Source organism: Zosterops lateralis (genome assembly GCF_965231275.1).
Source record: "Zosterops lateralis genome assembly, chromosome: 3".
NCBI lineage: Eukaryota > Metazoa > Chordata > Aves > Passeriformes > Zosteropidae > Zosterops > Zosterops lateralis.
This window is the reverse complement of record NC_139764.1, coordinates 52787000-52909446: the sequence shown is the minus strand read 5'-3', so window position 1 is coordinate 52909446 and position 122447 is coordinate 52787000. Positions and strand designations below refer to the sequence as shown.

At 37.2% G+C, this 122447-nt stretch overlaps 1 protein-coding gene across 4 annotated transcripts; it reads left to right on the top strand.

Moving 5' to 3' along the window:
- The first annotated feature begins 18779 nt into the window (after positions 1–18779).
- On the top strand, positions 18780–112956 carry ZDHHC14 (zDHHC palmitoyltransferase 14). 4 transcript variants are annotated; one of them, XM_083858444.1, is made up of 9 exons: positions 18780–20340; positions 71532–71692; positions 78530–78688; positions 89208–89345; positions 93019–93067; positions 96564–96666; positions 98373–98482; positions 100920–101022; positions 109181–112956. In XM_083858444.1, the coding sequence occupies exons 1-9, from the start codon at positions 20090–20092 to the stop codon at positions 109535–109537; spliced, it is 1431 nt and encodes a 476-aa protein (XP_083714570.1). In that variant the 5' UTR covers positions 18780–20089; the 3' UTR covers positions 109538–112956. The 4 variants fall into 4 exon arrangements, with proteins under 4 accessions (XP_083714570.1, XP_083714568.1, XP_083714569.1 ...); XM_083858442.1 differs by having other exon boundaries at positions 109136–112956; XM_083858443.1 differs by having other exon boundaries at positions 71532–71704.
- The last annotated feature ends 9491 nt before the right edge of the window (positions 112957–122447 follow it).

Below are 122447 nucleotides of genomic sequence, written 5' to 3'. Positions count from 1 at the left end.
ATTATGTTTATTTTGGTTACAATATTAATGTCTTCTTGTTGTATAATTGAATATAATATAATGCTTTCTTTCCTTTTCATTACAAAAAAACTTGGTGAGCCAAAAGCAGATAGTGAGAGGGAACTGAAGTTTTCCACTTCAAAGGATGTGTAAATCTCCACTTGTGATTCTGATGTTATGGTTAGGAATTTTATATCAACCCTTAGGTTTTAATGAAAAATTGGTAACATGGTGCCTCTCCTATGGGAGTTCATATTTTTGTACAGTATTGGCGAGGGAGGAGTGTGGAGAGTAAGCAACAGCACGAGGAAGAAAATAAATTTTAAAATAAAACCAAAGAAACAAATTAGCATAAATATACTCCCTAAGAGATTTTTATAACCCTTGCAAACACGTGGCATTGTTGCCAATAAGCAGCTCTATCAAGAAATAGAACCCCAGTGTGCAAACTTGCTAACATAATGCTGTGAGATATTTCAGTCCTGGCCTGAGTGTCTCCTGCTCTCCTTCCTCTCCAGTGCAGGACTGTGCAGTGATACCTGGCCATCTCCACTGAGAGTGAGCTCCACTTGAGGACCAAGCTTGCAATTTAGGTATTCAGAGGCAAAGAAGCTACTTGATAAGCTGGTTGGGACACAATAAAGTCAGTAATTTGTTATGTCCACTAAGTTGTTTGTCTGATTTATATAGCCGAAAGTCTTGAGTGCCACTGCAAAAAATGTTGGCACCTGAGACACAGAATCCTGTTTGAAGTTTGAAAATCCAATTCAAAACATAGAGGAGGTTGATTTGAATACTGGTTAAACTGACATGTTCAGTAACTGAACTGGATTATGTAAAAGAACTTGGGAAATAGCTGAACACTGGTTTTAGAAAGAGAAAAACGCAGCAGTTGACCTACCCTTTGGCTCTCAGGAGAGCTGAGTTTTATTCTCTGCCTGACTTGCTGGGGTCATTTCCTCTATTTATGGCAGCTTTGATATTCCTGAAAGCACCATGCAGCATCAGCACAGTATACAGGCAGGAGCATGAAGAAACCAGTTATATATTTCCAAATAATTTTCTAGTTGATTGGACAAGAAATTAAAATGTTTTGTAACTATGATTTGGTTTCTGCAGAAACCCCTGTTTTTATAATTAACTGGTTACTGTTGTGCATCTCCTAAGGATCTGGTGGCTGAAATTCCCATGTTGAGAGTCTGTCCTCAGATCTCTTGTCTCACTGCAGCAAAAATCTGGTCACTGAATAGTGATGTGTAGACTTTAATTACAGAAATACTGACAAAAGGAAATGCTCACTTGTCAAATGTACTCACAATTGTAAGAAGAGCCTTGTGCTGGAGAATCAAAAGACACATAAAAAATACTGGTTGAGATGGCTTCACCCACTTGTGGAGGGGTCCTTTTGTTTTGGAGCTGATGAGGAGATTAATTATTTTGTGCAGGGTTTTACTATGGTTCTCAAGCAAAGGCAGGAGCAGAGAGGCTGGATCTCCAGATTTCTGACCACCTACCCCAGCCCCAGAGATGGTCTTCTAAACTGCAGCTTGCTTCTACAGAATATGCAACCCTCTTCCTTAATTTCACTTCTACATTTGGTTATTCAGGAGCACATATGAGGCATAACTTTGGACAAGACTGGGTGTGCAGGCATGCTGCAGAGACACCACAGCAGCATTGTTTGTTATGGCCACAGCCTGGCCACGTTTCAGCAAATGGCAAAAGTCCCGTTGGCAATCTGGCCAGAGTTTCAGTTACTAATCCCAAATTAGCCTTTGTGCATGATGACATTATGGCTGGTCAGAGGCACACTACAGATTTCAGAGCTGTTGATAACATATCAAGGCTTTTGCATGCCTTGGACAGAATTCAGGTGGGGCTGCAGAGATGAGAACACTTAAAGGAGGATCTTCTTTCATATACCTCTGTCTACTTGTTTTCTGTTCTTATCCTTTACTAAATTATATGTTTTATTACCTGCTCAGTGTTTATAATACTCTCTTTTGGAAAGTAAAATATGCCTATATCTGCTTGGCTTTGCCCACATTTACTAGAGAGGAAAATCACAGATCCCTTCCCAATTCCTGTGGTATTCCTACTGTCTTTAGAGACCTAACAAATATGTTTACAAGTTATTTTTGAATTTCACTGGATACCACGTCTTTAGTGGTCTTAGTATGTGTTTCATTATAGAGCTTTTAATAGTTACTTTTCTGTACCATATTAGAAAAACCTCTACTATGGCCCAGGAAAGAAAAAGTATTTCTGACTGAATTTTAAAAACAAACAAACAAACAACCCAGCAAAAATTAATTATTATTTCCATGGTGTCAGTAGAGCAAGGCCTGGTACTTGTGTCTCAGCCACTCTTACTAGATGCTGCAACCTGAGGTAGCAGCAGGAATCCTGAACCACCAGACCATCTGGCCAGGTTCTGCTGGGTGACAGCCTGAGAACAGGATTTCTACTGAGAAAAATTTGCTCCTGGTCCACATGGCCAGAACTGGAAACTTCCAAAATTATGGTTGGCAAGATGAAGGAGACCTCTCCAGTGACAGTCCAATAGACAGAATTGTCCATCCTGTGTGTTACCTGCTGTAGCTCTGGGGCATGACTTTGTGGTAACACAAACAGGTTCCCACAAGGACAGTCAGATCAGACTGCCTGGAGAGATTGTACAGTTTCCTTTCAAGGAAGATTTAAAGAGAAAAAAGCCATGAGTGAGCTGCTCTGAGCACACAGCTTGACCCTGCTTTGGGAAGGAGGTTGCACCAAGACCTGGATGTCTGGTTTGCCTCCTCCATGAATATGTTCATGGGCAAGGGTAACTTTAAGCTTGGCTCTGATGTAAAACCCCACACCATGGTGGCTGCAGGGTGGGAGGGGTGTGCTGCTGGCACGCACCTCTGGGCAGCAGAGGGTACCTCAGAAGCTGCTGTGCAGCCCGTGCCTGTGGGAATGCTGCTGTGCCCACCCCATGCCACTGGCCATGCTCATGTGGCCAGTGACACCAGTGTGGGGACCCTCAACAGTGGCATGTGCTGCAGAGGAAGGAATTGGATTGGCATTTCATTTATTGTGGGGAGGTGGCCGCTATAAACTTGCCTTGTGTATGCTAGTAGTATGTCACCTGCTGAGAAAGCCAGCTGTAAAATTAATTGTCAAATATATGAGATGTATATTTTTCCTAATTGGCTTCAGTGCAATTATATCCAAAGGCCCTTTTTGCAGTCATTCACAGAGCCTAATTGCTATAGTTAAATATTACAATCTAAAAAGGCCTGGAAGGAGAGCTGATATTAGGCCAGGTTCCTGGTGAATTATAATTATCACTTTGTGTAGATGGGTGGAAAATATTTTTTATTAAATTAGTCTTGTTACATAAATTAATATTGTGTTCTGGATAAAGCACTTCTGATTTCACATCTAAAATATTTTTAAGAGCACCAGAATTTCACTTGGCAGATCAAATTGTCTTTTAAAATTACTTTTCAGTAGCATCTTATCATAGGTTTCTGCATTGAAGATGTTTTGCAATGACAGAATGATTCAAGGGTTGGACAGCAAATAAAGTAAAATGCAATAAAATTAAACTATGCAACTAGCATAATTTCCTAGCTCTATGAGCATGGGGGATTCACAGTCTGAATGACAGGAATTCATAGCTTGACTGTCACACATTTTCTTCCTGTATTAATTTCATCTCCGTCTGAGGGTGTTTGCGAGACATGAACCACCAATCTAATACTCTGAAAACAGGAAAGCTCATTAGCAGCTCTAGGGAAGGGAGTGAGATGGGTGAGGAAGGTGCAGGTCATTAAAGGTTTAAAAGTAAAGGAAGTGTGAAAGTTTTATGAAGGATTACTCCACACGCAATCTGTTTGTGCTTTGTAAAAACCCAAAGATTTTTGTATAGCTCACATTCCTTCCTCATTAATGAGACCTGCAGTGAATAAAGTAAACAGGCAAATGGAAAGGTGTCAGCTGAAGGTGTCAGGCTGCATTTCAAGGGGTGGAATATAGACAGTCACTCCCAGATGAGCGGCAGCTTCATGGCCTAGTGCATGCAGCCAACACGTCAGGTGTTGAATGCAGCCCTTTCCAACAGGCCTCATCAGACATTCCATTTAAGTTTCCAGAGCAACTGGAGTCTGTGACTCCAACAGGATATTTTTCAAGAGCATAAAGTGGGAGATGGATGGCCACTTTCTGGCAGAAGATCATGGGAATATTGTGTCAAGACACTCTGTGCGTATGGAAGACTGTTCTGAAATTTTCTGCATGCATGTCCTCCTGTATATGCAGTACATTACAGCTTACCATATATATATCAAAATTTGGCACTTCTGTATCTCCCTAAACATTGCATTAATCCATCTGTCTGTCACCATGGTAACAAGGCTCCCTATTGATGACTGAAGAAGAGCCAAACCATTAAAACTAAATGTACACTGTAAAAAAAAAAAAAAATCAGTAAGTTCACTTGGAATAGCACTACAGAGACACAAATAGTCAAAAATAGGCTTACTAATATTTTTTATGCATTATTTTTATAGATTATGTATATTATGGATCTGAAATAAAGCCTGTTATTAAAATGGTCTTTAAATCTGGTCTTTGCTTCTTCATATCTATTTTTATATAATCTGCTGAACTCAATATTAAAAATTGTGCATTTTTTCAGAAATTTGCATGTTCCATAGTCATTCGTCCCAGAGGATGGAAAGATGATATTAATATCTTAAAAACACCACATACAAAGCAGATTAGAAATACCATTGAATATTTTACTGCACTTTTTCTTCCTCTCTCTTTCTCTCTTGCTTCCATACTTGTAACTTTGCCAAAAAAAAATCAGTAAAGTACACACATCCATTAAAGGATCAATGTCTAACTGAGCACTGTGAGTTAGTTGGACATGAGATTTTTTTGAGAATCACTACGTGTGGAAACTCTGACATGAATTACTGGACTTCATAAATCATTCTTGGACAATGAATTTCCATCTTTTATTACACTGGCGCCATGCATGCTATTAATGGTAGACTTGAGTCTATAATTCTATTAGACTTTAAAGAGGACTTTGATTTTAGAGCCAAAATAGAACTTAAAGCTAACTTCTCATCTCTTTCTGTGTTCATTGGACAGTGCTTTTGGTTCTCTAGAAATGAGAGAACTAGAGAAAGAAATGGGAATACCGCATTTAAGAACACATTGTCACATTCACTGAACTGAAAGCATGAGTATTCTTGCTTATGTCAGGATTGATACCTGGTTTAAACTATGACTCTGATCTTATAGTAAACCCATGAGTCAGGAGGTAGCCCACAAAAGCGCTTTATCAGCCCCATAAAAAGTTGACAGGTTGGAAGGTCAGATGGGGTCATTGCTCTGTCAGTGCATGGGGATATGGAGTTTGTACACGTGCACATAGGTTGCCTGAATGTATATCACACAGATTTTATTAAATCTAATGTCCCAATGGGCAAACACGAATGGTTTGCCCTGTTACAGGGTATATGAGCCCCTGGAGGACATGAGTGATCAATTGAACCTGGAAGATCAGCTTGGTAGAACCAGGAGGCACAGATGTCACTAAGCAGCCTAGAGTTTCTGATTAACATCTGACATTTAAAATGCTTTCAGCTCAGAAGAAGCCACAGAAACTTAGAGGTGTGGAGGAAAGCTACCTTGCTCCCTCCTTTCTTTCCTCCCTCTTCTGGTGGGTGAAGAATTGTGATCCCTTGAACTGATAGAAAAGGGAATCCCTGTCCGATATGAAGCAGAAAAGAAAGTAGCAACTGACGAGAGTCTTCCTAGTTTCATCTATATATAAAAGTATAATTCTGAACTTTATAAACACCAGGCTTGTTACATGTATTGCTCCAGGTGGACAGACATGACAAAATGATCTGACAGCAAATGCTTTTGGATGGCATAAAAGTGGAACTTGGCCATGCAGATGATGGGCCCCTGTGATGTATGTTGTAATGTAATTTTTCTTCATTCCAAGCAGTACATCACTACCATTGGATCCAGAAGGCCTTCCAAAACAGTGGTGGCTACAAGCCCAATTTCTCAGTGTTCTTCCAGTGAGCCAACCTGTCTCAGATTTTTAGGAGATCTTTGTAGGTCAATACAATTTATTTTGCTTTCCCAAATGTTAGAATGACAATGTCGTATGTTCCACTGAAAGAATTAATTTTAAATAGTTTATTATGTAAAGAATAATACATAGCAATAGCATTCCTAAGGATGGAAGGAACTTTGCTTTTTTACTTACAAAATTATAAATTGTAGCAACCTTTTAATCAAAGCTCAAAAGAGTGTGTTAAGGTTCAAAATTCAAAAGCCTTACCATTAAAAATTACTATTCCCATTCTAATTATTACTGAAAAAAGAGTATGCTCTCTCAAAGAGAGCATTTTCAAAAAGAGTGTTCTTATTTTCATGGTTTTTAGAAACCACAACATGTCTCTTTGATTTGATTTTTATTACATTTTGCAAGATCTGGACAACATCTTTTGTCACTCCAGTGAACTCCTTCCTCTCTTGAAGGAAATGTGAAAATTTCCTTTTCTTCAAAAAAGGAAATTGTATGCCATTGTAATTAAAACTCGGTTTGAATCCTCACCTAGCATGAGAGAGTTATTTCCCCCAAAACTGTATTTCTGTCTTCAAGCTGTGCAGTAGTTATGTCCTCTCTACTCCCGGTGTAAGAAATTTGAGTGTCTATAGAGGACGTGCTTCTGCACTGCTGGTGGCTTTGGCTGCTAGTCATAAACGATGGAGCCTTTCTTCAAAACGTGCTTTGGCACCTTCCCCTTCTAACAGCAACTTTCACTCTGTTAAAACCTTATCCAGGGAGGAGCCACAGGGGTTCTGTCAGCCCATCAAGCAACAGAACAGCAGCTTCCAGCCTGAGCATTCCTTACCTATGGTGTTTCAAATCCAGTGTTCCTTTTCTGAAGTGGTCTCTGCATAGCAACACTAGATGGAGACTTAACACATAAGTACTTGGGTTTATTTAATTCAAGGAGGTTAATTACGATGAACTCTTCTACTTGTGAGACGTACTTAGATCTACATGTATTGTACAACATGTTTTTATTTAAAGTTTTATGCTTGCCCTCCATTTTGAGTGAGGTGTTTGGAGGCAGGTGTTTTCTTCATTCATCTCAGATCCATGGCTGGCCTCCTGGAAAGGGATAGCAGGGAATGTAGGCTGCCTCTGTCTGGCAGGGATATGGAGCAGGAACAAAGCAGTGAGATACAGCTGATCTGCCCAAAAGAGTTTGGGTTTTGTTTTTGTGTAAGCCCTTCAAGATACAGGTCTGATCACTGACCTTCAAAAAAGAGCATTTTAACTCCCCAGAGGCAGGGGAGGATCTAATCTTACAAAGTGTAAGAAGATGGAGAGCTGAATCCTTCAGGTAGGTTGGTGGAGAGAAGAGATAAGCTGATAGTTTTCATGAGTTTGTAAGGAGGTGGGAAAAGGAAGAAGTGGGAGGGTTGGTTTGGTGTTTTTTTTTGTTTTTGTTTTTTTTTTTTTTTTTTGGTCTTTTTTTTTTTTTTTTTTTTTTTTGGGTTTTTTTTTTTTTTTTTTTTTTTTTTTTTTTGTTTTTTTTTGTTTTTTTTTTTTGCAACTTGCGTTTGTCTTCTTGAGGAGGTGCAGAGGAAAGAAAGAAATTAGTACCTTTTTTTTCCAGATATGAATGAAAAGAACAATTATGCCCTGTAACACTGGTTGGAATGAACCTTCATTAAAGTAATGCCTTTCTTGCCCTACAGGCACAGGTGGTGCATGTGCGGCTATGTTGTTGCCAATACATATTTGCTGACCATCCCAGGGCTCAGAATTGCCTAGAGGCAGCAGCACTGCTGAGATAGATAGAGACAGACTGAAAGATGTAATTTTACCAGGCTATTCCATATTGAAGGGTTCACCAAACCCTGCATACAGAGAAGGTGTGGGATGTATCCAGTCATAGGGATTCTCACAGAACTTGGAAAATTGACATTCCATGAATCCTGGCAGTCAATGTGGTCAACAAGCTGAGTGCACAACCCCTCACAACACAGTACGTGTGCAGCTTGGCTGGGTACAAACACTTCATCCAAGGTAAAAACCCAGCAATGCCTGAAATAAACACAAGTTCTCCAGCTTTGCAGAAGCTGAGGTTCTGCAGTGGGGGAGAGAGTGCCAGATACCTACTATGGAAGAGTACAGAGTTGACAATGACTGATATTTTTTCTCTTCAGTGTAGTTGTAAGAACTGCATAAACACATCCTGTAGGAATGTGAATCCTGTCTTTTGTTCCCAGCAATGGAGGAGTCCACACTGGGCAAAGAGCTATCAATATTTTCAGTGTTGCTGAAGATTATGTAGGGATATAAGCTGTGGAGAATTGCTTTGAAGATCTTTACTGAAAGCAGACCCACCTTGGATTTGCTGAAGCTCATCTGTACTAGATGATGTACTATACTCCTGAATATGCATGGCTGCCCAGAATGCCAGTTTGTGCTGAATGGCAGGTGCTAACTCTGAGACAGGCATCTGGCATGCAGAGAGCTTTGGATTATCTGCTGCTAGTTCCAAATACAGGCCATAACATGGTGCCACAGGGAATGTTACTCTTCAAGATGCAAAACCTCATAAATTATGAAGTTATTGAAAAAAATGTATTATATGTAAGTCTAAAAGTTCTTGCAAGGTATTGAGATTTGATATCTAGAGTTGGCTTATCTGGCTCAGGCAGGCTTAGGAGAGGCCTGAGATGCTGTCATGATTTCTTGAGCTGTTTCACAAGGAACAGGTAGAGTGGCAGCCAGCAAGCAAAGCAAAATAACAGGAGGTGGGGTGTGTTTGTAGTGTAGGCTGCACAAAGGTGATGGATGTGTGCTAGGCTCATTCTGAGCAACGTGTTGTGGTAAGGGACTGTGGTTAGAGCAGACAATTGCTGAGCATTGTGCATAATGCATGACAGGCAAGGCTGTGGCATGCAGATATAAACAGCGTGGGATGGATTTTGCACTAAAATATGCTCTGTGAATGTGAAGAAAGGATGGAGCCAGTCCGCTAGGAAAGCCCTAGCTTTGACCTCTGTGCCAAAAGCTAGTCTGCGCCAGATGGCTTGGATGCAGAGAATCACAAAAAAAAAAAAAAAAAAAAAAAAAAAAAAAAAAAAAAAAAAAAAAAAAAAAAAAGGGAAGTTAAATTGGGTTCTCATAAATCCCCATGAGCTGTCCCTTCGTGCCGCCGGCAATTTGCTTTTTCTTAGAATTCCTCTGTGGAAGAAATCTTCCTAATTGCAGTTATCTTCAGAAGTGGAAAAAAAGTGCAAGTTTTCACAGATTATTTCCCTTCACAAGGTGTTCCTTCTGAGTACAGTGTCCTTAAAAATCCACCTGCAGTTCCTCTCTGTTGATGTCCTCTGTCCCTAGTCCTCAGCTCTGAGTAGCCACCTGAAGATTCAGCCATCAACTTTACCAAGTATTCACTATCTCTGAGGCATCAAGGTTGATGCTGTTTGCATGAAGGAATCACACACCTCATGGAAGACTTCCTTCTTCTATATGAAACCTCACTTAATAAATTTTTGCATATAAATATTTATGTTTGTATCTCAAAGTTATTTTTTTCCTGTTTTATTCCCTCTGGTATTCTGTATCTACACTCCCCTTAATCAAATAAAACATACCAATTCAGAATGCCTCCAAGACTAATCTTTGCATATTATTTATTGCATGAATAATTTTCTTTAGAATTCTGAATAGTTTTCCTCGATTTGCTGGTTACAGTTTTATTGGTTTAAAATGTGATTATACTTCAGACTGCCATTTGATCATCAGAATTAATTTATATGAATGCTAATAGATTAGCACTAGAGTTAGGTTAAACTAACTGAAAAACCAGATTTATAAACTCATTCTCCTATTATGGTGTAAAACGCATATATTCTAAAGTATTTACAATCATTCTCAGAACCTCAGCCAAAACATTCTCTTGACCATACAAATAATCCCATAGCTTTTCTTATAAGCAGTTCTTGAGTTTTTTAAGAATAATTATTGGTTAAAATAAGGTAACCAGTAATAAATCTTACAGGAACAAATAGAAATAGATATAGTGACACCCACATGGACATATTTGAAGAAGACAAACTTCTGAGAACACTTAAAAGTGAGCCATTATGTTGATTTCAATATGGAATATGCATTAATTAAGTGAAAATCAGATTTCCATCAGAAGATGTTGTACTAGTAGCAGAAGTAATTGCTAAAACTCTGCTTCCATAAACACATACCTAGTTGGGCACACACTTCTGAGCAAAGTCCATCCATTTAAGTGTTCACAGAAATATAAGAATGATCACTATAGTAAATACATGAACAAAAATAGCAGAAAAAAAGATTTTGTTTTATGCCTTTGACCACATTTGTGTATGATCAGTATCACATTTCTGTTGATTGTCAGACTTCCTTTCTCTATTGCAGTGTTGTCAGCCATATGATTCATGAGTCATATCTAGTCTTTTGTATACAGAGCTCATTGAATATTCAGATTCCACAGAGTATAAATTACCAAGTAACTGAAATAATTTATTTAATTTTTTTAATCCTGTTTGCTGGGGGGGAAGGGAAGGAACCCAGGCTTTCCAAATTTTAAATTAATTCAATCACTGCAGTGCTGCACCCCTGAGCAGCAGTCCTGGCTTATTGTCCTGAAAACAATAGCTCTGAGAGGAGTAAAATGACCTGTTCTCCTTAATTCTTTTTACTCACTGTTTTATGTTAGGAAGGTGGGAAAGAGGGGTTGGTATGAAACCCAAGGCCAACATTGCTGTTTGCTGAGATAAAGTATATGCAGTGAGGGAGGGCAGGTCTAGAATAGACACAAAACCAAGTGGAAGGCAGAGAAAGAAAAGAAAGGCTCAAGAGAAAAGCAATGATGTAATACTAAATCTTCCCCGTTAATGCTGAATGTGACAATGGAGAGATTTTCAAAAGCAGCTCCATTTTGAGATGGCCTAGTTAAGTGTTTAATGATGCAGGTAGCCCCACTCTGGGATTCATAGAAGTCTCTAATTGCCTGATTCCTCCTGGAAAACTTTTATGTATTTTGTGTTAATCCATATATGCACACATGATGGATGTGTTCCACTGACAGCAATGGATGGTTCTTCTGTAAGTGCTCAAAATGTGTAGTCCAAAACAGTGAAACAGCCCACAACTATATTATGAAGGCTTTTCTCAAAATGAGTGTCATGCTCCCACATAAGCTGGAAGGAGTCACTTTCTTGCACTCCACAGCAAAGCAGAAGTTCCTACTTTCCCACAGTACTGTGAGTGGGTGTTTACTGAGGCAGCAGAGAAAAGAAGGAAGAGGCATGAGAAAATATGCACAGAGGGGGGCAAAAAAGGTTGTATATGAGATAAACCCGAACATATTTGCAATTGCTGTTTTGTCAACCAGAAGTACAGTTCCTCCTATAGCCTCAAGCAGGATACAGGAGGGAAAAAGAAAACCCTCAAGCAGGAAAAAGGAGGGGGAAAGGGATATTTTTTTAAACAGGAAATACTAGTTGAAGAACATTATGAAAACATTTTTACTACGTTAATTGGTTAATTAAAATAATTGTAGCTGACAGCATCCCTTTAATTGCATGACCCTTTGTAAGTGTGTATTATATTGTTCTTTGTTTTGTTTCCTATGGAACAGACTTAGGCAATTGTTTAAAGTGTCAGTTGGACTTCACAGAGAATAAGCTGAAACTTGCTCAGCTGAATGGGAGAGTAGAGGCTTCAAGTTTAACTATATTTTTCAAAAGTTTCTAGAAAATCAATAACAGAAAGAAAAATTGATGCCAACACTTTTTAAAGTACTTGGGCGTGATGTACTACCTCCCTGGGCAAGTCACGATGAGCTGGCTTATCTAACAGCCCATCACTATGGCATTTGGGATTCCAAGGTCCTGCTCTCCCTTCCTTTTCTGTCTTTAAGCTGCTTCTTGTGTCCTCTCATATTTTGCCAGCTCTTGCACCCTATGGAATGCCTCCATGAGTCCATCTGGTTGAGCCTGAAGTTCAGTGGCAGCCTAGACCAATCTGACTGCTGTCTACAGTCCTACTCTCTGCCCCTTTACTTCATATATATTCAAGTTTATATAATAGATATTTTTTAAAGAAGAAAGCTCTTTCACTTCCCTTTCCCTGGGCATTCTGTTCCTGCCCCTCCCTTGTTGCAGTCCTTTGTCATGCTTTGTCATGTCCTTTGCCAAGTCATTTCAGCATGTTAAAGTAGCAGAAAATTAACTTGCAGAAAAAGATAAAATTGAATAGTTGGGTTTGTTGTTTTTTTTCTGCTGATATCCTTGTACCAAGACAGCTCTGCAAAACATCCAATAAGCTGTGGTAAGACTGCAAGGGAGAGGGTGGAAGGATCTGAGGAGAGGACAGAGCAACAGCCACCCTTCACTGCTGGTTCAGGTGCAAGGAAGTGTGGAGTGAGAGAGGCCTTCCTGCCTTGGTGCTGGTGAGCTGTGAGCTCTGCTCAGCGCTTGCCCATCTTTTGTCACTTCACTTTTGGTCCTGTGGTGGCAGCCAGCTGGCCCCTGGTCAGCCTGTGGGCGGCCTCCCAGTAGCCACAGAGTGTGGTGCTGGCATCACATTGGGAGCGTCATGCGGATCATGAGGCACAGAGAGGTGGCTGTGATGGGGAGAGGAAATCCAGCTTGCTTCATCCACTGCCCACACTGACACTTGTCTTTATATTAACTGTGCAGAACACAAAGAATAAGACCTGGCTCAGCAGTAGGGAGTTGAAAACAGGCAGGAAACACCCAGGAACTCAAAAGGTAAAGAGTACAGATAGGTATGACCCATCTTCATTTGTTTATTTCTCTGAAGTGCTACGTTTATTTTCTGTACATATTCCTAAAAAAATATATATATTTTAAAGAGGAAGCCCATTGAAGAAAAACAACTGGTTGGATGAAGTGGGATTAGGATATGAGAAATTTCTGTATAGCACCGACTTATTAAATGATGCTGTTCTGCACCTACAAGGCTCTTCATGGGGAAGCAAAAAACAAACTGTAATTCACTCCATTCTTTGTGCAGTGTACTCTACTAACACATGATGGATGACTAAGGAGAATTATTTCCTGGCTCCAATGAGGGAACTTTTGATGTGACTGGTAACACTGGAAAATGTGGGGGTTTTCCTCACGTAACTGTACTTTCTTGGCCCTTTCTTTTGGCTGGCTGATGTTCTGTGTCAGCTTCGCAGAGAAAGATTTTTTTTCCCTTCAGTCAATTTAGAGCAAGACAAAATGTTCAATATGCTTAATGCTGATACCTTCATACAATGCTCCTCTTTTTCAGTTGAAACTGTAAGATTTGGAGGCAGTCTACCTGCATCTTTGGAAACAGTCACTGATCAGGGAAGCATGGCCAATTCCAAAAACTTCTGGATTTAAATTGCATTTTAAGGAGAATTCTCATTTTATTCTGCTGGAATAAATTAAAATATCCATTGATTCTGATTTCTATGCAAAGCAATGAAGTTGTATAGTAGAAGGCCAAAGTCAGAAGCTGAAAAACCACCAAAATATTCCAGACTTTATATGATTAGGCAATTTCAGATTTTTAACTTAGAAACAACTGTGTTTCTAATGCTTCAAAACAGGAGGAAAAAAAAAAGCCACCTGATCAAGAGATATGGTTTCAACATGAAGTGGATAAATGTAAATACAAATTTGATTCTGGTCTCCAGAACTTGCCATGAAAAGGTTCATCTTGCCTTCTAAACTGCAAAGAGGAGTAATATACCTTACACTTTGGTAGAAGGCTGTACAATAAATGACATCTTGGTCTTTCAAAAGGAAGACTTAAGAGATACTTAACAACTTTTTGCCCATTTTTAAGTTGAAGTTAAAAAACCTATTTTTTTTTATTCTTTAGAAAGATTTTGATGTGCATTCTTACTCTCTGTTCCTGCCAACTCCTATGAAATGTAATATTTCTAGTTTGCACAAAACCTTTTTCAAGGAAATTAAGTATTTTCACAACATCAATAGTTGGTAAGATTCTCAAATGATGGCAGGGAGAGATAATTTCTGAAAAATAGCACAGAAAAAGAAGAGAAATATTTGGTCAGATAAACAGGTATATTGTAGAAAACTCTTAGGATTATTTGCTCTTAACATTGTAAACTGGCATGTATGATGTACTGCAGCATTCAGCAAGCATGGAATGTGCAAGACATTGTCAGTGTCTTGCATGGCAATGGTATTACCACTACTTTGTTTGAATTTTTTTCATTTATTTTTCAAAATTAATTGTGAAAGGTGTCTAAAATGTGCCTAGAAAACATGTCCACAGCAGTGCCTAACTTATTTCCATCTGTAAGAATAGCAGGACTTCCATTTCAATATTTGATACTTCAAGTATTTTAGATATTTGTTTATATAATCCCCCTTTTTTTGATTAGCAAAAAGCAATTGGCAATGTCAGATATATAGTGTACAGAGACCTTATGTCCAAAATGCTGCAGTTTCCTAGTTTGTGTTTATTTAACCGCTTAAATACTTTTCCTGATACTGCTTCCAACACATTCAAGCAGATTCTGCCATGAAGCATGGTAACAGATATTCTATACATGTAAGGTATGATGTGTCATCAGAGCAAATTAGCTTACCTGTTGTTTCAAGACTTGCCCTTGTGACACGTCCACACTGCAGATAGGGTAAGAGATGGGAATTTTCAGCAGCAACAGCTTCTTCATTCATTGCTAACAGAAAGATAGTTCGTTTTGGTTTCTTTCAAGCTAGGTAACATCGATGCATCATATTCATCTTTAGCATGAGATCAACCTGAGTCACAACTAAGAAATCAGAAGAGTACATACTGCAACACAGGAACCTACAAAGTTTTATGAAAGGAGAATATTTGTCCTACCTACTGTAAGATTTTGACTACTTAGTGCCTCAAACTAATTTTCATTAATGTGAATAAACAATAAATACTTTGAGGAATAATGTTGAATCGTGAAATATTACTATATTTAGTGCTTTTTGTATGGGAGTTTTCAAATTGTTTTGAAAAAAACTTCAGAGGTATTGATATAAAAGATATGATTAATACTTTAAATTCCAGTGCAATACTAGTACAGATTAGGGACTAAAATAGGCTATTGTGAAAAGTAAAATGTGTAGGATTGGATGATCCTGGTAGAATCAAAATAGATTCACTATTGAAAATACAAATGTGTTTGTTCTCTGAGTTTGACTTTTAGAATCATTTGTCCCAGCACTTCTCAAATTCCTTTATGTATTTCTCTCAGTTCATACACCTGAGGTTCGCTTCTCAACTACAGTGTCTTAAAACCCGAGGAAAGACAGTGGCATGAGACAGCAGCTTGAATGAGGTATTGGTATTGTTTACAAGTGTTTAGCTTTTGAAGAGTGCTTCTGAAATTAGTCTGAGTGCTACCTGTGAAGATAAGCCAACAATGACTGTTTTGCAGAAACCATTTGCTCTATTTGTGAATGTCTAAAATATTCCGTAATCTCAGGAGAGAACAGTGCCATTTGACATGATACAGTCATTAATATTGTCAAAGCACTGACGACAGAGCTCCAGCAATATGCTAATAGAAACCTGAGGAAGACTAAAAATGCTTGTCAGTGAACCAAAAAAATCTGTCAGCAGCCTTCTGAATACATAGGTGCTGAATTCATTAACAAAGAAAGAAAAGTTATTAGCTGTTTATAAAGACCATTTCAAAGAATAAAAAAATGCTGTGATATCTAAGTTATGAGATTGCAGACAAACTGTTGACAACAGGCACTACAAGAGGAGGAGGAGATGGGAAGGAATAATGTGGCAGCATCTATTACACGTGTGGAAAAAGGATGCCAATGCATTTTCATGAGAGATGATATCAGAAACTATTTTTACATCCTGCTGCAAAAGGATGCAGCACTTCTTTACACCTTGCAGAGGGGGACACCCCCCCATATTTTTCCCATGTGTCATGCTAAAATTATTTCTGTGTATCAATAAAATGGATTGTAGAATCACCAGGAGAGTGTCTACCAGGCTACTCTGTGTAATTCGGTTACCAAAGTGATTCATTTCCTCCAAGGAAGGGGAAGTTATCCAGTGCTGCTCAGACTGTTCCACCATCCCTTTGTTATCAGGCACTGTTTATGGATAAAGAATTAGCTTATTGTATTAAAGGGATAAATATTCCATTTCAAAATTCAAAATGAAATTATGAAAACAGAAAACACATTGCCTGAGAACTCAGCTGCATCCTTACATGTTTTGCTGTCTCTCCTAGGACAACATTCAGCCATGAGAGATGCAGGCAATTGTAATCAAATTTTTTTTCCCAACTTTTTACGAAAGTTTGCTCAGTTTGCTTTCAGCTTTTCTGAACTGTATTGATTCCTACTGCGTGTCCCAAACTAGTCCATTCTCTATAGCTTACACAGCTGTACTAGTAAATTGCAAAACTGCAAAAGAAGAATCAAAATGATTCTTTGTTAGCATTGATTTATGCCTGCTTACCCATTGCAGATCATAAAATTATAGAATCATTTAGTTTGGAAAAGACCTTTAAGATCATTGAGTTTAACTGTAAACCTGACACTGCCAAATCAACCATGTCCCAGAGCACCATAACTACAGTCTTAAATACCTCCAGGGGTGGTTATTCTATCACTTCCCTGGGCAGCCTGTTCCAATGCTTGACTATAATTCTAGTGTAGAAATTTTTCCTAATATCCAATCTAAACCTTCCCTGGCACAACCTGAGGCCATTTACTTTTGTCCTGTTGTTTGTTATTTAGGAAAAGAGGCAGACCCCACCTGGCTACAACCTCCTTTCAGGTAGAGAGCAGTGAACCCCTTTTCTCCAGGCTAAACAATTCCTGCTCCTTCAATCGCTTGTCATAAGGTGCTCCAGACCCATCACCAGCTTCATAGCTCTTCTTTGGATGCATATGGAGAAGGTATTAGGCAGAAACAACAGCAAGCAGCTTTGAGAATGGTTCTGCCTTAACTGTGGGAAGCCTCCCTGGGCTTTCTGCAAGCACCCCTGCCACCAGAGAAGGGCTTGGTGCAGGATGGCATTTATAGGAAAGCTTTCCCTTCATGGCTCATACCTTTCTGGGATGTGCAGTCAGGACACAGTGAAGATCTGTACAAATACATCGGCATTGGTAGACAAACCCTGTACTTCCAGCAATATGCCCACGGGAAAAGAAGGTCAATGGCCATCCTGGCCTATATCAGGAACAGTGTGTCCAGCAGGAGCGGGGAGGTCGTTCTTCCCCTGTACTTGGCACTGGTGAGGCCACACCTTGAGTATTGTGTCCAGTTCTGGGCCCCTCAGTTTAGGAAGGATGCTTTGATTCAGGAGCGTGTCTGGAGAAGGGCAATGAGGCTGAACACAAGTCCTAAGAGTAGTGGCTGAGGGAGCTAGAGTTATTTAGCCTGGAAACAGGAGGGGTGACCTTATCACTCTCTACAACAACCTGAAAAGAGGTTCTAGCCAGGTGGAGGTTGGTCCCTCAGGCAACCAACAACAGGACACGAGGACAGTCTTAAGCTGCCCCAAGGAAGTTTAGGTTGGACATTTAAAGGAAGTTCTTTACAGAAAGGGTGATTGAACATTGGAATGGACTGCCCACGGAGATGGTGGAGTCACCATCCCTAGAAGTGTTTTCAAGGCAAGACCTAGCTGACTCTGATTCCAGCAGCACCATGGAGCATGTGGATGCCGCCGGTGGGGCAGTGAAGCACTGGCACGCAGGAGAAGCAGGCCCAGCCCCGCACTGGCCCAGCCCCGCTGCGGTGGAGCACTTGGGGCAGGTGGGACAGAACCACCCCAAGTTACACCGGGTGACCCGGAACGGCGCGTGGCTCCCACGGGACGATCAGGGCTCCAGCGCCGTCCTTCCGGCCTGACTGACAGACAAACCCGGAGGCAGTCCGCCGCCGCGGAGGAGGGCACGTAGGGCTGCCCCGGGAAAGCGGCGCCGTGCCTAGCGGGACGGACACGGGGCACGGCCGGGCCGGGCCGGGCCGGGCAAAGTCTCCGCCCCCCGAAAGCCGCTGGGGCAGCCCGGCCCGGCCCGGCCCCGCCCCGCCAGCACGGCTCGCAAGGCATGCTGGGGCTTGTAGTCCCGCGCGACGCCGTTCCGCCTCCGGCTGCAAAACTACAACTGAGCGAAACTACAACTCCCGGCGGGCGGAGGGGCGTGTCCCGAGCGCCGTGTCCGAGACCGCACGGGGCGGGGACGAGTCCTGCTCGGTCGGGCCGCGCGGGTGGGGCTTCTCCGTGCCCGTCTGGGCTGGCGGGACTCGCTCGGCCCGGCAGCGGGAGCAGGAGCGGGGCAGGACGCGGCCGCCGCCCGGGGCTGGCGGCACACACCGCTCGCCGTGCAGCGGAGCGCGGGTCGGGGGAGGCAGCGGGAGCGGGGCTCCAGCGCGGACAGCCGCTGCTCGGCTCGCTGCCCTGCGCTTCCAGCCCGGCCGGCGGGCGGCTGCCTGCGGGGAGATGGCGATGGAGAGGAGTTAGTGCAGTCACCGCGCTCCAGTGGCCGGGGACAGGGCCGGGCCGGGCTGGCCGGTACAGGGAACCCGCTGCCCTGTGTCCCAGAGGCGGCTGAGTGAGCGGCCGGCCGGCCGGGGGCGGCGGAGGGGGCGCGCCTGTGTGGTCCCGGCCCCTCCCGCGGGCGGGCGGCCGGCGCTGCGGTGTTACCGCCTCCCCTGAACATGAAGAGCTGGTGGCAGCTGCTGCTTCGGGGTCTGCCTGCCGGGGGGAAGGCTGGATAGAGGCTCGTAGAGAAGGGCGAAGAGAAAGTCGCCGCTCTCCGGTTGGCGAAGGGGGAAGCCGGGCGTCTTTTCTCACCTCGCTGCGGGGCCCGAGCACAGCGCAGCCAGGGAAGGCGGCGGGGAGTCGCTCCCGGGGAGGGGGCGGGATGCGGGGGGAGAGCCGGCCCCGCGGCGGGCCGGGGGCGAGAGGCTGCGGCGGGGCGGGCTGCGGGCGGCGCTGAGCCGGCGGCCAGGGCCAGCATGGTGCGGGGAGGGAGCGGTCCTGGCACAGATCTAGCGGCGCCGGAGCCTCCCCGTGCCCTGCCTGCCTCCCACCCTCCTTCCCGCGGGGCCCAGGCGCCGGGGAGCATGAGGCGGCGGCGGGGACCTGTTGTGTAGGAGAGGCGCGGGCGGGGAGCATGAGGGGGACGCGCTCCCCAGGCGCTGGTGTCTGTCCGGCCGTGCCCAGGGCTGCCCCGGGCTGGGCACAGCCCCTTCCTCCGGAGTGCTGACAGCGAGCCCGGGGCGGCTTCCCGCCGGACTGCGGCTTCGGGAAGAGGAGAGCCTCAAGTGTTCTTCGGAAGCTGGAGTTGCAGCCTGGTTCCTTACTTGCCTTTTTTTTCTCTTTTTTTTTTTTTTTTTTTTTCCTCCCCTCCCCCTTAATGGTTTGTTTCGCGTGTCTCTCTCTCTCGAGGGAACGTCTTAGGAATGGTCATTTTTAGCAGTGGAATCTGCTGCGTAAAGGAGGATTATAACAAATCTCTATGAATGATAGACTCGATTGCTAAACCTTGCCTCGACCAACCTTCTGACCCTCGGAGAAAACTCTCAGGGTGTGCGTGGGAAGGAAAAAAGCTTCCCATTTGAAAATAAACTTGATAAAAAAAGACTTGATTTTTATTTTTTTTGAGAGAGAGCCTAGCTGATTTGTAATGACTTTTTTTTTTTTTTTTCCTTTTTGTCCTGTTTTGTGATAAGTTGTTTTTAAAAGGATTGTCCTACGTGGTTGTTTTGTAACTGGTGGAGAAAGGAAGGATCCCTCTCAAGCCTTTCTGATATGACAGCTTTGGTTTCTGAAGAGTTAAGTGGTGTTTGCATGATACACCTATTGCTAGTCTGGTAGCAGAGTTTTCATCGTTTTATTTGCTTTTTTAAATAACTGGGGCTGGTGGAGAGGGCTCTCCTGGCCAGAAGAATATTTGCACATATATATTTGTATATATTTTTGGTGGGGTTCTCCCCACATTTTACTCTTTCTTGATGACTCCTGGCGGTGGTAGTGGGCCCATGAAAGACTGTGAATACAGTCAGATCAGCACACACAGCTCTTCGTCTCCCATGGAGTCTCCCCATAAGAAAAAGAAATCAGTTCCCAAAAGAAAATGGGAGGTTTTTCCTGGAAGAAACAAATTCTTCTGCAATGGGAGGATCATGATGGCACGGCAGACTGGAGTCTTCTACCTGACCCTTGTTCTCATCTTGGTCACCAGTGGACTCTTCTTTGCATTTGAGTAAGTGACTTTAAAGTCTTCATATATTTCTTCTCCTCCTCTAGTTATTTATTTTCTGGCTGAAAGCAAAATTAACATTTTTATTTAGGAGAGAATGCTGACTGAATTCCACTAATGTTGGTTTACATAATTGAAAATACAATCTGATAAGATGCTGAAGGGATGCACAGTACAGTTGGGGTTATATTTTGTGGAAAGCTAATGAGAATTAAGGTTAAAGTTGTTTTTATGCCACAGGTTTCCAGGAGGAAAGAGGAATGTAAAACAGCAGGTTTGGGATGACCAGGAAATGATGAAGCTCCTTGTCTGTCAATTACTCTGAGAATCAAAACTGGCCCATGCAAAAATACTCATCCTTTGTCACAGAACTGAATGCAAGAAAAGCAATATTTTTCAATAGTTTATGAATCAGGCTTTTTTTTTTTTTTTTTTCTCGACATCATTTTAATAGCTTGTAGATGAGAATTTGAAGTGAAGAGAAAAAAAATTAAGAACTGTACAATTTTGCATGTACCTAGCTTTCCACCACTAGGTAACAGCATTACTTTCTTTTTGTGATAACTTGTATATGAGTTTAGTCTTAGTTTAAGCTACATTTGCCTTAGAAGTTTGGACTGTATTTTTTTTTTTAAGTAAGTTTCTGGCATCCTTCTAGGACCTTTTTCTCTGTAGCCCCAAAGTCCTTTTCATCTGTATAAAGTGAACACACAGTGACAGCAAATCAAATATACTGATTTTTGCTCTTATATTGTTGTAGTCAACTTAGAAGTAGGCAATAAAGAAGTAGGTACTTGGTGTAAGCAATATAGTGTAACTTTTATTTACTTACTTTTATTTAGGAACCAAGTACAAAGAAGTTTATACTGCTAAAACACTTCCTATAAGAATAATTGAGTTACCTTAAAGGGTTAGTGCTTCTTTACCTGCTTTAAATTATTGTAGTTTGACTTGTGGCAGGAAAATATTTTCAAATTACTTTTTTTTTCTGCATTAAGAACTATTATTTGTAACTAAGCTTCAATGCTGCCTCCAGAAATCGTTTTGCTAAGCAGTACAGTTGAAAAGCAAAGGTCATTCATTATTTGGTGTCTTCAAGCAAGAAGATAGGGACATTAACAAAGCCTAAATTGTACCTGTTAAATGCAGATCATCTTAACAATAGTGGTAGCAGTAAAGAAAGTAAGAATGCTCAGCAGGTGCTTAACCAGTGACTGAATGTGAGCTCAGTAGATGAATTGTCATTAGTGGGCTCCAGGTTACTTTACAGGGGTTTATTAAATGTAAATCTTCTGCAGGCATTATGAAGCTGCTTGAGTATCATTTGAGTAGTTGAAATAACACAGACATGGTATCCACACTGCAAGTGTGTTTACTTTCTTGGTTTTAAACTGGTATTAAAGGTGTAACCTGATAGTATTGCATTAGGACTGGGTGCTACTCTATTCTGTTTGCCATGATTAAGCTTTTGGAACGCTTTTCTATGTGGGCTGACACTTTTATCTGTGTGCAGTCTCATCACCTTCAGCACAGCCTCTGAAGCCTGCTGGACTTCTTGCAGATACCAGAATGTAAATGTAGGGTTGAAAATATAATGTTTTATAATCAGGATTGTAAAACTGATTTATTAAGCCACTATTTTCAATTTATTTATGTGTTTCAGCACTTTGATCTTTCAGAGATAAATTTTCTTTGCAGCTGCATGATTCAGAACTGCTAAAGCAGGATGAGCTGCTCGCTGCTCATCGTCTTCTGATTTCATCACTACTGTGAGCTACATGCTCTACCAGAGTTGAATTCTGCAACTTCATTACATCTTTGAGAATATTTGCAGTGTAACCGTATGTGATTGACAAGATTTTTAGTCAAGGATTTTCATATGTAGTTGGTGCTTATTCTTACTGGCAGTCTTGAAGCAGGGAGGAATCTTGGGCTTTATATAATAGAACTGTATAAATTCTTTGTGTGTGTACTGGTCTTGAGTCATTCTTGTATCACTTGCACTCTCCTAAGGAAAGTAGAGTGTGGCAATGGTACTTCATTTTTATAATGATAAGGTAGATTTTGTTCTTCAGAAAGCACTTGCATTGAAAAATTATTACTCATCCTCTGAAGGCTAATTAAAACCCAAATCTAAAGACTGTGAGAATGGTGTTCAGTATGTCTCTGATGGTTAAACTGTGAAGGATTGTTAATGTTAGAAAAAGAGGGGAGTCTCTTATTGTAGGGTGCTACTTTCAATCAGTTTCTACTTGTGTCTGTTCCTAGTAGTGGGAAGTTACTATTTATTCATCAGGGACAACATCCTGAGTGTTAAGTGTTACTGTCATTATTGACTGATTTGATTACGGTGTTCCTCATTTAACAGCTATTTATTGAATATGACAGAAATTTCTTCCAATCCTTTATGTACCTGTGGAGCAAAGGGGTTTTTAAATGAACATGTGCCTTATGTGTCTGAAACATAAGGTCAAACTGCCATTGGAGAGGAAGGTACCCTGTGTGTTTTTGGAAATATTTGTTCTTTTTTGCTACAGTGGAAATAAATGATTTCATTCCCTTTGGTTTTGGAAATTTGAAAATGGGTTCTCAAGGTTCAAGTCATTCCCTGGTTACTGACTGGGAAGGGGGGAAGTAGGAAAGATTATTTGACAGCTAATTCCTTGGAAAGCATCATGCTAATATAAACAGTTGTTCTTTATACTTTGGCTTTGTTTGTTCTTCAGTGCGATTTCCCTCCCTTCTGTTTTACTCTTGCCATCCATACATCCAGGGCTGTATCTCATGTGCTTTGGAACACTCTCCAGGAAAGAAATACATTTCTCAGAATCAACAAATCCTATGTCTCCAAAAGCAAGCGTATGTCACACAGCTTGACCTGTATAGCTTTTGACATTGAATCATGCCTTTGTAATCTTTGTTTCTTTATATTTATGCTTTTGTGCTTTTTTCCTGCCTACTTTCTCCAGCTCATGCTTTCAGCTGGTTTTATTCTTTCCCTATGTTGACTTTTATCTCTCATGTACTTGAAGTGTTTCACCACTTCTTCCTTTTATCATTTCACTGTTCTTTTTCATTTTCAAAGAGATAAGCCAGAAATTTCTTAAAAGAAAAACAACAAACCATTAGTTTTCAAGCAGGTAAGATATTTATAAGTCCTCCTTCCCTCCCTTTCCAAAGGAAGAAAATGCAAATAGCAAGTAGTTTTATTTCTGTAACTTGTTTATTAAATGTAATATGAATCATTGCAAGCACTTTTGAGTCCTAAGAGGAATGCTGTACTGAGTTATTCTTAAAAACTATACCTTTTTTAAATTGCTCACGATGAGACACCACAAATTACTAAATTTGTCCTTGAAATTTGGGTATGTTACTTTACCTTGAAACTTTTTCTGACCCAAACACTGAGTTATTTATCCGTTTTTAATTTTTTTTCCTTGTAAATTTGGCCTTGTGTTGCATTTTGGTTTTTTCCTTTGCTTTGCACTGGTACACAGACGTATATTTTCCCAAACTATTTAGCACTCATTTATCAAGGTAGCTGCATTTAAAGCTTTAGAAAACAGATTCCTCTCCACAGAGCAAAGATGGCATCTGTAACTGAAGGGCAGATCTGTTGCTGTGTGTAGCCAGTTGAACCATTGTATTTACATGTGTATAAAATCCTTTATTTGTGCAGTAGAGGCAGAACTAACATACTTCATACTTACTGCACTTAGCTAGGTATACATATTCAAAAGAAATAAGAGCCCTTTATGCTCGTGGTCATTTGGGGTTCTGTTTCTATAGGTTACAGGAAGGCAAAATGGAGACTGAATGACATATTTAACACAGTGTGATTTGTGAAACAAACATATTGTTGTTAAATGGCAAGTCTCATGTGGATGCACAAGATCACGAGTTCCAGAGCAGTGGCTGACAACCTCAGTTATGTTGTTGTCGCTGCCTCTGAGTGCTCCCTTTGCTCTTGGGCCTCGCTGGGCAGGTCGCAGGAAGGAACATGTCTGCACCTGAGCTGCTTCAACTCAGGCAGGCAAATCAAACTTCCCGTGAAACGTGGGTTTATGTGAAGATGCCGACTGAACTGAATTGACTCAGGCACAGTCATGTTTTCTTCTGTCAACTTATTTGCAGGGTGAGTGGCTCTGGAAGAAGGTTGAAGCAGATGGGCTGAATCAGTGCAGCTTTTTTCTCTGTAAATGTGAATCAGTGCCCTATCACTTCTGATACCATTTGATGCTTGCACTCATTCAGCAAACTGGAGGGGTTTTTAGTTGGTTTGTTTTGAGCTAACACTTGATTATTTTTTTTTATTATTTGTTTTGTTTTTTGGTGAGCATTTGTGCAATTGCAAAAGATGTATGCTGGAAAATTATTTAAACTGAGGCTGTTTATGTGCATACGTGTGTACAAACCATTGATTTCTGTGCTCTCGCAGTTGCTGGCAACCTGCTCCATGCCTGCTACTCTGAAAACCAGTGTGACTGGAGGACATTCATGAGTCACACTTTCTAATGGGGTGTGTGGATTGTTCAGTATTGAACCTCAGTGGTGAAGTGGTGTAACTTGCTGCTCACTGCAGCAAACCACTGTGTTTAAACACTGATGTCAGTAAGCTGAGCATTTTCACTGTGGTATCAACAACCCTTCTCATCTTATGGCAAATGTTTTCTGCTCTTGCAAGTGGTGGTCACTTAGCATGAGATGGTATGCTAAGTAGGTGGAATGTTCGTCTAATAACCTCCTTTATCTTTGTTCCTCTGTTCTTAAGACAAGTAAGTTACTTGTGTCTCTTGATGACCATGTCCTTAAACTATGAGTTCCTTAGAAGAAAGTGCTACCAATCTGACTGTTAAAGGCTGCTCTAAACTTATAGAGCATTTTCATTTGAAAATGTCAAAATGGATTTTAGAGCAAAAATCATATATAAACTAAAATTATTATTCAACTGGAGAACTGCATCCTTTTCTGCATAGAAGGCAGTCACTGCTAATTGTGCATGGTGACATAGGTGAGTGCAGTGTTGAGTAGGTGTCGTTTTCTCCATTTCTCTTTGTCAATTTTTTTTAAACTTGTCATTAAAATTAAACCAGAGGAATATTTCTGTTCCTTACTTTGTCATATGACGCATCTCTGATAAGTTAGTGAAAAAGACATGGGATACAGTAAGTCTAATCTTTAGGGTTTAAACTTTGTATGGAGCACGAGACTGTCAATTTCTAAGGGACCATATGCATTCCAAGCAGAATGTTTATTCTTTGCACTTAATTGCCTTGAAGATGTTAAATGTCAGAATCAAATATCTCTCATGTACTAAGTATATCTAATACTTTTTTCTTGACAAGGGACTTCTCTTCATTACAAAAGAGTTTGCTTAATCTCTTTAAGTTTCTCAGTGATCTAAGCAAATATGTCTGCTGATGTTTCCCCCTGGCCAAAAGAGAGTAGTTCTGTACTACCATATCTCAGAAGTAGCATGTCACTGGGGAGGTATGTCAGTATAAACTTGTGAACCTCTTTTGAATGAATTATATAAATTGCAATCTTTCTGCCCAGAAATTAACTAATGGCATTTGATATTAGGTCATGCACCTCTGTTTTTCAAGGCTAGGTCATGGAAATGGACAGTTAAATGCTTCATTTTTCAGAGTAAAAATTCTGTGAGGATAACAGAAGGAAGGATAACCTCTCATATTTTTAAAAGTCATGTCTTCTTACTTCCCCTGAAACTACAGAAACTTTTGATGGTTTTGTTACACTAACCTGCTTTCGAACTTTCCAAAACAGCTGTTAAACAGTTTTTTCTCTTTATGTGGGTGTTTGGTTTGTTGGTTTTTGGTGGTTTGGTTTTGGTTTTGTTTTGGCTGGGGATTTTTTTTATTTTGTATTCAGCTTAGTTGATGGCTTAGTTTATCTGCTGCATCACAGAGAAATTTTCAACTCTTTGTTTTTTATTTTTCTACTTCTGTTTCTGTCTTTTCTTTGTGGAGGTACAGGGAAACGAAAATAGGGACTATAGTGGTATCATGGAATGAAAGCCTCTGAGATGTTGGCTTCTCAGATACTATATCATTTGGGGACCTTGAGGAAATAATTTTGTAGCTTTAAATCATCAATACACATGTATCTTCAGAGTGAAATGTGAACATGAGTGGTCAGCTTTACCTGATGCCACTCAAACCCTTGGGAAATTCCATCACTGCTGGCTGGTGGGTAATTTCTAGGCTCACCATAAGTGTTGTAGATAGCTGTAAATCCTTACCTGGAATATTTTATATTAATTACAGAGAAGGGGGAAAAAAAGGTAATTTTAATAGTTGTTTATGTATATATGTATGTATGTATCTTCAAATGTTTGCAAATGCTGATGGCTAATACTTCTCTACATCTTGAATCTCCGGAATATGAATTTTGACTTGTAATCTTGTGATGATTGTTTGATAAAATCTATCTTAATTTATCACTCAAAAGTTTGAGGTTTCTATTGTTGATATCTGCATATTATGCCTGTTTTATTTTGTCCTTCCCTGAGTAGGTGCTGTTGCCCTTTGTGTGAATGAATGTGTGTTAAAGGTATAAAATGTATCTTTTGTAGACTAGTGTAGTCATGTTAAATATCTTTACATTATTGAAATCTCTATCTGTTCTTCTTGGAAGACTGGTATTGTCATGTGGCTATCTGAAAGTCATCTTGTATCAACTCTGCAGAAATTTTCATTTGTGTTTTAAAGGAAAGATAGTCTTTTCCAGCTATTTTTTCAAGTTAGTTTGTCAGAAATCATTTTATATGTTTAGATTCATGTAAAGTACTCTTTTCATTCATGTTGAAAATTGGACTAATTATGCAAAAAATACCTTTCTTGGTACATGATTTAATTTCTGTCATAGCTGTCATGTTGCATTATTGTTTTGTAAATGGCATTTCACACAAAACAAAGTATCTCAGTGGGTCTGGATGACCAAGAAATTATCTTCTGGGTGTAGGCAGAGGGAGGGCTGGCAAAATACTGTATTAAAAAAATCTGTATTTTTTATAGATTTTAACACCTAAATTTTCTTTTTAAGTGCTTAAAACCCCCAGCAAAATAAAGTTTTTAATGGAAGAGGTCTCTCTGTTTTAGTGCAGCATTGCACTGTTGACTGCAGCACTCAAACACTAACTAATTAATGAGAAAGTGAAAATTGCTGCAGAAGAGGAGAAAACTGGGAATATTTTTAATTTTCTAAGCTGCATGCATGTTTCAAAATGGCTCAGTCAAAAAACCCTACAACACTAGCTTAAAATGCTTTAACATTTTGAAAAATTGCTTAAAAAACTGAACAGTTTTATCTAGGAAATTTTTCTTACCCTGTTAGGTGATTCTTGCAAGTGAGGTTTTAGCAGCTGATGATTTGTCCAGGTCCAGGCTGCCAGTAAATGTTTGCACATAACAGGGCAGTTCATCTTTCATGTTACAAAGGTGATGGAGAAAGGGAGAAAATCCCCTGAAGTCAGCTGGAACTACCAGAAGTTTATTGAACTTCATATAATTGCAGCCCACTTGTTTTTCAGGACTTAATACAAAACTGTAAAGGGGATAAATTTTTTTACAAATCAAAGAAAGAGACAAATCGAGAAATCAAGGTGAAGCCTATATGTAATAGCCCCCAATAAAATTCTGTTTATATTTCTCATATTGTAGAAGTACTAAATGATACTAACATAAAACATACTTAGGGAAGGATGCTGAAATTGAAGTTTCAGTTTTGGGCAGCACACGCCCTGTCCCTTACTCTGTCATTTCTGTTTGTATTTGAGCTCTTGCTCACACTGCAGTGAATAGGCAAAGGGGGCTTTGTGTTTGCAGAGCCTGACCATGGGCTTTCTGCCATGTGCATCAGTGGAGCTCTTACCCAAGTGGATCCTAGAATTTCAACTACTAAGTTGACAGTGTGCTGCAGTGCTGTATGATTATATATGATCTGTATATGATCACTTCCATTTCATCAGTGTCCATAGGGTTTATTCTCATTATTGTGAGATGGTGCTTAATGAGGTCTTACATAATGAGCTTGGCTAATGAGATCACAGCTGGTTTTGTTTTATGTTTTTCCACCCCTGCTGTCCCCTGAAGTTGCTTTCTGCAATAAATACTGGCAGTGTGCATTTGTTGTGGTAAATACACAGTCAGTTCAGCTGCTTCTATAAATTTTACTCTTATTTAAAAAAATAAATTATGAAATGAATCAAATAGAATACTGGAAATCAAATTGAAAGCAGAGAACTCAGAAGCTGATGTACATAAAATCTGAAGTTTTAAATTTCATGTTATAGTTTATATGCAAGATAACATTTTTACACTGTCTGCATTGAATGGATCTATGAAATTAGTTTGAAGGCTTTAGTATATGCTTCTTGTACATGTGATCAATATATATCAGAGCAAGGAACAGATGTATTAGAATTTGTTTGCATTTTAACATAAACTCGTGGCATAATACTACATATTATGAATGTAGATTAAAAACATGGTCAGGAGTTGGAAGCTTCCTCTTCCGCCCACCTTGCAAAAGGAGTACCAATACAAAATTTCTGTGATTTTGATAAATTTTGTATCCTCTCTCTTTTGAGGTGTTTATCACTGTCTGTATATCAGGAACTTGCAGTCCTTGTCTTGCATGTCCATTACTCTTATGAGATACTCCACTGGTTATGAAGACCATGATTCTGGGCAGAGAAGCAAATGTCAGACCAGCCTGTACCTAAATTTTGCTGGCATGCTTGTTTGTGCACATGGTGTGGGTTTTCATGGCATCTATGTATCTTCCTTAGTAAGCATTTTTATTAGCAAAAAGGATTTTCTAGTGTTCAGTTAGTATATGGAGGAGTTATAATTGTTCCTTATTTGGAACTGTGTAGAGCAGTTAAAAGTACTACAAAGAAAAGTAAAAGCTGGAATAGCTGTGACTTGTCTCTCATCAGCATTGCAACTCTATTAATAAACTTGCTTCTTGTGAGTGTGGTTTTATTAGAGCTGAAGCTCGTAATGCTTCTATACGAGGAAAAAATAAAAGATACTTTAAGATACTTTTATTTAACATGATTTGAACTCTTTCCAGGGGTGAGAGGCACTGGGTATGGGAACAGCAAGTAAACTCTATCATTAGTCAGAGTAGATGGGTTCATGAAGTGTACTGCATGGTGTCATACCAGGGATTGGAGTGCCCCATTAAAAGAGCATATTCACTTCTGATTTGCTTTGGTGCATTAGTTTGGAGAAGAGAAAGCTCACAGGGGAATTCTGTTTAATAAGTACCTGACTGGGGAGAGGGAATAAGGAAAAAAGAGCCTTGGACCCTTCTCAGTTGTGTTTAATGACAAGACAAAAAATAAATTACCATTAAAACAGGAGAAAGAAGGTCGAGGTGTGGTTTTGGTTGGGTTATGGTGTTTTTTTGTCTGCTTGCCTGTTTGTTTTGATATTTGGGGTTTTTTTTGCTGTGAGGCTGATTTGACGTGGGCATAGGTTGCCCAGTGAGACTGTGGACATACTGAAGATCAACCAGCTATAGACCTGAGCAGTCTCCTCTGGCTGACCCTGCTTTGATCTGGAGTAGTTAGACTGAATTTTCAGAGGTCCTACCTCAGCTGCTCTGTGTTATCTGTCAAAATCAGAGAGCTTATCATAACACAGCAACGCAAGATGTTTTTAATCTAGCAAGATAATGTTAATCTTGTTTTGATGACTCATTTATCACCTGCATACTTTATGAGAACTTCAGTTTTGTCTAGTTGTAAAATATGAACCTAAAGTCTCATTCTAACAAAACTTAAAATTTCCAAGTGAAAGTCATAGCTGTTCTTTCTGACCCTTTTCTCTAAGCTTTCTGAACTAAGCTTTCTTAGTTCAAAGTACATTTTCCAACAGTTTTTGGAAGTTCTTTTCCTGTTTTTTTTCTGCTGTTCCTCACCAGGCTTTGCCCTCTACTATTTATCTGGCTTTTGCTGAATTATATTTAGTATTTTCTTTTCTTATAAATAACAGCATTAAGTTTTAATATATTTCATACAGAAGAATGTCTCTGTGTACAGTTGTTCTAGCAGTGTTACATGTTCATGAGGTTGTCTTTGTCTTGCTTTCATAAACTTTTCTCTCCTTCCATCAATATTCATAGATACTTGTTCACTTTTAATAAGCTAAGATCACTGTTACTGCAGAAGGGATGTGGAGGCAATAAAGCAAAGTTGAAAGACTTAATTTTTCCCTTTCCATAGTCATAAAAAATGAGTGTGTCTTTTTTTTGTCCTGTAATCTGCATTGTTTGCCTGTATCATTATGCAGATATGTGAGATCATGGGGTCTGTCTCTTAGCGCTTGAGCCACGTCAAAAAGTCCTTTGGACCCTGCAGGTTCGGCTTCCTCCTTGAGCCTGCTACTTGACAAAACCAGCTTCAGATCAGCATCTGTACCTTAAATGATAGTGTGTTCTGGCTTCTGAACTCCTGGATCTGAATGAAATGGCTTGTCTGAAAAGCTGCTGAAGCTGGATTAATTATCTTTGGGGAACAGTAAACACCCTAAATATGTCAGATTAGTCCAAGCTCTCTTTAAAAGGTGACTTGCTTAAAAAAATTAAATGTGTAAATAATTCCAGCAAGGCAGATGTCCAGTTCTGGATTAAAAACTGGAAATAAAATAATAAGAGAAGAAAGCTTAAATGATACAGAGTGTATTTTATTGAAGGGAAAAAAAATAAATCTATGTCCCATAACAGCTATCAGAGTTAAGTTTCTCCAAGGCTGGTGAAAGCCAAGGGAGGCATCTGCCCATACCACATATCCAAAGCATTATTATTTTGGAGTGAACTTCATGTCTGTAGACCTGTTTGAGAGGCCATAAGTTGACATTCTGCTCAAGAATTTCAAACAAAACTTGAGAGATTTTATAGGAGCATCCCAGTTTCCTCTCTGTTTACAAGTCTTCATTGCAGGAAGATGAATCTGATGGTTGTGAAGTGCTGAAAAGGATGGACCCACCTCTTCCTTTCTCCAGGCCTCAGATGTCACTTCTTTTGTCTTGCTCTGCTGTTTTCCCCACCCAGTGGTGAGCCACTTCAGGGAGTTCCCTTCCTGCACAAAGCCTATCCTTCTCTTCTGCCCACACAAAGAAAAACTCTCTGCTGCTTTAGATCACTGAGCTGAATCCCTAAAAATTCAGAAAGAATGTTATTACTAGTGGGAGGCAGGAGGTTGTCAGATCATCTTTGCAGTGATTTGGAACTGTATCCTAACTTTTGGAAACTTGTTAAGTAGTCTTGGCTCTTTGGCATCTGTAAGGGTAAAAACTGAGCATCTTAGTTGCTTAACAAAAATCAACAGAGTTCTGACTTTTTAACCATACTTTATTTCTGAAGTAACTGGGTTGTAGTTTGTAGAACTTGAACTGCAGCATCTTTCAAATAGCACCCCTCTGTTGGTCATGTCTTAGGGATTTTCTGATTTTTCTTTTTAAAGACATCCCATTTGTAACACAGCACAGGGGCAGTAACTGAAGCAGTGTTTCTTGCTGCATAATTTCTTGGGTAGTCTGTGTTCCCCATTTCCAGACTGCAGAGCCAATGTATTGTATTGTATTTGATAGCAGAGACTATGGAAAGCTCCATGAATGCTTCTTAACTTTAGTTTTATAAAAACAGCTGAGCTACTCAAAATATGCTAAACAGAACCAGGAAGGGAGTATTGTCAATCTTTGCCATTTCTCCCAGCTTCAGCTCAGATAGCAAATAACACAGGGAAAGAGTGTATTTCTTCACAGTCTCATTAAGTTGCCTGCTTGGATGGGGTTTTTGTTGAGTTGGTTTGTTTGCTATTCTAATGTTGAAACTTTTGGCTTAGAAGGTTGAAGTAAGCATGATAAAGCAGTTAAGGGAAATCTGAACAGCCTGCATGCAAGAAAGACACTGCTGGAGTGTATGTCTCTATTCACAGTGCGAGTAAAAAATGGCCTTTAGAATGATTTTGTTAAATAAGACACCTAAAGCTAATTAGAGCAGAAGGAATTGTCTGTAGAGCAGAAGACAGGGAAGAAGTTGTGGACTGAAATCTGACAGAGATTAATCTCAATTCAATATAAGACCTTGAAAGGGTAATCATTCTTTTACAGGACACAAAGCTCAGAAGGCTCTCTTCACCTTGAGGTGTAGAGGCTTTGAGACCTCTCCTCATTGTGAGATCAGTGTTCATCTTTAGAGTAGAATATAGGTTTTTTTCCTCCACAGACTCTTTTAGGATCAAGCTGCACTGTGCTTTTTTTTTTTTTTTTTTTTTTTTTTTTTTTTTTTTTTTTTTTTTTTTTTTTTTAAATACGAGCCTCTGAAAGCTGGAATCTCATTTCCAGTACTTGAATATATCAAAAGTAGTGTGCTGGAGGGCAGAGGAACATTGCAGAGGAAAGCCTATAAGGACTGGGTGGAGTAAAATAATTTTGCTTTTTCACTCAGCTCATATTTGAGAAGAGTTTCAGAAACAGGCAATTGACTATGAATGTGAAAATCGAAACAGTCTGATATGTGAAAAACAACTGACATACTTGAGTCCCAGTAAGTGAAACTGTTATGGGCTGATATCCAGCTCAATTGAAAGGTAAACATGCCCTTCCCAATGCACATACCTTTCTATTATTGCATCCTAGAAAACTTTAACCAACAGTTCAAGTTGCTTAATGATAGTCTGAAGGCACAATTACCCAGTGGTTGACTGTTCTTGGTGAAAGTAAGGTTTTTTTTCTGCTCTGAAACTTTTATGAACAGTTGTTGGCACTAGTTCTTGCTGTTGCAACAAAGAAATGCCATTTACAAAAGGAGATCGGAAGTTTGTTTTTTCTAAGTTCAATACAAAAGAAGTGACATTTTATTGAAATAATACTGTCACTAATAATATTTTAATTTCACCTTTATTGCAATTATTATTTCTGACTGCACAGTAAAGGTCAAAGATTTAGGGAGTGTATAATTTGTTTCTGAAGTTGATGCCTGCAGATGGGTGTTGCACAGTTCTGTTATTCATTCAGAATGAGTGCAGCCCTAGGCCAGCTATACTTGTCTTCATATTCTGATGAAAAGATGGACAGTTTTCAAAGGTTGTTCAATACATGCAGAAGAGTTGGGGGTTGAGCGGGAACAAGGAATGAAGAAGAACTGAACTGCTGTAGTATTTGCTTCTGGAAATAAATTTCAAGGGAAATTCAACTCAAGGGGATTTTGGGTACACATGCTGGATTTTTCAGTTGTTACTGCATCCAGTACTGTAGACATATTTGGACTGTACTCCTAAGTTGCTTTTGCATGTTGTGTTCTATCAAAATCCCTCTCACTTCAGAGCCTGAAAGTAAGAAATACGCATATGAAAAATAGGTGTGAATAGATATAAAATGTTGACAACACTTGTGATGCAACACTGACAGTTCTGCTTCATCAGTGCAGAGTTAAGAATGCTGGGAATGCCAGCATGGGGCATAGAACTTTGTTATTTGACTCCTTTGGAGTTTGTTTATTTATGTATTTGTTTAAAGAGGGGGTCAGGAAAGAGAGCTGTAATGGACAGTTATACTGGTAGTACTTTAAGGTTTCAAATTTTTTTTTTTTTTCAGTTCAGAAATACCCCTCTCTTTTCTTACTATTCTTGATTTCTCTTTTTCTAATCTTTCATGACAGGGAAGCTCTGTAGCTCTGACCAGCATTGTTCTTTTTTTGACTTCCAGTACGATAATGGTGAGAGAAGGACCTGGGAGACTGCCTTGCAGGTTACGTATAGAGGAGATAGTGGATTATTCTGACTCCTGGTTATATATGGGCAGGAGTCTGCAAGTGTGGCAGATGTGTGTTGTGTTGTCTTGTCTTCATAAAAGTACTGACATTTGCCAAGAACTTGATTTTTAACAAGTAAAATCGGATACCTGTACCTATGCTGGACCTGCCTCTCTGAGGGCAAGGCAGAACTCCTTCACTGAAATTAGAGTTTTGAGCAATACCAACCTAACCATGAGTTTGGTAGCACAGCTGGTGTTGGGAATTAAGCTCTGCTCTGTGGGGCTGCTTTCACATGTGGCGGTAGGCCGCATAAATGAAGAAACTCTTCAAATTGCTTCCTTCACCACTTGTCTTCCAGTTTCTGCAATCTTGAGTTATACGTAGTGTTATTATGCAGAAATCATCTTTGCATATAAACTCCACTTCATCTCCAGAACTGTCCCATCTAAAGCTATAAGGGAAGCAGGATTCTCTGGGGAATTTGAGGTGGAGGCCTTAAAACTAAAAGGCAGATGACAGGGGAGCCTGGCAGAAGAGTATCAAATTTAACTTCTACAGGCATGCTGTCATTTTATTTCATTTTGGCAGTCTTGAATGTAGCAATTTTACAGTTTGTTTTACAGTAGCTTTTCTGTGTGTAATTATTAACCAGTAAGGTCCTAAACAGGCACTATTTCTGTTCTTTTCCCTCTTCCTTTTCCCCACACCTTGCATGTACTTGCTCTTTACTGTTATGTTTTATGGATTGATGCTTCTTTCTCTGGGTCTTTTCAGAGAGCCATAAAAGGGGCAGCACTGCCTTTTCTGCTCAAGACTGCTTTTGAACCTGTTTCAGTGATAGGAAAGGTGAAGACAAGGGCTTCATTAATTTTGTAGTGATGTTGTAGTCTTGCATATTTTTACCTCATTTTTGCAAGTCCTCCAAGTGAGTCAAAGTTCCTTTTATTTTTCAGTGCTCCTCTAAGTGAGGAGGGAAACACTATAGATAGTGAGAGTACTATAAAAGAAGAGTTGCTGTGCTTTGTAGTTTGGAGGCATTTGGCTGTTCAGATGGCACTTTTTGCCGCTGTTATCTTTCACAGTTCTCACAGTGTAGTTATTGGAAGAAACTGGAAGAGGTTCAGAGATGGCTCTTTGCAGGCAACAGAGTACATTTGTGAATGAATAGAATTGGGTGTTCTGCACAGGAGGCTACTGCTCTGCTGTGTGGAACAAGATGGCTTGTTTCTGACATGCTACCTAATGCATTGTACAGAATACTTGACGAAGTGTGGCTAAATGCTGCTTGTATAGGTATGAAAATATAAACACCACTCTGTAACCCTAAATACTGATACTGCTTTTCAGCCAAAGTTCTAAGCAAGTTGCATAAGTGCAGCTGTTTGATTTCAAAGTACACATCAGTAGTGAAACCCATGGTGTGCCAGAATGACCAGTGAAACTGCCTAGGTCTTGATGACATGGAATCCATAACAAATGCAGGTTAGCAAAGTCCATGATGTAATGTTCTTTGGTGTATATACTTTTCATTTCATGACCATTTTATGTGCTTAAGACACAATTCTTCACAATATAATATAATGCAGATAGTTTGGTAATTAGTTACACCAGCCCTATATTGACTGGTTTTGATTTTCATCTTCAGGTGCTTCAGAACCTTCTTGATTGAAATAATTTTTTGTCATTGCTTCCAACATAATTCTTGTGTTCTGATTCTGACAATCACCTTTTATTTGTGTTTTTTATATATCAGCATTAAATATTAATCTGTTTTTGTTTGTTTGTTTTGAAGGTGCAGAAAACTTGCTGCTTTAGCTTTGGTCATATATCATAGTTCTAAATTTATTTTCAGTTTGTAAGATGACTCTAGCTTTTGATAGCTTCTGTTGACTGAAGTGGACTAAAGTTCATTTACTAGTGGAGGAAACTGAGGAGATCAGCTTGGTTCTCCAGTGACAGCATTGGTCTAGCATGGATGAAAAAAGAAAAAGTACATCAAAATAGTGTTTAACTATAAGTAGTAGTTGTAAGAGGATGAGGTGTTGATCAGACTACAGGCAACTCAGAGGTGTGTGCATGTGTGTGACAGACATGACAGATGAAAATTTTTGCACCAGTAGAGATTTTTCTCAGCTGTTGATAGCAGGCACAAAACCTAGTTAATACTAAACAGCTGTCAGGATGGAGAAGCAAAACTACTTTTGCGTTGCTGTTTGTTGTTATTTATTATTCCACTATGACTTGGGGTAGGTTTTTTTGCAGTAAGATTGGCACTGGCTGCTTCCTTAGCTAGTTATCAAGGCTTCCTGCCATTTTGAGTTTATTTTTCTTGCACAAAGCCTGGGAAAAAAGATGAACCTTGTTCCGAAGGTCACTATGTCCAGCTGTCTTTCTGAGCAATGGGAGTGAATGCGTTTCGGAACTACTGACCCTTCATATATAATATCGTGCCACTGACTGCCCTCATTTAAAGCGAGGGCCCACAGGACACTGGAGGTATTTCAGCAGTGGTGGAAATGAGTGATCCACAAATGAACCTTTTTCTTTATTTGATGACAGCAGAGTTTTAAAGGAGGTGTCTTTTTCTTCTGATAAGACATCAACTAAATTTTACTAATGTTAGTGACTGTGATACATGAGGCTGTCTGCTAGGAGAGTGGAGGTTTTTTGTGTGTGTGTTTTGGGGTTTTTTTTTGTTTGTTTGTTTTGGTTTGGGTTTTTTTTGACTGGGGACAAACTACTTAGTCATTTACTAAGAAGTATCTGACATGTAATTGTTTTCTAGAAATGTGGTGTTTAGCACAATTCATGCTACAAATTGAAGGGCAGCTCTAAGGTCTCATTTATTACAACCAGAAATATCTTTTGGAAGGCACTGTATTTTAAGATGGTATCTTCCCAGTTGTTGTTTTTTTTTTTCTACAGCCTTCTCTTTTTCTCACATGCTTATACTTAAAATTGTTCTTCACAATCTCTGTTTTTCAGTTTGTGTTCTGCCAGTAGGACTAAAATAGTCAAATCAAACCCTTCAGAATAGTTCATATCTCCTTGCAGCATTGCTTGGTTAGATGCAGGATAGCATTTCAACAAATTGTGTGCTTTGTGTTGTGCAAAACAGCAGTGGAAAAATTTATAAAAAGAAACCTGTTGATAATAAGAAGCACTGAACTATGGCAAATAGGACTTTAAGAATCCATTCAGAAACCAGATTAGATCAGATTATTCTTCTCAGATTTGAATGATGATTTCTGTGAAGTGAAATCTTCACAAATTTGGAAGACAATCACAGGCAATACTTAATGATGTGTACAAAAATTGTTAAACACTGTTAGTGTCAGTGTAAACTGTTACTGTAGATCAGAAGTGGAATGTATTTAATTACTTGAGCATTTTGCTTTTTCTGGAGAAATCACTCTCCTTCCTGATAGTCCTCATGGTACATTGCATGATATGGGCAATATAATGAAAGATGCTGTATTCCCTTGGGTATTGCTTTCCTAACAATGGATAGGTTAGGTGTTAAATTGAGAAATGTTTTGAATATTTTTGTTTCAATTTCACGAAGGCATTCCATTTTATTTCTCTCAAAAATAGAGAACTCATCACTAAAACTGGCAGTTTTCTTAATCACAGGAATTTCTTCCTTCTCTTCCCCTTCCATCTCATGATCCTGGATACCTTAAAAAAGATTGGGATTTATTTTAGTCAGAGAGGATGATGCTGAAAGTTATGGTTATGTAGAAGTATGATAAAAAATGGTTCTCCACATTGTTTAGAATGTGACAGGACATTATGACTTTTAAGTTACAGGAGGAAGAATTCAGGTTAGAGTTTAGTAGACATTAGGAGAAAAGAACCCTTTCCAAGAACAAGTAGGGATGAGAACAGAAATAAATCTCCTAGAGGAAGATTGTGGAATTGACATCACTAAAAGTTGTTTGCAAGGTGTGGTAAATCTGAAGTGATTTATGATATTTTCTTGAAGAAGAATAACTTCCAAAGACAGTTCCACTGCCATTATTCATGAATATATCTATGAAATTCTAGAAGGATTTTATCTGAAACTGTTGTTTTTCATGTCTTTATTAATAATGCAGCGCAGTGAGGCTTGAGAGAAGTGTGCTGTATATTGAGTAGAATATAATTATTTCAGTTACTTAATGCATTGCAACTCTTACTACATAGAGGTGATATTAGAAAGTGAATTTTCAAAATTGTGACTCACATAAGAGTTTTAAAACTCTTAAAAGGAACCTACAATCTAGAGTTTAGAGTAATCATAGTAGACTATTTTTGTCTGAAGAAATCACTATAAGTATTCACTGATGTCTTATGTAATTAATAAAGTATGGCATGAAAAATTTCATAGGTTACCAAATTGATTAGATGGTATTTTCCAGTCTTACTACATTTAAAAAAATCATTTTATTGTAAAGCATTATCTTTTTGTCTGTTCATATTAATCAGCTAGTTGTTTTCTTATTAGTAGAAAAAATCACACCCCACCTAGTGTACATACAACTTACTTATTTTCTATTAAAGTGATTCATTAGTCTATCTCATGCAAAGCCCATGGGGTTTTTGAAACAGATGATACTGTAGTCCTGGGTGTATTTTTTTTTTCAGGTGTCAGCTATGATATGTATTTCATTGTAATAGGGAAGAGTTGGGCCCCCTTATTCCCTCTGGAAGAATAATGGCAGGTGAGAAGAGCTTGGTGATGCCCACAGCTTCTTTGATGGCTAGAGGTAGGCTGGACCAAGTAATTAGGAGTGGCGTTTAGCTCTTGCCTGCCTGATGCCTTGAACACTTATCAGCTGTCTTAGTATGCGGCATGGAAAGGGGAAGTTCCTGCAGCTATATTCTGCCACTGGGGAAGCTTATACAGTTACCCCATTAGAGACTGTGTGGTCCAGTATCCTAAATTTATTGAACTAAGATCAAAGGTAGGATGAAACTTAGAAGGGCTTCCATGTGATTTATTGAGCTGTAAATATGTGAATTTCTAAATCGTAATGTGTGTTACGACCTTCCAGTGAGTTTCAGTATCGTTGACAAGAGATACATTGAAAAAAAAGTGTGTGAAAATATGTTTGGTTTGGACTACATAAAATAAATGCTTACGGAATCTGTTAATGTTTGCATTACTAAACATCTACATTTTAATGAGCTAGTACTTAAGATTATCTTAGCATCTTTACCTGTCCAGTGTTAACTTTGGAATCAGAATGAGTAATGAAAGCCTCATTTTAACCAGGTAACTTAAAGCTAGACAGAGACAGGTGATGGAAGCATAGGCAAACAAATTGCAGGATTGATCTCGACTTGACTGGCGGGACAACAGACTGGCCCACAATGGCAAGTGGAGGGTAGTTTGCTTCTCTTGCACTGTTGAAATACATCTGGGACAAGTAGTCAGGCTTTTTATGGCAATAATCTCTTAAATATGTGTGAGACCAATTTGACAGTGAGAAAACACCCAAATCTTGCAGCATGGCTGTAATTACTATGCTTAATTTGAACGTTTAGATAAGTAATTTGAATAGGTAACAACCATCTCTGAACCTGTTGTTTTGCAGATCTTTGCCATCTGGTTTGTGTGCTGTAGCTAGGTGTTCTCACTGCTGCTGATAGGCTCTGCAGCACTCAATAGTCAAACAGCTAACCTGGTCTGTTTATTAGAGGTAACTTGTTTCCTAAGGTGTGGAATCCTGTCCTGCTGCTATTCTGTCCGTGACCACGGCTGTGATGTGCATTAAAAAGGAGAGAGAAAAGGTCTCTGTTGTGAGTGGATGCCAAACTATTTCACTTTATGTTTGCGTCTGTTATTTTGTGGTTGTAATGTTTTATGTTATAAAAAAGATACTTAAAGCATCTATATGGGAACAGTAAAGCTTTCACAGTTGAATGTTAAAAATATCTGGGATAGGAATGGTTCATAACTGCCTGGTATCATATTAATTGTGCATTTGTCTGAGGAGGGAAAAAGGCTATCTGTAGATTGTAAGTTCAAATACATTACTCCCCCTCCCCACCACATACCTGTTAAAAATATTGCTTTTGAGGCATCCTCTTCACTATATGAAAACTCTAAATTAGTTTCTTTGTAGGCCTGCCTTGTTTCCTGACAGTGGGACTTTGCAATTAATTTCATCTTTGTCCTGTTTCTTCCCCTTTTTTTTTTTTTTTTTTCCAAAAGTCTGGTGTACTGTAGCAAAGACAGTTTTAAGGTAAATAGCATTGCCTATTTTCTGTTTTCAGATGTGGTAGTTTGATTGTAGACTTTACCGAGGTAATGTGTAGAAATAGGAACATATTGCAGTGGGTGATGCTAGACAAATCAGGAAGGGCTTGGTGTTGCCCTAACCCATTTCATTTGGTCCTTCAAAGAAGTTCATAATGTTTTGTGAGAAATGGAATTGAAATTGGTACTGCAGTTACCACTTGGATATGTTTGAGAATTACCAATGGAAAGGATAGGGCCATAGTTCTGCCATCTTTCTTCTGCTTCCATTGACTGATAAATATACATTTTTTAAACCTTTAATATTAACTGACAAAGAATTATTTATATCTCAAAGATTAGAAAATAATGTAAAATGTGGAATAAAGATACAATACTTGCAATGGTTTGGTTCTGACTGGTTCTAAATTCATAGTTATGCTTGCATAGTTTGTGCTTATCAAAACAATAATGTTCTATTTTTTTCTATTAACTACTTGAATATATTTTATCATGTTAAAATTTTGACAGAAAGCACTTCAGTTTTCTGTGATTCCAGGAATATTTAATCATACATTGAAAAAATTCATCTACTTGTAACTATTAGGAATACTTGAAAAAAATTACCCATTAAGTAGATTGAACCCTCTCTCATTTACAATACTTCATTGAGATTGACCCCAAATCCTGTAGTAGTCTTTATTCTCAGTGAGTATTTTCAGATGTATAACTTTTAGATGAAAACTTTGTGTTAAAGAGACCTAGGTGTCTCAATGCCTTTAAACCAAAATCAAAAATGTAGTCACCAGAGTACTTATCCTTCTGGCTTGGCAGCCCTTAACGTACTTGGATTTTGTATGTGAGGTTTACCAACATCACAGAGTTTGATTCTGGAAAGTGAGTAGACTGGATTGTTTTTTGTTTCCAAAAACATTGATTTAAAAAAAATTCTTATAGTTCTTGGGAAAGAGAAAGTAGGACATCACTTGAATAATAACCAGTTTCATTACCATTGAAAGATACTAATATTTCTGTGAGTACCATCAATTGCAGAATTTCGCAAAGAGGCAGTGGCAGACTCCTTCGATGTAAGACAAAAGGTCATGAAATCAGTGGTATGTGGAAGTTGTTTTTTTTTTTTCATTTACTATTGCTACTTTAAGGTTTTCATTAGATTTACACTGAGTAATTGCTGGCACAGTCAAGACAGATACATAAACTTTTTCATGAGCAATTTCATTATTCATCCCATGCTGCCTGTTCTTGCCTTTTTTTGAAATCCTATGTGGGTATTTTCTAACTTTAAATATTTTGCTTTATTCTACACTTCTGTATAAAAGCTTTTTTTAAATACTTTTTTTTCTTATTTTAGTCTGTAGTACAATCCTCTCTCAATATCTGAAAAGTGGAAATTGAAATTACCTTCTGATATTTTTTCCTAACTTAATAAAATGCTGCTGCAGAGTCCATGAATTTTCTTTCTGATTTACCTAAGTTAAGTAATGCAAGTACAAAGTAAAGCTTTCTTCCGGGTTTTTCTTTGGAGTTTGTTTGCTAATTTGTTGCTGATTTAATGCAGCAAGATGCCAGAGAGTTCAATTAATTTCTTTTGTATGACTCTCTTTTCTTTTATACACTTAGGAGTGATCTAAAAGACTTGGAAATTATTCAGTATGGATATCTGTGCAGTATTCTGGAAATCTAAATCAAAGTTTGCCTTTGGTATCTCTTGGAATATGGATTATTATTGTGTCTTGTATGTGCTGTAGTTGGGGTTTGAGCAGATCCTGTACTTTGGCTAGCTGAGCCAAGATTATGTTGTATGGATTTTGTGTAAATAGATCTGTGTCTTCCTTTCTAGCAGATAATGAAGATTATATTAAATCAGCTGTAAAATCTCCTTTGCAAATGAGCCAGTCTGACTTCCTTCTCAGTGGAAAAATAGGTTGACTTCTCACAATGATTTATTTTTGATGCAAACTATTTACAATATAAGCAGTATGGATGGAAATATTGTTTCATTTCTGCCATGCCTCTCTTAAAAAAGTTTCTGGAAAGAGGCCAGGCTGTTTTCAGTTTTTGTTTATGGATGAGATCACCCAAAGATAAGGGCAGGGAGAGACAGGACTGCAAGGACAGTTCATTTCTCAACCTCAACAGAACTATCAATGTGCCTTGATGAGTTGGTGATGACTAGAAACAAATATAATCATGGAAGACACAGAACAGCATAAAGCCCATTGCCATCTTTGTGTTGGCAGCTCGGATACATCTGACTGTGCAAATTTTGATCTCTCAGCCTCTTAATGCAAGAATCTGGCAACTCAGGTTTAGCAAGACTAAAAGAAAACAACCTCCTCTTTCCACATCTTTGATCAGTAGCAGCAGTAAATGTACTTCCTATAGATTTTATGGCTTTTTATCATTGAGTGGTGGCCACTGGACATTCGATGACCCAAATGGATTTCCTTAACTTGCCATCAGAAAGGGCAAGTTAGGGAAATCCATTTGGGTCATCGAATGTCCAGTGGCCACCACTCAGTGATGATAAGTTACTGCCTCGTGATGGCAGTACCAGCAGGAGGTTTTGGTCTTTTGTGTAGGTGGTGGGAAATATTCTATTACTCAAGTACTTTATACGTGAAGCCCGCAGCTCTCCTGTTACTTGCACAGCAGTTTGCTTTTGGTGTCCTGCCAGATGTTTGCTGGGATTTAGACATTTACAGAGGAAGAAAGATTTGTAAAATGTCAGCTGTAAACTCACAGAAAGGTATACAGGAAATACTGTTATAGATGACATGCTTTGTATTTGTAGAAATGTTTATAGCGGATGCTGTGGTTTTCAGGGTTTGGCTGAAAGGGTGTAAAGCCCACCTTTGAACATGAAGGAAAACTAATTTGAGGCTATTTTATTTCATGGCTGTCTGTAGACCTAACATCTGGTTGTGGAGTCCTGTCCTAAATTAATCACTAATACACAGTCATGAGACTGAAGGATGTTAAAGTAAGTCTGCTTAAAGATGAAGAAGTGGTTAGAGCAATTTTGTGGACCAGTTGTAGTTTTTATAAACTGAACATGTTTTAATGCTGCTTTTCAGAGAGCAGGAGTCCAAATCCAGTGATTCTTCTGAAACTGTATTTACTAGAAATCTGCTCTTACAGGGGAAAGCAAATGTTTTTCTTTGTTACAGTCAGCAGAAATGTGAGCAGCTCCCCTCAAAGTAAGAATTACTCCAAATTATTATTTTGGGTGTGTCAGTCATTCTACAGAGTGAGTAAAGAGTGGCCTGTTTTCGCAAAGTTTCTTACTTCATAAATTTAGCCTTGTTATCAAAATTGGTTTCCTCCTTCCTTGCAGGCAAGGAATTACGTTGCATCATACTTAACAGAAATGCAGCAGAAAATACAATCTTATTTACCCTGTTTCACAATAACCACAATTATTTTTCCCTTATATATTTAATAAACTCTCCTTTTTTAACTTGACAACCTGTGTTTTTATTATTCCTAACATGTACACTTGGAAAAAGGCATTTTTGTTTAAAAGTATATCTTTATAAGAGAAAAATGGTGAAGCTGCTTTTTTTAATCTTCTGTGAAATCGTTGTAAAGTAACTGTGTCTCCTCTCCATGAAAATGCTATGGAAAATCCTCAGATATAATACCTGTTCCCAGCACCCTCTTACCCTCTTCTCACTGTTATCTGCACTATAAAAGATATGTAGTGGAGTAATAATTTTTTTGTAACTTCTACATTTTGATTTTAATTAGAACAAGCATGTTGTTAGATATTCTTTAGTTCTTTGTACTTTCTCAAAATTGTATGGAAGGTTGTCCCAGTCTTTTGGAAGTTAGAGAAAAAAAACTGGAAAAGAGAGAGTAGATGGACAACATGGTTGTGTGTACTCTGGTCCTTAAAATGTCTAAGATGACAATAAAATGATTGAACTTCATTTCAGTTCTTCTTCACCTTCCTTGTGTGGCGGAATGGCCAGCAGAGAATTTTGAGTGCTTTTTGTATACATGTACAACTGTACACCCTGTTTTTAAATGACGTGAACATACTCAAATGATACTTAATATAAAATGTAATTAATGTGCTTTTGTATGTTTTCCTTACTTTGTCTCTTGAATTCTTTGAATCAGAAGTAGATAAACAGTTGAAACTTTTAAGTTTTTTTGAAAACTTGGAGCTGAGATGGCATGCTCCCTCAATTTAGGCCTGTGATCACAGCTTGAGTGGAAGGAGAATGGACAAAATCCTGGAAGTGCAGCTCACACAGAGCAAAATGTAATACAGGTGAAAGAGTGATACTGTCTTGGATATACTCTAGTTTTCTCTTATATAAACAACATGCCAAATGCAACAGTTTGGGGTTTTCATAATGTCTTTTCCCAGAAATTTTATTTTCACTGAGATACTTTAAGACTATTGGTCAAAATCTCACCAATAAGCCATATAATAGTTTATGTCTACCTATTTCTTGAAAATCTCTGTTTACTTTTAGATGTTCTTTTGTGTATACTCTAAATTATTAGAAGATGTGTGAGAGAGTTCTGTAATTGTTTGCCCTGTTTGGCCAAGGCATTCTGTGGCAGTTGCAAAGGGTGGATCTAAAACCGGAGAGGGTAACTATTGCAGATGATTGGCACAGAATGTTTCTTTGGAATTTATACTGCTACCTGTCTTTTCCTTGTGTAGGACTTAAGAGACAGGCAGTGCTTTGGCTGCATGGTGTGTTTTCATGTGTGTCCGACTGAGACAGACACGTCTCAGCTGCCATATTTTTAGTTTGCTAACCCTCTGAACTTGCATGCATAACATGTAGTTAAAATTTCTTTTAAAGGTTAGCTAAGCCATGCAGATTTTTCTGCTTGTTTTTCACTGCTGCTTAGGTTTAATGGTATTGAGCTCTGTAGAGGACAGAGGAATTAGCAAGTTTGTTTTAAGCAAATGCATGTCATACACTTGGCCTAAACAGGATGCTTGTATATATTTTTAGCATAGTTGACTGTCTTTCTGGTAACTTCAGATATGTAAACGCCTGGTTGTGATGTATTAATGAGGTATTTTTATTTGAAATAAATGCTTAATAAATTTAAATCATGCTACTATTTATTTTGCTTTTATATAACAGCAAAAATATACTGTTATATGTTTCTCATAATAAAGTTGATTTATGTGGGATTGTTGTACAGTGGACTCAAGTGCACAGAGATGTTCAGATACCTGGCTTCCTTAATGGAATCAGTAGAAATTCAGAAAGACACCATAAATACATTTTTGGAACCTGACCACAGGTAGTTTTAATGCTTTTTAGCCTGATGATAGCTATTTAAAGTGATCACTAGGTGAGCTCTTCTTTAAAGTGATTACTTTATTGTTTAGAACTGTAAGTTTCTCTTGCAAGAGATATTGATATGATAACTATTATCACAGAATGAATAACCATATTTCAAAAATATTCTATAGATCTGTATATACAGGTGAAGGTTTTTTTTTCATTGCTGCCGAAATGTTGTACAGTTCTGTCCTATAAGGGTAACTTGACTTTGCTTTAGGAGCTGTGAGAGACAGTTACTGTTTTGATAAATAGCCATGGTTTGAATATTATATTAAGCTGCCTGCTGGCAGAAATTATTTTAATTGAGAATGTAATTAAAAAGAAAAAAACTAAACAAGACAACAACAACAACTCAGAGCTGCTCTCCTAATTTATTTAACCTTCTTTAAAAAAGAACATCACTGTGTGTGTGAGGGAGATGAAGATGGAGAATATGATCAAGTATATAACAAATTGAATTTGAGTATAAGGAAGGAGGATGTGTACTGGATTCATTTTGCTATTCTACCTTGTGGATAACGCCTCTGAAGGAGATCCTTACCTCTGGCAAAGAGGATAGTGATGGACTTTTAGGTTAGTGAGTGTGGGCTTGATTAAATTGGTTGTAATAATGTTTTTATTGCATGGTTTTCTTTGGGAGAGTTCTTCATTGGGTTTGTGGCTAGAAGGGACCATTAAATTGCCAAGTCTGGCATCCTTTACATACAACAAGTCTTTATCTTTCATGCAGGTCACCTGATAATGAACCTTTTGACTTAACTGACCAAAATGCAGTTTCAGTTTGTGCTTGGCTAAAATACATTTGCCAGAAGGATATCCATCCTTCATTTAAAGATGTCAAGGAATTGAGAAGACACTACTTTTATGCTAGTTTTGCTCTTGTGATTGTTTCACTTCCTTGTTTGTAGGGCAAAAATTGTACTTCTGCATTATGGCAGTGATTTAAAATTGATCTTGACTTTCCAGGTTGATAACATGTTTAACAGCTCTATCTGTATGATAGGAATGCATATATGCACACAGTATATATATGTATAGGTCCATACACTCTATCTTAATTCCATTTAATAGATTTTTTGGTTTGGAAAATCTGCTGTGCGCTTTGTCTTTTACATATGATATATGACTATAGTACAAAAATAACAAATTGATTTGAACACAAGTGTTTTTATTGTAGTTTTATCAAGTACAAATATTTTAATACAATTCTGTAAATTAATTAATAGTAACACAATTATTTCAACTTTTTATTAATTATCTTTGCTCTGAATTTGTGCTTTCATTAAACAGCATCATCAGAACGGGATTGTGCAAACATCTGCCATAGACTTTAATAACTTCTCATATTTATTTTTGAGCATGTGCTAGTTGGATCCATAGATGTTCTAGCTTTTTTTTTTTTCCACAATATTCTACAAAAGTTGTATTTTTATATTTGCTTTTTTTTTTGTCTTGGGTGTTCATGTTCCTAGTATTCATCCATTCCCACACTGTATAGGGACTGAAAAAGCATTTTGGCAGTGGACAAATCTCTAATGGCTTTGTAGACTCCTGTGAGAGGGTTCTTTTCAGCCAGGTTTTGGGTTATTAGAATCTGACCCACATAGTATTAATAGACCATCAAGTGTGGTGTTATTTTCCATTCCTTTCATTATGTTGCTATCTGTCATGCTCCTTCATTAAAGTGCAAAACTGCTTTCAGTATGTATGTTTTGGTAGACATTAGTGTAGTTTTCTGTCTTGTGTAGTTTGCTTTTGGTTGTGCTTTATGTCCTCCCCCTACCCCGTAACAAAGTTTTGGCCTTTCATAGGTAATCCTCTTATTTTTAGTATGGTGACCTACATTTTTCAGCCAAGTATATATATTTGAGAAGCTTGGGACTAGTAGCCATATTGTTGACTTTATTTTGGAACTTAGTTACTGAGTAGAAGTCAGTGTTGTGTTGAGATCTGGACAATATTCCTACCTTTCTCAAATTTCTTTTGCGGGTTCTCATAAAATCAGAATTTCTGTAGTCACCACTTGTGGGATTTTTTTGGTTTGACTTAAGAATCTAGAATTTAACTAAGAAAAGTGTTCTAAGCTCTCAAGTGCAATTGAATTAATGGTAATTTTGTATTAAGTAAATACAAAATTCTACCTTTATATATAATAAAAATATTGTGGAAGTACACATAGTCTGGAAGGTAAGCTGCTGGGTGTTTGTTTGACACCCACACCTTGAGTGTTTTTTGACTTTCTGTGCCTGAATTCTTCCATCTCAAATTCTGAGGTAATGCTTTTTAGTTTTAAGGATGTATTTTCAGGACAGTGTTTTGTAAGATGCTTAGTTGATTCAATTATGAGCCTTATTGAATACCACACCAGGAAACTAAGGAGTCCACCTTTTTACAAAAACTTGAGTAGTGCTCAATAGAGAAGGTCTCAAACGGTGTTTCAAATGCTGAGAAGAAAACAAAGTACTGAATAGTTCCTCAGTAAATGGGTGTTGATTCTTCTTTTCAACTGAATCAGGGAGCAGCCTTGTGGGTGGTGGTAGGATGTAATTCTATAAATAAAAACTCTCCATAATGCATGCACACAGGGCAAGGGCAGATCAAGTCTCCCAGGCATCTTGCCCATTGCTTCTGGCAATGACTTTGACATTTGCTGACTTTGGAGTGCTTGATTTTGCAGCTTGATTTGTCTGTAGGCCTGGTGTCTGTCCTAGCTGTATAACTAGGAATAGCCTGCAGAACCTATGACACGAGTGAGATATGGGACAGAACAGCTTTTAAAAGTTGATTTTGACAAGGGCCATTGTAAAGTTGAAAAGAAAAATGGCATGCCAGAGGAAAGGTCAGGCGTTTTGGGGTTAAGAACAAATGACTGATATGCCAGTGTATTTGTAAACTGTTTAATCATTGCTGTGGACAATCCATAATTTATCTGCTACTCAGGAAAAGGAACATGAAATTTTCTTCTCAGAATGAGCAATCTAGTGTGGGAGCTATTCATCAAAGTTTGAATGTCAGAAAGGTCATGGGAAGAGATTTGTAAAATTTTCATAATTCCAGAAATAACCCTTTCGGCATCCAAAAAGAAACTTGAGTATTTAGGAAAGAACCTAATGTATCTGATACCATCCTGCAGCAGGGTGGGTCAGCTCTGTGTGATGGATGTTCTGTACAGTAGGGCTGTATGTTTTCTCATACCTCTCCCTTCCACTCTGTGGGAAGGAAGGGGGAGATAACACATACATTTTGTGAGACAAACAGAATTCATTCCCTTTGCTGCTTATGTCTGTCTTGTTTTGATTTAGCTATTCTGTATGAAAACCAACAGTACACTTTAGAGACCCTATATTAAACTTGCTGTTAATTAAGTTCTTCAGATAAAAATCTCCCAGCAGGATATTTTTGAGTTGGGAGGATTTAAACTGGAGCTCTTCATACAGGGCCTCCTGCTGTAACATGCTGTGCTCTCTGTGAAGGCTCTACATTACAAAATGTCAGAATATGCAATGTCTTCATCAGCCTGTTTGTTAATATTTTTTCTGTTAAAATGTTTTATACCTCTCCTGAGTTCTGTTATGTCTCTTTCCTGTCCTTATTTTTAAGCGCATTCTACATTAGAATGATTTTCCTAGTATTTTGTTTTTCAGGTTCCAACTCTTAAACTTGTTAACATCTTGTGATTGCACATAGGAAAAGGAAATGTATTTCAGAGATATTTTTCCTGGATATTAGGTATGTCAAGATGCAAACTATTTGGTTGCATATTTTAAATGTCTGTGAAGTACTCTTGGAAAATTCTAATTTTTAAGAGATTATTATGAAGAATCAATATTATTCCCTTTTTGCTCAGTTTTTCCTCCACTCCTCCAAGAGTTTAATAATCTCTGATCAGTATTGATACAGGTAGTAGCAGAGAATATATTCTTTCTAAAGGAAAAGTAACAGGAATAACTTTATTTTGTTAAAAGCAAAGTATGTGGCTTTTAATACACAAAAAGTTCACAAAATCATTGAATTGTTTGTACTGGAAAAGAGCTTAAATATCATCTATTGCCAGCCCTGTTCCACTAGAGCAGGTTGTTCAAAGTTCCATGCAGCCTGGCCAGGAACACTTCAGGGGTGAAGCATCAACCATGGAGTGAGAAGTGTGCGTTGTCACATAAAGGAACACTTGCTACATAATTGGTAGGCTAATAGAAATCTTGCAACAGGCACTATTGCCATAAATTAAAAAAAAAAAAAAATATATAAAAGACATTTCCTCTAAAAAAATCCAGGCAGGGAGCAGAGGCCATTCAGGAACATTTTAGCTTCTTCCCTTACTGTACTTTACTGTTTGAGTAGAACCAGCATGTAACAAGGTTTTTGAAATGTTCTCTCATCCTTGATGTAAGGCTGTTGATACAGTTCATGGAAAAATGTGAAGCTTTCAGAAAAGAGAGTGGATTTAACAGTAACAAATTCAGTTTCAAGTATTTTGAGGGTAAAGATGACAATGAAGAAAAATTTCATTTTTCTATAGAGATTAAAGTGTGGCTTCTATTTGGCTTTTCAATAATGCCTAATGCTGCATTAATGTTTTAAATTTTGCCTGTTTTGTCAACCATTTCATCTGTCTGCATCCAGTTTCATCTTCTGTGTGATTTTCTGTGCCATTTTTTCCTTTCTGCTTTTCATAATCTAGAGTGCAGCCTGGCAATTTTGTTCTTCCTGTATAGTGCTGATACTTGTAGTAAAAGATTGGCACAAATTTAGCAAAGGCTTTTCTTGAAAATTGCTTTACAGAGGAGTTAGGAATTTACACTCATATTCTAATGCTGTATAAGTGTATACAGAGGACAGGTTTAATTGTAATGATATTTGAAGTGCCTTGACCCTACTGAAAGTTTCATCCAGAAAGGATGAAAACAGCTGTTCTTTGTCTGAAAGGAATTAGCAGAGCTCAGGAAGCGCTGTGTAATGGTTTTCTTGATGATTCACAGCACATTTTTTAGCCAAGAAAAAAAAAAATTACTTCACAACCTGGTGTTTTGAAAAACGGTCAAAGAAATTGAGAGGTTTGTTCTGGAATGCATCACTCCTGTTGCAGAGTTAAAATGGGTTTAAGTGCATTAATCCAAATTTATTTTTATATATTTGGGGTTTTTTAGTAACTCAATTCTAAAATTAATTTTATTCTTTTTTTTGAAGATGGACTTACTTTATGGTAGAATATTTTCTTTTTGATGGATTTTTTAAGGCCAAAGCATAATATGGCTGTTATGACTTGTGGAGTTGTACCTTGTCAGTTTTACCTCCTCTTACATGTTTTGATGCTTCTCTGCAGCAGGCTTGCTGGTGTTAAACCAATTGCTGAATTGGAATAGTTGGTTCTGATGAGAGAAAATAATGTCAGAAATATTTCTTCTGAGGTTGCTTTATCTGATGTCCTGGGAGAGAAGAGAATTTCCAGCTTTGCTCAGGCCAAATATATTTTTTATTCCTTAGAGTACCATATAAGTTATGATTAGTAGTACCATAGTGTGAAGATGTGGCTGTAAAACTCTCTTGTTAGAATGGACTCCCACTGATGTTCAAACTTACAGCTAGCAAATGTTAGAAATGGCAAGGTTTTTTATATTGACTTTTAATATATTATTTTTTCAGTGTATTGTCAAATTCCCCCTTTGTAGAGGTTTAGGTCAGCTTTTTACAGTTGGTTTAAAAAAAGCATGACTCTGGCATTGCTAGTGCTAAGCCTTTGCTTTGAACCTTTTTTTCATTTTCCTTCCTCAGATTTCTCAAATTCCCCTGCAGTAGCTAATGCCTGTGTCACCTGTCTTTGTTCTTCAGAGATAAAACTGCAAATTAGATTCTGGATTGCTCCATAGCTAGATACAGTTACTGGAAGCACTTCAAAGTTCCTTGGGATCATGAGGGTCATAATATACATGTATGTATGTGCTTGTGCACTTATATGTATAAGGATGTTTGCATATGTATCTGTACAGACTTGTATATGATGCTACATTCTTACTTTTGTTCAGGTCATGCGAAGATGAAGAAGTCTAGCAAATTCCTAGGGGCTTGTGAGATTTACACATGCAGCTATTTTGGAAGAGTTTAGAGATTGTATAAATTCTGTGTCTCTGCATGAGGGGATGGATTTTAGTGCAAAACATCTTTAAATCTCTGTTTTGCCAAGGAAGCTGCCTATTATGGTGAGCAATCAAGATACTTATAATTTCATATACATACTTCAGTTGGAAGTCCTGCAACCTTGGCTATCACCTTTGGAAGCTTTAATAGAAGACTAATCTTAGAGTTTTTGTAGCTAAAAAACTCTTCAAGTTTGGATGATATTTAACATGATATGTTGTGAATATTTGATGTATACTGTTACTCTATCTAGTCAGTGACTGCCGGCTTTTCTGGTTGCTTTGGTAGCAGCCTGATGTAATGTTGTGCTGAGAGTGAAATTAGTGTTATTTATAATGAACATCTTTTCTAAGCTTTTAGTAGTTGTATTTAGCAATACCATGAGTAAAAATAACATTTTGAAGTGCTTTTGAGAAAGCAAAACGAAATATTGAGGCAAAATGATGACTTGATGGCTTACTGCTTTACAATAGTGGCTGCTATTACAGTAGGATTTTTTCAAGTAGGACTGGGAGAGCAAATGTAGTACTAGAAAAAAAGACTTTAAATGCTGTTTGTGTTGGCTGTCTACTGGGGATGAATTTCACGCTCAGCCAGAGAATATCAAAATGAGTGGCTGTAAAAACCCGTGCAAAGCCTTGGCAAAGATTGAATATGAAAATAGATATCGAAAGAATAATAAACTTCATAAGTTTTGGGGAAATACAAGTCTTTATTTCAAGAGTGAGGCAGCAGTTTGTTCAGCTGAGCCAGTCCGCTGTTGGGTGACTGTCCCCAGGAGGGAGCGATGGTCTTTCCAGCCGCTCCCCAGCTGTGGGTGTGGCGCTCCTCTGTCCGGATGCTGCACGGCCGGGGCGGTGATTCCCGATTCCCTGCAGTGCTGGAAGCGCCTTTCCCAGCCCTTGGCGGGAGAGGGAGCGGGGCTGGCACGGGACAGGGCAAGGACTGATGGGCTCCTTTTGTCACGCCCAACCTTAGGCTGTAATCTCTCCGCTTTTTCATGCCACACAGCAGTCATTTTTCAAATACACCCTACATTAAAGTTCTAATTTTGCACATTTCAAACTATATTGCTGGTCTGTCCTACCAAAGTCGCTCTGCAGGAGATCAAATTTCCTTGATCTCTGCCTCGTAGGGGGTTTTTTTTTAGGACTTGGCAGATTTTAGACCTCACCTTTTAAACATATGTTTTCCTACTTGAACATTTCAGTGACTTAAAATTCTTTTCACTGAAGTTGGATTTTTTACCCTTCGTATTTTGCATAATATCTTATCAATATGCCTATTGTAACTTATAAATACGCTGAATTAGTTTCTTACAAGCTGCACAAATCCTTTCTTGTGAAGCTTTCAGTGCAAAATGTTAACATAATTTTCTGCCTCAGCTCCTGGTTGATCTTTTTCTTTAATCATATGCCTCTCTTAATCTAGGGATTAGTATTCGTTTCCTATAAATTAAACAATTTAGATGAGGATAATTCTTTTGGCTAAAAGTCTTTGAATGTGCAGCTTTAACGTTCTTATTAAAAGTTTCTTACAGAATTTTACTATTTTTATGCAAGTTAATCATTATTAAGAAGATGATTATTTAATGTAAGTGAACTTTTTCCAGTTTTTCAGGAGTTCATCAAGAATATATTTCTCTTTTAGCAAAAAACCTGTAAATTTGAATAACTGTAGTCAAGTCTAGACTCGCTCTAAGTCACTTTATTTGCTTTATATCAAAGATACAGACTTCTATAGTTGTTCACTCAGGGGTAATTGGCAGGATCCATCACCTTCTGTAATCTGTTGATCAGTTTACTATTATGTGTGCCTTGGTTTATTTTCTGTATGACTTAATTTATATTTTTCTTCTGTATAAATTTAGATTTAAACAGCTATTTTCAGTGAAGATAATTTGTATGTTTGCTTAAAACAAAGTTTCTTCATAACAGCCCTGTTAATAAATTAGAGTTGCTTAGTGTAGTAGTAATCTAGGATCTGTAATCTGCTTCTTAAAAATGTACTAATTTGAGAAAAAAAATCATTGAAGGAGGCTGTCAAATAGAGGGTCAAGCACTTCATGTTGGCTTTTTGACTTACATGTGGAAATTTCCAAAGCAACTACCGTAAAGATGTGATCGTATTGGCAAATGCAGTGGATTGTGTTCTTCAGAAATTCCTCTCTATCCTTCGTCTTTTATATTAATAGGTCATTCTGCTTTTGTGAGCTCCTGTTATGATTTAGGTGTGGTAGGGGTTTTTGGCAATCTTGAGTAGAATAAGGATTTGGAGCACTGTGCAGGTGTTTTTGTGAAGAGTGTGGGACCTCATATTAGTCAATGTGAGTCTGGATAGGACAAGAGGCAGGAATTTCTTCTTAAGTATCATTAGTTCACTTCAGTTGATGAGTAAATATGGAAAGAATAATAGTGGGAGATGAGATTTTCATTGTATTTTGTCATTGTTTGCTTCATATTTCTTCAATTCGGCCTTTCAAGGTGCACTCTAAAGCACTTTTTATGGTCCTTAAGGCAAATTCAGAGTTTTTTATTTGTCAGGATTGGTTTCACAAATGCAACTATTTGTTACTTGCTATTTATATGGTAACATATAACTATTTTCTTAGACTTGTTACAAAAACTTCCTACCTAATTTCTGGTTTAATATGATGCTTTTTTCAGTTTTCTGGATTATCATTACCATTAATTCTAACTTTTCACATTGTATCTTCAAGCTTTGTATATTCAAATGCGAATGTTTGTTACTGCTCTTCTCTCCTGAAAATCAGTTAAGGTTCAGGTCTTTCATAAATTTTGCTGTAGTGACTACAGTTCCCATCTATATTGGTTCTTCTGCTGTCCTTAGAGCTGGAGAATTCTTTAACCCTATGCTGTGTCCGTGTATCCAGCTTTCACATGGGTGTGGAAACCAAAACTCCATTGTTACTCTTTGGGACTTCAAGATCTGAAATCTGGGTACTGACTTCATGCAAAACCAAGTTTAAGTTAAAGCTTGTACACACAGGGAATTTTTGTATTTCCTTCCTCGTGCCTCCGTTAGATATTTTTGCTTTGGTGAGTAGAGTTACATACAAATTAACCTGAAGTGGAATGGGTGATTTACCTATAAAGTATAAAGCTGCTTCAACTTGCTTACAGGCCTGCCTTTAATTAAGGTGATGCAGCTCTGATTGCTAATGAGACATGTTTAAATCCAAAGTGCCGTTGATAGTGTCTTTCCATTCTGCTTTGTTAGACCAAGTGAAAATAAAGTGCCAGCAGAAGTGTTGCTGGTTGAAATAATACTCAAATCTATTCTCAAGTGTCACCTGTATAACGTATAAAAGTCTCACTAAGAGGATTTTTATGAAGTGTATTTTTGTACTTTGTCAACAAGATGGCACCTACTGGTCATTGCCGTGGTGTTGACCCAATTTGCTCAATATCACATCCCTCAACAGAAGTAGTGGTAGTATGCAGGTAGTTGGTATGAATACTTCGAAGAAAAAACCTTGTTAACTAAGGATTGTCTGTCTCTTGGATGTTTGCATTTCTTCAGGGATCTTTCTTTTCTTTTCTAAAGCTTCGGGCCATACAAGGACATATATTTTTGTATGGCATTCATCATTCACTGCACTGTTGGGTTTTGGTGGATTTCTTTTTTCCCATTTCAGACTTTGCCATTGATTGCACAGTCACAGAGTGAGCTGCAGGGCAGAGAGGGAAATGTACTTTCCTGTCACTCAAAATTTGCTTTTGTTGGAAAGGAAGCAGTGCTGAAAGGAACAAAAATGAAGCTATTCAGTCAGTGCTACATTGAAAATGCCTTTCCCCCCAAAATGATTCTTTTCTGTTTTATTATAGGTTTATAACACTGGAATATAGCTCTTTCCTGCCAGTTTGAGATAATTAAAACCACTGAGTTACAACATCTTTCTGTATAAAGAGGCTCTCAGGTGTAGTCACTGTAGTTGTTTTGCTGCTGAGCAGAGGGAATTGTCCTCTGTCTGGAGTCTGCAGTGTTGGGGAATTGTCAGCTGCTGAGATAGTCTTGTTACCTAAGTAGGAATAAAAAAATTGGTTGCATTTTTATTTATAGGACTGTTTATCAGGATGCTTCCCTGGACAGCTGTCTTCAAAAAGTTTAATTTCATTGTGAACACAAGGTGCTGTTTTATGGCTGCTATCCATGTCTCATGGCTAATGTGCATGGTGGGTGGAAGAACAGCCAGCACTCAGGACTCTTCAGTACTGACCATGGGGAGTCATCTGTTCACAGCAAAGGGCTCTGAACTAAGGAAAGCTATTAGTTTTGAAGGAAGGTGTTTGGTGCTTCCCAGCTCAAATGGTCAATAAGCTTCACTACTTAGTCCATTTGTAGTCCCGAGCCAGTGTTAATCCTTTCCCAATTTAGAGGTGTATCATTTTAGAGATGGCACTGAGCATTTGGCTTTTGGATTAGGTTCATGTGATTCATTCTGTGTTTGCTGGAGTTAATTCAATCAACTCATAAAGGCATGGGGAACAATTACAGATTTGCCCAGTTTCTTAAGCAGAGATTTCTGACAGTAAATGCCAGAGAGACAGATGGGGAGATGTGCTTTTCTTGAAGGTAGAACGTGCTAAATGCCCAATTGTCTGTATTCACGATTTAAAGAAAGAAAGTGAAAAATAAGGGAAGTTTGACAATGTAGGAGGATTTTTACCTATGGTACCATAGGTTTTTTATGGTACCTATGGAGTCATAGCATTATTTTATAATTTACTTAAGCCTAGAAATCATAGAGTTTCATTGAAATATTATCAGTAATGATACATTGTAGTATGGAGAATATATATCAATGGTAGGAATTTAACTGTTGTTCTATCCAAAGGAGATTCCCATTTTGCTAAGTAAAATCATGCAGCAAATATTTTTGCTTGACACAAGAGGAAGTTGCAAATTAAACAAATCTTATATCAAGTAGCAGTAACTCACATAATGCCAACGCTTTTTTCATTAGCTAGGATTCATAGGACTGCTCTGATATAACAAAATCAACAACAAAAGAAAGGAGCAAAGTCAAACTTCCCTTATTGTTATGATGGTAATGGTAGAATTTGCTTTGTAAATGTAGTTCATATCTGTGCAGATAATGACCTATTTTAACTTAGACAAGTATTGAAGAGGCTGAGTGAAATTGGGATTTCTGTTTCAAAAAAGTTTTGCCTGTAAAATTCTGTGGAATTTAAGAGCAAAATGTTGAAGGGCTAGGGATTTTTATATGCTTTGGCTTTTTTCTTTAATCAGTCATCTCAATTATAATGGGCTGTAAGTATTGCTTAATAGCACTTATTAGTATTATCTGTGAATGTCTTTTGCTTCCCTTTAAAGTTCAGTGTTACTACATAGTACTTACTGTGCTGGAGTCAGTCCTATGCTATGCCTCAAATGAAATGGAGGTGTCTGATTTTTTTCCTAAAAATATTTCAGAGCTTTTCTCTCTTGTAACTGTGTTTACAATTTAACTGAATATTATTTCAGGTCTTTGAAAATTGGTGATCTATTTATTAACCATCAACAATAAGTCACAGACAAATCTAAACAATGAAAATCAATTTTCATTTTAAAGTAAGTTTCAAAACAAACAAACAACCATCTCACTTCTAAATCTAGCACTTACTCCCTGGTTCATTTGTGTCAGCACAAGGCAGGAGTGGAAATGACTAAGCTGGCTGAGAGGAAGAGGAGCTTCATGTGGGCTCTCAACAAACAGTTACTCTCAGCATGTTGGTGATGGAGGAAATTACTTTGGTCTCTGTGGACTACTGTTATTCCTCACAGTGGCAAATAGATAATATCTGATTACTTCAAGGCTCAGATTCTGAAACTCAGAAAGTCTAGGGCTTTTTTGGGATGAAATTACTTTCTTGGAACATGCGTGTTTCTCCATATCATCCACTTCAAAGAAAAAAAGGAGAATTCAGGTATCTCTAGAAACTTTTTACCCCCCAGAACTTTGGAGTAATTTCCTTAGACTTACTGTCTAAAATACTGACAAAGATGTGCTGACTGTACTTGGAAAGAAGCTTTCTAATGTGTCTGTCAGCATCAGGTGCCTTAAATATATTTGAAAACCAGTAAAATTCTTGTTTGAACCTGAATTGTATAATTTTATAAAGCAGTATTAAAACATATAAAGGACAAACACCTTGTCTCTTTAGGAGAAGCTGAAACACTTTTGGATTGATAAATTTTCTTTATTTTTTGTAACCATAGTATTTTTTAATGGGACAACTAATAATCAGCTTAGTAACATACGGAGTTACTATTTAAAGTCCTCCTCCTTTTTTTTCCCCTGTTGTATTGTATAAGCCAAGCAGTGTTTCCTGTTAGTAATTATTTGTATTTCAGCATTACCTAGAGATTCCAGCTGATTTACTTGGTGCTTAGACAGTGTTTATGTACAGTAGTGTCCAAGACCATCATCAGCATTCACTGGCAGCAAAAAAATCCCCCAATAAAAATAAATAACCAGAGGAAATTTTGTAGTCATACAGGATTTGGCATGTAATTTTGTCTTGAATGTGTCCTGGATAGGTGGATACTCCAAAATAGAAGAGGGATCATAGTGTGGTGAATTGCCTTTGCACAAGGTCACACAACAGAATGTTGGCTGATCCAGGAAGCCAGCTTTACTGATTCCTGGTCTCCTGCCCCATCCACTGAACTGTATCTGACCTCTATTGTAATGGGCCTCTCTTAGGTTGATCTGTCTCTTTTTTGAAAGAAAATAAAATACTATTTCATCAACCAAAAATGAAGTCCAATGCACATGTTCAGTGTCCTTCAAAAGAAACAAAAGAAGCCAAGATGGATTTTCCATTTAGCAACAGTTGGAGGATACAGTATTGTTTGTGCAATACTCTCTAGGTCTCCAGGGATTGTTTCCTAAGGATAGAAAGGCTGAGGAAGTGAAGGCATTGGCATGGTGTTGAAGCAGCTGCAGAGGGTTGGCTAAGCTACAAGCATCTGACTGCAGAGTAGTTCAAAAAATGAGGAATGTTTCTTTGTTGTTTTGAAATGCATATATAGTTCTAGCTAATTTTAATATGAATATTATAGCGTCATATACAAATTAGAGATGATTGCACTGTAGTGTTATAATGTAGCATATTAACAACTGGGGGGTTTACACCATATATTTCAAAAATATTTTCAGTACTTATTTTGTCATCTAGACACTTCTTTATACCAGTTTGACTCTAGTAGACTGCTGCTGGCCAGTAATGCTACCAAGGCCTTTGTTTGCCTTTTGCTTACTTCTGCTGATTTCCTTGGCATAGATTTAATACTTAATTTAGTTCTTCAGTACCATATGAGAAGTACCTTGAGAGGTTTTTGTCAAGAGCTGTGTGCCTACAGATGTTTTAATTATTTTTGTGAGTTGTATGTATATTTCCATAAACAAGAGAGGAAGGGTTAATAAAGTATGAATAAATGAAACTCTCTGAAAGACTGGATTCATATTGGCACTAGGTTCTATTACAATCAGTGTTAATCATGCTTCTAAATGCTGTCTTTTTCCTGAGACCTCACCCTAGGGTAGGACAGACTTTTAGAACAAGTGTTTACTTTTTTTAGGTTACAGAACAAAATAGAGCTGAAGATGCTATGGATAATTATCACTGCTGTTGAAAAGCAGTAGAATGTGTTCATGTTCAAAGAGGGAGATTTGTCCTGTCCTGAGGATGCTCACAGTGAGATGATCATACTCTCTGCAAAGTACATGAGCCTGAAACACGAGGCTGGCAGTTGTTCCGGGTTGGCAGATGTGGACTGTTACATTTTAATGTTTCTTTACTGTTCTAACAGATTGAAAAATTGCAGAGAGCTCTTATCTTGGTATTTCTCAGTGTTGATGAGGATTCAGAAACCAGTAATAGGGCTCATATGTATTCGTGGCTATGAATTTTAATTCAAGAGTAGTTGCATTAAAAATCTTTTGGGAGAATTAATACAGCTGCACTGGTGACTTGGTATTTGCCATGCTGCTTGCTATTTTAAGGTTTGTAGCTTTTCTGAATAGAGTAATTGCACTCGTAGCTCTTGCATGTTTATTTCCCTCCAGCCCTAGTGTTTTCTGCATGTTTTAAGCGAGGTTGTTAGTATGTATTTGGGACATAGAGGATATTAATGTTATATTGCAGTTCAGTACAGAAATGTAATGTTTAGCATTTTAATTAACATAAATTTGAAATAGAAGTTTCTCTCTAGATTAAAGTGTGGTTTAGGATAATGTCTCATTTTTATAACATGTGTAGTCTTCAGTCCTTTTTTATCCATTCAGCAAAATCTCATGAGAATCTTCTGTATCCTTGTAAGCTTTGACTTCATGGACAGAATAGAAATGTGTCTGACAAACTGTCCAGTATGAGAAAAGAATGGAAGTAGTCTAGGAAAAAGAGGTTTTGTATACCTGTGAAGAAAGAGAAGCTTGTGCTCCTGGTCTGTCCTTCATTTGTAAATAGAAATTGCTTTCTTTGCTGCAATGTTGGATGTGCCCTTTGCTTTGTCATTTATCCACTGTGAGCTTTAGTGTAATTTTTAGAACTAGGAGCAAGATGCACCAAGGTTGCTCCTTTCTGAGCACTTGCAGACAGAAAATGCTATAAATCCCCATTATATTGCACCTTTCCATAGAAAACAGTTCAGAACTTGGGCACAAACTTGAAAACTCCTGAACTTTGTTGTCATGTAAGGGACACAAAAAGGAAGGAGGAGCAACACATTGGGCATTTATCCTTTTATTTAGTGTAGCTATTTGAAGTGACATAATCAGCATGCTTCTTAGTTCCATGTAGCTTATCTCATCGGCTATAGTGTGTTCTGCCAACCTGAAAGGCAAGCTTTGCCATGGAGAGGAGACGTAATCAGAAGACAAGTTAGAAGAAATCTGTAGAAGGTTACCAAACTCTGGATCTGTCTCCTGATTATGGTCTGTTTGTGTTGCTGTAGGTGAAGCCACTGATTAACCCAGGGTAGCAGCTTCTCTTTAAATTCTACTACTTTAAAAAAACGTAGTGAATATTCTCAGATAAACTGGGACAATGGTGGGATGTTGTAAAATCTGCAGTTCCTCTCTGGTGCTGTAGCATGAGGAATATGTGCATTTAGATTTGGCAAAAGGGCCCAGGCAGCCCCTCAGCCAGGAGAGAGCCTGAGGGATCAGCCAGAGAAGCAAAACTGGTTAAAGACAGAAAACACCAGGACAAAAGGTGGAGCCCATGATCTCAATGCTTGAAGGACTCAGTGAAATAGGTTGTACATCACTCATGTACATTTAGAGATGGTGCACTACAGAGATATAAGCTCTAATGTGATGTCACTTTGTACAGTCAGTTGCAATCTTTGTTTCATTTTAGCTTCTGTGCAGTTGTTTTAGGTATTCAGAAGATTCCCATTTCTATTTAGCTTCGTGCCCTGCTGATTTCCTGTTTATTGTAAAAGTGCCAAAATGAAGACCAAGAGTTGGTGTGGTATTTGCATGGTTGTGAGTGTCTGTGGGAATTGTTTTTATGTCAGCATATGAAATTGGAAGGTGGACAATATAACATGTTTGACAGTGTAAAGATAGAGAATAAATCTTACGTTGCAATTCCAGAGAGTATATTCTGGCAACAGTGAAGTAACTGAGCTTTTTCTATGATTTTCAAGGCTGATTTGCCTTAAGGAGAGAGTTCACATCATTCTACTTGCAAAGCTGTCTACTGGTGTCTGTATAAATACTGGCAAAAAATGTATTTTTCAGTGGGGATCATGTAATATACAGGTGATAACAAGTTGCATAATTGAAATGTTAGAAGAAGAAAAGAATTTGAAATTTATAGTCACAGTGGATATAACAAAGACCTTTTCTTTGCTTCACCTCCTTGTGACAATTTTTAGCAGTTTTGGCAGTCTGACAAAAATAGACAAATGTTAAATTGAAGAAATAAATTACACTTTCAAAGAAGGATAGCAGTAACACCCTGTGTTGGTTACTCTCCCCTACCTGAAATCCTGTTTTGGTTTACGTTAAAATTAGGGGTTATGATAATTACTGGACAAAATTGTGTATAGGTTGGGAAAAAGCTTGAAAATCTCAATGAAACAGTAGAAAAGGAAATTTGCATATCACAAAAAATTAAAACTGAGTGGGAATATCGAATAAAATATTTTTAAGAAACTGTAAAAACTGGGCATTTCTTCATTCATTTTACATTCAGATCAGGTTTAATGCATTAGCAGTCAAAATATTTGGTTACTGTACAGCATATAACTGTAAAGTAACTGTAATTCTTAAGTGACTGACATTTGTGTGAAGAACATAATTATTTTAAATGAGGACTTTTTTTGTTGTTGTGCTTGCTACAGAATCTTCTGTGATACCCTCAACTTTAAAGCATTAACAGGGATGATTTTCATCCTTAGTTTTTAATTTTTGAAGTAACATTTTTGTGATATAACTTTCATTCTGTTTTTCTATGATATGTATTTCTTGATGTAGCTAGCTTAAGAGAAAATATGCTTGAATGTGTTTTTTCTTATTTAAAGAGGTGATTTAAATCGCAGACTTGATGTATGGTATTCACCAAAAAAATTTTGGTGAATTATAGTATTCAAGAAGAGAATATGAAACTAATAATTTCAGTTGGTGGCCTTTCCCAAGAGGAAAGTGCCCCTCAGTGATGTGTTTGTGGAAGTACAGAGAAAAACATAATATGATAAAGTCACTGATTTTTAATTTGAACATACTTATGTAAGTTTGATAAGCATTTAACATAGAAGTCTATAAAGAGCATTTAAATGTCTTCCAAAAAAAGGAAATGCTCAGACAAAAGTGTTGCATTACTCAAACAGTACAATCTTTCTGCACGCATCCCTGAAGGTAATTTAATGCTATGACATTGCTTAACTCTGGTGATTCAGAAGCAATCTTTTGTTGTAGGGTATTTCTTAAACTTTTCATGCCTGGACTTCTGTGACTTGCACCTAAATCTCAGTTCTAAGGGAAAACAGTGAAAGGCTATTCCAAGCTGTTTCAGTTATATTGCTAATCCAAATATTTCTAGTGGTGATGAATCTCTGTGTAGATGAAGCCCTGTGTGCTTTATTTTTTCTATGAAATAAATGATTTGCCTCAAGCTGGTATTTGCAAGTTGATATATTTAAACTGACCCATTTTTAGATATGGAGATCTGGCACTGCTTTGGAACCATGAGTGCAAATTAGTTGTTGGAGTGTTTTTTAATCTGAGGTAGCCTGCAGTTTGCCAGTCTGCCTCTCCAATGAGCACTTAGTGTGGGGTAAGAGAATTCACATGAGACTGTGAGGAGGCAGCAGGAGAAAGCAAAGGATGCCATTTCAGGTAAAACTCCTCCAGCACTTGTGGAGACCTATGGCTGTGAAGTTACTACAAACAAGCCTCTTGAGTCTTTTTATTATCAAGCTGCTGAATTGCTCAGCTCTGCTTCTTTTGGGGGAGAAGAGGTTAGGCTCTCTTGGTTTTATCCTCCTCCTTGCTTTATGTTTCCAGTTGCTTTATTTATAACAATGTGTTAGATACTTTTGATATGTAGGATGGGTAGGATTAGCAGTTCTCCATTTTTATAAGTAAAGGAGCCCTAGGAAGTGCTGTATCTGCTTCTCAATGAATATTCAAAGGCTTTTATTATAGTGGCTTTCACTGAGAAGTTAAGATATAAGTATTTTTTCCTGTATTTTATATACAAGTTCATTTGTTTGTTCATATGTATTCATTTTTCATCACAAAAGATTTGTGATATGGAGAACTGCAGAAGAAAGAGGAGTGAAAAAAAAAAATCCAGGGTAAGTGAGCAGCTGTGTGGTGTTTAGATACCTGCCAGGTTATATAATGACAATAAGATACTGGATCCACTATTCCTAAGATTATGAGTATGGCTGGGATTTCTGCATGGCAGCTGAGTGGATCTAGAAATCACAGTTAAACTTCGTCCTGCCTTCTGTGTGTTCCTACCTGTTCTCTGGCACTCTGGCATTCATTAATTGCACATTGAATTAAACTGTTTAGGAAATTGATCAAACAGAAAATGAATGTTGGGGGGCAGGGGATATTTGAGTTTGGTGGTTTTGGTTTGGTTTTTTGGGGGGTGTTTTTGGAAAAGGGAACAGATGAAGAACAATTCTTCTGTTTTATTCAGTGTTAGCTAGCTCATTTGTGCTATACAAGGGTGACAGTGGAATGTGGCCAGAGGTGGAGATTGCATTGATGAAGCCTTTGCCCTTCAGCAAGAGCTAGGCTTTACATCTAGCCTTTAGACCTCATAGATTGGGGAAGGTGAAAACAAACAATGCCTCATTGAAAGCTCAGAGTCCAATAACTAGCAGCAGCTTATTTGTGTATGCTTCAGTTTCCAGAGGATCCTGTGCAAAATCACCTTGAAGCTCACACTCCTTTAGGGACTTAGTCATGGTGTAATGCGTTTCCGCTTGTTTTGTCCCAGTTTTCATTTCAGTTCATTAGTACTTGGGATTAACCTGATGGTTTAGTTATAAAATCACATAACAGGAAATTTTTAAGAAATAATAAGGAAGCAATATGAAGCACAACAGGAAAGAAAGTGTTCTATATAGGCTGTTTAAAAGAAATTACAGGTTTATGTATTTAGTGGAATTCACTCATTGGTAGTTTTACACTATGAAAACCAAACCTTGCACTGTATGCAAAACTGGAAAATTTAAGTACAAATATTTTTAGTTTTTCAAGTAAGGAATTAGTTAGGGAATGGAAATAGCAATAAAGCAAGACTTTGATTTACTGCATGTTTGGAAGCTATGCCTTTTCTTAGTTTGTCTTTTGAGGATATGTTATACTTGCATTGACTATTCGTAAGAGTCAAGTACTTAATATACCTACCAGTTTGGTAGATATTCCCCATTTTCTTACTACCTTGCTTGGAAATTCCTGGCCAACAGTTGATGGAATCAAAAATTTTAAAAAAGTTTTTGTAAAAGAAAGATATTCCTTATCTCTAGAACAAAGTAAAATATAATTGCCCTTGCAGGAGCTTCAGTAAACACACCTGTTTCACAGAGAGGTTAATTTTGAATTATGCATTTTATTTATTCCAGCTTTGAAGTTTGATGGCAGATCATTGAAGTTCATGTAGCAATAAAACCTGGGAAGTCACACACAGCTGTTACTTTGGTTGTTGTATATCTGCTACCCTTAAGATCTTTACTGGTAGGAGAGATTTTGTGGTTATCTTCTACAATGTCATAATCAACAAGCTTGTTTTGCTTCATCTAAACTCCTACACCCAAATCCAACCAGTGTAAGTCTTATTTCAATGGTAATGCATTACAGTTTAATGGAGTCAGTACTGCAAGGAGTTCCATTGAATGCTTGTGGGTTTGAGCCAGAGGAGAGAGGTGCCTGCAGTCTCTCATTCTTAGTAATTGCTCATGGGTTTGAACAGCTTTAAAGACCCAGTTGCACCCAGTTTCTACATGAAACTTTGAAGACTATTTGTTGAGCTTTCACTGTTTAGAGTAATGTTAAGCTAATTTTATTTTGTAAGAGGTTTGGAGAGAACCTATAAAGCAGTTGCCTTATTAAGTTTAAGGATCATGCTGCTTCAGTAATCTGTGTGATTTCATCATATTAATCTTCTTTGTTTTAAGTAATCGTTTCTACGCGCTGGTAGAGGCTAGAATACTTAGTTACACTCTAGAATTACTATTAGTTTATATGTGTTTCCACTTAAAAATTATTTTAAATTAGAATTAATTTTAAATGGAGTTAGCCCCAAGAACTATAACAAGTATAGAAAAAATAAGATGTATCTAATACTGTAAAATAGAGAATAAACCGGTAAAACATTTTAGCAAGGTTAAACAGTATATTTAAGTGCTTCTCATCTGAATTCATTCACTAAAGATGCCTTTCTAATTAGGTCATAATATTTTAGATTATTAAGATGATGAGGAGGTAGTATTCTGGCTTTGCTTCTGTTCCTGTTGTGATTCTGCCTTTTGTCTGACAACTGTTCTGATTTCCATAGTCTTCACATGCTTGCAAACAGTCCAGATTTCCTGAATTTGAAATGAAGCAAATTTTCAGAAGGATGACTTTTGTCTTGTATTTTATCAAGTGAGTTTTTGAAACTGCTTTACCATTGTGAAATGAGAGAGTGTATGATTTAGAAGGAATGTTCAAAACAAAAAATGATAATGAAATAAATAAAAATTTTAAGTGATATTTAAATCCTTTTGAAATTAGTTTGTGTGTTCCTTAATATCCTTTAAAAAAATTCAATAGGGATTTAAAAGGCTGTACAAAAGAATGAGGCAAATGTAGGAAACTAATGGAAAGCTTCCTTAGCTGATCTTGTTAGGAATTTCATGTAAACATTACTTGGACTAATCTATACTCAAATTATATCACATTTCTTGTGTGCCAGCAGCATGCCTCTGAAAAAAAAACAAGTAAAAGAAGGAACCCTCCAAACTCCACAACAGTGAAATTATTTTACTCTGATCATTGTCTTTGTCCTGTTTATCTTTTATAAATTATTTATTAGGCAGCAGCCTCCCAGGTTTTTACTGTGCCCTCACATTTTTCCCATCTTTGTCTTCCGCTGCCTCACTCTTCATGCGTATCCTGCTTGCTTTGCACTGGCAACTTATCATTAGAAAAATAAGTTATAAGCTATTTTTGTTCTTCTAGCCCAGAGTCTTGCTTTGCCTTTAATCTGTCTATATATGGGTATTCTGTTGCCATCTCTAAATTGGAAGAGGTCAAGGTTAGAACATGGTTTCACGAGAGGCTGTGGTCTGAATGAAAACCTTACTGACAGCTGCTAAAACTGAGGTTTCCCACTGTTTCCGTCTCCCTGTAGTTTTGTGTGTGCTTCTGTCTCCCTTGCTTTGTGCCAATATCCTTTTCAAGTTCATGTTTCGTTTGTTAGAGAGACAGAAAGAGAAGTCAACAAAATGGTGTAATTTTCATACATTTTAGTGAAGTAAATTCGATCACAAAAGAACCTGATGAAGATTTGTGTTGGCATAAGGGCAGAAGTTTGGGACAGTGGCTTGGAGCAATGATGCGGTAGAGTTGAAAGGAAGGGTAAGCTGAGTGGAGCCATAAATGAGAGTAGAAGGAGAAACAACAAACCCCTTGGGCTGGTTTAAAGAAAGCAGCCCAGTCTCATTCAAATGTTAACTTATAACACGTGCAGCTGAACTCAGGGTGCACAGTGCCAGCCTTCTCTCTTCTGTTGGACATCACCTGCATGCCAATAGCCACTGCTATAATAAACAGGCAGTACGTGCAGAAAGATGAAGTTCATGATGTAGAAACAAATGAAGTTGATGGTGTAGAAAAAGGAACAATAATTTTATTTCCTGATATTATTTCGCTCAACTTTATTTATATTTTTCATAGAGTATATATATTTTATATGTGCTACAAAGAGTTTTTTATTGATGAACAGTTGATGAACAGAGTATGCCCTTAACAGTCTTGCAAGCCAAGTTTGTAGGGTTGAGGTTTTTTTTAAATTAATGTAATTAAGTGTGATGGCTATTTCATCTTTGTATGAAATTTGTACTTTTATTGTTTTCTGCCTGCCAACTGAGCAAATCTTAATTTAAATCTTAAATGTATAAAACCACTTTTTTTTTTTTTTTTTAATACCGTCTCAGATTCTCAGCTTCTCTCCAGATACCCGAACTGGATATATTTGTCATTTACTGAGTCTCTTTATCAGTGAACAACTGTCAGTGAACCTTTCAGGAAAGCCTTCATCTTTCCAGGAAAGGCCTTCAGGAGACTTCTTTTCTTTCCTCCCCTTTTCTAATGACAATGCTTGAAAGTTGTAAGACTCTGACTGTGTGTGCTCCTCAGCACAGTTTCCATACGTATTTTCCTGCAGATCTCGGTAGCCGCAGGGAGGATGGTTACACAGTTACGAGGGCTGCTGGGTATAAGAATTGCTTTTGTACTTCTGCATCCTTTGTTCACAAGGGTGATGCTTGATAATTACCTCTTCTGTGCCAGGGTGTTTTTATTTTTATCGAGCTGTGACAGACTAGTCTTCCACCAGATTTTATTTCCCTCCTACACTCATGCAAACTTTCACATGATGCTTCAAAAAAGCAGCTGAGAAGCCAAGCAAAAAGCAGGACTAAAAGTATCAAAGTTCTCAATTAATTCAAAACTTCAAGTTATGTTACAGTTTGCATTATGCAGATCCAAACATTTTTATCTGAAAAAGCTATATAAGTTACTAATGGGGTCTGTGGTCTACTAATAATTTCTAAAAATGTGTTTTCTGGGGTAGACCTAGTCAGTACTTGCTGTCCTTACAGATTAAAAACAACTGTTTTACCCTGTATAAGATGTAAACTGAGGACGTCAGTTCACATCTAGTAGTTACTAAGTGCCAATTGGAAAAGGTTTGTCAGTGCTTGCTCTTCAGTAGGACAGAGATTTTGTCCTGGAGCTCTCTGTTGTTTATCAAAGTGTTAATGGCAGTGGGCAGGTCCCTCTGCACAGGGAGTCCCTCTGCAGGGAAAAATTCTGAAATTTGTTGTCAGGAAATACCCACTAATGTTTGTTTTAAAAACTCAGTGAAAATACCCTCCAAAAAAGATACTTGTAATATCTGAGCTGTTGCCTGAAGGGATACATCCTCAATTAAATTAATTAGGGAATCTGAGCAAACATGAGGGATAATCTTTTTCCTGTGTTCAGTATTTGACAATTCTAAAAGTAGTTACACTAGAAGTATTTAAAATAATATTAACTTAATGTAGCAGTACAAATACATTTGTTATATAAGCATGCAAACATAAAACATATAAATATGCAAGTGTATTTCTAAAGATTCATTCACAATTTTGATCTAAGAGCCATGTTTTTAATTTAAAGTCACATTTAATGGATTTTTTGGTAAGTCAGGAGTAGTAAGATTTTTCCCTCTTTTTTTTTGAACAAATGTGAAGAAAAAAGGTCTAACAGTGTCTGCTGGGTTTTGCTTGGTTTGATTTTTGTTGGGTTTATTTGGATGTTTTTAAATGAGAGATGTCATTGAGCTCTGTGCGAGCCCATGTAATATTACATGGTAATATTACATAAATCAGACTGTGTTAAATGGTTCTGCCCAGACTTACTGTCTGAATCTCTGTTAGGAGCTGCATGGACTGGTTTCTCCTCAGCTTGAAATAAGTTTTTAATTGGTGGAATATTACTTGGTTATTATTCCCAAAGATGCCATCTTCAGTCTTTTCTGCATTATTGCTGAATTAATTCCAAGTCAGAGTTGGTAAAATACATGCTGTTAAACCTTGAAAACGACTTTAGGCAGCGAAGCAGATTACCTCACATTGCTTGTTGTGAAAATTGTACAGGGCTCTAGGAGTGGGCATTTTTTCACTGCAGGTGAACTTGGTTCAGCCAGAGACAGTTTTTTTCATGCTTTTTTACTGTATTGAAAACATCACTTTTAAGCAATGTTTGACTTTCTTAGTATTTCAGCACATCAATTTGTTCTTTCTACCAATTTAGTATGAAATTACTGTTAAAAATAAGCATGTTAGAGTCATGATGGACCTTAGTTTCCATCCTGTGAGTATCGATGAAAATTTATGTATGTAATGACATTGCTGGTTTTCTATTTGCAAGTGTTGAAATTGTACTGTGCCTACTGTGCTACGCTGAGATTATCTCATGTTACCTTTCACACACATACAGTTCTTGTTCGTTCAACAGACTTCAGCACAGTTGCAATTTCTTGGGTACATGTAATGAATAATGCACTAGAAGAGTGAGAGAATTGTGTTATATTTAGCGTTCATTAATGTATGTGTTCCCTCTAATCCTTTTAAATATACCTTCTTGCAGCCTATTTGTACTCTTGTCTGAGCATATTACAGGAGTTTTGATTTCAGTAATCCTTTGTGGCAAGAAATAAATTGAGCAGTAGGACATTCATGCAGTATGAAAGCTTCTCTTTGGCTGTTTGTTCTGACAGGCTTCTCCTGACATGAGGGGAGCAAGGCTTATAGCTACCAAGGCTGAAATCTTGCTGCTGCCTCCTTTAGCTACTAGCACTGCTTTCATAAATCTGGGTCTTTGAAAATTTTCCTGAAAGTATACATTTGAAGGATGTTTCCTGGTATTTCAACAGTTTATTTGTTATGTGAAACCACAGTTTCTCTTGGTCCTCGTGTTTTCTTAATACCGAGTTGTCTTTTTAATCTTTTGTAACTTGTTACACCTGTAGTATTGCATTCATGTAGGGAGAGATGATTTCCACTCCTTATGCTATGCACCGTGTAATGTGTATGGACTCACTGCATCCATGAAACCCTCTGGGTTTGGTTAAACAGCCAAGTATTTTTAACAGGATTGTGCAGGGAGATAAATGCTTTGTACATGGCAGCTGGTATGAAAAGTGTTTCCATTCTCTCCCCATCCTGTTGGCAGAAGTGATGGACAGTGGAGCTGACATTGTCATCGCTTGCTCAGCGTTAACATTCCACTGAGGTTAACTGACTTGTAGTGCAAAACCTTGCACATCTGAATCATCATTTAAAGCTGTCAGCAGAAATAGGGAAGGCAATGTTAATTAAACTTGATTGATACCTAGAAACTTCAGATGAAGCCCTAAGGCCTAGAACTTGTTGATTTTTGACTTCTGTTGATGGGCTTATTTTATGAGTTCTTAGGCAGACATCAGAAGTAAATGAAGCCATCTTGGTATTCTACCCCCACCTACTTAATACAAGAGCTATGAAGAGAGTCTTCAGCCTGTGTGTTTTCTAAGACAGTGCTGCAGTGCTTCTGTAATGTCTAAGTGTTCATATCCCTTCTTTTTGTAGAGCTGTAAAGAGATACTTATATTTGTGTATTAGTTGGATTCCAGTGTTTCTGTCCATTTTGATTTAATCATATGTGAAGCACGAGGAATATTTGGTAAAACTGTAATCCAGTCTTAAACCCGGCATATATATTGTAAATCTGGTAAACATAGAGCCATTTTTGCCCTGGTAAAGGGCTGTTGGTGTTGCCATAGACATGTCCCTGGATCTTTTGGTTCTAGGTGTGTTGAAATGTCATTTGCATTCTTCTTACCTTGTAAATGAGTAAACAAGTTTCTAAGTTACAAGAAATGGGTTAAGAAAGAAAATCAGTAGAGGTGTTACAATATACTGTGACGTATACTGAGACTGTTAAAGGAATGTGTTGCATGTTCTTGAGCACCACCTTTCTGGTGGATGATAAATCTGTTTTATAGGCTTAATTATGAATTTCAGTGTGACTTATTTTTTTCATGTTATGGACTTCTTCAGATTATTTCCCATTTCCTTTCCTTGCCCAATTTACTTTAATGTAATTGGGCGGCAGGTGAAGAAATATACAAGCTTATTATCTGGTGATAAAAATATTTTATCTTCTTATGTAAATGAGCATTGCCTATTAGTGAGGTCATTATTATGCTACTTGTGCCTTTATTATATTGAACATACTATGAAAAATTCCAGAAGTGTCATGAACACATAAACAGAAATTTCAGCTTCAATAAATATTCTAAGGCAAGTAATGTATCAAGAGAAATTGAATTCTTCATATGCATTTGTAGAGATAAGCAGGTTTTTGAGAGCAAGTTGCATTATGTGTTGTTGATCGTTGCATCTTTTTCTTTTTCCAGTTGCCCGTATTTGTCAGAGAAGATTACGCCTGCTATACCTGCAATTGGTGGGATTCTTTTCTTTTTCGTGATGGGGACCCTGCTGCGCACTAGTTTCAGTGATCCTGGTGTCCTCCCCCGCGCAACACCAGATGAGGCAGCAGATCTAGAGAGACAAATAGGTAACACCGAAGGTCTGTTGTCTCTTCGCTTTCCTCCCGAGGGTGCATGTACTGTGTGGAGGCAGTGTGCTGCTCTGCTCATGGGAGGAGTTACTCCTGCCTTGCCACAGGGATTGTTCTGCAGCTGTAATGTCTGATGATCTTGCAGTGATTCCTGTGGAAAGATGGTTGATCAGTTCTTCACCAAGAAAGTAAACAAAATACTGGCCTTTTAGAGTGATAGTTACTACTGTAAATACTTCTTAGCAAGTCTGGTAGAAATCTCTCTGTGGTACATAAGAGAATACTTCTTGAAGTGTTTTTGGCAAAAAAGCTGATATTGCAAAAGATCTACGACTGCGCATTTTTAAAACAGTGTTTCCCTCAGAGTTTAACTGAATTTAATTATGTTATTTATATTGCAAAAGAGTCACATAAGTGTTAATATACAGTAAAAATGTTACTTTTTTTGAGTAAAGCTGGCATAATTAGAGAGCTATATTTTAACCATTCTCACTTAGCAAGAACACTGTTAACTAAATTCTGTAAGTGGGACTTCTACAGGTACAAATATGCTGAATAGCTAAAATATTCCACCTGGATAAGAAAACACAGGATGAGTTTGCAGAGCTGCTTCATAAATAGAGGGTATGTGTGCTTAGTAAGCCACTCAACCTTAATAAATGCAACTGTATCTACTATGATATGAAAGACAGTGGAAATCCCATTTTTCTGAAGCAGTTTCAGAGAAATGCTTGCTCTTGTAATTGAAAAGGTGGGTAACAGGTCTGTGCAAGCACAAGAGAAACACTTGCAGCATCCTTGATGTTTAATACTATAGTGCAGTCTTAAGCTTTTTATCTTACAAGTGTTAAAACGTTTGCTATTCATCTGAATTTCAGTAGTGCATAAAACCATGGAAAATATAATGAAGCATTCATTTAGAACCTTTTCCTAACCAGTGTTATAGTTTACTTTTATTGATCTCCTTCAAGGAATTGTTTGCCTGGAATAAGGTACCACCTTTAGTCCAAAACACAGGCATTGGAATTGCTTACTTGCCCTGTGTTCACAGAAACATTGATCTGTGTCAGGAAATAAATTATTTCAAATAAGCAGCTCACAACAATAATTTTATGTTGTCACCTGTCAGAGTTTTGGCAAAATACAAAACTAAAAACTAGAAGCTGAGTACTAGAGAGGGCAGTCAAAATGTTCCTGTGTGCAACAATTTCAGAACTTGTGTTTACAATTCTTTTGAAATGGTATTGCATACTTGTTCACAGGTTGAGGCTGCTGAGCTGATTAAAACCATTGTCTTTTCTTCAGCAGTAGCAAAGGCAGTGTTCATCCTAGCAGGGTCAGTGGAGTATTGAAGTGAGGAATTACAGTGCCAGCAAATGTGAAATTCCCAAGCATGAGGACTTATGGCAAATCTAATAGAGAAACAAGCTAGGTAGCTGTAAGAAATCATTCTGCCCTAAAATTATGATTCTGGATTCAACAATAGAAATGGAAAGAAAAATTTTTCTGCTGTTACTATATATATGTATTTAATGTACCCATAAAAGGTGTGTCCTAGTGGAGTGAAACTTGAGCAGCAGGAAAAGCTGAATGGCTCCTGCAGTTGAAAAGAGGACTAGGTTTTTCAAAACTATCATTCAAGCTGGATTGACTTGTAACTTGCTGTACCTTTCAACTTGAGGTGCCTTCTAAAGATGGGGTGCAAGGTTACCAGTAATTTATTTTAGACAAGGAAGTTCTTCAGCTAACTCACCTAAAAATATCTTTTCCAAAGAGTTTCTTTTTTAAAATATATTTATGTAATATGTGGCTTTCACTTTATTCAAATCATTCTTAGGTATTTGAGTCTTACCCTGCCCTGCTGGTCTCTTTGGGAAGCAGCCTACCAGAAATTATTAAAGATGCACTGAGAAACAGCTGTCTCAAGACAAGGAATTGTGATTTAAGAATGCTATTTTGAAGTTCTCTTGAAACGTATCAAACTTTATTTTTTTGCATTAGAAAGCATAGAATAGGATGAGCTGATTAGGAGGAATGGTTCTCAAAATAAGACCTTCTAAAGAAGCTGACAGTACTTTGTCCTTTCAGGTGACTTTCTGGAAATAGGGTGATCATTTTGAAAGAGAAAAATGTTTCCACCTAGGCTATCAGCCTTCTTCAGGTGAAGATGGGGGACTAACAGAGCTGTGATGCTGCTACTTTTACCCCCTGTGTGCAGGAATGAAGGCAATTATTTCTTGAGACTTTGCTGTGTTCATAGAAAAAAAAAAAAAAAAAGTGAAAAGAACTGAAAAAGACAGGAAATTGTCCAAAAACCAAAAAGAACTTCTGTTATTCAAAAAATATTATATTTAATGCAGATCACCAAGCTATCTTCATACAGAAGGAGATTGAGAAGTGTAATAAGAGACCATTCTGACTATATTTGATTGTAGTCAAAAAGATATTAGTGTCAGAATTGGTCAGTATAAAAAGATGGCACAAGCACATTGGGAAAGGCAGAAGGAGAATAAAATCAATTACAATCAGCAAGGAACAGTAGAAGACAACAGGACAGATTCTGTTAGAGGTCAGAGGAAGAAAGAAAAACTGAAGGCATGCTGTGTAATTGGGAAATGAGAAATAGCAGAGGACAATCTGAAGGATTCAATATTGCTTTGATCTCAGAAGATAGCTTGTATGCTTCTTGATAGCTGATAGAAGGAGCAGGTCAAAAGAAAGAAAGCAGTTGTAGTTTAAAGTCTGTTAATCTACTACGCTGTATCTTTATTGGTTTATCTAGTGTTCTGCTTTAATAGAAGTCTGTCAATTCTATCACTAAAAACTTTCTCTGGAAAGACATGGAGCAAACTGCTATATGAATAAATTAAAAGAACTGGGACTGTCAAAGGGTTGGGGCTTGTGGCTATTTAAGTATCAAATCGAGCAACAAAGAATCTCAAGATAAAATATGAATATGCTTAACTCTGAAGCTGGTGATGAGATGGAGAAATTTACAATCACCGGGTTTGATATTTTTTTAATGTATTTTAAATAGTTTGAGCGCCTTTAGGGAAAAAGCACAAAATGCATGAATATAAGTGGAAAACAAATACTAACAGAAAGAGTGCAGGAAGAGGAGACTTGAGTATTATTTCCAAACAGATTGAGGTAGCACTCAATATGTTTGTGATATGACAAAAAGGGGAAATCCTCTTTGGGACATGGTAGGAGAGGAGGATTTACATGTACGAAGGAGTGGCATTCTGGAATATTCAGTGGTGATGAGGGCTCAGTTCACTGTCTGGTTTTCCACAACATATGTAGAAACTCAAGAGGAAGGCAGCTAAACAGAGAAGTCTAGAAAACAGAACCTGTAAGAATATTTAATATGTGCATTTGGCCTAAGAGAGGGGAGAAGCAAAAGTCTTAAAATACTCTAGTTTGCCGTGGTTTTCATATAACGTAATAGAACAAAAGCAACTCAGTGTATGAGGCTTATATATCCTGCTGCATTTCAGTGAAATTATAGAACTTTAAAATCAAACTTCATTTGCTATTAAAGTGCTATAATTTCACTGAAGTGCAGCAGGATATTTTCTTTCTTTAAATGTGACATTAAACTTACTGATGTTGTATTTTTACTTCAATTATAACTTCCATTAACGTTGAAAAATAATTATTTCCAGGGGTGCCCTAGCTGTAATTACATTATTGTCATGGTGCATATAAGCATGGCTTCTGCAGTCACACAAGGGGCTTTTTTTTCTATGGAAACACAAATACTATGAGCAGCCTTATTTTGTAGCCTCTTTGCAGTTATGATGTGTGTCTCTTGTAATTAGGTCAGTGTTAAGTCACTTCAAGTGAAAAAATTGTAAACTTCCGAATATGAAGGCTTAGAAGGATAACCCAATCCAGGAGAATGGGTTTTGTGGGCGGGAAAGCATTTTTCCAGTTGATGTATACAAGTTTAACAATTCTTCCGCAACATCAATCTTGTTTGCATGATAGGTGACGTGGATAAATGAAAAGATGGTCATGGTAATTTATCCTTCCAGCCTTAAAATGCTTTGGATTTTATTTCAGGCTAATTGTCTTAAGTTATGTATATCTTTCTCTTTTAATCCATACAACTAGCTGAGGCCAGTTCACAGGACAGCTTCTGCTCACTTGCTTTTGTGTTTTCCAAGCCCTGAACTCAGTGTGTTATCTACACCAGGACACCATCTCTACAAATTGTTTATGTCTTGGCTGTCTAATTTGTGCTGATGCTCAAGACAACATTTGAGACTCCTTCACAGTTCCTTGCCTGTCTTTCATTTGTTTTGAAATGCGCAATTTGATTTCATTATAGCCGTATAAAATTAAATCCATGCCATAGCACAAGCATTTCAGAGAAGTGGCAGTGGCCTGAACAAATAAATGCCATTTGTGGTTATTACGTTTTGCTTTCTTTACAAAGGTGGGATAACAGCCTCCTAGGTTTATAGCTGTACCTGATACTGCACTCTTTAAGCATTCTTAAATATAGTGAAATTACTTCGTGTGTCAATTAAGCCTCAGAAAGCTCTTGCTGTCTATGCTTCTTTCCATCAGCAAATCACTATAGATTACATTTCTTTCTAGGAATGAGCATAAGTTTCACATGAAGTTTTAGGCATCTTCAAGAAAATCGTGCAACTCTTATTTTTAAAAAAATAATACCTTGTTTCAGGAAATCTAAGGCAGCAAGTCCTTAAGGTCTGAGCAAGATGTCGTCAATATTTTTTGATGGCTACCAGATGAAGAACTATGTGAAGAAGGCAGTTAGCAGCTGCTGGTTTCAGTCTAAACCAGGTTCCCAGCATTGTTTGTCTCTGAGATTACTATCTGGAAACAAGAGCATTTTATTAAACTTCTCTTCCCTCCAAGAAATAAATTACTCTTTTGCCTTGTAGCCCACTGTTGTTAAACAGGTGGCTTAAATTTAAGTGGTTAAACATAGAGGAAGACATTTCATATATATCAAGACATACATTTCAAGACATATCCATTATTGACAGGCTTTGTTTTGTTTTGGTTGGGATTTCTTCCTATTGTTTTTCAGATGTTATGGGCTATAGATAAAGATTATTTTCATTACCTTTTCATTTAGTCTTCAGGAAACATTAGAATTGTTTCAGTTTACTGACTTCTCAAATAATATTGTTTGAAAATTGAAATTGTGTCCTTGCCAAGTTATCAACAAACGTTGCAGTGACATGGTTATGAAGCTTGTATAGAGACAATGTAGGGTTGCCTTCTAGAGGCTGTTTGTCTCAGGTTCTTAGGAACATTGACCAAAAAATCCAGCTCTTGATTGAGGAGGAGAATCCTAGTGATACAAACTTGCAGCTTCTGTCTTTCATCAGCACCACTTATTTGTTTGTAGCATAATAAATTGAGAAATCTAAGTGGAGCTTGTTGTCCTATTAGAGGGTTGCTAGGCTGTGCTGTGTCTCCATTGAATACTTGGAATATTTTTCTTGGAAGACTTCAGGTCTCTTGGTCCTGCAAGGACATGGATTGCATGTATGGGTGACACACATATGGATACCATATGTAATTATGGTAATAAAAATGCTGGAGCCCTATCTAGTGCATGAACAGTTCATCCTGCTAGAGAAGTTACAAAATGTGTCAGAACAGAGGATGGATGGCTATCCCATCAGTGGGTAAATTTTAGCCTTTTTGTGAAAGAACTTGAGTTATTACATCAGCAATACGTTGGATGAGTAAAGTGTAGTAGTGGTCAAACCATTTATTTGGGGAAGTTGGTTCTGTAAAGGTTAATCTTTCTGTTCCTCAAAGAGGCCTCATATATTGAAGATGTATTAACTGTGTTAGACCCCAAATATGAGCAGTTGAATTGAAGGCAAATTACAGTCAGAAAATTCACAGTGACACCAGGACACATTTAGCGCATTTAGGTTAGATAAATCGTATTAAATCCAAGCACATTTGACCTTGCTCTACAGCTTTTTTCCAGAAAAAAGATGGTAGTAAACAGAAAGACTGGAACATTCAAGTTTGATTATGCAGCTTAGGATTTTGAGAAAAATTCTCAGTCCTTGGAAAGTCAGCAAGACTGTTTACATTGATTTCAGTTGCATCAGCTTTCACCCTTGGATTTTAAGATTAATTCGCCTCAGCTGGGATTTGCTGTCTCTGTGAACTTCCCTGCAAATGTTTGGGAGGAAATCCTCTTAGAAAAACGGTGTTGTAAATAAAATGGGCTGGACTTCACCAGTCTCACTTCACCAGAGAAGACAGAAGTTGCCTTTGAGATTCTGCCAGAGCCTATTTAAAATAATTGTGGTGCATTTTATGAACTTCTTGAAAGGAAGGAGAAATACTGAGTTTAGTCAATATGCCTTTTATAAAATAAATGTTTATCTAGGAAAAAGAGCATTTTTCCTCTAAACAATTCCCCTTGACTGGTTTGAGTAATTTTCTTTCAATGATTATGTACATACTCAGGAATAATAAGATTTTGTAAAAGAAAAAAATCTGAACTATTACTGTTATGTTAGGAAATTCTATGCATCAGTATTTCTAGCATAAAAGCTACACCTAGATGAAATTCAAGCATTTGTCAGCATTTGAGAAATCAGTTTGGATTGTTTCTTTGATTCAGATTGATTGGCTTTGGGTGTTATTTGCAGTGAAATATCTCTTTGCTATTTATCACTTGAGAATTAGGAGGGGGAAAATGGTTTATTTTAAATGTGTTCATACAAATTTGAAATTTGCTGTAGATTGCCATCAAGGACACTTTTGTGCATACATCATAGCTCATGTGCAACATTTCATGTCTTGTCTTTTCATGTTTAGATATAGCAAATGGCTCCAGTTCAGGAGGATATCGCCCCCCTCCCAGAACAAAAGAAGTGATCATCAATGGACAGACAGTGAAACTAAAATATTGTTTTACTTGCAAGATTTTCCGCCCACCTCGTGCCTCACATTGCAGCCTTTGTGATAACTGCGTAGGTGAGTAAAAAAAAGATACAGCATATGTTCAATTTAGTAGCGTATATATTGTTACGAATACTTTTCATAGGAGACAGAAAGAAACAGTTACTGACAAGATTTGTCATGAGGTGACTTGCTCTGTTCATCTTCCTCTCCTACAAGATCTGTTAAGTGTTAAGAGTTTTAGAGGAGGCAGAAAAGGAGACTTGGCCTAGCAGATGTTGCTGGTCTAAGAAGAGAACTCATTTTCTGAGGAATACATCTTTCCTAACCTGCCCTAACGACAGAGAACACACCCAACTCGAATAAGGCCACATATGATGTGTAATGACCTTTCCAGGCTTTTTGGGAGTCTGAGAATTGTTTTCTTCACAGAACAAAATTGAGGGCAAGGAGCTGCTTCTCTAGTTCATTAGTAACTAACTGTAAGGCACAGTTCAAATGGTTAGGGCTGTGTGACCAAAATACACACTGTAGGTGATTCTTACCTTTGAGCAGTTTTATGACTAGAAGTACTTATGTCAGAATCCATAAGAAATTACTGGGCAAACATGCTATTTTGAGAGTAAGTACATGTTGTCAGGACCTAAGCATATTTTATAATTATAGGGTTGTTTTTTTTCTCTCTGAATATCTTGTTCTTTTTCATTACTCTTTTCTGTGGAGGTCAGACATGATTAAGATATGCTTGGATTTAAAAGCAAACCAAAAAAATCCTACCAATCAAATCTGAGTGGTTTCCAGTTAATTAGCTCACATTTGCAGTTTAGCGCAGTTGATTAACACACTGTTGAGCCTGGATCTTATGCATTCAAGAAAATAATGTAGAGTGATGTCTCCAGCTGAGAAATGTAATTGCAGCATTCAGCAGTGATATTTTTAGATATAAAGCAGTCATTGGAAGAATTGGAGTTTTATGTTTAGATGATACTCATTTAGGGAGTACATTTACATTGGACTGAAAAGCTTATTAGCCTTTTGGCCCTATACAATTGATTGTTATCTGTAGATGGTTCCTTCAGTAAATAAATTTTTCTGATGTGTTAGAATTTTGTAAGTGTTGCAAAACCTATTGAGCTTGCTTTTATTGAGCAAGTAGGGATGTTTATGAATTGCAGTTGGCCCATTCAGAAAAGTATTTTAGCAAATGTGTAATGTGAACATTACAGTGTTGTGATATTGCTCAGCAAACTGGATAATACATAAATACAGTTGTTGACCAGTGCCCTAAATAAAAGTTGAAAAGCTGTTGTCTTGACCGAGAGAGCAAAAATAAGAGCAACTTCCCTTGTACAACCTGAGGCTTATTTTGAAATAGAATTTCTGGTTTTTTAATACATTGGTATAAAGGATTTTCCAATAGGTTATTCTGTAATCTGTGTCCTTTTCATACCACAGCTGGAAAACCTATTCTGTAAAACATAAAATTAGTGATGGCAGGGAAACAACTTATACAGTCTTTTGATCATGGCTGTGATGAAAAAACAGATGTGAATTATTATGAATATTTATCAGAAAAGAGTGGGCAAATGACTTGTATAATGGAGATGTCTTTTCTGCTCATAAGATAGGTATGATCAGTGAAATTTCCTGTTGCACATTTTTTAATTTGGAGTTATTTGTTTTAAAGCCATTAAATGAATTTGCTGTGGTTTTTCTCCTCAGTGTTTATATTGGGAATTACAATAAATTAACTTTTTCGGGGTACACTGTATAGTAGCTTTGTTTCCTAATTAGATACAGGTGTTTGTCATATTCAGGTGTTCTGAATGCAAAAAGTGAACTCTTCCAGTACCTGCAGCTAATTTTCTATTAAAAACAGGTGTCAAGAAAATTGGATGGCTCGTGTACCTGTGGAAATCTAACAATCTGAGAGTGTACACTTAATCAGAGTGTACACTAATCAGAGTTTGCCACCACTCTTAAGTTAGTATTGTCTATATGATGATGCTTTTATGTAGTTTCTGAATAAATCTTTTAATAGCAATGAGTGTTTTTGTGTCATTGTTTGTTAGTTCCTCACTGGTTTAACTAAACCTATGCACTAGTAGTCCTACTTTACAGGCATATGGACATTTAAATAACTTATGCTATTTAAGCATAGCATATGATATTTAAGCAGCTCACTACCAGTATGACCATGCATTCCTTTTTACCACAGTTTCCAAAGATTTTGCTGCAGTTATAAACCAGCTACAGAAACTCTGTGGTACAGGAATGGAGTCTGTCCTCAAACCAGCCCTCACTGCTCAGAACAAACAGTGTGCTACTTTTACCTAAAGGTGTTTTATCATACTTGGCAAATGAATGCAGCGTGAAAGAGAGGTTCTTTCATTCTGTGTTTGCTATTAATGTTGTTTATTCTGTAAGGAATCTATTGCAGCATTTTAAATATGTAAGTACATACAAAAACTTTTTTTTTCTAGTTGTTTAGTAGGCATATCTGTTACTTGACCTTGTTTGATTTTTGTTTCATCACTATTTCTTTATAAATGTCTGTGTGCTATGTGTAGATAGAAATAACAAGAAATAGCTTAAAAAAAAAAGTTAATTTGAGTTCTAGCCATGGTAATACTTAAGACTACTTTATCTCTACAGTATTTTAGTAGTGTCGAGAAAAATCTCTATTTTCATATAAATGTACTTTGTTCCATTTATGTAATACCTTAAAAAATTTGGTTGAATTAAGTGTTCCCTGAAGCATATACCTTGGGTGTATTCCTGATTTGCTTTCTTTACTGCCTCTGTCAATGTCATTTGGAAGTTAGCCCCTCAAGGGTTTTGTGTACCATTATATTGCTTCAGAATTACAAATGAGTTAAACATAACATGCATCTAAAAACAAGAGTTAAAGACTTTAGAATAAAAGTAACCAGGCAAATTCTGAGCTCAAGCTAGTTATTGCTGTGTTTTGACGGCACTGTGTAATACTAGAAAGAAGGCAGTGGTTGGGCTTGCTTCTGAAATGACCCAGTGGTGCCTTTTTAATTTATTTTTGGTTGTTGCAACATTGACTGCATAATATCCTTTTGTTTGGTTTGGTTTTAATAGTAATTTTTATTTTGTTTAATTCAATTTCTATAATGAAAGCTGAACAAGAAGCGGGTGGCTATGTATGAACAATGTGGGGAATTAATTTCCAAAGCACACATAACACAGACAATGTAAGAGTGAGAATTACCAGTGTGTTCTGGGGACAAGCTTTTCCCTGTAGTTACTCCAGATACCACCATCTTCCAGCCTGAAGAACACCAATTACTTCAAAAGCAGGCTGAGAGATGGCATTGTAACTGTTTGGCTTCTCTAATGCAGGCAATGTTTCTGAGAATAATTTTCTCAGGACTTTGTAGTCCTTTATAATTAATGTGTGTGTTGGGACTTTGGTTTCTTGGTTTTAATTCTATTTTGTAGCACTCCTTCTTCATTACTTTACTATATCCTTTCCTGCCTTCCTTTTCATGACCTTTGCTTATTTCTTTTCTTACATGTCCTGCAGTGAATAGAGTACAATTTTCCCATCATTTTGAACCTCTTAAACCTTAGCTCCGGTTATCTTGAAATGACTCTTGTGCTGAACAGTTAAAAGCACAAATTTGCCTGCTATGACCATTCTTTTCTTTATTCTTTCTTTTCTTATGTATTTTCCCCAGATTTTACAGGTGAGAAATGGCTTGGACTCTTTTTGTTTGGGTGCCCCAAAAAGGTAGAACAAGAAGCTGACAAATGGCGTACACACCAGCACTCACAGAAGTGATATATTATTTATGATTGTGCCATTTGTGTAATTAGATGTACTTTGGAAATTCAGGGAGCATTGCATGTGTGTCAGGGTTTCTAAATCCTAAGCCATTGGATTGTGAAATATGTCAGTCTCTTTAAAAAAGAAAATCGTATTATAAGTTACTTAAGAGAGGTTGTGGCTTATGCATTGGTCTGCATATGAAAAAAGGCAAAGATGCAGAGAACATCTGGCTGAGTAAATGATGAATCCTGAAACTTTGTGAATGCTGTTATTTGGTAAGGATACTATGCTTCCCCTAGGGACAAATTTGGGGTTTTAAAATCTCTTTCTCCACAGTTGGGTGTGTGTCAGGCACTCGTGTGGGTATGCCAGGGTGTTTGTACTCGAATGGCTGTGTAAAGGGAGACTGTTAAGCAGTGAGGTCCTTCACTGTATCTCAAAGAGCAGCCATTCTTAACTGCTGCTGCTGCCTTTGAAAATGTCACCATTAATGTGCATGCAGTCAAAGGAGTTTGTTAATTAGTCAGCATTTATTATTGGAGAGTGCAGTGAAGTGATCTATGTGACAATACAGTTTAATTACTATGAGCTATCCTAGAGCAATGACTGGATGTTTTCCTAATAAATCAATTGCTATTTTTATTTTGAAAATTAAGCATGTTTATTTTCTTTTTGTGAAAGCAATAGTCTGCAAGTACTGAAGTTGATTAGCATGCAAAAAGTTGTCATTGCAACTTATTTTCTTAAAACCCCACCCAAATAGCTTAGCTGTCCGGAACAGTTTAAACAGTCATGAAAGTGAAATACATGTTAAGTTGCCCTTGTGGTTGTTTTTCTGATTGACTTTTTATTGTAGATACCCATGTACGTTATTAACTCATTTCATTAATGGAGGCCCATCTTTCCTAGTGTTACATTACTGTTTCAGTTTGCATCACCTTGTAGAGATTAGAGTCCAGAATGTAATTTGGAGTAAATTTTTCGTGAGTATTTCCCAGGTGTTAGCATGAGGCCAGAAGATGCTCACTTTGTTTGGTTTTCATGGGGTGTCTTGATTTGGAATCAGTGTATGAAAGTGCTGAAACTTGGTGATTTAAAGGATCCATTATGCATTGTCCATAACAGATGTTCTAAAATAACATCAGCGTGCATATAAATGTAACTTCCAATTGATGTTTTGTTATTCACTCCTTTTTTCATTTCAATTTCTATTCAGGTTTCATTCCACAAAAGTAACAGCAAAGGTATTGACAGGGGAACAACTGTCAGGCAGGTGAATGGTGTGTAAGTTAAATTGGTCCAAGTATTTGATTGCTGTTGCCAGTTGATGGCAAATCCCATCAATGGGGGTGGTTTTTTAAAATATTATTAAATAAATAATTGTTTTAGGAGTGATTATTTCACTAATTGGAGCTAAGGATAGTTTTTATGAATATGCTGTGATTATTGGATGTAATTTTTGTTATGTTGTCAGATATCAGATCAAGTTATATTTTGATACTTTCTGATATTTTGAACTGACTGTAAAGGACTTAATGTAAGGGTTATATTTCTTTTTGGGCATGTGTGCATCACTTTCAGCAATTGGGGTTGGACTGCTGTTTCTTAGAAGACAATAAATACTCTTTGTAATAAAGCATTTATTGTGTGGACTTCTAAAAATCACATTTGTTTTCAAGTACAATCACATTCTGAAAGTACTGTTTGTTGTACAAAATGTCAAGCCTGAATAGATGCGATCATATCGTGACATCACAGTCCTTCAAAAAGCTTTAATTGTCATCATTATAAATATGTGCCGATGTGTCAGTCTCTCTACATAATTACTCAGTGTGAATCCTTGACAATGGACATTGTAGTCCTGTGTTGTACTACTGCTACTATCAAAAGTAATTTTGAGTAATCCTGGCCCAGCTGGTTGAGCTGTAATGTGACTGTTCTTCTGAGTCAGAATTTGCATAGTGAGCTCTTGACTCTTTCCAGTCGTGGGATACATGTTTGCAAGAAAGATGGTAACATTTAGAGAGTGCCTTATGTTTGTGCCTTTGCCCTACAATGCTTGTGCAGGGTGGAAAAATTACCAAGTGAATTTTAACTTCTGCTCACTGGAATCTCCTAGTAACATGACCTAGATATTTTTGCACCTGTCAACTTCTTGTCTTTGAGTCCTACCTTCACACTGAGCTTTAGAAAATGTATGCTGCTATGCAGTGATCCGGTTGAGCAAAGAAAAAAGGAAACAGTTAATAAGTATTGCAAACTGAAGGGACAAGCCAGCCTACAAATGTTCCATTTAAAAATGCTTTTGCATTCCTTGTAAATTATTAGGCTTTCAATAAATGTTTTGAAAAAGAAAGGAAAGCATTTGGGTCATTTTGTGCATGGTTTCCTGGAGTGTAGTGATTGAAAAATGGAAGCAGAACATTTAAGTATTTAGGAGTGTACATGCTGTGCTGTGGAAAAGTAGAGATTTGACTCTTTGGTTCTAAGCAGCAAGGAACATGCTTTGGTGTGGCTTCTGAAGGAAACGCTGCATGTGTAAGACCATTGCTTAGTAAAATGGGGAATGTTCTCAGTTTTGTTTTTATCTGAGATATCCAGCAGTTAATGTTTCTTATGTGAGTTTTAAATATAAATGTTTCAGGGATGGCAAAAAATGAGGAATGTCTAAAGTATAGTGTTTGTCATCCAGTTAGCATAGGTTATTAGGTGAGTGTTAATGAGACCACTGAGTCATGCTGACAGTCATTTGCTGCTTCAAAAGGGATTTGAATGTCATCCTCTTCCTTATTTCTTTTTCCTCTGTGCCCGTTCATGGAGCATTTGGTAACACACACCAATTGGTAAGTCAGTTTTTCCCACTCATCAGTGAGCAAAATAATTCCTTCTTTTTGTTTCCTGTCAGTCCAGGGAACTGACCTGATTCATCATCATCTTACACAGTAAAGGAAGGAAGTGGGATGAAGTGGCGGGAAAGTCAGCATGTGACTATCTCTTTCACTGCTACTAAGGTTTTAGATTGGCTCAATTATCTTGTGAAGCCTCATCCTTTGGATTTAGTTATGGAGGTGCTGGCTATCCTCAGAAGTTATTATTTAAATTCAAAGAAGCTGATCACTTGGGAAAGAGTAATGAAATGGTCTTTGTTATTGTTACTGACAGTTCCTGACATTTCTTACCTCTTTGGTTTTCTGTGAGTTGTACAGCAGCATTTTTAGTGTCCATTTACTCATCTGCTCTTTTTGTTGATGCTTTACCTTATGAACTCTTCACACATTTTTTTCAGGTTTTTTTTTATTTGCTTCAGGTTTTGATCTCAGATCCTGAAAAATTAATCAAAACTGGATTTCTCCTGCAGTTGTGGTAACTGCTAACCTGTAGTAAGGTTGGTGTCACAGCTAGGCTGAATTGACACTTAGCTGCTTCTGAAGGTGTTATTTCATCCCTTCTCTGCCAGTGTGTTCTCAGTGCTTCAACTTTGGTGGTTGTCTGATGAGGTGATCTGAGGAGATAGGCGGAAGAAAGCCATAGTTTTAGGTTCATCTGGCTCTGTCAACCTGCTCCCTGCAGGGTAAAATGAACACCAGGCTTGGCCTAAGAATGGAGAGCCGTGAACACACAGGCAAAAGACTTCACAGAACTGCTGATATGGTAGAAATGAGGCCATCTGTTCTATCAGTGGTTTGTGATTAGATAGATACAAGATACAGCTGTAACCTCAAGAAGGCAAATATCTTGCTGCTTTTGTTTAACCTTGAGTGTAGGAGGATGATGTATCACAATGTTTCTATCCATAGAGTGCTTCAGCTTTCTTCTTCCCTCATTATGAGTTCTAATAGGCTTATATTAACAAGAGTTTATATTACCAATGTTTCAATTGTCTGCCTCAAATATTTTTACATTAACCTTGCCACAAATGTTTTTTTGAATACAGTAGTATGTTATCTATCCAGAACTGCAGTCATCACCTCTTAACAGTCTGTTCTTCACAACAAGAAATTGCATTTCTATTTGCTCTGCATTTTAAGTTCTCAAGGGCTGGAATTCCGATTTTTGTCAGCATCAGTAGTTTTTCATTTCTCAATGAAGTTGTCTTAATTTTGCTGCCAACATTGTCCAAGTGGAGATGTCAGAGCTTCCTTTACAAAATCATGGGTTGTTCGGTTGTCAGACATTTGGAATGCTGGAGGAGAACTTTAAGACACTGTGTTACTTCTTCATTAATACTTATTAGGTTGTGCGTTTTTCTAAGGAAGAAGAAACAGCTCCAAATTCAATAGATTTACATTTCTTAACAGCATTAGAAGTTTCTGCTCAGCATTTATCTCTTCATTTTGCCAGGGTTGGCAGTTTTCTCCTGCATTAATAACTAAGCAGAGCAGCTCACAAGCTGTAAGGCTGTTATCTTTAAATTGCATTTACATATTTATGTTCTGCTGGATGAAATAATGTCTTGCTTTTTAATATACTGTTTTGTGGCACATGTCACATGCCTTTCTGTTTTCTGACTAAGAAAAATCAGACCAAATTTATTTATCATAAGATTCATATAAACCTTTTAATATGCCCCTTTTTTCATTTGAGTTGATTCCAGTTTAGCACTGTAGTAGTGTTTTTTGAATTCTGCCTTTTTGGTCCATTCCTCCTTTGTAAATATCTTAGGTAGTTACTTAGCTTCACAATGGTTAATAAGGTATTTATTGAGAAAGCAGAGCCTTTCAGTTTACCAGGAAGGTTTGAAGATGGAAATTGAAGAGGACTGACAAATAGACTAAAAACACCAAGTCAGGCTTTAGTAAGGAGTATGTGTATGTATAGGAATGTGAGTTTATAGATAGAGAGGTTGTGTGTATGTTTTGTCTGCATTTATCTGAATCCATCAAATAGATGTCTGCATATATCCAAATGTTGTTTCATGGCTAGAAACAGCTTTATGTCAATATAATTCGTTTCCTACTGTGTCAGCATAGAAGAGAATGAATCTGTGTATATGAAATTCATCTTCCAAGACACGTAATATGTTTTTTTTAGCAGTAGGGTACAAAAATACCCTAGGATTCTGCTTTTTAAAATGGCTCTGTAGCTGTGTTTCTTTGTGGTGTTGTTTGCTAATGAGTTGTATGTATGAATGAATTTAAATAGTGTTTATCAGAGTATGAGGGCTCATTCAGAAGCATAGATTTAAAGACAAGTACTTTTGAAATGCAGTATCAATTTATTTTGGAAATACAACTGTAGTGCACTGAGAACAGGTAGAATCACCTATCCAGAGTGTTTAGTTCTTGCTATTCTTAGCAGTACTCAATCAGAGTATTCTGAAGCCTTATCCTAAGAAAGTTCAGTGACTTCACCCTGAATAGCCCTGTTTAAACAGATTTAAAAATAAAAATTTAAAACAGATTTATGGCAGAAACATGTGGTCCAAACAGCTGTCATGCAAAACCATTAAAAAAAAAAAAAAAAAAACAACCCTGAAAGTCTGGTGGACTTAGAAATCTGTTGTACGTGTTGTTTTGATTTTTTTAAAATTAAGATAATACTAAATACATCCTTCAATGAAAACCTCTAATGTAGGCCTTTAACATAAATCCATAACTAAAATAAGCTGGTGTACTTGGTCAGATGTATCTTTCTAATACACGGCTTAAAGGCCTTCAGATTTATGGCCTGTCTTTCCTGTGGAATCACAAATAGTTTGATAGTACGTCAGTGGAGGCATAAAAGTCACAGAAAACAAACCAGGATTTGGACAAGGATCAGAGAGTGAAAGAAAGAGTCAGCATGAATGCATCTATCTTATGATCTTGGATTTGATAAAAAAAAAGTTAAAGTTCTGTCAGTGTAATCTCCGCAAAGTTAGGAAATGCAAGTTTGTGTCCTGGCAATAGCTCTGTTTCCATTACCCAGCATACTGGGACATGGAGGGTGGATCCAGGCTGCCTGGAGAGAAGCAGAGTAAACCATTCTCTCTGCTGCTTTCCAGCACTGAGGCATTTCCCCCATGTTGGGGACAGTTGTTTCTGATCACTCCTGGCCTTTTTCTGTCTCATGAACGAGTTTTCTCTCAGGGAGTAAACTCCCATGAGTATTCTCTCAGGGAGGTAAAGGTTTTGCTTGGTAAAAAGGAGACAGAGCATGCAGATTACATCTACCAGTTTCAATACCATGTGTTTAAGTTTTAACATTTGAAAAGTGTTTGATTGTGAATGACTTTGCTATTTTTAATGATCTTGTATGACAGTGTCAACTCCAAGTGGAAAACAGGGGTCTAGAATGAAGAATATCTTGAGTGAAGCAATAAAAGGAAGCAGGAAATATTTCATGTTCCATAATGGATGGATGATATGATAGTAGGCATGAGTCAGAGGTGTGATCATGACAGATATAAAAGAAAGAACCTCAGAAATCCCAATTTTGTGTAGAAGATGCTCTGAAGGGAAAAAATACCACCTTGTTGTGAAAAAATCAGATACAGCTGAGTTGCTGATGCTCCATGTGACAGTGGATAAATACATGCTTGCTGGTCTGACTGCATGATTTATCACCGTAAGGCTCTTAGTTTAACAGGAACTCACCTCAGCCATGCTTTGATTTCTTTAAAAACTGTAAAGTTTCATTCAAGTACTCCTTTTCTTCCTTTCTACTTTTTGTTCCTTTCTAAGAACTTCTCTGTGGCTACTTTGCAAATGCCAGTTAAGTCATGAGTTGTAATATAGTATTCAGAGAGCATTTTTTTGAATAAACAGCATTTTATTAATTGTTTTCCATTTTTTTTTCTTCTGCCTCTCATTTCAGAACGGTTTGATCACCACTGTCCCTGGGTAGGCAACTGTGTGGGGAAAAGAAACTACAGATTTTTTTATATGTTTATTTTATCTCTGTCCTTTCTGACAGTCTTTATATTTGCATTCGTTATCACCCACGTCATCCTTCGTAAGTATGCTGGTGAAATCAGATTACGTATGTAGCCATTTGCTTGAGTTTTTTAAGTTAATATTTTGATCATTCAGGGTTTATTTATTTATTTGTTTGTTTATTTGCCTTTTCTCTGAAGCTTCATGATCCCCAATGAGTCCCATTCTGGTCTATAGTAGGCACTGCTCATAGTAGTCATTGGCCTGGCATTGACTTTACCTTAATGCAGTCTTAATTTTTTTTTCTTTCTTAATTATTATTTTTGTCTTTTTATGGATGATTTATTGGAAAAGCATCACATAGAGTGTATGTTTAAGTATGCAGGTAATACCATTTACCTAAAGAAATGTCTTGTGCTTTTTTAACTGTAAGCATGGGTCATTTGCCATCCAGACAAAGAGGTAAATTACTGGAAAATAGACTTGAGCTATGCTTTTTATAGTTTGCTATTCAGCTTTACATCATTCTCAACCCTATTTTTAACATGTTATTTTCTTTTGCATAGGCATTCTGAGAGTAATCAATTCATAATAGAGTGAATCTGAAATATTAATGAGTTTGAGACTCATTATTATTTGTATTCTGGGTTGTGTTTGAGGTCAAAACTCTTTTGGGTACTGTCTTTTTTTTCCATACCCCTAACTGATTTTGCTGGCTCCTATATGATGATGATAGTGACATTTATGCTGACAGGTTACATGACTTATCTTTAAAGAAGTTGAGGTTTTTTTGTTGGGTTTTTTTTAACCCACTATTGCTAGAATAGTGTTCTGTATTTTCACTAATTATATAGGATATCATCTTAAAGAGTGTTTCTTTAACCACTTTAGAAATGTGATCTTTTATTCCTTCGTATTCTGTGTTTGTATTGCAACAGAATATTTGTATTACAACAGAAACCTGATAGAAATAATAATTTTAGTATATGACACATTTATAAAGCTAACTCAATAATAATAATAGTCAGAGAATGTTTTACTGGAAAAAATATGTCAGATTGTGCTCAATTTCCAAAGTTGTTTACAACATGCAGAGAAAAGTTGTATTTTAAGGAGCAGACTTCCTGCTCTTGTTCTTCACAAAACTGTGATGCAGGCACGGAGAGGCTCTCCTATAGCTCAGAAATAGTTCATAGGCTAGAACTGGGATATATAATTTTGAGGGAGTCTAAATGAACAGCTTGTTAATGCTACCAGATACTGCATTTCTAATACCAGTTGAAAAAAGCAGAGATAAGATGCATATATTGTTTAGACAAGGAAAATTATTGATAAAGAACAGTTGCCATTAATACTTAAGTGCTTGTTAGTTATCTGGGCATACATGAGCATATATACATACACACCTTTTACATTTAAGAAGACACATGGGTTTTTTCTGCAATCTTTGCTAGTGTTCAGTAGTTGCAAACATTCCTAGTCTGACACCATAAAGCTGTTTTTGACACTAACCTACCTTCGTTTCACAAGGACTTCAGTGCTTTTTCCTTAGTTTTCAGTATGAGTTATCAATATAATGTCAGTATTTTATGTTCTGTATATTAAGTAGGTTTATCTAGTGCATTTTAAATTTACAGTGGCCATACCTAACTCTAAAGTATGATTTAGACAAAGAGCAGAGTAATTAATTGTACCTCTGTGTGGTTGAGAAGCACTTAAGCAGTGTGTATATATTATAGATTATGTATAGTAAATGTTAAATGCTCAATTGCCTGTCAGCTGCAAAATATTCTTGCCATGGAGGTTCATCTACCAAGAATGGGGCAAGAAAAACATCCTTAAGCTGTAAAGATTGGTCAATCCTCAAAGGCAATGGAAGCAGGTATGAAATGTGATTAGTTCTTTGATGTTTAATTAATACACTGGCACTGCAAGCTTGGCTTTCAAATTTGTCTGCTTGACAGTGTCCAAAAAAAGAGTTCTTTACAAATAAGGTTTTCTTATCACTCTACTCTCTTTGTGCCTGCTATACCTCTAGAAGTCGTCCTGTCTACATTTCTAGCAATTACCACTCAACAATTTATGTTCTGTTCTGTAGCTCTTCAGTTCTTGAGCTGATGCTAACTGTTAAGCAGGATTCTCAGTTACTTAATCTGAGCCTTTCCTCTTGGCACAGACTGCTTTTTGTTAGCGTGGCTGAAGGAAGTCTTGGTTTTCAGACCTCAGACTGTCACTTTCCTGCGACATTTCAAAGTCATACATAAGTCCTGGCAAAATTATTTTATTTTAATACCTCTTGATTTAGACAAATTTTTAAAGTTTGTATATTTTTATAATATATCTTGCAAGCTGGAATTTTATGCATTTTGGTGGGCCTAAGTGGTGATGAGATATAAAATACATCTTTATGTTTTCTCTGGCCTTCTGAGGCACACATGGGAAATTTTTTCTTTCTAGGTTTTATAATATGTGCACATAACATTATTGAAGATAACAAAACTAATTTGTAAATCAGTTACTAAAGGTACTGTCGTGCAAGATTTTCTTCCTTCTCCCCAAGCTGAACACATTTGCAGCAGTAGTATCTGTCTTTACAGTTACTCCTCTTTGTTTGAGGCATCAGTATTTCAACTGTTGGTTGCAGTGAGCAGCCTTCTCCTTCTGATGTTTTGGGCACTGCTTGAAATACTCTGACCAGCAGTAGGGTATGAAAATCACACCTGTCTGCTGCCATTGCCATTAAGGATGCTAAAAATAGTAAGAAGGCAGGGAAAGTTCCATCAGTCTTGTACCTTGAAACTAAGAACCCATTATAAGAGTCTGAAAAAGCTCAGAAATACAAGGTAAGTAACTTCCCACTTGTAACAATAAACAATAAAATTGACCCGATAGGTCTAGAGAATAATGAATATATTTCTTTATTCTTGCCAAGATAAGGTTCTTCTCTCCATACAGATCTTCAGATGAATTTAGCTAAGTGGAAAATTTTTACTGTGGGGAAAACTTCTGGCCTGATGCATTTAAATCATTTATGTTACACAGTAAAGTTCAAACTGTGTGCCTGTAGCTATTTTACATTAAGTCAGTTTCTACAACAAATTCACTTGTTGCAATCAGCAAATTGTCAAATCACCCTTTTTGATTAGTATCTCATGGTTATGGAACCCAAGTGCTTTTTTACTTTGCATGCTTCTGCATTTCTAGATGATGGGCTCATGCTTCTTTTGAGCTCTTTTCAGCTACTAGATTGTCTTTTATTTGCCCAGAGGCAACAGCAACGTATTAGAAAAATCTTCTGTGTAGGTACAGTAGGAGCAGAATTATAATCAAGAGAGCTTTGCTTCCAAAACAAAGGATGGAAAGTTGGGAATCTGAATTTATAGAATAAAATTTCCAAGTCAAAAAGTTACTTTGAAAAATAGTATTTCAAAAGGAAAGAGAATGTTATAATTTTTTGTTTCCATATTAGGTCTGAAAACAACAGGGGTAATCAGAAATCTTGTTCATGGGAAAGTATGTGTGCATCAATTTGGTATGACTGAGAAAATATCCTGCAGATGCTAAACCTGATAAGTTGCTCAAGGGCTTTTTTGATGTTGTTGCCACTGAGCAACATATTCTGAGACTCATATTAGTAAATCTATTACATGATTATTTGGTTATCTTCAAATGTGAATTCTTTTAACTATTGTAAAAACAGCCCATAGTCCAGTTTCTTACTTGGCTGGTAATTCTGGGTTCTATTTCTACAGGTTCTCAACAAACAGGGTTCCTCAATGCTCTGAAGGACAGTCCTGCAAGATATCCTTTCACTGAAACATGTTGTAGGTTTTGTTGCAAAATAACATCTGAGATGGTTTTGCTTGTTCTCTTGCCATTGTTGAATGTATGCTTTTAGACTTTATCAGTTAATGATTTCATCACTCCCTGCACAATAGGATTCTTGCCACATGTTGGAGGTAGGAAGGAGACTATATAGCCTGGAGGGGTTTTTATTCTTCATGTTTTGCAGAGCAGTACTCTTGACAAAGATCGGTAGTTTCCATGTCTATGAAATATGCTTCATATTTTGTGATGGAATTCATAAATACATTTTGCATTTATACGCATGCTGTGATTTCACTAAAAATATTCAAGAATTGTTCTACTTTTACAACTGAAGGTATCCAAAATGGCTGATTCTTTTTGGGATTGAAAAAGTAGATTTTGGAGCAGCAGAAAGAACATGCTTTCCATGAAGAACTCAATTCCTGAAACTATTCTTCCTGGTTTTAGAGAAGTCATTTTCAAATAGCAACTTGTGTTAAGTTCCATAGCAGTGAGTAAATTGCATATACAGGGACTACTATTGTTGTTTAGCCTGGAAAAGACAAGACTCTGGGGAGATCTCATTGTGGTCTGTCAGTATATAAGGAAGTCTCATAAGAAAAGCAGAGAGACTTCTTAGCAGGGCCTGTAGTGACAGAACAAAGTTTTAATCTGAAAGAGAGTGGGTATAGATTGGCCATAACAAAGTTTCTGCAATGAGAGTGATGAGACGTGAACAGGTTACCCAGAGATTTGGTCAATGCCCCATTCTCTGTAAGTGTTCATGGTCAGGCTGGATGGTACTCTGAACAGCCTGGTGTATTGGAAGGTGTCTCTACCCATGGCAGAGGGGTTGGAACTATATTAAGGTCCCTTCCAACCCAAGCTGTTCTGTGGTTCTGTTCTGTAAATGCCCCATGCACTTTTTATCACTTCATGGGAGCCTTCTGTATATTTTCTACTGAGAATGGAGTCAGAAAGCAGTTGACATAATGAAAACATGGGAAACTGACAAAACTGCTGGTTAGTTTCTGTATAGACAGTAAGCTTCCCATTGCTTATGTATATGTTTTGAATGGTTCCTGTCTGAATAAACAGTCACACCTCTCACAAAGACACTATAAAAATAATTCTTTCCCATTTGTCCATTGTGCTTTATACAGTTTGCTTTTCCACGCAAAGTAGGAAGAAAAAGTGTCATTTGTAGGTGTGCGTAGTGACCTCTTCCTAAGTAATTTTCCCAAGTGTCAGATTCTGCAGATACATTTTTTTGTGTGTTTATCTTCATCAGGTAAAATTACTGAGCTGTGAACTCCCTTTTTCAGCAAAGCCATGTTCAGATTTTTTTTCACAAATAATTTTTAAAAGCACAAACAGTTCTAAATAGCGCAGCAGTAGCTTCCAATTAAAAGAATTGCAGTCAATTCTTACAAAAGATAATTCTTTCAAACTGAGAATAGCTTTCAGTTGTCTTTAAAGCAACAGGTAATTGCTTATGCATTTGAGGATTTTTGTACAGGAACAATGACCTGATAATTCATAATTTGTGTTCAGAGATGTAGTGCTTTAAAAGACTCAGTAGCACATCTTGCAGAAATGCCTGGCTTGATAGTGATACATTGGACAATTTAAAAGCTTGGTTACAATTATTAATGGGAAAAAATTAAATTGTCCAAATAGTATTGGGACTACTGCTTTGGAGCCAGTCAATTCAGGTACAGACAACATGGCCATTTCAATCTTGCTAACAGCCCTGTCTGTGTGAGATACTGTGTTTGTTTTACAGTTAATGGACTCAGGTTGAATTAGTGGATTCTGGTTAATTTGACATAAACTACCCCTGCTGTTCTCGAGATGGTTTTGGATCATTGTGTGTCCCTTCCCTTCAGTTGTGGGGAACTGAAAAAGGTCTTGAACAGAAAGAAAGACCCCTTTGTTTTTGATTTTTCCCATTAGGAATTACCACGTGGAGGGAGAAACTCACTTTTCAGTACCCTTTGGAGTGTAATTGTGGTGAGGAACATCCTGTTAGGGATATGTTCAGGTTGCAAGGGAGCTCTTTTCCCTCTAAGGTTCTTTTCTGAGCTGGTGAATCTCCTTCCAATAGTGCTCGTCTGCCGCCTTCCTTACTAATTGTACTCTTTCAAAGCCCAGTTTGTATTGTGCGTGATGTTTTGGGCTGTTTCCTTCTTTTACAGATTTTTTAACCCTCTGTCAGCAGCCTGTTTCCTTACCCGTTATATCTTGTACTCCTTGTGTTAGCTGTGGCTGTTGGAGAGATTCGGAGTTCCTGTCTTGTGTTGGTTTGACTTCACACAGCCTGAGGAGAAAATGAGAGGCAGAGAGTAGTGAACATGCTGCTCAGCAGTGCCCTTTGGTCATCCTGCTGCTTTTGGAGCAGATCTGCTCAGAATGCAAATGGCTCTTTTCTGGCTTTAAACCACTCTGATGGAAATAGGTTCTAGGGAAGATTATACAGACACTTCAGGGATCTCCTAGTTTGTTAGGAGTGAGCAGCCCTGCAAAACAAAACTCTTCACTTTTAACTAATGTTAGGATTTTTTATTGCAAGTATTTATTTTCATTCATGCAGTTTCCAGGCTGTGTCTCTGTGTACTGGTGAGGAGCTGTCCTGTTTTTCTTCTACTGATAAGTTCAGTGATAAGAGTGTTTTTTCTGTATTCTAAGGCTGTGTCCTTGTTCTGGAAAATTTTCAGTTGACGTTGTCTTGGAAACTGACTTCACTAAAGGTTGATATGGTTAATATACAGATTATTTTTATCCTATTCTTTTCTCATCATTTTGTTCCTAGTGATGAATTTAATGTATTTTTCTAGGAACTAAAGCCTTTTCATCTGTTGATTCATGTTCCCTAAATAACCCCAAAAGTATTATAGAAAAGAGCATTCTCAAAGTAGATGTAGTCTGAGTTCATAGCTATTTTGTGCAAATAAATAAATAAAAACTATAGAAGGAAGCCTTCTACAGAAAGTTTGGAAAGTTCCTCTTTATGCTTGATTCTATAAAGTTTAGAAGCAACTTTGTCTTACTTCTGAAGTTATGACTCCTTTAAAGGAATTCTAAAAGCTGTAGTAAGTATGCAATGTTGAGTGCTGACTGTTCTTCCTAGTACACCAATCCATGCACGTGTACACCACTCCCTTGGAGATGAGGGAGCTCCTGCTGGGCATGTCCCTGTGCTGGTTCCTGTAAATGACACATGAGAGCACCCTGTGAGCTGCCATCCGTGTGTCTCCGGTGTGCAGCCCTGTACATACCAACAGTCTGCTGGCTGGACACACTCAGTATTTGGCAGGAGTGGTGCTCTGTCTGGCCTAGGCAGATACCTAGGGTTTATTTTTTGCTGATCCCTTTGAAGTACTCCAGAGATCTCAAAAGACTTGTGGACTACCCTGAATTTTGTGATTTTAACTACTTGTTATTGGATTGTTTTTTCCCATTTGTATATATTTCCTTGACTTTCAATTACTGTGCTGGAAGCTGTGGTGTGTTTTTTCTCAGTATGGTCCATTGTTGGCCTCTCAGGTTTTCATACATATTTGATCAGCTCCAATCAAACAACAAATGAAGATGTAAGTTGTAGTATATATCTACATATATATATTTTTAAATAGGTATGAGGAGGTTTTTCTCAACTCAGACATGTCTGCATCATTTTGTGAATACCTCAGTAGGAAAGAAGAAAAGTAATATGGTCATGCTTGATTCAAAAGATCAGATGAAATCTTTTTGACTATATTTGTTGTGGTTTGAAGATGTGTTCATTATATACATGGTATGTCTATATCTATACATAGTATGAGTGTAAACCATAGGATCTCATACAAGAGGGAGGACACAAGTATATTTTACATGGTAGGAAAAATAAGTACTTTTCAGTAGCTCATTTTCACTGGGAGTGCTAAATATTCTTTAATTCAAAAATTGCTTACCATAAAACTTGATAAGTGTCTTGAATTCTCTAAACAAAAATTTTGTCCTTTATTTTCTCTTACCTCTGAAACTTCTTTGCCATTCTGAGGTCCAAAACCTCTGGCAAGGAGTGTATCATTAATTCAAAGGTCAACTTTCTCATTTCTACAGCCATCTATTTTGCATATAGGATTCCTTTGTTTTAGTGTTGAATTATACTTAACTCTGTGTGGGGCCTTCATGTGTCCTTCCCTAACTAAAAAGAGAAATGTGTAATGAATGAAAGGAGAAAATAAAATTGGCTAGGGAGCTAACAGTATAGAAAGCTTTTGGAAATTTAATAAGTGATCTAACAAAGCACTGCAAGCTTTAAGTTATTTTATTGTAAATTTTTTGTACCTTTTTTATAGGTATCTGGTAGATATAAAAGTAGCATTTTTAGTATTTTCAAATATGTTTTGTTATTGCTTAAGGTCACAGTTAAAATTATAAATTTTAGAGTAAATAAACCAGAAAAACACTTGCCAAGCAGGGTCAAAATGAATTGTGCCTCAGCATCAACTATCAGAGCAAGTAGCCTGACTTGGAAGAAATCTGCTGTGTTAATAAGACAGATGAGATACTCAGTTATTCCTTGGTTAGTAGGTTTTACAACAAGATTGTCTCTCTAGATGGACTTAGTGTGCTTCCACCCACTTCCCTCAAATAAATGTCTCTTCTGATTGTTGGAAGATAGATAGCAAAGAACTGCAGCAGTGGAACATGTCTGAATATCAAGTTAACTGTTCGGTAATTTAATTTTAAACATAAGTTCCCAATTGAATACAGCAAGACATTTTACTCAGGCTCTCAAGTATCTCACAAACAGAAAAGCAAACTAGCTAAGGTAAAATATAATATGCAGTAAAAGATAGAAATGGCTGCATTTGCTTTACAACATTTTAGAACAATTTGTGAACTTTAGGGAAGATAATTTGTGTGGTATTGTGCAGCTTGAAAACTTACCCAAGAGTATGGAAAATAAGTGCTCTATTTCTGGCTTTAATCCTATTTTGCAATTGAGCATCTTCTGTAAAACATGCTATAATATTTGTAAAATTGAACTTGGACCATTATGTTTAGATGCTGAAATTCCTGCTTTGAGTATATTGATCTCTTGAGTTGTGGGTTGTCTGCATCTGTGGAGGTAAAGCATGTGCTCATAGGGTCCAGCCTTCATAACAACCCAAAACTCTTAAATTGTTCCAGAAGTGTCATTATAGATTTTCTGTGGTCTCTTCTGCAAGTAGCATGTTACAACCTTAATGTCTCACAGCCATTTTCTGTATTGTATTACATGTGATGCATATTGTTCATATCTCTTCAGATTAAAGGATCATGGTCAAATAAAAGAGGTAAAGAAAACTATAATCCCTACAGTTATGGCAACATCTTTACTAATTGCTGTGCTGCTCTCTGTGGGCCCCTCTCTCCAAGGTAAGCGTATCAAAAGTATTGTTAGCATAAATGAAGCCATGTGATTATGAATGAAAAAATTATTCTTTTTGATTATTTGAGTTTATTCAACAAAATGAAAGTTTTGGATTACTCTCTGTTAGAAGCTTTAAGTTTTTCTTCAGTGGTAAAGACATAAGTTGGTAAATTGTGTTTAAACTAAGTTAATAACCAAATCTTGTAAAATTACATCTGAAATGGAAGTAAGCTTGTTTGTTGTTTGAACTTTCACCACTGCAGTTAATAGCTTATAGTAAGAAAAGCTGTCTAGTAGTTAGCTGTTGCATGAAGGTCAACCTCGATATGAAGCTTTTACATACCTAAGAAATGTGACATGAGTTGAGGAGAGTTGAAGAACCTTAAATCTACACCTAGCTTGATAATTCTTGATTTTCGTCTTTTCACTCTGAAATGTTGTATTTAAATGGACAATTTGTTTTTGTTTTTAATTTAATACTGTTAACATATAAACATTAAACTGATTTTGGTGATTTTACACCAAAGCAATTACAAAGAACACGTAACGGATTATGTTTTGCTGAATACATTTTCACCTTCAGAAATCTGAAATACTTCTATATTTGAGGTTGGAGATGTTTTTTCAGCTTGAAGAAAATGTAGTAAAGTGCTTAGACTAGAGAAATAAAAACTGGAATCCAGAAAAACCTAATTCTTTTATTATTCCAATGCTAAGTGATAAGGCAGTTCATGTACTACATACACAGTAGAGGCTCAGTTTCAATGTAGAGAGGGGCAGAAAAGCTTGTAGATAGTTTTGTGGCCTTCTCCTAGTTTGGTATGTATTGTTTTGCCTGGACTTGTGAAGTTATGAATCTCAAGATAGAAATCAAAAAAGAAGGAAAGTAAATTACTTTAGGATCCAGTGGCTCAGGTATTTAATTGGAGTGAGATTTCTGGCTTTACTGTCAGGAATGTCAGAGGTGGTTCTTCCACAAGCAGTCAAAATTCAACAGGGGAGACTGACATCTTTTCCTGAAGAGGAAACAGAATAGAGATTTCCACATACAGGGTTACCCTTGGTGAGAGTGAATAGTTGTGTCTCTGCTTCCTGCCTGTATGGATGTTGCCTGAAGCCAACCTTTTAATTCTGCCATTTTGCTTTTGATAAAAGTATGGGACATAAAAGCTCAAGCTTCAAATTCTTTTGACTCCAAATGGAAATCTTTATTAAAACTACATCATGTTTCTCAGTATATGAAATAGAATATTAGGCTGATAAAAGTAGTAACACACACTTGGACCAGACTGGGACTGGCTCCTGTGTTTTAGCAGAGTTTGTGCATTTTTTCTTAAATTCTATGTAGCTACATTACTTATTTAGACATTGACATGTATATATAGAGGTTCTGCAGGGAAGTATTTTGTGTTGCAGTATTTACTGGCTGTAACATGTAAATTTTAACATTGCTTCTTTTACTTCTAATCTCAGCTGTGTCCCAAGTCACTAAATATTAAGTTTTTTCCTTAAATTCTGGAACAGTGGCTTACCAGCTCAAAATTCAAAATGTTCAAGTGCCTTTGAGTGTGGAATGCAGATGAAGAGAGGCTCTGTAAATAATCAAAACTTTTCTCACTTCTGTTAAAGATCATTTATCATTTTTAAACCTATGCTAGCAAATTCAGAATGTATTTTACATGTCCTCAATAGTTACTTTCAAGTCTTAATTTGATCCTTGGCTCTCACCATAGGTCTAACCAGTATTCTGATGCAACAAATTATATAAATTCTTTAAACATCTTTTATATTTAACTAGGTTGCATTATTTCATTCTATGTAATTTGTTTATAATCTTACACAGATTTTTTACTTAAATTTAGTAGTTTCTCCACCGAGCATTTTCTTAAAAATAAGAAATTTTATGAGTGCATCACTTTGGTAAGCACAGTGGAGCACTATAAGCAGTGTTAAGTCATTGTTGTGAAACACCTGACAAGTTGTCTGTCAGAAGGAAAGATGAGCTTTTCTTCATTCTTGCTAAATTTTGTGATTAAGTGGTTTCAATTTAGATGGGGAAGCTGGTGAAAAAAAGAACTTTCAAAAGAGATACTAAATCAAAGTACCCTAAGTGAGTTTTGTCATTTGTTTTTTCCCCTTGTGGTTTAAAATTCTTTGGGTTTGTGGTATCTGCTGGTAAGCTTCTATTGTCTGTGATAAAAATCAGAAAAAGTAGCAGTACATGTGATTATATGACAGGCAGTAGCACAAAGAACAAGTACCTTACTGATGAGTAGAAAATGAAGTCTAGTATTTCATTTGACTAAACGGGGACATTAGAAGGTATTGGTGAGGTATTAAGGTCTGTTGTATGATAGAAACTTTTTCTTTTTTTTATTCAGAGGAGATAGTTATTGATAGCAATGTCTCTAATACTTTTCCTTTATTGTGATTATTCTGTAGCTTAATTGACAGAAGAGGATTTATACAGCCAGATACACCGCAATTAGCAGGACCATCAAATGGCATTACCATGTATGGGGCCACACAATCTCAGAGCAACATGGTAGGAATCATCCCATAGTGTTGTTCATCAAGATTCCTGTGAATGTTTTTCTTCTCCACTTTCATGTGAACTAATCAAGTAATAACTAACTGGATACAGCTGGCACACTGGGTGGAATGAGTTGTTTAATAACAGTAAAGAAAAAAATCCAAAATCCAAGGCTCTTTTTAATGTACATTTCACACAGTGTAATAGTTATTGCTCATGGATTCTAAAAAAAAGTATTTTCTACGCTGTTGGTTTATTGAATATACTGGCATTTTGACTTTTGCTGTTGACACCTACTGTGTTTTGAACTGGAATATTCAAGTATCATGGACTTACTCTGGTTCGTCATTTTCCAGCTAATTGTTATTTTGTGTGGCACTTTCTTCATACTCTGTTTCCTTCTTTGCTCATACACTGCAGTTTTGAATAGACTAATGTATTTTAAAAAACAAAGATGAACAAAGAGGAGTTCCTAGGGGAGAAATATTTTGAAGAAAGAGCAGGAGGACACTGAACCTGAACAAAAAATGGCAACTGGATTGTTACAACAAAAGTTTTTTAAACGTCTTTGAAACTGTGCCAATAGTATTTACTTTGGGTTTTTGCTGGTAGCATTGGTTATCATAATGGAAGATAGGATTTCCAGTGCCAAGAAGAAGAGAATAACTGGAAAGAGATCTTTTTCTGGAGGCAACCATCTTGCATATGTGCCTATTTCTGAATTGTCCACATATCTTCACAGTATGTGGGTTCTAATGCTTTGTCAAAGAAGTCGTGAGTTATGGATGCCCTCCCTCTGCCAAAAAAGAGGAAGCCACGAGGCTTTCTGATACAGTTCAGCCTTTCTTTTGAACAAAAGAAGAAAAGACACACTCTTCCCAGACAGATTAGTTTTAGTGTCACTGATAAACTTGTATAAAAAATTTCCTATAGTTCCTAAGCTGGTTTTACTTAATGTTTTGAAGATTAAATAGATTTGTTAGTCTCCTTAATAAGAAAATGTATTAGACACATGGTCTTAAGTCTGAATCTTCTGAGATGCAGTTGAGCAGAACAAGGTAATGTTCTATATAAGTTTTGCTCAAAATATTGTAACTCTGAAGAGAGCAAAGGAAGTTTAAAAAAAAAGAGAAAGCAAACATTAGAAATGGGCTGAAGTCTTTCAGGGATTACCCACGCTTTGGCTCTGTCAAGGCTTCTTATTTGTGAGGATCATAAACTCACAGTGGGTCCATGGCATTAAATTGTCTTATCATTGCAAGAATTTAGACACGATCATTATTCCTAGATATTAATGAAAAAATCTTTGCCAGTTTGGTAGAAAATTGACTAAACTTGTCCCTAGAAATGGAGAAATCTGTTATGGTATTACTTTAAGTCAAACAGATAGCTGTTACAATTTCAGAGTGTAATACCTCTAATTATACATACTCTTCAAAGATTTCTTCTTTTATCCTAGACCACCACACTGCATGAGCTGAGAAAAGCCTGGGTTCTTTAACAATTATCAGAGTCACTAGGAAATGTGCAGATTTCACTCCAGAAAATGACCTCTTAGAAAAAGCTTGAAAAATGTAATATGTCTTGTTTGGTTTGAAGTAATATTTTTGAAGACTGTGATGCTATTTTTGTTGGGGCATCTTTTCTCTTGGTCTGTATCCAAGACCAATTGGTTTCTCAGGACTGCTGGCTATCAGCATTAAAATTTCTCCCTTGAGTTTTGTTGTAAACTGTTAAAGACCAGCTTAGTTTACCCGTCTCTCTACAGGATTTTCCCTTCCCTGTTGAAGGGGATATATATGGTACTGGGACTGGTATTATTACAATTTCAGATAAAGACAAAGTGAAATCCCTTGACTTTAAGGAGCATGTGTAGATCATAGCTGTAGACCATAGTACTTTTCAAATGCCAGAAGTTTGGCTGTTTATACATCATCAGAGATATTTATACTATTTTAGCAAGCTTAATGCTTTTGATTACAAGAAGTAAATTACTAGAAGTCTGAAGTGTGTTTCAGTACACCTTTGTGGTGCATCTCTCTTGATTTTATTGCAGATTGTATTACATCAGGTCTTCATGTCTAGATGTTACCCTGCTTAATCCACAGTGTGCTAAAATATCTCTCCTCACCATTGATATAAAATAAAGATTTAAATGAACATATTCTGTCACACTTGTCTTCTCTTACACTTTCTTTCATTTCCCTTTCTTCCCTCAAATCTTTTACAGAATCAGCTAGGTTGAAAAAGACCTTTGAAATTGAGTCCAGCCTATGACCAAGCACCACCTTGTCAACTAGACCATGGAACTAAGTGCCACATCCAGTCTTTTCTTAAACACCTCCAGGGATGGCAACTCCACCAACCTCCCTGGACAGTCTATTGCAATACCTAATCACCCCATCTGTGAACAACTTCTTCCCAATGTCCAGCCTAAACCTCCCCCGGTGCAGCTTAAGACAGTGTCCTCTTGTCCTGTCACTAGTTGCCTGGGAGTAGAGACCAACCTTACCTGGCTAAAACCTCTTTTCAGGAAGCTGTAGAGAGGAATGAGGTCTCCTCTGAGCCTCATCTTCAGGCTAAACAACCCCAGCTCCCTCAGCAGCTCCTTGTAGGAGTCAGTGACTTGTGGCTTTCTAAATAGAATTCTTGTGCTTCACCCAACAAGTGTCTTGTCCCTCATTAAATCTCTGTGGGTTGCTTAGTATAATACTCCGTTTTCATTTATTTTAATGAATCATTTAGCATAGCCTCACTTTTGCAGTTAAGTTCAAAATAAATATCCGGCTACGTGTAAAGTTGCCAGATGCTGGTTTTCAACGCAATACATTATCTCTTATTCAGGATACTATTTGGGGAGCACTCTTTCTGTATTTGACAGCTTTTGTGGTAATTTGACCTCTGAGACTTGGAATATTTCATACAGGATCTACCGTACCCATGGTAGTGACCCAGTTTGTCCCAGTCTCAGAAAGTCAGAGTTGTAGCTATAATCAGTGCTTGATAGATCCATACCTTGATTTTGGGCTTTTTCTAGATGTTTATAGAAGAGGTTTTTCTCACGTTCTCTCTGTAGTATCTACCTTTGTTGCAGTGTGCACCAGACACCAGAATATACCTTGTTTTACTAAAAGCTGAATCTCTATTTCCATGAAGGCTGGAAGCACATACAATTATTTTCCTGATGCATTCCTAGTGTTTTTAATTTCTTTTCCAATATAATTTGAAATTAGTCAGGTAAATTCATTAACCAACTTCTTAATACATATGAAAAGCACAGTCACTTGGAGATCATAACAGATCATAACCTGTAAATCTGGTAATTTCCAAGGTATTTCCCTATTACATTTTATTACTGGTTATTTTTATGAGATCATCATTAGTTTGATTACCCAAGTATTTTCCATATTCTTAAGATTTTTTTTGTATGAAGCACAGTATCTCACCCATTATGAAATCATAATTTTCTCTATAATTTATTTGTTACCTTTCATTTTAAAGTTTATTTTCTTTATGTTCTGAATAAAGTTCTTATTTACCCATAAACCATCTGTTACCACTACTTGGGTCTGGACCACTGTAGTACTTAATTTTATCTTAAAAGCTGGAGTCCATTCTTGGGATTTGATATAGGGTATTTTATTCTTTAGTAATCCATTAGGAGGAAACACCGAATCTGTCTCAGTTCATGAAGTTTTTTAGAGGAATTAATTTGGTTTATATTTCCTATGATGTCTCTAGGAATTCTCGAATGTATTATAAAGTGATAGACTTTGCTTCTATTTGACTCTGTGCCAGGACAGGTTTATTTCCTTGTTTTTAAGAAATTTCCTTTTATTCCTGCATTCATAGGCATCTCTCTTCTTCAGTGTATATATAGGTAGTGCCATGTGTACCAAATTCCCTTGTTTCTAATTCTCCCATTTCCTTTCCTGGATGCAAATTCTTTAAAGTGTTTTCTTACGTGTATGTACTACTGAAAATTGTTGGAACTGTAGTGCAACATGCACGACATTTATTTCCAGTGATAAGTGCAGGAAAGTCCTCTCCCAGATGTTCACTTAAGTATTTCTGTTACTGATGTGGAAATAGATCCAGCTGACTCAGGGAACATTAACTCTGACCATCCTAGTGTACTTTTTCCTTTGCTTTTCATATTTTCATTATTAGGAGTAAGTATTTCTATGACAGTAACAGAATTGCCAAGGATGGCAGCCCCATTTTGCTGGGAATTTTGCGAGTGTGTTTCCTCGTATATTTACTGATGTACTTCCCAGATGCCCAAAGCAGAACTCAGGGCTCTTACCAAGTCAACATTACCACAGTCACGGTTGATAGAGGTTTTTCATTAATGCATTTTACTTCACAGTTGGAATGGGTTACAGGCACATGCAAGTAAATCAATTTCAGCATTTTGCTTTGGGTTGAGATACGTTTTAGGAGCAGTTCTTTTGATAGTGCATGTTTACTGTATTCTGTTCACATTTCAGAGCGATGTCAGAGCACATGAGCTAGATTTATTTTAGAAAATACGCCCCTGGAATGCACCCAAGTTGCTCTAAGCCTTCTGAGACTTTCAGTTCATAAGAACAAAGAGTCTCCAAGCCGAAGTGAAGTGTCTGGGCCCAGTGTAGTTTCCCATTTGGCTTCAGAAGTGTTTCCCTTCATAGATCTACTCCTTATGCACTGTACTGCTTCATGGTGGGGTTTGTGACTCAGTTGTTGCACAATATCCACAACACATTGATTTTGGTTGTGAAATCCTACACCTGCTGGGAACAGGTACACAGCTCTATCCCTCAACTCTTTACCCATTTGTTGTACCCAGAATATGGTATTTCAGCATCCTTCCTGTAACTTCATACCACTGTATGCCTCCTCTGAATTCCGTGTTGTTTGTACTTTATTCAGAGATTGTGAGACTATTCAACCTGCTTTTCTCCATCTTCTGAGAACTGTAACAATTCTTCAATGTTCCTAGCATTTAGGAAATCTTAAACTAAGTTTATTTAATATTTAAAGTCAATAATTCTGATTATTTTGAGTTAATCACATTTAGAAATGTGAAAAATATATATTGTTGTGTACAACGTTAGCATGTATTTACTTTATAGCTTAGAAAAAACAGATTTTCTTAAAAAAACAAAAAATTCCTTAGTTGATTGTATTTATTATTTGTGAAATAAACACAGAATTCTAGGGTTTTTTCCAATTTGCTTTAATTTGTGCCTTTTTATGTGGAAATAAATAGATACCTAAAAATTTCTGTGCATATATTAATTGAACTTCCATACTTATAGAACTTATTAAACTTGTCCTACATTCAGAATCTGCTGTTTCTCTGAAACAGTGGAAATTTTAAGTGAAAAATAAAGTCACCATATCTGAAATAAGAAGATGGTGGTGAATAATTTTTGCTGTAGATTTTTTAGTTATTTAGATTTCAGTGCTTAGTTTCCTTCTTCTTACAATCATAGGCTTTTTTGTTTCATTTGAAATTCTGGTGTTGGATAATTCATGTGATTAGTAGCGGCTAAGACTTCCTGCCCTAAATTTCATTCAGTCAAGAGCGAAATAACGAAATTGAGGAAAAACCACCACGCCAAGCCTATAACAAACCTGATTTCCTCGTTTTAGTTTTTTGTTGGCTGTTTAGACTCAAGAATAGTCTACCTGTATATTATGTGTTGTTTTTATCAGATGTTTTTGAGAGCCTCATAGAACACAGATACATTTTCTAGCTTAGATTCTGCAGTAGTTCCCCTTTCGAAAGCTCATTACAGCCTGCATTTTCCTAAGGATTTCATGCTGATCACTGTTGAACAGACAAGAAAAAGAAAACCTGAAACTTATCTAAATGAAAGGAGAGCCATTAGGGAAGTGACAAGTGCATGGAAAATGAGGAGATATACAGCACCTGAAGTTTTTAACACCATTTAAGGAGCTTTATGAGGCTACTTTATCTTTTTGATATTGATTTAACTGAAATGCAGTAGAGTTCTATAAGAAGAAAATGAATTCAGACTATACAATGAGTTCAAGTAAATTATCTTCAGCTAATACAAAGCTCTGTACTTGTATAGCCTGGAACACATTAATGATTTCCTTTTGAAGATCAGAGCTGAAGGTTCACTAAAGCAATAAGTCACTGCCTAACATTATTTGTTTTCAATGTATCCCAGTGGTTATGAGCAGTCCTTTGTTATTTAACTTCTTCTTTGGTTACTGCCTTTCAGAGAAAATAGGTTTTTTGGTCTTTTTGAAGTTTGAAAATTCAGTTAACATATTTTTAAGGTCTGCATAGTAAGGTTGGTTGAAGTTTTAATTTAAATAAGCAGGCGTGAATAACAGGATATTAATCAAGAACGAGTTATTCACACTGAATTACTAATTGGAAGCTTGACTTTAAAAGATGCTGACAGTTTTCTTCTTAGTAAGGTACTTAAGCAAGGTTATGGCTTTAAGCCTGTGAGTAATCTCTCTGAAATGATAGGGAACCACTTCAGTTGTTTGGCTGGGGCTGTTCATCATTTTGTGGGGGGAAGACTGTGCAGTTTATATGACCTCAATTTATGTAACAGGCGGTCAGTCCATTTATCTTTCTGAAAGCAGAAGTCTTGGAAATACGTACCTGAGTAAGGATTGAGCTTCTGCCTGTCAAAAGTAATTGGTCTGGGAGTCCTAAACCACTTAGATGTGTTCTAAACACTACCTGTCTATTATGACCAAGTAAGTTGCTTGCACACTTGCTGAATGTTAGGTGTGTGCCTCCGTCATTAAGGTATTCAGTGGTGAAATTGGAGAACCTGAAAATAACAGAGGAAGCATTGTTAATCATAGTTTTCATCATACAGTAAGAGAGGCAAAAGTCTTTCATAAGTTTTCAGATAATTAAACTCAAATGGGCATTTTAGGGAATTGCTGTAATGTTAGTAACAGTGGTTATGATCAGGAATATCTGAACAGATAATGGATGTGTGCTGTGTAGTAATTTGATAAAAATCTAAGAAGTCAGTCATAGAGCAGAACATACTGCTTTACCTGGATACTTCAAAAAACAATAGTGAATAGGATGTCTTACCTCTGGATACATCTTTTATTCTCCTTGCTTGCCTCCAAATGTCCTTCATTGTATTTGTAGTTATATTCACTGATTGTAGTGTTTTTCTTACCCAGCAGAACAGTACTATGGCAAATTAATCTAAAAAGATTTTGAAAAGCTGCAATGTTGTAACTGATCAGGTGATGAATTAAATATTTTTTTTTCCTTAGAAGCTCTCAAAAACGATGCCAATTCAATTTAAAGAAACTTAATTTGGCAGTAGGTATGCTACCCACTTAACTGGCTGGACATTATTGAAATACATGCCTGTCTTGTCATCTCAAGGAATGAGGGGTAATTTTGTATAAACAGTTCTTAGGAATGGTGTAGAGCCAAAAAACCACATTTCTGTAACACTCACTGAGCTTCATTGGATTTATATAATGCATTTGGCTTGTTATTGAGACAGTGCTTGCCAGAAAACTTGTGGTTTGTACCTTGATTCATCACATTGTCAGGATTAATCAAGAAACAGCTGAAAAATAATTAAGATTGATCTTGATCATCTGCAATGCTGCCTGGTTTCTACATGTCTTCTGGAGTAAGGAATGTAGTGTAGGACATTCTCTAGAATTTATATATAATGTATTAAATTGTGAGAGGGAAAAATTTACTCATAGAGCTTTATTACTGACTGTATAAGATATATGTGTCAAAAGAATTCTTGTTCTGGAAAACCACTGTGGTAGGTTAATTCCTACATGTCAAAAGACCGTGACCAGTTAAAAGAAAAAAAATTGCCTAGTCTTTTTTAAACAGCCCTTAATTGAACACTCTAAATGTATATCATCATTTACTTTGATAATAATCCGAAGCATTGGCTCAGTTATGCATGCCTCTCTTTTTTTTTTCCTGGGCAGCATGCAATGGGATGTTTGGGTGGCTAACCATGGAATGATACTAATGGCTTTCTTTTCTTTCTCTTCACATCCCATTCTTTTCCATACCATTTTATCCATATTCTCCCTTTTTTTTCTCTGTTTTGTTTGCCATATGTGATTTTGACACCCTTCCATTCTACAGTGTGACCAAGATCAGTGCATTCAGAGCACTAAATTCGTTTTGCAGGCTGCTGCCACCCCCCTCCTACAGAGTGAGCCAAGCATAAATAGTGAAGAGCTCCCTTTACCAGGAAAGACTTCTATCAGTGGGCCTTGTGCAACTCTGACTCTAGGGCAACCAACACCACCATCTTCTATGCCAAATCTCACATCAGATTCAGGTTTGACAGACATCATACCATTAAAAGAAGAGCATGAAGGCCATCAGTTTCTTACTCCTGAAGAAGCTCCATCACCCCCTGGGATGCTGCCAAGTGGAAGTCCTATTACACACAGCCATACAATGCACGTCCTGAGTCTAGCCAGCCAGGACTCGTTGCATGAAGACTCAGTGCGTGGTCTCGTAAAGCTTAGCTCAGTCTGAACAGCTTTTCTGGACATCACACCATTTCCTGGTGTCTATACGAATCTGTGCTTAACAGGAATGACACTGCAGTACCACTGTAAGGCCTGTAATGGAAACTTTATTACTTAATGGAGTCTACTAAAAGGACAAGTTGTTTTGTTTTTTTTTTTTTCAATGGAGCTATGACATTTTTTTGACCAGGTTGTTAACGGTTGTGCTTTGATGCTGACTGCATTTTGCTTTTAAATAAAACCAGAAAAGGTCAATGGTCTCGTTTCCTGAAGCTTGGGTACAGCGAGTTGGAAGTCAGCCTGTACCAAACACCATGTACAGTACAAAAGAGAGAGATTCTTGGATGTAAGTGTCATGCTCTGTGTTCTCTGCTCTTGTAATACACACTTGTTACGGCTTACCACACCTGTGGCCAGAATGATCTGCACTTACATGTTATGCTATCAATATTTGAGATAGAAAATTACCATTCCATTTGTTAATACAAAACAAAAGACTGCAGATGTGGATTTGCATGCCACGCTACAGTATGTGTTACAGTGGTGTTGGTATTAAGAGAAAGTGCTGCTTTTTTATTTGTGACTTTCAAAGTGCTGTTTCATTTAAAGACAGTACAACAAACAAATTAATGGACTATATTTTTTGAATTTATTAAATTTTATTTTAAATTAATCAGTGGTGCCTAGAAGATGATGAATTACTGATTTGATCATGTTGCATATCATTTAACCTTCTGTTTAAGTGTTTAAGTGAGGTATTGTGTTGTGCCATACCACAAGATTCTTCACTCCCTAATGTGATACAATTACCTGTGGACCTCCAATAAAATGACATCCTCTATTTTGTGGACGTGTACAGTTATCCTTGCACAGTTTTCATGGGGAAAGAGGGGGAAATCATGACTTGTTGACATAGTTTGTAAAGATTTGGCTGGAATATGCGTACATGATAAAACTAGAGGTATGGAGGAATGGCTGGTTACAATTAGGATTGCTTCACCATTTTTTATGGTTTTGTTTGAGATACATATTTGCTCCCATAGGAGGGCTTTATTTGGCACCAGTAGAATTAACCTCTACTTGCACTGTAATTCAGTGTGGCTGAAGGGTGAGGGGCTTAAGATTCAAGACAAAGACAGAGCTTAGCGAAGTAATCTTAAATGATTAATAGTCTGTAGCTCTTCACCAGCCATTGTTCATCATTTCTATTTGTCCTTTGATATTTTAAATGGAAATCTTGATTTCATGGAATTCTTCTGTGCTTTTTGTTTGCTTGTTTAAGTAAAGCACAACTAAAAGGTTAAAGAGAATTTTATAAGTATTTTTTGTGACAGCTGGAGAGAACCTTAGTTAAGCTGAAAAACTGTAATAGCTTTAATACTGTGTTTACCTGCTTTTCAGAGTGTGGAACCTGGATTCTTCTATTCCTAGGACAAATTATGTACGGAATGGGCTTTATCTGATGTTTCTATGGCATGAAAGCATTCACCTGTTAAGAAATGTAACAGTTCTGTATTGTTGACCACTGTCATTCACTGACCCCAAGCTAAAAATCTCTTTTCTTATAACTTTTGTTGTTGAAATTGAGAACAGTTAGCCTGCAGAAAATCATTCACCCATGCTATTGAAGATTCAGACAAGATACTGACAAAATCCCTACTCCTGTAAGATTTCATGAGCAGTCTGTTTCTAAAATTGATGATGTTAGATTGGACCTAATTCAGTGTGTAGAACATAGCAGTGCTTTCTGTCTGTAAGTGCCATAATGGGTCCACCAAAGAACCTCTGGCAGACAAATCTGTCCCAGTTATTTGAGCCACTGAAGAAACTCTGGCAGACAAGTCCACCCAGCTATTGTAACTACCCTCCCAGCATTTTCCAGAAGTTGGGACAATCTAGAGTTCTTTCCACCAGCCAGAGTGTAGTGACTGACACGTCCCAGTTGGCTGGTCTCCCAGTAAGCCATGAGTTTTAGCACTTCTGTGTCTGCTCTTGAAGTAGTCAGTGATGCTCATCTTCTTGATTTCACCTTTCCCCAACACAGTTTCTTGGGTATGAAGCCATGAACATCTTGGCAGTGGAGGCAGTGAAGTGAGGACTGAAGATACTGGTTTGATAGATCTGGGTAAAGAATCCCAGCTTTAAATCTGTAGACCGGTACTGGATGAAATCATTCTCTTCTCTCATAGGTGTCTGTGGGTAGTTAACTGCGGATGCATTACTCACTACTTAGAAGGGCAAGTCAAATATTTTTAATGTGGTATCAAAACTTTCCATTTGTACAAGTCATGATGAGGATGATTATTTTAAGGAAATTGTTCATTTTAAGTTTCCCTGAAATAGCAGATCGATTTTATGTTTCCAAGAATACCAACTTCGTGACAGCTTTCTTATCTCACTGCCACTAGAGAGTAGTGAAGAAGGCTCTGTGTACAATAAAATTAGTGTCAGTTTTAACATGAAAGGGGAGGGAGGGGGACAGGATTAGAGGCTTTATGCTGTTTGCCTTGTACTTGTGCTTTTCACCATCATTTTTTGAACCTTCTGTTTTGTTTACATGTGAAGTGTAAGAATTATGAAACGGTGGGAACAGCTGCTTCAAACATGTCTTGTTCAGGTGACTTTCTTTTGGTTTTTAAGATGTCACTCCTTTTTTCTAAACGTGCTGCATATGTTTTTAAATTTGGTTTTCGAGAATACACTGAATACTTTAAATTCGTTTATACATTTGTATCACGCCTATTTTAAGTCTCTTTTCCTCCCCATCTGTTTTAAATGGTGACATCTTGAACCTCCCAGACATGCCTGCCTTGCGAGGACATCTGCTGGAAGGCTTCGGAACTCAGTCCTGACCCATCCGGATCGGTGATTGCAGCTTTGACTGACAGCAGTCAGTGATTCGGCAGTAGGTTGATCAAAAAGGTTCCTTTAACAGGGGTTTTGGTCCCTTCCCCTCACCTCCATCACATCTGTCTTCAGTCCTGGGCACTCCCTCCGAAGGAACTTGTGTATATATCTGGAATGAGTCAGCAAAGTAACTATTCATCACCTTCTCTACAGATTTGATTGCTGATATTTTATATAGAAGTATGATTACAGAGCATGCACACTAAGGATCCAAAATTATAATCCTTCTGAGTACTGCACAGAGTTTTTGTTTTGTTTGGTTTTTTTTTTTCTGTGACAGTATACTACTATTAAATAGCTCTTTCCATGTTTGATTTATTAATCTAGAATAAAAATTGGTATTTTAAGAAGAGTAAATATTTTTTCTTAAAGCCTAAAATCTTTGAATGTGTAAAACTGATTAGTTTATCTGATTTAAAATATTTATTCTGCTCTGGTTTTTTTAATAATATTTTCCCCGTCTAGTTGTCTATATAATCTTTTTTGTAGAATGAAATACAGTGTTTCATAAAAATTTTTAAAGGGTCTTTATTTTTGTGATTTCTCAAAATTTCTATCCTGAAAGGGAGTTTTATATTCTTAGTAGTTAAACAGTAATGTAATAAATGTCCAAGGTTTACAGTATTTTTGTATTATAGTACATCCTTTGGCAACTTTTCATCCCTTCCTGTGAACTCATGATACAGGTAGATGTATTTCTGCATTCCTTAAAAATGATCTTATAGATGGAAGATTAGCTGTTTTGCAGTAGATCCCAGTGAATGCTCCTAGAAGAAACAAACTGATCTCATAAACCCAAAGATATAAGACATGGGTAAGACAAATTTATAAGACGTGTCTTAAAAATATGACCAACTTGTGGTAATGCAGTTTTTTTTTTTTTTTTAGTCTAATCAGTGATTGTAACAGTTCACAGTAACTAAATGGTTGCCTAATGTTCAAAATCCTAAACAAAAGGGCTTCACCGGAGAACCAATAAAATTGAGCTTCTATTTGTCTTTTAGTTCTCAAATTCAATACAGCTTCAAGAACAAGTCAGGAATGTTGTAGAGAGATCCAATCCTTACTTTAGTTATATTCTGATTTAAATTATAAATGGGAACTGTCATGTATTTGTTGACTTATTCCTTCTCTCCCTTCCCCTCCTTATCAGCAGTGGTACTCTGAAGCTGAATATGGTGTGTTCGACCATGGGCCATTCTGAGTCTTGCTTTTAAAAGCCAGTTGCTGCCCAAATGATCTTGTTTTAGAGAGTGACATGAAATGAAGCATTACACTTCAACACAGTTTCAAACACTCCTAGGCCCAAAATATGAATGAAATGTGTTTTAGACAATTGCATGTAGATCTAGCTCACTTAAATTAGAGCTGTCCTAGTTTTTCAGGACTCGTCTGGGTCAGGGCTCTCTGATTTTGATTACCTGCCAGCAAAGATGTTGCAGTTTGACATGTGAGTGCACTGTCTGGGCTACCAAAAGGTTCATGAGATTAAGCGAGCTATTTAAACCTGTGGATATCTAGATTAATTATGAGTCATTGCAGCAATTCAGTTCCATCACCAGAAGGCAGCTGTCTGTTAACATTCAATTGTACAACTTGAAAGTTTACCACAAACAAGGCAAGTTGGGGAAGAGAAGTTGTTTTTGATGTTCTAAAGAGGATAAATAGGAGTTTATTCCTAAGGTAGGTCAGAGAGGACAGGAATAAGAAGATGAAAGGGAGAAGACTGAGTGAAAGCTGAACAGAGATTATCAGGTGACATGGAGGAAAAGAAGAATTTCCTGTAAGCTGTGGAGGGAAAGGGAGGGGTATAAACAAAGAAGCCTTATGGGAAAAAATGAGAACAGCTGTCAATATTGCTCAAGTGATATTTTTAAAAAACCCAGACCAACAATTACTCATTGGTATGCATATTTTATATTTTTTTCTCTGAGAAATGTCTTAGAAGTCATTCTAGGAAAAAAAAAATCATTTGAACATTCTGTAGTTTCCTACCAGACATGCCATTGCCTTCGAAAAATGAATGGTGTAGTATGGTTTAGTGTTTCTTGGTGATGCCTTCATTAAATTTGCTCACCCTTTAGTGAAGTGTTGTCCTAAGCAGTAGTCTCACCAATTTAACATGAAGCCTAGAATTCAGTCAGTTTCTGTGACTGCTGTGCAAATAGGAATTAAGACTACAGGCTAAATAAATCTTTTGGTTTGAAAACTGGAAAGACCCGTCCCACAGAGATATATTTGCTTTGCAGTGTATAACAAAGTCAGTTCCACTGGCAACAAAACATTAACGACAGTGTTATCTTGATGTATTTTATGCACTTCCCAACTTAAGCTACATTGCCACTTCTGAAAACCTGTAAAAGTAGAACTAAGTTTAATCAAACCCTAATTTAAATATCCTCAAATCCAAATCTGGTAACAACTACTGGAACTTATCTGTCTGTATTTAGGTGTAGTTACAGAAAGGACATGAAGAGATCACCTTAAAACAACTTGGCTGAATGATCTGTGATGTGAGGAAAACTTGTAGCCTTTCTTTATCTCTTCTTAAAAGCACCATCAATTAAGAAAAGCAGGTTCAAAAGTGTCTCACTTTTGTGCTCTGTAGTCTGTCCTTGGCAATCTGCAGGGATACAAATGCCCTGCACACTGGCAGCTCAGAGATGGGAATGAGCTGGACTACTTAGAGAGGTTGTAGTTGCTAGGGAATGAGCTTTGGAGAGTGGGGAGAAGTTCAGCCGAGGCGGTGGCACTGCAGTTATAGCAGCATTCATGAGAAGGCTGTGAGCAATTCCTGTCACATACGTGTCACTGACCATGAGGGGTTTGGTAGCAAAGGTGTTAAAGTCCCGGGGCCTGCTTCCTGAGTCTTCTGTCAGGAGAGAGTACTAGTGCACAATGGATTCACACAGGAAAGTTCATGTTTCTATTTCACGTTCTTCGTGGTAGCTAGTATGAGGCTGCATTTTGGATTTGTACTGGAAACAGCTGGTAATTCAAGGATGTCATGGTTTTGCAGGCAAATCACAACTTCACTGCAATGTTGCACAGAAAATTTGCTACAGGATTTTTAATGTGTCTGCCCTGTTTGTGGTAGTGGAGCATTGATGGTGGGTATTGGTTGGAATGGGAAGGACACAGCTTGAAAAGCTTTCTGGTTTTAGTGAAGTGTTAAGTTTCCTTCTATGTAGGTGACAGAAAATTAAAAGCATGCTATGTAGTGCTGACCAGCTAATTTTCTAGCATGCAGAAGATATTAATATTTTTATGTACCTTAGTTTTCCTAAATTGAAAGGATAAACAAAGTTCAAAAAAGTTTTCACAGGTTCTGGAGACTACAATTGAAGAATTTTTTGGAACACAAATGGTGTTTGATTTTTAAATAAACAGTAGGTGTTTAGTGTTTATTACATATATGAAATTGAAATATTAAAAAATCATCTCAAAGTTCTTCTGTTGTTTTTGTATTCAGAATGTCATAAAATGGTTCAGAAAGGGTGTTAAAGATATCCAGTTCTAACCCCTTTGCCATGAGCAGGTACATGCTTTTAATTGTAGGTGAAGAAGAAAACAAAGTTAATGCTTTGTTCCATAATTATATGTGTAGTAGCTGTTTCTAATATTTTTGTTCTTACTCTGGAATATTTTTTCTCTCTAATGTAAAAGATTTAAAAATTTCTTCCATCTGTAAATGAATGTTCTGTAACACATTGTACCTTGTTTTTTTAATTATTTAATAAATTTCTGATAGGATAAGTTGGGACTACTAAAAACAGTTTACACAGATTGGGAAAAAAATCAAAATGCTATTTTTTTATTACTTCTGTCACAAGACTTCCCAATAGCAATAGATTCATGCAATTGATATGAGATGACTTGCTCTGGATTCCACATACTGGCCCATGCATGTAGGAAACCAGACTGAAAAAACCCCTAAAAAATTCACATTGACAGCCTAAAATATGTTACAGGAAAGGAATATATGGGTGAGGAGGGAGCAAGAAGACTTAATCAGAATGTTCTGGATATAAATGCCTGGGACTAAGTTTGTTCTGGCCTTTGGTTGAATATGTATCCACGTAAGTATATTAATGCATTTTGGAAATTTGTATTCTTTTTACCTCAGCTTGGCACTTAGACTCATTCCATGGAGCAGTCTTATGAAACAAACTGGGTTTCTTTTAAATAGAAAATAAACCAGAAGGTAAGTTCCAGCAGCATACCTAATGCGATCCAAATGCTCCCAGGACCAAACTGGAGCTGGTCCAGGGTTTCTATCCTCAAAATAAGTACAGTGTGGACATGAGGTGAACAGCACCAAATGTCTTGCTGCAGAAATCTATGCATATTAAACTCACTGCTTGTGAAAGTAGATATAACCATAGATTGATTTTCCAACTGACTTGTATAGTTCCTCTGGTTCATATGCTGAAGTTGTGCTCTTTCTTAGCTGAGGAAAAAAAAAAAAAAAAACACAAAACAAAACAAAACAACAAACAAAACAAAAAAAAAAAAAAAAAAAAAAAAAAAAAAAAAAAAAAAAAAAAAAAAAAAAAAAACAACACCACCAAACTGAGAGCAAAACCCCAAGAACCTATTACCTGTCAAAATTATCTTTTATGAATTCATAGGTTGTTTTTCTTTAAAATATAAAAAATAATTCTTGCATGAAGAATGTGCCCAAAAATGCTCCTGGAAATTTGTGAAATGCAAGACTAACACATGCATTTCAAGGGTGAGCTTTCAGTAGTATCATATTCCTCTGTAAGCTGCCTATTCACTCTGACAACCTTGTCTAGAAAGCTTGTAGCCTGTTTTGTGGTACGTATCAGTTTGGTTAGTTGGTGAGCCTTAACATGAATTACTATAAGGAGATAGCTGCTGCTTTGTTTTAATTTATGCAAGTCTATTTGAAGAGTTTAAAGTATGTATTATTTCAGCTATTTATGTTATTGCTGAATTATGGCAAGTTTTGTGCCTCTGCTCTCTGCTCAATAGGCAGTTGCTTACATCTTTGACATAGTAATTAGTGGTCCTGATGCCTAAGGAAAAGATTCATATTTTAAGACTGATGCTTGCATATTTTCTTCCTACATGCTTCTGCTGGCTGTAATGACAGTAGCATCCTACAGAATTTTACTGACACATATGTCAAGGATAATTAAGGAGCACTGATTAGATTACATACCTAAAAAGTCTTTAAGAGGTGCATTTCTCCCACTGACTGTAAGGAAAGAATATTGAATTGCATTAGAGAAAACAGAAACATGGTGTAGCATGTTGAATTTTATCTAGTCTCATTTGAGCAGTATCACGTTCACACAAACTTGTGTTTGTGGTCACACACTACAGTTTGTGGGAAAGCAACATGAGTGTGAAGAGGTAGCCTTAAAGTCTTTAATTCAGTGTCTTTCCACTGAGTTACACAGCAACCACTTGTTAATAGCACCAGTTCAGTGACAGATGTATTGCCTTTTCATTAAAGGAAGATGAGTGGGGAATGCTGCATGTAGCCTGGTACATGAGTCACAAGGACTATGTGCAAATCAAGCCCACATACAGACCTAAAGTTTTCAACTGATTAGTACTTTTGTCTTAGTCTGGAGACTAGCTCTTGACCCAGCATGCTGTTGATGTTATCCATGCTTGAACATCTGCTTTGAAGCAGTTTGTTCATACTGAAAATTATGTACCAAAACACACTGTAAGTAATCAGTCTCAAAACACATAAATTTATTTTTTCCTGAAGCTACCTTTTGCTTATTCCTCAAAAAAAAAAAAAAAAAAAAAAAAAAAAAAAAAAAAAAATTTACAAATGGTTCCCCAGGGTTATAATTAGGCGGTTTTATATAACCAAAATGTTTGAAGCACTAACATGAATTAAAGGACACGCAGTGTGACATGATTAAGTTATTAAGATTAATTTTACAATTTGTAAGTAATTTAGAAATCTAACCACATCCATGTCTTCATGGGAAATCACAGTTTTGGGTATTTGTCTTAAGAGTGCTGGTGAGTTTAGATAAGAAATGGAATTTCCAAAGAAAAATATAGCTGAGAGGCCAGAATCTCTGACCTAGTTCAGGCAGCCCCACATAATTAAAGACTTTGTGTTTATTTGGTTTTTGTCATTTCAGAGGTTACATAATAGGCAAATACTGTGTTTGTGTAATGATATTCTTGACATGCAAACTCTTGCAATTAAATGAGCCACATTTTATGAACAAGACAGATTAAAAGATGAGTGTGCTATTCTTGAGTGTAGAAAGTCTGTCTGATTTTACTTTTTTTTAAACACAGCTTTCCAATACTCTGTTCTGTTCTATTCAATATTGTATAACCCATATCAAAAATCAAATAAATACCCATGTTTGATGTCTTGGTGAGGTGTTTAGTTGATTCCACAGAGCCTGGTGTTTCCCGAGACATTATCATCATGTAGATCTGAAGTGCTTCTTCTGTCCTCACAGATTTAGGCAGATTTAGTGCTGAGTGTTAAACCTTTTTCTAATGGATGATGCGACTGGCTACAGGTCTGCCTCAGACAAGGAACAGGAATTCTTTTGAGGCTTTTTTCTGCTACTTGAGTTTCATACCTACCTCTCCAGTTTCTCCTGCACTTCCTTATTCTAGGTTTGTAGATATTCTTCTGTCTTGCTCTGTTTTTCTGATTTGTTTCTAGAACAAGATGTTCTACTAGGAACTTTAATCTAATGAAATATTTTGCTGTGCTTCTGTTTTGATTTCTAGTTGCGCCACTTTCAAGGAGGGATCAGCTATATATGGAGTTTCAAATGTTCAGTTCTTAGATTGGAAGCTGGTGAGATCTGTAGCCTTCCACTGGGCCTCAAGGGTCATGTCTTCTGTTTGGGACAGGCCTTTATGTCTGGGGGGTTTCCCCACTTGTGTAAGTCTTTTTTTAGTTTCTCCAGTGAACATAGGCATTTACAGGTATAACAAAGATGCAGGTATATGTATGATGAAGTGAGTGGATAAATTGAAACTTGTTCCGATGATGAAAAAAAACCTGAAAAAAGTTTTCCTTGTGGTTGTATGAATTTCAAGGAATAGGGAGTAACAAGATTGTATTGGATTTGTCAGTGAAATACGTTTCAAAAACCAGAAGGCACATCCAATTAACATGGGAAAAGAGCTGCTCTACATTCTGGGATTTTTAAAGGAGGCCTTTTTTCTGGCCACACTCACCTTTGTTACTTACACTTAAGTGTCACTGCTCAATTTTGTGTTTGCATTTGCTTTCTAAATTGGCAACACACCAATTTTGACTCTGAGCTAGGTGATGGAAGAATGTATTGCCTCACTCTTTCCATTTTGAGGCTATTGATTTCCTGCCCAAGACTCGTGTTTTCCATTATTCTCTTGTCACAGCAGCATGACCATCTCCCACAGCCTTGTAATGCTTATGTATGTATAGATACAGATATAGATATACACACACACACATGCTCCCTGTATTGCTTCAGGGGCTTATTGTGCTCTGGCTGCTGTGTTCTGTGTTGGCTTTTGCTGAACTTCCTAGGGCTGCTGCCATTCCTCTGTGCCTCAGGCTCCCTCAGACAGCCCTTTCCTCAGCACGCTGACAGAAACCCATCTCCACCCCCCCATACAACAGCTTGCTGTCATCCTTCTCTGGTAGCTTCAAGGTTTTCAGGAGGATCCACACCCTCAAGCTCAGGCTGAGTGCTTCAGTCTGTTTTTCCTTAGAAGACCCTTCTGAAGAGTCTGCTCAGTTTTTCTCTATGCTTTGACTTTCTTTACAAGCAAGTCCATTCTAACATGGACTTTTATCCACACACATGTAATGCTGGACCTGATTTTGTTTTCCTGTTCAAAGAATATAAGCCATGGAGTAGAGCTTCTTTCAGTATACTTCTGCAGCTCCCCTGTGTTTTTTGAGTTTTATCTAAAGTAATTCTTTGAGTTCGTTTAAAAGTCTGCTGAAAGCTTCAAGATAGCAGATTACTTTGTGTAAGTGGCTTGGTGGACAACTCAACCAGTAAATTATTTAGTACCTGTCTTGCCAGAAGGGCTGAAGCTAGGTTATGTGTTCTATAATTCAGAAAATACTTAACACTTGAGTGAACAGGCACATTAAAAAAGAAACCTGATTCACCCAGTATTAATCTGTTGCTTTCAGATGTAATTTTTTTCTCCTTCATCATTGTTCAATGTTCCTCGTTCTACATTGAATAAAGTAGGAGATACAGGATTACACACCCAGATCTAGTAGGTAACAGGAACAGCAACAACCTTGTTTAATTGTAGCATTTAAAACCTGCTGGATTATAAAAACCAATGTTGTTTGCTCTTTTTCTTCCCGAATAACTGCTTGTTTCAGTGCAGTTGGGTTCAGTGATGTGCTATTTCATTCCTCCAGAAAATTTACTGCTTCTTTTCCTGTGAAAATACATATTTGCAGAAAGGATCTGTGCTGTAGACAAATGTTTTATCTGATCATCTTAATACGCATCTCTTCCATTAATTTACTGGAGTATAATTCATTGCTGCTGTTTTCTTAAAAAGGAAAGTTTCCATGCAATAATTGGGCCCACTTAAAATAATACAAGAAGATTGTAGTGTAGTTTTTAGTGAAACTGAAGAAAAAACACTGTGAAGTGACTTCACAAATGCCCCCTGTGCAAAATTGTGGTGTCAATGTCTTTATGTTGTGAAGAGCTTGTTCTTGAAATGTGATTTTCATTAGAATTATATTTATCAATCAAAGAAAAATAATTGTTTTTTTCAGGGCCTGATATAGACAAAATTAGCAAAATTGTGTGAATAGGAAAGAGTTTGCAATAATTCCCGTGAGGGAAAAAGGACCCCACTTCCCCAATTTTGTCTGCTGTCAAGATCATCTGAAAGTCTTTTCCTATGTACCTGTAATGCTGCAGAACTGGCTAAGCAATTGATAGTTTTACCCTTTGCATGTAACAGAAGTTGGAAGCTAGTACACATAGTATTATACAAAACTTTGTCATCCAGTGGTTTGATCAGCTAAGATTTAAATAAGATTAACAAGTAGAAAAAGAATGCCTTTTCATTTGACCTCTTTATTGCATTGTCTGCCAAGCTTTGAGTCACCATTGCCTCAGGTTAATGTTTTAAAAGAACAGTTTAGTAAAGAGGTTCACATCGATGCAGGGTTCAATTTCTAAATTATAGAATCAGTGATGCTCTGCAGTGATGAGAGTTAGATGTGCATGTGACCTAGCAACAGATTACATTTTGTTGTCCTCTCTTGTTAGCTGCTTTAATGTTGCCTTCAGTAAATTCTGGGATTTGGAGTTTTTATTTGTCTCTTATCATTTCTAAGAAAGGAAGAATCTTTAGTGTCTTTCAGGAAATTAGCTGGGGATTTTTTTCTCCTTGAAGCCTCCGAGTCTTAAAATTGGTGTTATTTGTTCTAATTTAACACATTTTAGGCTCTGGGAACGGAAAGTTGAGTTCTACAAGGAAGTGCAATATGGTTTTTAAGGGTGTTTTTTGTTCCCTACTCCCATTTTCACTGTGAGGAAATGAAGTTAGAGGTGCGTGGCCTGATCAAGTCATTAAACAGACGTTAGTACTGCAGTAAGCTATATCTCCCAGAAAACAAAATATATGGGTTGAGTGTTAAACCCCATGAATTAAATTAGTTTTAAATTATTAAATTCAGGAAATAGTTATTGAGAAGAAGTACTGCTGGAAGGGACCCTGAAAGCTTCTAATCCATCCTTGTATCCCAAGACATATGAATGCCTGTCTCAGTCACCCCAAACTGCTTGTGGTTATATCGTATTTAATGAGGGAGATTCTCCAGGCTCTCACCTTCTGTTGCTTCAGCAGCCTGAATTCATTAGACACATTTTCTTAGGGTCTAAATTAAATCTTAAATTATATTTTCTTAGAGGCTAGATTAAATCTCTCACAAGGTGACTGGTTCCTGTTATCCCTTGTCATGGCTGTTTGAGGGCATGTTGGGCAGGCAGTGCTTTTCTTGGCACTGG

Bases quoted from the DNA above. Each gene is read 5' to 3' on its own strand.
- ZDHHC14 (XM_083858441.1), top strand. From the start codon at position 20,090: ATGACTCCTGGCGGTGGTAGTGGGCCCATGAAAGACTGTGAATACAGT. The intron at 20,341-71,531 runs GTAAGTGACTTT...TTCTTTTTCCAG, and splicing joins GGACTCTTCTTTGCATTTGA to TTGCCCGTATTTGTCAGAGA. The intron at 89,346-93,018 runs GTAAGTATGCTG...CTATTTCTACAG, and splicing joins TATCACCCACGTCATCCTTC to GTTCTCAACAAACAGGGTTC.